Source organism: Pinus tabuliformis, chromosome J (genome assembly GCF_031772625.1).
Source record: "Pinus tabuliformis cultivar Carrire ecotype Pingquan chromosome J, CPIR1, whole genome shotgun sequence".
Classification (NCBI taxonomy): domain Eukaryota; kingdom Viridiplantae; phylum Streptophyta; class Pinopsida; order Pinales; family Pinaceae; genus Pinus; species Pinus tabuliformis.
Window position 1 is genome coordinate 1,115,175,448 of NC_142295.1, and position 144,179 is coordinate 1,115,319,626.

The 144,179-nt window shown below is 37.7% G+C and overlaps 1 protein-coding gene across 1 annotated transcript; it reads right to left on the reverse strand.

The window, feature by feature from the left end:
• Positions 1–25,367: 25,367 nt before the first annotated feature.
• On the reverse strand, positions 25,368–100,981 carry LOC149230976 (E3 ubiquitin-protein ligase PUB22-like). Its single transcript, XM_089381496.1, has 2 exons — positions 100,462–100,981; positions 25,368–25,510 (listed from the first exon to the last, which is right to left on the reverse strand). The coding sequence occupies exons 1-2, from the start codon at positions 100,979–100,981 to the stop codon at positions 25,368–25,370; spliced, it is 663 nt and encodes a 220-aa protein (XP_089237622.1).
• Between the last annotated feature and the right edge of the window lie 43,198 nt (positions 100,982–144,179).

The window sequence follows — 144,179 nt, forward strand, 5'->3', positions numbered from 1 at the left end:
CGCGCAGATCCGATGGTGATCGGGCACGAAAGGTACGAGGAGAATAATGGCCATGGGCAATGGTTCTGCGGGCGGGAGGTATTCCCCACACCGCCTTTGGACCCAGGCGGTTTCCATATAACCCCGCGCGATCCAATAAAACAACAACACATGGCTGACGCGACAGGCGGGAAACCACCGTGATCGGATGTTAATAAGTGGACAGGTTGCGGGAAGAGGGCTCGCAACTACCATCTGATCATGTGACGGACGGTCGGATGGAGGGGAACATGCACGATGTTTAATGTACGGGCGAAAAACGTGGAGACCGTTAGATCAAGGCGATCAACAGTGGAGATTAGAGAATGATGAAGGGCCGAGGAAGGGTGGAGGGTTATGAAAGCACCGAGTCACATGGTTTAGTCATACGACAGGTAAAGTTTAGCGCTCGGAGCTTAGCGGTAACACGGGATTTCACAGAGTTTCAAAGGTAAAACAGAGGTGAAATAGAGTGTTTGAACCAAGAAAAGAGAGGTTTAATGAGTGAAACAAAAATGGCGGGGCTGGGAGAGTATGAGGAAATTGAAGGAGGAGAAGGTAGAAAACACTGCTGCAAGCTTTCTTTTCGGCATAAACCCGCTACCAAACCTGAATTGGACCTTTAAATGTTGAAGTTTATAGCAGAGCTAACAATCACATGCAGGAATTATCCCTTCAAAAATGAAAGAAGTGGGTTCAAGGGAGTTTGAATCTTTCTCTTTCAACAAAAAATAAATACCTTACAAATACCCCACACACATGATAATTTTTATAAAATGGATCAAATAGTATTTGAAGAGGAAAAGAGACTTTTTATACAACAAATAGAAAAGTTAGTGCTCATTGTTATGGGAAGAAGGAATTGCTAGTTGGGATACCTATGCTATTATATTCCTAAAAGAACATCGATGACTCTTTCCAGATTGGAGACCATTATTTGATATAAAGAAGACATAATGTTACATTTTTCATCATTTTTAATGGATCAATTCCACTTTTGAAGTGGACCCGAAGATGTATCCTATGAGAGTGAAGTCCATTAGAAGTTTATTTTGAGTGTTTTATATGTTTATTATTGTTGTATTCTCAAATTTTATTACTTATATTTTCTTATTTAGAGTTATTAAGTTACGTTTTAACAAAATTGTAGGAAAATCGAGAAACTATGTAGAAGAATTCAAATTAGTGTAAGAAAGTAGTTTAATAGTAATTTTTGATCGTGTATTAATATACACAATGAAACTTCACACAACAACATGTGAAATCAATCCAAAATTATATTTGGGATGCACAAGTCAATGTAAAAGAAACATCAACTACGACGCATGCCAAAACAATTGAGGAATTATGACACAAATTCTCACCCCCCTTCATTGTAATGTATGCCACAAAACAATAAATTAAAAGGAAAATACAATACCATCTGACTCTATGGGAAATGCTTTGGTATTATATTATAAAAGTGCATTTGAATCTTCAAACCCATTACTATTTCTTTACTTTCAACTACAACCATTCATCTTCCTTGACACACTCTTTATCACATATGCTCACTAAGCACACTTATTTTTTTCCAAAATAATTTGCATTACCTCAAAATAGAAAATTAAGTCATTCTAACCATCTCACATCATCACAATACAAGACAATACATTTTCTACAGTATTGGTCTTAGGTCTTGGGATTGATCATGGATTTTTCCTTCTTTCCTTTTCTCATGCAAACGCTTATCCATTTCAAGGAGTTGTGATGATCAACTAAAGAGGAGATAATGATTGCATTTCTTTGAGACAATTCCCTTGTTGGAGGTTCTAAATTTTTTGTTGTTTCCTTATCACTATCCAAGTGATATGATTCATGGATACATTTTTTCCCACTCATTGACTATGAAAAAATTATGACTGAGTCTCTTTCATTTTCATTTGAAGGACAAGCCTCCTCAGCTTAGGGATAAGATGGATCTACATGTGGTTGAGCGAAGTTGGCATTAGGCGTCTTATGTTGAAGTTTGATGTCCTCCATATGAGACAAAATATTCTGAGATTCTTTTATATCCTTTGGATATTTCCATCCATGACTCATCTTCTTTGCATCCAGCTGGGGATAAGGCCCTTGAGAAAAAGGGCAAGAATTCTGAAGATGGTTAGCTTGTTGAAAACTCTTGCAGTGGAAAGTAGTGTTTTCATATTCCATCAATTGCGAATAAACCTTTCCCATCCATTTGAGATGGATTTTATCAAGCATCCCTTTGTTGATATCTACTTCAACACATATGCGAACAAATGTGACAATTCCTTTCCCAATCCTTTTAGTTTTTATTTTAATGAAGCAACCTAGTAAGTTTCCCACATAAACTAATAGGTTTGGCTATATTAAATGCATGAGGAAGTTAGGAAGCCTTACCCAAACTAGAGTGACCATAGTCATCATGGAAAGAGGATTAAAATCCAGAAACCACGGTCAAAATAAGAGATCAAAACAACCTCGAAACTAGGGTCCCTAATAAAAAACCTTCTACTATTCCTCTAAATTTTTGAAGAGTAACATAAAGAATCCTTTTGAAAAAAAATAGAAATCTATATTTTGGGACCATTTTTTATGAACCCATTCCCAAGAGTAGTTGTTGACGACCAAAATCCATTAAAATGAAAAATAATCACTGATAGTTCATAATCTACAGAAATGAGGTTGGATATAAGATTATTTACTTTTAAGTGATGTAGTGTCTATTTCCATATCTACAATGAATTCCGATTTTGATAGATCTTTGGGATTTCGAGTTTAAAGTATTATTTTTATGGCATCCTTCAAGTATTTGAATTGGGAGGAGGAAGGCACACCCTAGCATTTGAAACCACCTCTTAATCTTGATACTAGATAAATTGAGGAATCCTCAGTTATACCATACTCAATGAGGTATTTCAAATATTGAAGTTTCCTACCTCCATATAGCATCCAAATACAACCATAGGGGATTCTGAACTGATGCTAAATTTTGGTTGTGAGTGATGAGACAAGTTGTGTGACTTTGACCCAGATAAGGGATTCTAAACTGATCCTAAATTTTGGTTGTGAGTAGAAATTAACCTTACAATGACCGTAAAGTGATTGTCCTCATTGATGAGATCATCTCGATTATCTCCTAATTGATCCTTACTAACCCCTCTAGAGCGTATGCCAATTTATCAATGCCCCTTTGCACCGATGCATGTGAATATTGGTCAAACAATACACCCTTATCCGATGTCATCACTAATACCGTGCACATAAAAGGGAAAAGTCCTATAATCCATGCAGGATATTTGGCTATCAAAATATACTATAAATTCTCTAACCCCAAGGGAATAGCGGTAATATCTTTGTATGTTTTTGTCGCATAGTAAATGGTGGAGGGTTCAATCTACCAGCATCATAATAGTAAGGTCGACCCACTTGAGCCGACCGTATAATTTCCAGCAGAAAACTTCGACTGAGGAATCACGACATGCAAGATAGCTATCTAGGTTTCCAATTCCGATCATATTATGAACTCCAACATCTTCAAAGAATACGAAGCCCCACTCTTAAAAACACAATGTAGGCCATCGAAATTCGTGCAAGATCAGGCTTCCAGTTTAAGGAACCACTGAATATGTGTTGCACGTAGGGACTACGAAGTGATGCCATTTCGCCACATAAAGGCATAGGTGTTACAGTTTTGCATAGCAGGGGTCACAAAAGCCTTCTCGATTAATTGCAATATTTTGGAATGCATATTATTTTAGACATTGTATACATATTGTTTTGGTTGGAAAATTCTAATTATTCACCGCGCCCGCTTATTATCATCCTCTTATTTATATTTTTGTGTAATATAGATGATTTTAACATGAAGTGTACTATTCATTTTGAATTGTTGCACATGTACAATATTTTTTCCTAATATATGCCTACTTAGTTTAAGGATGTACTTTCAATAAACCAAAAAAAATTGGGGGAAGATTAACTCTTTCTCGCATACTCATCAAGTTTAATTTATGTGTTTGTTTCAACTCGTATTATTCTATATCCATTTAGATAACATACTTTCGGTTATTTATTATCAAAATAATGTTTATTATCAAAATAATGTTTTTGTGAATAAGTTAAGAGAAATTAATTATTTATTATTATTGTTTCTAAATACAAAGATAGTAATTTCCTTCCATATTAATGAGAAATTATAAGACTTTGTGGGTTTCATTGTGTATGGAAACACGCTGAATGGATGATGGTGTGTTTATTCATATCTTGACCTTATTGTGTGCTTTTTATTCAGATTCTCATATCATCATGTTGTATTGCTACCCATATATTTTTATTAAGAGCAATATCCTTCTCCTTTTTTTTGCCTTTTATTCATGTTATACTCTTTATTTATTGCCTCCTCATTAGAAAGGTCATGTTTTCTTTATTTATGTAAATCTCCTATGTTAAGATGGAAGAGTACACATTATTGCACACACACAAAAATGTAGAGAACCCTACATTAATCAAATAATGTTACAAATATAAATACATGAAAAGTTGTCTCAACACAGGGAGATTATCTTGGACACACAATCTTTTAGTTGAGAAAATATCTCAACCTCAAACCAAACTAGGAAGCTAATTAGCTGAGAGAATCCCTCAAACAAACTAGGCCTCAACAACCTCTTATGTAATAGGAATAGACTCATTCTCATAGAGATTAGAAATTTAACTAATGATGACCAATAAAATTAATAATAAAATATGATCACACAAGCATAAGACAAGTGAGAGTTACGTACTTCGACACTTCCCCTTAATGATTACTTGTATTAATCTACATCAGTTGAGGTCTGTATCTTCTCTGTAGCACACATTCAACTGCAGACTTGAAAAAGCTCATGATCAACAAAGTCTACCTTTTCTCCATCTTGGCACTTTCACTTCATACCTTGATCATGTAGACATCACCAAAATTTTCAACATTCATATAAAGGAAAAACCATCCACTAAAATCTGTGGGTACCTAGCCACTACAACTGTGACTTTTGTAGGATGTCCTTTGGGTACATGATTCACTTAATGTATTGATGAACTTCCTCTTAATGTAGAACCTCACTTCCCAAATTCTACAACCAACAATATGGTCCACTCATAGAACATTCAACGAACACATGGCCTACTCATCCAGGTGTTAAAGAACTCCCTAACAAAGGCTATTAAACCAAAATAAATAGGAACTATCCAAGTCATCATCAAGGACACATGATAAAGGGGTATGCATTATATACATTGGATCATTACATTTTTTTCATTCATCTCGATGCTTTGCAAGTGAAAAAGGTGGATAAATCACCGCACAGGACCATCTTACCGGTAGGACCCAGTTTGACAAATTGGTGTTTGAAAACATCTAACATAATTTTTAGGAATCAAACAATATTTTTTGGGGGTAAGACTTCTCCACTTCAAATGAACCTTTTCTACCTATTCTATATATATATATATATATATATATATATATATATATATATATATATATATATATATATATATATCTGTGTGTGTGTGTGTGTGTCCAATGGTGCAAGAATCACCTCAATCACAGTCCACATTCAATAATTATGCCACTCAAAAGTTGACCTTCCTATTTTGATCACCATAATTTGAGATGATGTAATGTCATCCCCCATTATTCATGGAAAATAGGATTTCCATGTGATCATGATGAAAAATAATATAGAATATGAAATATTGTAACTCTAGATAAAGGTTGAAGAAGTTAAACTTAACCACTAGTAAGGTATCAGGTTGTGTTATAATTGGGTCGGGAAAAGGGAGTTCCATTATTTTTAAGTTCATTTTATTCTATAAATGAGCAAAGTGCCTAAGAGGGATAGGGAGAGAGCACATGAAAAGGATTTGTGTGATATAGTATCCCACGAACCATAGGACTTACTTATATTTATTTTCATCCATATTTTATTCAGAGAAACACAACAGAGTGGTCTAACCTTCCATTTGGGTCTTCTCCCGAAGGGATTCCTAGGATAAACCTTATGTCAATTACGGTTTGAGAATTTTTATTTCATTGTTCTAGATTTTTTTCATAATTATAATTTTCATGCATATGAAATAAACAATAAATTATAGATATGAAATATACAACATTAAGGTTTATTTCTCTTCATAATTCTTTAGCATTTGGGTAGAAAAATACTTGAGAAAATTAATAGCCTCGTTTTTAGCAGTAGCAACACCACTCCACACCATAAAATAAAGTGGTAAGAGTTTCTAGTGCAGAAGGGGTCGAGAGGGCCTTTCAGGAGATAAATATAAAGATGAATCAAGCATCGGTTATGGCATTACTGAACTTGTAACATCCCATTGAAGTGGATATATATGCAAGTGGGTATGTTATGGGAGTGGTCTTGATGCAGGGAGGAAGGTTTGTAAGATACAATTCTAAAGTATTTCATGGGGGGGTTCTTAAGTACCCTATGTACAAGAAGGAGATATATGACTTGGTGCAATCTATGAAGAAGTGGAAACATTATTTGATGGGAAAGGAGATAGTAATCTGCACATATCACCAATCACTAAAATACATATAGGCTTAGAGTAAGTATAACAAATTAGGCATTACAAATGGATGGGGTTTCTACAATAGTTTCATTCAGTAATAAAGTATAAAAAGGGAAACACAAAGCATTGTTTGAGATTATTTCAAGGCCACCCAAATAAAATATCATAGCTTTGGTTACTTTAATGCACATGGAGCCATTAGCCCATGATGCATATAGAGCAAAATATTTAGAGGATGAGGACATCAAGGAGGTATTTCAATAGTTGTAAATCTAAAGTCATGTGCACGATGGTGACAACACCATTGACTACCATCTCTAGGACGAGTTATTTTGCAGGCTAGATCAGTTATGTATTCCTATGAGTGAGTGATTGCAACTAATTAGAGAGGTTTACACCTCCTCCAAGGTTGCAAGGCACTTTGGTGTAAAGAAGAAAGTGGCCAACTTCCAAAGGTATTTTTATTATCCAAAGATGCAAGAGAAGGTATCTAGGTTCATAACAAGATGCATACTTTGATGTACCAGTAAGCCTAGTAACATGAAACAAAGTTTGTATTATCCCTTAACTATACCACTCATCCTTGGGAAAGAATTTCTATGGACTTTGTGGGAGGTTTACCAACAACCCAGAAGGGACATGACTACCTATTCATGGTAGTTGATAGGTGTTAGGTTCCTATACCTATAGGAGCCATAATTTTGAATGGATGAGAATTAAACTTGTAATATATACATACGTTTGCTAGTGCCAATGTTTTCCATATTCGAAAAAAGAAAAAAAAATAGAAAATGTGAAGATGGTATTGTCCTAAAAAAAATAATCAAAGGACAAAAAGAACAAAAAGGGTCAAAAGAGATGAAAAAATATGAACCCCAAGAAAAAGAAAAAAGACCATGAAAGTGTGCAAGTCCAAATGCCACTACTATTTACTTTTGATGTATAATAAATGATTGTGTGTAACTTGTTCCTTATGCCACGATCCATGATAGTCAAAATGTTTAAACTTGGCTATTTCATGTTTTCAATTTCATGTTGATAGATAGAGAATAAAATCTGACCAAACAGTGTAATCTTGACAGATAATTAGATTAGGTAGAGTAAAATAAAGGAGCTCAATTGTTCAATCTGAGCCCTTGGATGTAATAAGGTTAGAAGTAGATAGATTTCTATTGTAAAAGAAAAGAAAAATATTTGATAAGGGTTTGCTAGCTTAAATGCACCCTAATAAAGAGAAGTAAAAATGGTAGGATGAGTAGATGGGTAAGTAGAAGAAAGTTTGCAGAATTATGATGATTGTTAGATAAAAAGCACATCTATCACCCTCCATCATGAAATTTCCATGGGAAAATGAAAAATCAAGCACGAAGTTGAATATCAAAAGGCAATTAATTAACTTCCCTCACTCATTTCACCTTTTTACGTAGCTAATTTCCCACAATAAGTCTTAAGTACCCAAAATCTTAAGTCAATGGGACTCAGAGCATTTCTCTGACTTCTGGAGGGACCGGACCCTCGGCTCAATGACTTATAGATCTTAAGTACTAAGAATCCCCTCATGAACATTTAACCCCCCTTCACTCCACCTCATTTTCCTAAAATAATTCCCTTTTCCTAAGGAAAAGAAATTACCCCCATGTAAATCCCTTTCTCCAAAACCCCTCAAAATATTTTAAGCCTAAGTTATAACATTTCTATGTGAAAGCAAATCAAGTACAATGAATACATTATACTTAGCGCAATTCTTCTCCCGCAATTTTCATATTAACTTCTAATTTTATTTATATGTAGTAATTCCCGACAATACCCTTTTCCCGTATATATTTATCAAATCCCTTTAAATTGAATATCCCTACCCCAAGTTTAAAATATAAACTATATATTACCAAACCTCGACAAATTCACATAATTAATCAATTCGCAATTAATTAAAATTTAATCCATCCACTAATGATCCCGACGCCCTAACCTCACTTTAATCCGTCGGTTAATCCAAAACCACCATGCTTAATCATCAGCCGGGCCCCCCCATTACCTTCTGTGCAACTCCATCGCCCGACCACCACACGATCTCTCCACCCCCCATCCGACGGCTCGTGTTGATTTCGGAAGGGCCTGAAACCCGAACATTACCCGCCTAAAAAGGGTTGTTTTCTGCTAGGCCCCTGATGCAACGTGGCGCTCAATGTAGGGAATCGGGTGGCCTTCCCCAAAAACCACCCATCACTCTAAAGCGGTGCAAAGAAAACCGCATACCACCACCCACTACATGACAAACCGTCACTATCACCCCACTAAACGACAAAACAACCACTATTCCTATCACCCGCCAAAAGATTGACTCTGTGAATAAAGCCAAAACCCCAAAATATTTTGTTTTATCATGAAATTCAAATCCAAACCTCCATGCATGTGCCAACAAACGATGAACCTGTCAAACTACATCTGTTTGCCAACTTGAAGATGCCATAGAACACTCAGTTCACCTTCCAGTCCACACAGAACTTTTTTGACCATGCACAATCGCCCGTCAACCTATTCAGTGCCAATTTTCCATAATTCCAGGTACTTAACCCAAAATTCACTAGAAACCTTGTCTAAAATTTGAACCGATTACTCAATTTCGGAAATTAAAGTGAAAACTTAATTGAAAGAAGTTCACAGTAACCCAAAACTACTCTGCACTAAAACCATTTTGCATTCCAGAATTGAAAAACTCTTCCCCCATTCTCAAATCCACAAGAACTGAGAATGGCCACTCCAATTTCCATGGATGTTCGATCAGTTTCAACTCCTCATCTAGACTTAGACCATCTCCCTCTGGCAGATAAAGATTTCCAAACTAAGGACACTGTTGTCCTTGAATCCCCATTAAAATTGGCTTGCAGATACAGATACCTATTCCTTAATCATGCTGACCAAATTGGGCTTTGGGAATCCAACTTTCCCAAGTACCAATTCCCAAAAGTACATGTTTTCCCTGAAATTGTCCATTATTTCCATGCCAAATATATCCCCAGCCAAAGAGCAGTGATGTCCCCGAACTAGACTATACCTTTTACCATCATGGCTGAATCCATCAATGAAATGATCCAATTTCAGCCTCGACAAAACCTAACCCCTCTATCAATTGGTAATCTACTGAACCAATTCCCTAAACTTACCATTGGAAAACTAGCCGAAATGTTTCAAACTTTCATCAGGAAAGAAAAAAATATCCAAAGAGATACCCCTCCCTATGTAGCTACCATATTTTCCCCATTTGGCCAAGATATTGTAGCAATGATTTCAAGAGTTCTGGGCTACACTACTAGTGAGCACATAGGTGAAATCATTTTTGGATTTCATGTCAGTTTTCACTCTAGGACAACCCCCTGCCATCATCTATGATTATGCCAATTTTATAGCAGGCAAAATGCATGACCAATTCCTAAGAATGAGAAATGAACAAGTCTTCAAATACTCCTCAGTATTATACAACCTTTTCCTATATTTCCAAGCTGACAAATTTCCATTTACTCTCCAAAAGCTAGATACCAAAGGTCACCCTAGGTCAGTGATTTTCTGGACTCCTTTGATCCATAAGTATGACTCCCCATATCCATATACAGACTTCATAGATCTTTTTGTATATCCTATAGTAACAATGCTGATAGGCAGTCCTCCTCCAAGAATCAGTTCAGATATCAGGAGGATCCTACAACTGTCAAAACAACACAAAGTGGGAGATTGGTACTTGTACCAAAATCAAACTAAAATCAAAATTTATGGTTGTGAGTAGGACCCATGTAAACTACCCAGATACCTCCCAATGAGGTTATTTTCTTTGGAGTACTACAGGCATATAGTCAATTCAGATGAGGTACATTTTGTCAAAGCCAAAAAGAAGGCCCAGCTCAGAATCAAAGATCAACTAGGCCCCTTTGTGTGTAGTAACTGAGAAGCTGGAAAGGAAGTTGAACAAATCCTTCAAAGGCTGAATCTAAAATAGAGTTTCATATGGAGATATGACCCCTTGGACTTTTGCTGCAAAAGAAGATAGAAAAACAAGATGGCTCCTTATATCCACCACAGAATCTCTGAGATAGAAAAATATGCTAAACAATTGGAGTGGGTGGAAAAGACTTTAGAGGATAGGGATAGTACTGAAGTAGCTGTGGAAAACACACTGATTGATCTAGAGAAACAATTTGATGAACGTTATTTCCAGCAGGTACAAGAAGAATCATAGATACAAGGAGAATCCCAAGTACAACAAGAGTCAGAACAACTAGACCTATCAGAGGAGCTAACTCAAACAGGTATACCAGAGCCCATCATGAGTACTCCTCTAGTCTTGAATACTCCTCTAAATGAGGAGAAAAAACTTAAAAGAAATACAGAAGAGGCCACCACATCAGAAAGAGCAACATCGCAGGCCTATGCAGAAACAAGCCACATCAAAAGGCAAAGAATGAATCTTGTGTCTGAACAGGAATTCACAAAAGAAACAGTTGAGGCCACCAACATAGAAAGATAAGAAAGCAGGCATGCCACTCCCTCTGGGGACACACCAAAACCTTCCACATCACATACTCAGATGTTGGAAAGGCAACAGAGTGTTGAAGTGTCCTCATTCAGGATGCCAGCAGATAAAGGCCAAGACATCAGAGAAAGATACAAGGATATAAAAGCAATAAATAAGAGGCTAAAAGCCCAAACTTATGCAGAGTACTTAAAGATGGCCCTTACTATTCAAACAAGGCTTATGTCAGCCTTTGATGTTAAAGAAGGAAAAATGCAATTGACATTTATGAAGCCCACTACTCAGCAACCAAGAACAGTAGCAGATTACAAAAAGATAGACTTCAAGGTACTGGCCAAGGATATTCATCCTCTTGACTAGATTGAGTTGCATAAGGAGACAGGGGAAATGGTGTACTCCACTTTGACAGGGAAAGCTATCACTTCCCACCAGTTGCAGAATTCTGTGAATAACATATCAGCACAGTTTCAATTATAGAAGGCCTCTTCATATGCCAAAGACACCAGAATCAAGTCCTTAGAGGACTTAATCGTTGAGTTGGGACATGATCCCAAAGATTTGAAGGCCACAGAAAAATTGATAAAGAAGAAAAACAATGATATAGTTGCTTTGAAGAAGCAACTCAAGATTCCACAATTACATCACCCACAAACAACAAAAGTCCTGGAGACACAAAAGGGACATGAAGAGCTAATGGACTTAGTCCTAAAGCTAAATGACCAACTGAAGGAAACAAAGAAAGAATTAGACACCTTGATTTAGTCCAAAGAAGAGATTTGGCCACCACTTCTGGGACTATCATTCCCACTGTTTCTATTGCAGTTACTTCAACATTGGTAGCATCGTTGGCACCAATAGCTCCACCAGCCACAACATTGCCAATTACTATAGAGTCAACCATAGTAGCAAGTACATCTATAGAGAAGACAACAGAGTTAATAAAAGCCATGGAGGAATCGTCAATCCAGGCTACAGAGCTCAAGAGGTTAAAAGAGAAAGTGGCAAGTTTAGAAACCGACTGTAAACTTTCCCAAATACAGCAAAGGGAAGAAACACAGAAAGCTCTGAGGATGAGTGAGAAATTCAAAGCCTTGGAGAGATATTTGACACTATGGAAGCCACCTGGATAGACAAAAGAGATGTTATGGGCCAACATCATTGACTCTGTCAATGAGGTTTGGCCCTCAATTCAAGTCATATTTGAGCAAACAGAGCTGGTGAAGATGGCCACCGAAGCTATCCAAAAGGTGAACGAAGAATTGGGTGACATGCCTAAGGATGCTAATCAACTCATCCACTTCCTGAACAACAAAAACAAGTATGAGTTCCAGGAGCTAGATATATAAGACAAATTGAGGTCATCTTGGAGATAAAGAAGGTTCTTACTAAAAGAAACCTTATGGTCAATTTGGAGGAGAAATGTCAGAACATGCAGGTGGCCATCGATACATTCATGGCAAAATTTCAAATTTTGAAGGAGAGAGGCTTTCCTAGTCCAATGGTTATCAATGATAAACTAATGACCTAAATAGACTATGGTGACATGTTAAGAAAACTAGAAAAGGAGCAAGCAAGCACTTCAACTATCAAAGCCTTACCAACAAGAAAAGTGCTCTATGACACTTTTGAAAACATGTTCTTCTTAGAACATGAGATAAATCATCTATTTACCACTAAGACAAATTTTGAAAAATACACCGAAGCAAATGAATTTTACCGAAGGATGTTAAAAGTCAAATTACCTAAGGATGAATGGTGGGAGAAAATGACAGATTCACTGTAAAAAATTACCTCACAAGGTTACTGTATAGTAAATCTAAAGAGAGCCGGATAGACAGGAAAAAGGCAGATGAACAAGGTCAAAGAGTATCAGTTAAAGGTTAAAGCAAAGAACATTCCAGTGTGGAAACACCACTACTACCAGCCTACCTAAAAGGATCACAACTCAATAGAAATAGCCAGCAACACCCCAATAAAAGGGCAACATGATGCAATTTTCCATCTATCTCTATCTTCATGCTTGAAGATATTTTGATTCCCTAGATTAAATCTTAGATTATTATGAGATATTTTGTAATTATTTTTTGTATAAATACTTCACATTTCGAAGTATTTAGGGTGGATTCAAAGACATTTTTTAGACTCCTTCTATCAAACTATAGTTTTATTGTATCAATGACTAGATTGGCTTGCTGGACCAAGGAATAAAGCTCAGATATTTTACAAGATTCCTTTGCAAAGCAAATATCAAATAAGTATCATCTCTTGTTTAATGTTGTGTTTTCTTATGTGTTTCATAAGTCTTTAATGTATCTTTCAATTCTAAAAGTTATAACATGGAATGATAATTTAGAATTTGCTTGAATGCACTCTGTTTTGACAGTTATACTTTCTTAATGTTTTCTTCATTATATCTAAGTTAAGGAATTATTCACTGCTCCTTAGTTTAGGTAGATTCCTGTGATCTATACCAAAGTATTCTTCATTGCCCTTTGTTCATGATTATCCCCTGTTCCTCATTCTGATCCTGGTCTAAGGATTCTTAAGTGCCCTTTTACCCTTGTCAGAACCTTTTCACCCACTTGGCCTAAAGATTTGCATTTTGCTTTGCTAACTCACCCTGTAGACATTTCCTTTAATGAGCTGGTACAGTTTTTCCATTCTTTAGTTGACTCCATAGCCCAATGGCTTGAAGACTCTGTTCTATCCATCTGTTCCCATAATTCCACCACCCAACTTCAATTTCAAAATCAAAACCCCATGAACACGAAGAACTAGCCTAAAATCTCATAAAAACAAAGTTAAATCTTAAAGAGAGAGCCCTCTTTGGACTTAAGTTGGCTAGAGCCTAAGCCTAAAAGATTGGTTTGTGGTTACCTCAGATTATGCCCTTTTCTAATAACTTCAAGGGAAATTTTGAGTGATAACATATTGGTGACGATACTGGGGACTCAAATCCTTAGTCTGAATAAACCTTGAGAAATTTTAAAATGTTATTTTATGCCTCTTAAGGGATTTATTTGAAGTTATTCACAACAATTCATAAAAAGAAAATAATTAAAAAACTTGAAACCCTGGCTTCAAGGAGAACTCACTATACTAGGGCCAATCCAGACCCAAACCCAGCCCCAACAGTGGATAATCCTAACCTGATTTCGAGAAGATCCATAAAACAAGAAAAGTCAGTTAATCCAACACTCAGTCAAAGCAGAGTCATGTCCTGATGAGTGGTTGTTTCTAGAAGAACTCCCCTTTGATGTAACTTTTGATTTGTATTTGTTTAGAACACAGTCTAATAATTCCCTTGATGAGATAGTTTTAGACCATGAATTCATTGCAGATCTTGAAATCCGAAAGGCAAACAAGTCAATTGGCGAGTATATTCTAAATTCCCCTCAGTCATCCCTTGCTATTGCCAAGATCCCTGAACTTTTCGAACCAGTATCCACTACTCTTATTTCACCATTGTTCCCCTCGGCCTCTGAAGTCCATTCCTCACCTCCATTTATACCTTCCCTTCCTCACCAACCTATCATTACCCATCAATCACCCATTACTCCTAGTTCTTCATCTACTACTGTGTTATCCCCTAGTACCTTAACCCCACAGCCTAGCCCTTCTTAGCTTATAGCCATGGCTAATAGGTATGCTCCCCTGGTGTTACAAGCCCCACTTGGTGCTATTCCAAAAGACTACCAAAGCAAGATTGTCCAGTTTGATGGCATGGGACCTTATACAACACAACATCATGTAAACAAAATGACTGAGTATTTTGAGTTGCATGATATTGATTTTGCAGATGTACAGATGAGACTTTTTGCTCAGAACCTTGCTGGTGAAGTTAGGAAATGGTTCTGAGCTTTACCTGCAAATAACATAGATAGTTTATATGTATATATCAATAGTTTTTAAATAGATTGGAGAAGAAAAAGAACCCTCTTCCGATTCTGTCAAAATATGAAAACATTAAAAGAGGACCTAATGAAACAGTCCAGGATTATTGCACAAGATTTAACAATATTTATAATGCAATACCTATTAATCTTAGACCCCCTCCCGACTTAGCCTTGATTAAGTTTCCTAATGGATTCGATACTGACATGGCTTTTCAACTTAGAGAAAGAAATCCCCCAACTTTAGAAGACATGCAGAGTGCAGCTGTTAGTGTAGAGGCCAACCTGTTAGCAAAAAGATCCAGGGTTAGGAACGAAAGAAGAGGGCCTACAAAAGATGAAGCCTCACCCTCAGACCTTAAGATAGATGTTCTAACCAAGAGCATGGAGAAACTTATGGATAGGATGGAAAATATGGAGAGAAAGCCTCAATGGGATAATCAATAGGTACCTCCAATTAGAAATCTGAACTTTAGAAAGAACCCAAATCAAGACAATGGAAAGAATGGACCTAACTAGAATATTAGACCCCCCTTTCAAGAAAACTATGCTGAAACATCTCATCTCGAAGACCCTGAACAAGACTCACAGATTAATCTGATGGGATTGGATGATGAGGATACAGTCTTCTTGACTCAATATGAGCAGGAACTCCATATGCTGTAGCACCTGCAGACCCAAACCGGAGAATCATTTTACTATAAACAAGCGTATGATTCAGTCATTTTTAAAGTACACAAACAATACAACTTAAGGAGTAAAAAGAACATTGATACTCCTGACCAAACCAAGAAGACAATGCCTAGTCAACCAAAGAATATCAAAGCACCTCCAGTCACTAAAACTCTCCAAATTCTTTCTAGAACAAACCAAAACCCTCCTAGCCCCACCATTGAAGATATAACCCCTAATCAACCCTCTAATGATCAACCATCCACTTCAATCCCCTCCAAGGAAACAATGGATAAACCTCCAATCAAAATATTAGAAAATCCACATAAAAAGATCCCAAATGTTGAAAACGAAGATCATCCTACTCAGATTCCTGTTGTGAAAATCTCAAACCCCCAAATAGAAAAAACCCCTCTGCCTTTCAATCTAGGAGCAGAGGTAGCCAAGCTAAAAATTTCAGTTCCTTTGACAGAACTGATTAAGAGTGAAACCTATAAGTCTCAAATACACCAAACTTTAAACATTAGTGAAAATGGAGACTCTGTCAACTTGTTTGATGATCAACCTGAACTTATTTTGATCCTGATGTTAACAGTAAACCCTAGGTAGGAGTAGTACCACCCTTCTACATAAGCCTTAGCATTCATGATAAAATCTTACACAATGCAATGCTTGACTCTGGTGCCTCACACAATTTAATGCCCAAATATGTTATGGAAAAATTAAACTTAGATATTACAAGGCCCTACAAGGACTTGTTTTCATTTGACTCAAGTCAAGTGAAATGTCTAGGGTTAATCAAAGACTTGTGTGTCACCTTAGTACAATACCCTGCTAAAAGCATTCTCATGGACATAGTAGTCGCTGACATCCCACCCAAATATGGCATGCTATTGTCTAGGTCATGGGGAGCCAAACTCCAAGGTTCTTTACAACTTGACATGTCATATGCCACAATTTCTATGTTTGGACAACCCAAAAAGTTATACAGAGAGACCTTAATGAAGTATGTAGTGAGTAGCCAGGATAAACCTGAAAACTTTCCTATTTAGTCTATGCATTCTGACATTGATTCTTTTATTTTTTAAAGTGCTGAACAAACTCAACAACAAACTATTTGAAACAGTATTATGACATAATCAAATGAAATTGCAGTTACAATTGAAAATCAAATTTTCCAAACTCAAGAGCTTTCCAATGAACAAAATGAAAAAATCATTCTTGATAAGGAAAAGTTTGTATCACCATATGGTGAAAACTATGAACACAAGATATTATGGCACCTTAAATTTTATGGATCAGGGAATAAGTTAGGAGTAGTAGTAGGAGTATGGATACACAATCTGGAGAATGATCACTCAGAGGGCCATGCCTACAGATTGAATTTTAAATGCACCAACAACATGGCTGAGTATGAAGCCCTGATATTAGGTCTTAAGCTAGTTAGAAATTTAGAAGCCAAAAGAGTTTCCATTATGGGAGATTCTGAGTTAGTGATTAAAAAAATTAACGTTGTATATATGACCAAAGATCCTAGATTAAGTTTGTACTGAGGAACAATTGTAGAGATAATGAATACTTTCTTAGAAACTAAGCTTGCAGTCATTTTGAGAAGACATAACATACAAGCTCATAGTCTAGCAATGTTTGCCAGCACTTGTAAGTTACCATTTCAACCTAACCATAAGTTCACTACTGAGGTCAGGCACAGACTTGTTGTCCTAGATAACTTGAAAAACTGGCAAGTATTTGCAAATGACACATAGATAAATAATTTTTTAACTTTAGAGGAATAATTTGTACATAACAATATAGATACTAATGTGATGATAGATTCTAATTTTGAAGGTAAAATAGAAGTTAATGAAATAGAAGAAGAAAAGATAGATAGATTTCACCCCACCAAATTTACAAAATCCAATGTAGAAAACCTAAAAGAAATTGAGATTGATGAGACATTTAACGAAGAAACTGAATTCATTAATCTTAAAGATAACTTTTTTCCCAAAGGATTAACCCCTTTAGAAGACCTGTTTGACTCAAACGATGTTCCTAGAAAACCAAAAATGGAACCATTAAAATCTGATATATAGGAGTGTAACATAGGCACTAAGGAAAATCCAAAGTTAATCAAACTTTCCAAATCATTACCTCCAAATCAGAAAGTGAAATATATTAACTTACTAAAAGAATTCCAAGATGTATTTTCTTGGAGTTATGAGGACCTCAAGTCCTATGACACCAACATTATACAACGCACCATCCCCATAAAACACAACCAGAAACCTTTCAAACAGAAGCTTAGAAGGATCAATCCCATCCTATTGCCTTCTACTGAAAAGGAAATCAAAAGAATGTATCAAGCCAAAATAATAGCACCAATTAGGTTTTCTGATTGGGTGTCCAATTTGGTGCCAACAAGGAAAAAGACTGGGGATATCAGACTTTGTGTTGATCTCAGAAATTTTAATAAAGTTTCACTTAAAGATAATTACCCTCTCCCTAAAATGGATCACATCTTACAAAGGGTATTAGGGTCAACCAAAATCTCATTACTAGATGGGTTCTCTGGTTACAATCAGATCTTAGTCCACCCAAATGACCAAGCTAAAACTTCCTTCACCACTCCTTGGCGCACTTTCATGTATGTGAAGATACCCTTTGGACTAATGAATGCAAGAGCTACTTTTCAAAAGGGCTATGGACATAGCTTTCACCAAGGAAATTCATGACTTCGTAGTAATATACTTAGATGACATCACTGTATTTTCGAAATCTGATAATCAACACTTAGATCATCTAAGGGGGGTTTTCATTAAATGCAGGAAGTATGGAATTTCCCTAAACCCCAAGAAACCTATATTTGGGTTAGAAGAGGGAAAGCTACTGGGTCATATAATCTCAAAGGATGGCATCCGAATAGATCCTGCAAGAATTGAAGCTATCTTATAGATACAACATCCTAGGAACATCAGATAATTACAAGCCTTTTTAGGGAAAATAAACTTTCTTAGGAGATTTATTTCTAACCTAGCAAAGTTAATTAGATCATTAGATAACATGTTGAAAAAAGATTCAACTGTAAAATGGACTATTGAAGCCAAGCAATCCTTTGAAGATATCAAGCTAGCTTTAACTCAATTTTGATAAGTCCAAAATTTGACAGAGATTTCATCCTTTTTTCCTTTGCCTCAGAACACACAATTGTTGCAGTCTTACTACAGAAGAATGATCAGGGCCATGAAAAACCAATTGCCTTTTTTAGAAAAGCCCTGAGAGATGCCCCTCTAAAATATAACATAATGGAGAAACAAGCTTTTGCTTTGGTCAAAGCTATCAAGGATTTCAGAGTTTATATTTTATATTCTCATATTATATGTCCCCAACTCAGTAGTCAAGGAAATCCTGACTCAACAAAGTCTAGATGGAAAGAGAGGGAAATGTATTGCTACTATCTTGGAATATGACATAAAAATCAAACCAACAAAATTAATCAAAGGTCAAGGTTTAGCCAAACTCATGGCTGAATCAAACTGTCAGGCATTAGATATCAATTTTATAGCAACAATGGGTAATGATGAGGAGATGGTGACTCCACCAATCATCCAAGCCTTTATTGAATCACCATGGTATGCTAACATCATATATGTTCTATTAAATTTAAAAGCTCCTCCAAAATTATACAGAAATAAAGGCAAATTTTTAAAGATGAAATCCTTAAAGTTTTTTATCATAGATAATACTTTGTTTTGGAAGAATCATGAAGGAATTCTTTTGAACTGTTTATTAAAAGAAGAAGCTGACAAGGCGTGACAATAGTTTCATGCAGGTGACTATGGAGGACATCTTTACTAGAGAACCACTGCTGACAAAATTTTTAGAGCTAGTTTTTATTAGCCTACTTTATTTTCTAATGTAAAGAAACATGTCACTTCATGTCATAAATATCAAATTTTCGAGGGAAAAAGAAAGATTTTACCTTTACCCCTAAAACCAATCACTGTGGAAGAACCTTTTCAACAATGGGGTTTAGACTTCATTGGTGAAATCCACCCCCCATCCTCTGCCCAAAACAAATGGATCCTCACAGCTACAGATTATTTTACCAAATGGATAGAAGCCACACCTTCAAGACAGGCCACTGAATCCGTAATCATAGACTTTCTTGAAGCCAACATTTTGTCCAGATTTGGATGTCCTACCAAGATCATCACTGATAATGCAATAGCTTTCAAATCCAGAAAAATGATAGAGTTCTGTAACAAGTATCACATTACACTAGGACATTCTACAACTTACTACCCTCAAGGAAATGGACTAGCAGAATCCTCCAAGAAAAGCCTGGTTACCATTATTAGAAATTATTGGAATATAACAAGAAAACATGGAATAAGAAGTTAGTTAATGCCTTATGGGAAGATAGGCTAACCACAAAGAAGTCAATTGGTACATCTCCCTTCCAATTAGTTTATGGAATGGAAGTTGTTTTTCCATCCTCTTTGGGAGTACTAGTTATGAAAATTCTCCAAGAACTGCAATCTAAACCAAATGATATCTGAAGAAGGATTAACCAGACTATTTATCTCCAGTAAACCAGGGAAGAAGTGTACAACATATCTCAAGTTGTGCAGGACAAGATCAAGAGGATTTTTGATAAAAGGGCTAAGGCAGATGATTTCTATTTAGGTGACAAAGTACTAAAGTGGGACTCAAGGAGATAAGACAAAGGTAAACATGGGAAATTTGATTTCCTATTGAAAGGACCATATATCATTCATGCTTTCAAAGGTAACATTGTCTTTTTTTAAAGGAAATGGGCGGTACAGAAGCAAAAGGTGGACCTGTCAATGGTCGAATGCTCAAAACACTATATTGAGCCTAGTTACTAATTTTACTTATCAGATATACATACTTTACTTTCAAGAGTCTAGAGTTGATTGGATAGTGATTTTTGAAGTTGAAGCCTGGAGAGAAGGCCCTAAGCTTTGAAAAATTTCACTGTCATAAATATTAATAATTCATAAGAATAAAGGGAAAAGTTGCAGGGTAACATCACAACAATTTAGAAGGCTACTGATCTATAAAGTTTTTGAAATTTCACAAGGAAATGCCATCCCCAAGTGGAGATATTGTTAGGTTCCTATACCTATAGGAGTCATAATTTTGAATGGTTGAGATTTAAACTTGTAATATGTACATACCTTTTCTTGCGCCAATGTTTTCCATATTCAAAAAAAGAAAAAAAATTAGAAAATGTAAAGAGGGTATTGTCCTAAAAAAATAATCAAAGGCCAAAAAGAACCAAAAAGGTCAAAAATGATGAAAAAATATGAACCACAAGAAAAAAGACCATGAAAGTGTGCAAGTCCAAATGCCACTACTATTTACTTTTGATGTATAATAAATGATTGTGTGCAACTTGTTCCTTATGCCACTATCCATGATAGTCAAAATGTTTAAACTTGGCTATTTCATGTTTTCAATTTCATGTTGATAGATAGAGAATAAAATCTAACCAAACAGTGTAATCTTGGCGGATAATTAGATTAGGTAGAGTAAAATAAAGGAGCTCAATTGTTTAATCTAAGCCCTTGGATGTAATAAGGTTAGAAGTAGATAGATTTCTATTGTAAAATAAAAGAAAAATATTTGATAAGGGTTTGCTAGCTTAAATTCACCCTAATAAAGAGAAGTAAAAATGGTAGGATGAGTAGATGGGTAAGTAGAAGAAAGGTTGAAGAATTATGGTGATTGTTAGATAAAAATCACATCTATCACCCTCCATCATGAAAGTTCCATGGGAAAATGAACAATCAAGCATGAAGTTGAATATCAAAGGGAAATTAATTAACTTCCCTCACTCATTTCACCTTTTTAATTAGCTAATTTCCCACAATAAGTCTTAAGTACCCAAAATCTTAAGTCAAAGGGGCTCAGAGCATTTCTTTGACTTCTGGAGGAACTAGACCCTCGGCTCAATGACTTATAGATCTTAAGTACTAAGAATCCCCTCATGAACATTTACCCCCCTTCACTCCACCTCATTTTCGTAAAAGAATTCCCTTTTCCTAAGTTTAAAACACTATTTTCCTAAGGAAAAGCAATTATCCCCATGTAAATCCCTTTCTCCCAAAACCCCTAAAAATATTTTAAGCCTAAGTTATAGTGTTTCTATGTGAAAAGAAAATCAAGTACAATGAATACATTATACTTAGCATAATTCATCTCCCACAATTTTCATATTAACTTCAAATTTTATTTATATGTAGTAATTCCCGACAATACCCTTTTCCCGTATATATTTATCAAATCCCTTTAAATTAAATATCCCTGCCCCGAGTTTAAAATATAAACTATATATTACCCAAACCCCAACAAATTCACATAATTAATCGATCCATGATTAATTAAAAGTTAATCCATCCACTAATGATCCTAACGCCCTAACCTCACTTTAATCTGTCGGTTAATCCAAAACCACCATGCTTAATCATCAGCCGAGGCCCCCCATTACCTTCCATTCAACTCCATCGCCCGACCACCACACAATCTCTCCCCTCCCCATCTGATGGTCCGTGTTGATTTCAGAAGGGCCTAAAACCCAAAAATTACCCGCCTGAAAAGGGTTGTTTTCCACTGGGCCCCTCATGCGCCGTGGCGCTCAATGTATGGAATCAAGCAACCTTCCCCCAAAACCACCTAGCACTCTAAAGTGGTGCGAAGAAAACCGCATACCTCCGCCCACTACACAACAAACCGTCACTATCACCCCGCTAAATGACAAAATGACCATTGTTCCTATCACTCGCCAAAAGGTTGACTTGGTGAATAAAGCCAAAACCCAAAAATCTTTTGTTTTATTGTGAAATTCAACTCCAGACCTCCATGCACACACCAGCAAATGATGAACCTGTCAACCTACGTCCATTTTCCAACTTGAAGACACCATAGAACACTCAGTTCACCTTCCAATCCACACAGAACTTTTACGACCGTGCACAGTCGCCCGTCAACTTGTTCAAAGCCAATTTTCCCAAAATTCTAGGTATTTAACCCAAAATTCACTGGAAACCTTGTCTAAAATTTGAACCAGTTACTCAATTTCTGAAATTAAAGTAAAAATTAATTGAAAGAAGTTCACAGTAACCCAAAACTACTCTGCACTAAAACCCTTTTGCATTCAAGAATTGAAAAACCCTTCCCCCATTCTCAAATCCACAAGAACTGAGAATGGCCACTCCAATTGCCATGGATGTCTGACCAGTTTCAACTCCTCATCTAGACTTAGACCATCTCCCTCTGGCAGATAAAGATTTCCAAATTAAGGACATTGTTGTCCTTGAATCCCCATTAAAATTGTATTGTAGATACAAAGACCTATTCCTTAATCATGCTGACCAAATTGGGCTTTGGGAATCCAATTTGCCCAAGTAAAAATTCCTAGAAGTTCATGTTTTCCCTAAAATTGTCCATTATTTCCATGCCAACTATATCCCCAGCCAAAGAGCAGTGATGTCCCCAAACTAGACTGTACTCTTTACCATCATGGCTGAATCCATCAATGAAATGCTCCAATTTCAGCGTGGACAAAACTTAACCCCTCTGTCAATTCGTAATATACTGAACCAATTCCCTAATATTACCACTGGAAAACTAGCCGAAATGTTCAAACTTTCATCAAGAAAGAAAAACATATCCCAAGAGATCACGTTCCCTATGTAGCTATCATATTTTCCCCATTTGGCCAAGATATTGTAGCAATGATTTCCAGAGTTCTGGGCTACACTACCAGTGAGTACATAGATGAAATCATTTTGGCTTTCATGTCCATTTTAACTCGAGGACAACCCCCTGCCATCATCTATGATTATGCCAATTTCATAGCAGACAAAATGCATGATCAATTCCTGAGAATGAGCAATGAACGAGTCTTAAAATACTCCTCAGTATTTTCTGGACTCCTTTGATCCATAGGTATGGCTCCCTATATCCATATACAGACTTCACAGATATTTTTGTATATCCTATAGTAATAATGTTGATAGGTAGTCCTCCTCCAAGAATCAGTTCAGATATCAGGAGGATCTTGCAGCTATCAAAACAACACAAAGTGGGAGATTGGTACTTGTACCAAAATCACACTGAAATCAGGATTTGTGGCTATGAGTTGGCCCCATATAAACTACCCAGATACCTCCCAATGAGTTTATTTGCTCTAGAGTACTACAGGAAAATAATCAATTCAGATGAGGTGCATTTTGTCAAAGCCAAAAAGAAGGCCCAACTCAGAATGAAAGATAAACTAGGCTCCTTTGTGTGTAATAGCCAAGAAGCTGGAAAGGAAGCTGAAAAAATCCTTCAAAGACTGAATCTAAAATACAGCTTCATATGGAGATATGACCCCTTGGACTTCATCTGCAACAGAAGATAGAAAAACAAGATGGCTCCTTATATCCACCACAGAATCCATGAGATAGAAAAATATGCTAATCAATTAGAGTGGGTGGAAAACACTTTAGAGGATAGGGATAGTACTGACGTAGCTGCGGAAAACACACTGATTGATCTAGAAAAACAATTTGATGAACGTTATTTCCTGTAGGTACAAGAAGAATCACAGGTACAAGGAGAATCCCAAGTACAACAAGAGTTAGAACAACCAGACCTATCGGAGGAGCTAACTCAAACAGGTATACCAGAGCCCATCATGAGTACTCCCCCAGTCTTGAAAACTTCTCTAAATGAGGAGAAAAACCTTAAAAGAAATAGGGAAGAGACCACTACATCAGAAAGAGAAACATCATAGGTCTATGCATAAACAAGCCACATCAAAAGGCAAAGAATGAATCTTGTCTCTAAACAGGAATTCACAGAAGAAACAGTTGAGGCCACCAACACAGAAAGATAAGAAAGCAGGCATGCCACTCCCTCTGGGGACACACCAAAACCTTCCACATCACATACTCAGATGTTGGAAAGGCAACAGAGTGTTGAAGTGTCCTCATTTAGGATGCCAGCAGATAAAGGCCAAGACATCAGAGAAAGATACAAGGATATAAAAGCAATAAATAAAAGGCTAAAAGCCCAAACTTATGCAGAGTACTTAAAGATGGCCCTTACCATTCAAACAAGGCTTATGTCAGCCTTTGATGTTAAAGAAGGCAAAATGAAATTGACATTTATGAAGCCCACGACTCAGCAACCAAGAACAGCAGCAGATTACAAAAAGATAAACTTCGAGGTACTGGCCAAGGATATTCATCCTCTTGACTAGATTGAGTTGCATAAGGAGACAGGGGAAATGGTGTACTCCACTTTGACAGAGAAAGCTATTGCTGCCCACCAATTGCATAATTCCGTAAATAACATATCAGCACAGTTTCAATTAGAGAAGGCCTCTTCATAGGCCAAAGACACCATAATCAAGTCCTTAGAGGACTTAATCATTGAGTTGGGACATGATCCCAAAGATGTGAAGGCCACAAAAAATTGATAAAGAAGAAAAATGATGATATAGTTGCTTTGAAGAAGCAACTCAAGATTCCACAATTACATCACCCACAAACAGTAGAAGTCTTAGAGACACAAAGGGGACATGAAGAGCTAATGGACTTAGTCCTAAAGCTAAATGACCAGCTAAAGGAAAAAGAGAAATAATTAGACACCTTGATTCAGTCCAAAGAAAGTTATTTGGCCAACACTTCTAGGACTATCATTCCCACTGTTTCCACTGTAGTTCCTTCAACATTGGCAGCATCATTAGCACCAACAGCTCCACCAGCCATAGCACTTCCAATTACTACATAGTCAACCACAACAGCAGGTACATCTACAGAGAAGACAACAGAGTTAATAAAAGCCATGGAGGATATGTCAATCCAGGCTACAGAGCTCAAGAGGTTAAAAGAGAAAGTGGAAAGTTTAGAAACAGACTGTAAACTTGCCCAAATACAGAAAAGGGAAGAAACACAGAAAGCTCTAAGGATGAGTGAGAAAGTCAAAGCCTTGGAGAGAGACTTGACACTACAGAAGCTGCTTGGATAGACAAAAGAGATGCTATGGGCCAACATCATTAACTCTTTCAATGAGGTTTGGCCCTCAATTCAAGTCATATTTGAAAAAACAGAGCTAGTGAAGATAGCCACCGAAGATCCAAAAGGTGAAGCAAGAATTGGGTGACATGCCTGAGGATGCCAATCGACTCATCCACTTCCTGAACAACAAAGACAGGTATGAGCTCTAGGAGATAGATATAGAAGAGAGAGCTGAGGTCATCTTGGAGATAAAGAAGGTTCTTACCAAAAGAAACCTTATGGTCAATTTGGAGGAGAAATGTTAGAACACGCAGGTGGCCATCAATAGATTCATGGGAAAATTTCAAATTTTGAGGGAGAAAGGCCTTCCTATTCCAATGGTTATCAATGATAAACTAATGACCCAGATAGACTATGGTGATAGGTTAAGAAAAATGGCAAAGGAGAAAGCAAGAAGTTCAGTTATCAAAGCCTTACCAACAGGAAAAGTGCCCTATGACACTTTTGAAAACCTGTTCTTCTTAGAACATGAGATAAAACATTTGTTTACCACTAAGCCAAATTTTGCAAAATACACCGAAGCAGATGAAATTTATTGAAGGATGTTAAAAGTCAAATTACCTAAGGATGAATGGTGGGAGAAAATGACAAATTTACTGTAAAAAATTACCTCACAAGGTTACTCTATAGTAAATCTAAAGACAGCAGATAAACAGACAAAAGGCAGATGAACAGGGTCAAAGAGTATCAGTTAAAGGTTAAAGCAAAGAGCATTCCAGCATGGAAACACCACTACTACCAGCTTGCCTAAAAGGCTCACAGCTCAACAGAAATAGCCAGCAACACCCTAATAAAAGGGACAACATGATGCAGTTTTCCATCTATCTCTATCTTCATGCTTGAAGATATTTTGATTCCCTAGATTAAATCTCAGATTGTTATGAGATATTTTGTAATTATTTTCTGTATAAATACTTCACATTTCGAAGTATTTAGGGTGGAATCAAAGAAATTATTTAGACTCCTTCTGCCAAACTATAGTTTTATTGTATCAATGACTAGACTGGCTTGCTGGACCAAGGAATAAAGCTCAGATATTTTACAGGATTCCTGTGCAAAGCGAATATCAAATAAGTATCATCTCTTGTTTAATGTTGTGTTTTCTTATGTGTTTCATAAGTCTTTAATGTATCTTTCAATTCTAAAATTTATAACACGGAATGATAATTCATAATTTGCTTGAATGCACTCTATTTTGACAATTATACTTTCTTAATGTTTTCTTCATTATATCTAAGTTAAGGAATTCTTCGTTGCTCCTTAGTTTAGGTATATTCCTGTGATCTATAGCAAAGGATTCTTCATTTCCCTTTTCTCATGATTATCCCCTGTTCCTCATTCTGATCCTGGTCTAAGGATTCTTAAGTGCCCTTTCACCCTAGTTAGAACCTTTTCACCCTTTTGGCCTAAAGATTTGCCTTTTGCTTTGCTAACTTGCCCTGTAGACATTTCCTTTAATGAGCTGGTCCAGTTTTTCCATTCTTTAGTTGACTCCATAGCCCAATGGCTTGAAGACTCTGTTCTATCCATCTGTTCTCAGAATTCCACCACCCAACTTCAATTTCAAAATCAAAACCCCATGAACACTAAGAACTAGCCCAAAATCCCATAAAAACAAAGTTAAATCATAAAGAGAGAGCCCTCTCTGGACTTAGGTTGGCTAGAGCCTAAGCCTAAAATATTGGTTTGTGGTTACCTCGGATTATGCCCTTTTCTGATAACTTCAAGGGAAATTCTGAGTGATAACTACAGGTACAACAATATGTGTGTTCTAATGCCCTGCAAAAAGAACATTAATTAACAAGAAGAAAGAAACTTGTTCTCTGGATAGGTCTAGGTTAAATTTGGGGTACTGAGGAACATCATTTCATATAAGGTCATAAGATTTCTCAGTGAATTTTGGACTACATTGTGGAAGAATATGGACATAAAGTTAAAGACGTCTACAACATTCCATCCGCAGATAGATGGGGAGAAAAAACTAGTCAACATGACTTTGGTATAACTGTTGATGGCTTATAATCATAGGCATCTGAGCACCTTGGTTGAAAAGTTGGTATATATAAAATACTCTTGTAACAACCTTGTGGGTTAATTCCCCTTGTAAAACCCTTCCTTGTAATTATATAATTGTAATTATTTTTAAATGGTTGATAAGAGACACATTCCATTTGCTTGAGGAGGTTATTTCATTTAAATATCAATCACGTGATGACTAAGTGGTTTTAATGGACCTAATTGTGTATTAAATTTAGCTAAAGTGAAGGACATATCCAGGTGTCTTTTGGGAAAAACTACAAGCCAAAAAAGGACAATTTCTAATGAAAAGTGACAATATTGGATGGCCAAAGGACACAAGGGAGTATGGGTTGTGCTATCCATGAAACTGGCCTGCATAGACCACTCGAAAGGGACAAAACCATTGTGGTCGAGAGGCAGGGATACATTGTCAAAGGACATTTTTCTCTCATACGCTATGGAGGAAGGGGGGCTCTCTTTAGTTACAATAAAGAGTGATGGGAGAAGAGTGAGAGTACTCTCTTTATTGAAATTCTCTCACATGCTGAAGGGAGAGAACCTATGTGCATAAAGGAAGAAGGATTCAAAGACCAACTGAATAACCCTTGTGAAGAGGCTTCCTGGAAGAAAACATAGAGTGACCAATTGAAGAAACCTCATGAAGAGGCTTATTAGGGAGAAAAATATAGAAACCAGTCAAAGAACCCTCAGGAAGAGACCTGCTAGGAAGAAAATATACAGAGAAATGGTTGACCGATGGTTGAAATAATTGAACAAAAGTTTGAGGATTGAAGAACCTACTATGTTGGATAAGAAACACTCAAGTGCTTATGAGACTAAAAAGCCACAAGGAGTTTCCTTGGGGTCAAAATTTTGGTGTTTGTCTCATTGATGAATCACCTAGAGAAGTGATTCCTTCTATCCAGTAGTAGCTTATCCACTAAAGAAAATTATCGTATTGTGGATTCTCTTCTCTTGAGAGAGAATTGATAATCCTGTGTTGAATCGTATCATGATATAGATGTTCATAATGTATGAAAAGTATGAGAGGATTAAAGGAGAAGCTTATGTGGCCGATGGATGAAGGAAGAGTGGTCTTGAGACATCTCATTTCACTTTTTGTTTTGGTTGAAGTTCCCTCTAAAATCACTCCACCTCAAGCTTTGGAATCTAGCTCAGGGGTGAAAATTACAAGTAATAGCGATTGTAGCTCATCTATGGTTGGGTGGAGAGTTGTAATCATGATCTTAGTCTACAACTCCAATATCAATCCAAGATAAGTCTCTGTATGTGTAACTTGTTCTATTGAACAAACATTTACATATGTGTATGTTCAATTGTTAGGTTAAAATTGGGTTTGATACTTGAATGATGCATGCTTGTTTTTAAATGAAAATAATTAGGATATGTTGGTTAGTCCTTATGATTGTGATTTCGAGCTAACCCTTGTTATGCAGGTATATATGTGTGTGTGTGTATGTGTGTATTAAAGCTAGAGTCATGAATATAAATGGGTATGAACTTCTATATCATTTGATTATAATCCTATTCTCAATGACTTGTATGTGATGAATGGGTGAATTTGGTAAGTTCGTGACTTTTTAAGAAATAGATGACTCTATACAATGTCAACGCTTTGTTAAGAGAGTGGTGGTGAGGGATGGTTGATTCACGGGGTTAGTTGTACCAACTATTGTTCATGTCCTATGTATTATTTATATCAATTGGTCACAACACCAATTATTTATTGAATTAATCCTGAAGAGTAGTTTTCTTGTAGAGTCTCATGATTCTTTAATTTAGTCTAACTAGTTATGTCCAAAGGAGATCATCAAATATTTGTTAGCCGAATGAGTGCTTGTGCCAAGGATAGCTTGGTCATCAAGTCGGTAAATACCTATAAAGCTCAAGAGGGATAGTTTGCTACAAGCCAATATTTACAAAAATATCTTGAATGGGTAGAGCCTAATAGGAAGCTCAAAATAGAAAAAAAAAATGCCTTATTAACATGTTTACGATAAACCAATCCTTCTAAAATCGTTTTCTTTTCTCATGAGCTTATATGATGTATATATATTGCTTTTTTCCATCATGCCAGCCTTAGCATAAACCCCATAATCATTAATAGAGGTGTAATTTTCATGTATATTGGCCACTAAAAATAATTTTATGTTAAAACCTTACATAAAGCTGAGGTTGAAGTACGCTAAGGAAGTCACCCTTGTTTTGTTTAAGTCTTATTGTGAAACCACATAGTGCACATAAAGGAAGGAGCCTGGAGTGACATGTCATAGAGGCCTCATTGTTATAGACATATTTGGGCACTGCAACCCCAATCACATATGTCGAAAAACTAAGGGCTCTCAAACCCCTAAAAGTGTTGTTTCATACCTAAAGGATCAAGGTCAACTAATTACATCATTTCCCAGAAGTTCTCCCTGAAAAACTTTTAGAACTGGTCAAAACTGGACCATCTCACCTGCTCCATGGCCAGGGTGTGATGCATACTGAAAAGGCCTTCTGTAGGGTGCGATAAGTGAGAAAGGACAAATGGCAGAGACAGTTTTCTAAGTGGATGATCATGGAATCTTCCAAAAACTTCTCATATGACACTTGCCTCTCTGAATTCACCCAGGAATGAGTAAGAGATCAAAGAAATCTCCAAGTGGAACCAAGAACTATCAGTGAAATGACACTAATCAAAATCCTAGGAGCTGACTCGCTCTCCTACAAACACTATATATGGATCCCTCATCCTAGAGATCCAAAGGCTGGAATTTTGTAATTTGTAAGGAAGTGTTGTTGGTTTCTCTTTGAAGACATTGTTGGGTGATCTTGCATTGTATGAGGTGAAAAGGGCTTTCATGCTGGGAGGATGATGTTGGATCAAACAGCTTGGTTGTAATCCTCTCTTCTACTACTTCTATCAATAAAGCTATTTGCGTTTTCCTCCATATGCTTGTATATCTCTCAATCTTGTATTTGTATATTCATTTATATGGTTAATGTACATCTAATCCTACATTGTTTATGGTTATAGATCCCTATGCTTTGATAGTATTTTGTTGCTTTGACTCTACAGGTGTTCTTTGAAGCGGGACAAGTGAGAAAGGAGTGGCGAAAGATCTATCAAGGGAGAGAGGAAACAAGCAAGGAAACTAGCGAAAGACTGAGTTTGGTACTCTCTGCTTCTCTCTCATCTATCTCTCATAAAGGAAAACACAAGTAACTTTATTTTGTTTGTTTCTAAGATAGCTACTCGTCTTAGTGGGACTAGCAGCTCTAAATGGACACTAGTTTTCCCGATAACAAAATGGTGACTCCACTATGGAAATAGTTTGTTTGTTTTGTTACTGTTGTTTGCTTTATAAACCACAGACGGAGCCCGAAGTTAAGCCAGCTAGCCTTCGAACTGCTTTTTCTATGCAACTACAAAGTAGATCAACGTTGCTTCAGTCAATCTCCAACTTGGTTTATGAACTGAACATCTGACTTGCAAACATCCTAAGTGCCCTGGTGGTAGCTCAAATAATGCCATTAGATCAACCCCTATACTTTGTGTTTACTGACAATCATTAGCTCAGCCTAAATCCCTTAACTTAGCTACAAATAGTGAGTAAAAACAAAGCTCAGTCTCGTCCCTGGACCATTGCACTGTCTCTCATTGGCAATCTGGATGCATCGCACCTCTCGTGTGTTGCAGGTGAGATGCATCCCTGTTTCCCTATGTTACAGGTGTGATGATTGACTAAGATTGTTTCTGCCTTCAGATTTTTGAATTTCCTTCAATGTCTTCAGCTTTATTCAATAGTTTTGCTGTCTATGATCAGTATATCACTATCGAAACCATCTTCCTTTGCATTATTCAGCCTCCAATAATAAGGAATTGTGAATGTTTTCTATGTATTTTTCATCATTTACAGTCCTCCTTTGCAAATAGTAGCTTAATCGAACTGTCGTCTTTTGATTTGAAAGTGTCGCAAGTGTCGTCTTCAATCAAGAAAAAGAGTTTCATAAAGAATTCCTCTTTTAGATAGTCGATTACACTTTTGCCATTGTATTTGATTTGAATTAATAGTATTTCAAGTGTTAAAAGCAATTTTAAATTTGAATTCGCAAAGTGTCGTCTTAGTCTTCCTTTCGTTTTTTGAATTCGAAATCGCAAAGAGTCGTCTTAGTCTTCCTTTCATTTTTTGAATTCAAAATCGCAAAGTGTCATCTTAGCCTTCCTTTCATTTTTTGAAGAGAAAATTGTTAGTATTGTCGCTTTGAAAGAAGATAGTTCAGATCTATACTTAGTTTTCTTTTTGTCATTCTCACATTAAGGAAACTAAAAAACAATACATGCATGTGCACTTGCATTTAGACTGCATGCTAAAATTGATTTAGGAAAAGTGCATCTACTGTGTGCTCTCTGCTCTATGTTGAAAGAATTTCATTTCTCTTTCCTTAGTAGCTAGGATTTTCATTACAAAAAGAAAGTAAATGATTGTTTATCATCTTAGATTGCACATTTAGGAATTGTATATCGACATCACATGGTGAACCTTAAAGGAAAACTTCTTAAGAAAGATCAACTGTAAAATAAACCTCAATGAACATAAAAACGCTTTGGAACCTAATGCACAACATCTAGAAGTCTAGGTTAGAGACGTATTCCGTCGTCGTAAAGCCTGGTAACTATCGCTTTCATCATAGGTTGGGTGATTCCTCCTCTTTGAGACGATAAGTGCCAGTATGGACTTGTGCTCCCATGTACAATCAAGTATATATTGGGAGACCACAATATGCTACATCCTTTATCCTTAGGAAGCCATGTCTGCCGCCCTATCGATTGCAATGCACTGAACATAGCATTCGGGAAGATTGACTGCCATACAGTAAAATTTATTCTATAGTTTTGCGATTAGTTTGGTAATCCCTCTGTCTAGATTTCCAAAGAAGTCACTTTCGTTCCTTTTCATAATCCCTAAGAGAAAAGGTCCATCTGAGCACTTGTCACTTCAGGCTCATTAAAAATCGAAGGCGACTAAAGTCACCTTTAGCTTTTTATCGACTCTTAAAAATTGAAAAAGCAAGTTGTGTCAAAGCATCATAAAATTCATTTAATTTGGAATAGCATTTCCCCATTTTTATTTTGAGTTGATCAAGTAATCCTCAATCATGGAAGAAAGTCAATCAAAACCCCGTCGTTTGCGGAGACTAATGAGTCAATCGTCTTTGACTCCGAAAATGAAACCATTCCAGGCCAAGCGATCTCGTTTAACTGGGTCAAAGTCTCCTGGTTTATTTGAAACTTGTGTTTCAACATCCTCAGAGACTCTAGTTACTCCAACTATTTCTGGTATCCCTGCCTCTACAGAAGAAGTTCCACAGTTATAAGAGGACATTAGAGCTGATCCCAAGGTAATGGTAAACACATCTATTCCTGAACCAGCTCCATCTAGGACTGATTCGGAAGGTGTCACCCCTCCAACATCTGTCGCTGCAGAGTGTGTACCTTCTTCGGAACCAGAAATATTTTACGGACCTGACAGTTTGCCTCTTCCACCTGCACTGATTGCTATAGAAGAGATTGTGGAGGATCTTCCGTCCAGTAAACCATGGCATATTGGAACTAGGATCACCTATATCCTTCTGATACAGAAGTTAGTCACACTTCATCTCAAGTTCCTGCAGAATCGCTAGGAAGTCTTTTGGATAGACTCAATATGTCTGAACAACCATTGACATCTAGGACTATGCCATCCGATATAGCAGCAGCAAAACCTCCTACCGATTCTCTGACAATGTTCATTGGTATACCATCTGTCCCAAATAGCTCTCAACCGCTAGATGAAGTCCACCCAGGGACTGTTTCAACAGTATGGTCTGTTCCCATTTATTCATCCAGAATAATATCTGGAATTTATTATGTTGAGTCTCATCAAATTGATCCTTCACAACAATATCAATTTGGGCAATCCAGTCTACAAAGACCAATTTTCGCTTTGAACACTGGATTGCCGCCATATGGGGGGTAGTATGCCTTTTCATTAGTCCCTCTAGGAGAACAACCATATGAGAGTTCACAACAGAATTCAAGTCAAGTTGGAATTTCATCCAGTAGTTGGGTGCCAATACTGCCTCAATAGCCAAGAGTTGTATATTCAATACAACCAAATCAGCCTGTGTCGAATATTCCCACTACACCAGCTATTGTGATGGTGTCACAAGTACAAGCGCTGCCTGTTGTATTTCAACCTCAAGTCTCTAAGGTCGTAATACAATAGCCTCTTGTCTCCATGACACAACCACAATCACCGATTAGTGGCTCCTTAACTGAAGTGACTCAGGCTCAAACGGGTACTAACACCCCTCATCTTGGTCAAACATCCAGTATTGGACAACAGAAAATGGCCTCACAATCATGGCTGGTGCAATATCAACAATTGCAATTCTAGCAAGCTTACCGAGGACCTGAGCAACAAAATTTTGTAGGTAATGGGAAACCGTACATTCAAAATGGTTACCATCAATCATATCATAAAGGTTATGCCCATCAACCTTATCAAAGTTATCAACATCAAATACATTATGCAAGTATGAAAAGACCCACTGCTCAGGTGATCCCATCTGATCATAGGTATGCTTTTCCAAACCTGAATCAACAGTTGCCTTTCGTTGCAACTTTAGAATTACCATATCTGAATTAGCTAACAAGAGATCCAATTGCTTACGCCGCTTGGTGGCCAGTGATTCCTCATAAACTTCTGTCAGATATTCCTAAATTCAATGGAAATCCGGGTGAAGATCCATCAAATCATGTGATGACCTTTCATCTATGGTGTTCGTCCAACACTCTCAATGATGATTCGATTAGGCTTCACTTTTTTAGTGAACGTTAATTGGTTCGACAGTGAAATGGTACATCGAATTGCCTAGAGCTTCATTTGATAACTTCAACGTCCTTTCCACCACCTTTTTAACCCATTTTTAGTTACCCATAAGGTACGAAACAGGAACGGAACTCCTTACCAGTTTTAAATAGACAACAGCCACTCACATATCTGATTATATTCATGAGTGGCAACATCTTTGTCGAATGGTAAAGACATATGTTCCTGATAAGCTCCTAGTTGAATGGTTTATTAAGTCATTGTTACCTTCTATTACAGAAGATGTGGCCAAGGGAGGAGTCGTCACTGAAGAACAAGTCATTTCTCATGCACAATATCTAGACTTGATCTATACTCAGTCTGGCACGCTCTATGAAAAAATTCCTGATGCTCCTAGACCAGAAGTTTCTGTTCCTCCTCCTTAATCGAACAGGGACTCTCATGCTAGCGATGTTGTGATTGGCACTTCAAGTACGCAAACTGCAAAGGCCCCATCTGATAAAGCCCTTGCAGTTTCCAGTAAAAAGGAAAATGACAAACTTCTTGCCTCGGAGGTTAATGTTGTGTCGACCAACAAAGGCAAAGAACTGAAGCAACCAGGGGGAAAGAATAAAGGGAAAAACAAAAAGAAACAATAGGAATATTTGACTCCTGAGAAATCTTCTGGAAACCCTACTGGGCAAAAGAAACCTCATTATCCATGTTACATATGCGACGATGAGCATTTCATGAAAGATTGTCCACATAAAGCTAAGGTTATGAAATTTTTAAAAACTTCAAATACCTGAGCGGTGTTGACTAATCCGTTTCCAAGCCCAGAAACAAACCTGGTTGCTATTGATCTTTCTTCCCCATCCCAAGTGCTTATGCTATCCATCTTGAGACAGCAAAATTATGCTTTGATATCGACAAGGAATAAAGATTATGGGAATCCACAATCGTCGAACAGCAAGGCTACAGATCAACCTGGTAGTTCGACAACAACTTCACCAGAAGTTGTTCCACCAATCATTCCTGAATTAACAATAAAACTGCCTAAGGGAGTAGTACATAAATCAACATTTAATCCTTGTGCTCGAGCAGCACAGAATTATAATATAGTGGAGGATTTGGCCCAATCGCCGTCCGCTATGTCGACACTTGAAGTACTGCAGAATTGCCCCTCCCAAAAGCAGGCTTTGTTATCAGCAATAGGTGGGATTGATCCAACAGATTCTAATCTAGTGGCCTTTAATCATAAAGGATATGAACCTCAGTTATCGGCCCAACTTGCTTTCCTCATCCAAGTGAAAGCCCTCAACAAAACTGTTCATCGAACAATTATTGATGAGGGGGCATCTAACTATATTATGTCAATGAGTTGCTGGAAAACTTTAGGCTCTCCATCCTTGTCAAGATCATCAACAACATTAAAAGCATTCGATGGAAGAACATACATGCCATATAGGATATTAAGTAACTTGCAAGTCGAACTGGGGGGCAAGATAGCATAAATTGAAGTCGAGGTCATTGATGGAAACCTTGACTACAATATCGTACTGGGTAGGCCCTGGATCTATGCTATGGCAGCTGTTGTGTCAACATATTTTAGAAAGATTGCATTCCCCTTTCAAGGTGGAATGACAATCATTGACCAACTGACCTTCCTCCCCAACAGTTCGCAAGTTACCAGAAGCATTCCATTGATCCATGGAAGTTCTCAATCGCTTCAAAATATCATAGTAGGTCTCCTAAAAGACCCTTCCTTAATGGGTACTTTTTCCCTCCCACCTCCAAGTAATCTGGCGAAAGTGGCCATAGTGGAAACCTGTCATATGATATCTTCTACATCATCAAAGATTAAGAAGAACTCTGACCATTTTGATAGTGTGGATCATCGCGAGGTATTGCCCCCAAGCCCTACCATACCTACATCATCTGACGATCAATTCAGTGATGTTGTACATTATGTACTAAGGGCATTGGAACTAGATCTTTCCTTCATGACCCCTTATGAGTTGTGATCAAAGGTCACCAGAGGATAGTTTGTTGACTGGTGTCAACCTCGTTAAAAAATGAAACCAAGGATCTGAGCATAATTCCTTGTCTTGTGTCAAGCTCGTTAAAAAATGAAACAAGGCTGAGAAAAGTTCCAAGTCAAGTCTTTCAATTGATCTCGTAAAGGAACCTTCATTCCATCCACCTAATTACCGCAAGTAGTCTGGTGAATGTAACGAAGCTTAGGGGGCATGCACCCTTGTCTATTTTGCGGACAAACCCAGCTGTAGAGATAAGTTTCCCTGTAAGTTATGTGATCGGTCCGGGTGACCTTTCGCCTTTGTTTATTTGGCAGACAAAGTGCAGGAAGTGTTTTGTTTAAGTATTGACAGAAAATCATCCCGCTTAACCACAGTAAGTTTCCATATGGTTACTGAGGACTTTTTATGTTGGGGGCATGCAAACCTTTTTATGCAAGCAAAAACGACCAATTTCATTTTTAGCTTTTTAGCTTTATAGTTTGGTCGTTCCTAGCTTACATAAAAAGGACACGAGTAGGTTTACGTGAAGTTCAAGCTCGTTAAGAAAAAAACCTAGCAATGAGCATATGTTCCCCCAGAGTTCAAGCTCATTAAAAAATGAACCCACCTTCGCTAAATAACCTTTGTGATCGCATTGCTATCAGCTTTTGAGCCTTGGTCGTGTTATTACCATCACCTCCACTTTTTAGCCAGTCATACACCTCCACTTGATTGTTTACCCTTTTGAGGAATAGTTGTGATGAGTGATTCTGTTAACCACTTTCTTTACACTGCCATGATGGAAAAGTTCCAAACTTACTTGGAACCAGCTGCTACCCGAAAACATCACTCGTTCCTCAAAAAATGAGTCTCTTTTAATCTCTTTTTAGACTCGTAAAATATAAAAAGATTTTCGAGCAATTGGCCTCTCCAACTCGTTAAAGTGATTGGAAGTGTCGTCCCTCCTCTATATTTTAATCTTTTTGGACCTGAGGGATCATTACACAAAAAGATCAAGTGCTTGTATTTTTCAGCTCGCTAAAGTGATCGGAAAAGTCATCCCTTTCATATTATTTTATACTTTTTTGAACTTAATGGATTACACTACGAAAAAGGACTACTGGAGTTTCCTTTCCGTCTCTTTTCAAACTCTCTAAAACTGAAAAGGACCGAGTTATCCTTGTCGTTAAACTAGTTAAAACAATAGCGACAAACTTGTCTATAGGGACAAGAGCGAGTTTCACTGTCGCTAGGCTCGCTAGAATATAGCGATAGGTTTGCCCGAAGGGAAAATTATAGAACAAGCATATGTTATCCTCCTCAAGCTTGACAAAAATAAAGAGGTATTGGTCAGCAATGACTGGGGAAAAAGGGAAGAAAACTTGAAGAACTTCATTGGTAGCAGGTCGCTCTTGAACATGACACTTTCACTCCGTCACCATGATTGAGTCAGGTTGGGTTATTCCCTTCACTGGTCATATCACCATTGGTCCTTTGTACCATCCATTTTTGGGGTTAATGCTACCAATCCATTTCAGTGTCACTGATATGTTCAAGAGAAGTCGCCTAGAGAATTCACCAACCCAGCTAACGCCTCATCCGATGCAATACCTTCACACTCCATTCTTTCATGACCGCCACCCTGAACCTTGTATCATCAGATCATTTTCACCTCCAAAAAATCATTTGCTCCATTCCGTGTCGTAGATGTAGGATTCATTAAGGCCCTCCTACGATGGGTCACTTCTTGTCGACATCAGCTCATTATCCAAGAAGTTGACTTAGGAACAACCCTTTCAGTACTTTGAAGCTTGCATGCCTCAATGGCAAGTTTCTCACTTCCCGTGACAAGTTTACATCAATGGTCTTCGACCGAAATATTTTGCGTGGTGTTCGACATCAACTCATGTATTCACACCACGTGAATTGTACTGCAGTACCTTGAGGGTCATTATCATTATCGGTGATTCCTCTCGCACCTGTTAACAGCTTACATCATTGGTTGGTAATCAGGTGATGTCTTTCCATGTTCAACATCAGAACATCTTTTCACATGGATCGACTTGTACTTCGGGCGAAGATTGAACGAGTTTGAAGACCCCGAATCTAGTTTCATCCATCCGAGCTACGATATATTCAGGAAAATAAAGACATCAAATGTACACCATAGATGCATAGATAATCATCCAAGCTAAGGGATGATGGCTCCACCAGAATCATCAGTCTGCCACACAGGCGATTGTCTGTCCTATGTACATGAAAATGAATTTATAAAGCCGAGCATGGGAATACCCGCCTCAGCTAGATCATGAAAATATTATGAAGATAATTTATTGTATTGTATCTTGTTACAGGTCACCTTCTAATTCAAAAAACCTCGAATCCTCATGATAAATCATTTCACCCGACATCAGAAGATTTACGACCTCATGCTTTAGGGGGCAACTGCTATAGACATATTTGGGCACTACAACCCCAATCATATATGGCGATAAGCTAAGGTCTCTCAAACCCCTAAAAGTGTTGTTTCATGCCCTAAAGGATCAAGGTCAACTGATTACATCATTTCCCAGAAGTTCTCCCTAAAAAACTGCTCAGAACTGGTCAAAACTGGACCATCTCACCTGCTCCATGGCCAGAGTGCAATGCATCTCAACTTGCACACGCAGGGGTGCGATGCATACTAAAAATGCCTTTTGTAAGGTGCGACGAGCGAGAAAGGACAAATGGCAGAGACAGTTTTCTAAGTGGATGATCATGGAATCTTCTAGAAACTTATCATATGACACTAGCCTCTCTAAATTTGCCCAAGAATGAGTAAGAGATCAAAGAAATCTCCAAGTGGAACCAAGAACTATCAGTGAAATGACACATCAAAATCCCAGGAGCTGACTCACTCTCCTGCAAACATTATATATGGATCCCTCATCCTAGAGATCCAAAGGCTAGAATTTTGTAATTTGTAAGGAAGTGTGTTGGTTTCTCTTTGAAGACATTGTTGGGTGATCTTGCTTTGTATGAGGTGAAGAGGTCTTTCTGCTGGGAGGATGATGCTGGTTCAGATAGCTTGGTTGTAATCCTCTCTTCTACAACTTCTATCAATAAAGCTATTTGAGTTTTCCTCCATATGCTTGTATATCTTTGAATCTTGTCTTTGTATATGCATTTATATGGTTAATGTACATCTGATCCTACATTGTTTATGGTTATAGATCCCTATGCTTTGATGGTATTTTGTTGCTTTGACTCTACAGGTGTTCTTTGAAGTGGGACAAGTGAGAAAGGAGTGGTGAAAGCTATATCAAGGGAGAGAGGAAACAAGCAAGGATACTAGCGAAAGACTGAAGTTGGTACTCTCTGCTTCTCTCTCATCTATCTCTCATGAAGGAAAACACAAGTAACTTTAGTTTGTTTATTTCTAAGATAGCTACTCGTCTTAGTGGGACTAGCAACTATGAATGGACACTAGTTTTCCTGATAACACTCATCCTCAAAATCTCAAAGTAAGTTGTATAATGGGTATGCTTGGGATGACAAGGACTGGGATGACTTGGTGGAGCCAAAATGGTGGAAAAGGAAAGGGTGAGTTGGAGCCGTCACATTAGACAGTGGGAGATCAAATTACCCATGTGAAAGGAATATCATATCATTAAAAGGATTTAGGTAGGGCTCACATAGAAGGGAGTTAGTTCAACATGCGATGGGATAAATTCTCATCCCAGACTCTATCACCGGAGGTAAGCCTTGGCACATTGAAGAGGAAGGCCCTGGTAACAGGAAGGTTGGCAGCGCTTGATGACCCATCAAGTGGCCTGGATATATATATATCTATATATATATATATATATATATATATATATATATATATATATATATATATATATATATATATAGATATATATATATATAGATAAGCATTTCATTTCAATGCAAGGTGCGAGTTGTAGAACATAATCCCATCAATGAGTCGAAAACCAATAAATAAATGCCAAGTGGCACTGGGAGATTAGCTATGGTGTATAGCCACATGGTTGCCATGTGGCTAAGAAAATGATGTAGTGCTATATAATTTTCCTAATATATAATGGGAAAGTATCTTGATCCAAAGGTTGGATTGAGATAAAATTTTATATCACCATAATCATCTTAATGAAACGAATGCAATGGTGATGTCAAACAAAGGCTTTAGGCAAGTTGAAAAGATCAAAATTGTTACACCCCATTTCCATAACGATAGCTTGGATCTTGGATCAGCATAGTAATTTTCCTCCTCCTAACCTATGTTTTGTAGGCCGGGATTAGGAGGGGAGGTTCTTACAGAGTGGTATCATAACATCCAGGTTCAACACATGGACTGGATGGGCTCTACCATGGGGAATTGACAGCAGATTTCCCACCAGAGGTTTCATAGTGATTTTAGAAAATTAGATAAATTAATGGTTAGGTGTCAAAAGCTGGTCTATAATTGATGTATTGTTTACATGGTAATAGTGTATGAATCCTTAGTTTTGGGATGATGCTTAACTTTCAATGTAGTATATGGATTTGAGTATGATGGCATCCTACTCACAATATTGATTTGATTGCAATGATGTTTGGCATATTATTATGATAAATTCCTTGGCAATGCATGCACTTGCTATTTAGCATCTTCAAGGATGGATGGTCTGTGGTTTTGGCCTTGGAAGTTGTATTTTCTTTAATTTTTGCAAAACTACATATAGGGTAGTGAGTTACTAGTAGCTTACCATCACCATTGGTTGGGAGATGTGATATTGTATTCTTGGAACTATTATGTTCATGTGGTTTGAGGTATTTGGGGAAGAATCCCTATGTGATGTGTATTTTGTATGACACTACTTGGTTAATTGATTAGGATGTAAGAATCCCATGGTCTACATGTGGTGAGGCCTAGAGCCTTGTTGGATTGAAGGCATGATGTTTTGTGGCTCTATTAAAGAGTGATAGGCTTTGATCTACACTTATTTGGTGTTGATGGAAGCATTATGATTCTTGATCATATTTTGATTACTTTCTTATGCTAGTGGATATTGGGTGTAGCAATGTGATTGAATAATTAGGTGTTGATTGAAGATTGCATGCCTAAGTTTGATACATTTATCAATGCGGTATATATATAATTATTCTGACATGGAATATGCCATGAGTTGTTGGCCATGAAAAAGAGGTTGACTGTCTTGAATGTTGATGTTTTGGGTTAAATAATTATTTCTAAACCTGCGTAGGCATGATTATAAGGGAACTAATATGCTCAAGTGTATGAAACTTTTGGTTTTGGAAATTATGATAAGATGCAAGCATGACTAATTATAGATTGGATCTTGAATACATGTGATTAATGAACAACTAAGATATATGTGCAGTTGCAAGACAACATGCTCGGCTTAGCCTAGAAAAATAACAACTAATATAATTATTGTATTTCATTAAAACATTGACAACTGAGTGTATGTGGTAACACAACTAGACTTAGTGGTAGAAAAAGGAGGTTTTACCATAGCATGGTGCAATATACAAGAATGGTTGGAAATTGTCTGAGATTTTATTCATGAACCATTAGGACACTAGAATTCACGGGGACAAAGTTGTTATGTTGTTGACTATTTTATGTTTTGTGTTCCTCAATTGATTTATGCTTCAATTTTCCATTTTACTATTGGATTGTGCATGACTATGCTATCTTGTTCTGTGATGTTATGATTATTTTCATGACTCTCTTTATTTTTACTTCCCCCCTTTTATTTGGATTTTTCCATCCATCCTTCATGCTTTAGTGGCCTTGGGAACATTGGTTGGGCATGGAAGGAAAGCCACGAGGATCTAGTAAGGGAGCCAAGGAGGCCCTACACAAAAATAAGGAACATGAATAGATGAGAAAAGTTGGGTAGATGGGCCAGAAGAGGCCATCATTGAAATACCTTGGAGCATTGCTCCTGAATATGACAACAAGAAAAAAAAAATTATGTTCAACCTTAAAACTACTGTGTGAGTAACAAAAATAATATAGGGAATTCTCTAACCTTGATTTTAATTAACATATGATTATACATGACTAAATGATTGGCATTACGACAACCAAGTGGGTTGGTTTGGCCCATGGGCATAATGGAAAAGAATATGGCAACTATGAAAATGGTTGAAAAGGTGGTTCTCTTGACCTTGACTCTAATCAAATATGCAAATGTATGTTCATGATCATGTTGATATGTATGTATAAATTCCATTGTACCTGGCATGGCTTTCTCAAGAATCATTCTCGTGGAGCAGTGATTGTATAAACTTTACTTAATGTAGAAATAAATGGTTATATGGGATGACATGATATGTTGTTTAATGAGGTTTTTGGTCCAAATATGAATCGATGGGGTAGGGAAGCCTTGGATAACCAATGACTAAAAAGAAGAGGAATATGATTTTATATGCTCACATTGTTTCATACAATGGCAAGGAAATGATGATGGTTATGGAAGTGTGTTTATTTACTAATAAGTGAATCCTTGATTGCAAGATTGGATATGTACTCCACTAAGTGTCAAGTTGATGCGCTTAGCTAAGAAAACCCAAGAGGATTGTTGAATGATAATCACTAAGCAATGGATGTGCCTTACAAGTTGATAAAACCACTAGAGATGGTGTTGGTGATCACTTCTGAGTGCTAGAGTCACATAGGGCTAGTGGGTTGATAACACATAATGGTAATTCCATAAAATTGGGTTGAGAAAGTAGGTTGAAGTTCCACTATGATATTGGAGAGTGTACTCTCATTCCTTCAAGAGTAATGCAGCTAATAAAACCTCCTTACTATTAACTATATATTTCTCCAAGGCTGAACTGAGACTCTTTAGGCTCTGCATGAACCTCTATGCTAAATTATAGCCACTGTGGTATAATAGAGAGGAGTTGTTGAAAACACCTAACAAATTGGCTTGTTAATGAATGATTTATAGCCACAGTGGTGTAACAACAAGGAGTTGTTGATAACACTCGATAAATGGGATTTTTAATGACTGATATGTAGCCACAATAGTGTAACAATAAGGAACTATCGATAACACTTGATAAGTAGGATTTTTTAAAGATTTGTGGGTGGATGGACGAACAAACATTCAAAGGACAAGGCAATATGTATGATTTAATTTTTTGTAAATTTTCTATGTTGAATCTCATGACAAATTGTACACCATGTTACAGGAAGGTATGGGAATTTCCCAAAGGAGGTGAAAGTTCATTGAAGTAGACTGAAAAGAGAACTACAACAACTTGGAGATATTAGAGTGTGCAAAAAAATCATCACTAAAGGATGGAAAATATAATGGGTTTGTGTGTGTGTGTGTGTGTGTGTGTATATATATATATATATATATATATAGAGAGAGAGAGAGAGAGAGAGAGAGAGAGAGAGATCCATTAAGTTGTTGGACAAGAAACTATGTATATAAGTTGTGATTGTAATCGAGTTGAATATATAAAAATACATGAAAAAATATGTCTGTTTTCCAAGTGTGTTTCATTACATATGGATGTCAAACACTGAGGACAATGTTCCCCTCAAGGGGGAGGGGATTGTAATAGCCTTGCAGGTTAATTCCCTTTGTAAAACCCTTATTGTAATTATTTTTAAATGGTTAAGAAGGGACACAAATTCCATTTGCTTGAGGAGGGAGATTTCTTAAGGAGGTTTTCTTATTTAAATATTAGGCATGGGCTGACTGGGTGGTTTTAATGGACCTGACTGTGTATTGGGAAAAACTATAAGCAAATAAAGGAAAATATTTAATGAGAAGTGATAACAATGGAAGAGGGAAGGATGACAAAATCATGCAAGCTAGTATGGATTATGTTTTCCATAGATTTGGTCCATCTAAACCACTCAAAAGGATAAAACCATCATGGCCTAGAGGCATGGGGACATTCTTGAAGGAAATATTTCTCTCATGCACCGAGGAGAGGGGGGAATCCCTTTAGTTAAAACAAAGAATGATGGGAGGAGAGGGAGTGTATTCTCTGTATTCACATTATCTCACACATTGAATGGAGAGGCCCTATGTGCACAAAGGAAGAAGAATTCAGATACTAGTGAAAGAACCCTCGTGAAGAGGCTTACTGGTAAGAAAAATATAGAGACCAACTAAAAAACCCTCAGGAAGAGGATTGCTGGGAAGAAATTAGAGGGATAAATAGTTGGTTGAAGGTTGAAGGAATCCACTAGAAGCTTAAGGATTGAAGAACCTACTATGTTGGAGATGAAACACTCACGTGCTTGTGAGACTAAGGAACGACCAGGAGTTTCCTTGGGGCTGAAACTCTGGTGTTTGTCTCACTAATGAATCACCTAGATAAATTCCGTGTCGTAGATGTAGGATTCATTAAGGCCCTCCTACGATGGGTCACTTCTTGTCGACATCAGCTCATTATCCAAGAAGTTGACTTAGGAACAACCCTTTCAGTACTTTGAAGCTTGCATGCCTCAATGGCAAGTTTCTCACTTCCCGTGACAAGTTTACATCAACGGTCTTCGACCGAAATATTTTGCGTGGTGTTCGACATCAACTCATGTATTCACACCACGTGAATTGTACTGCAGTACCTTGAGGGTCATTATCATTATCGGTGATTCCTCTCGCACCTGTTAACAGCTTACATCATTGGTTGGTAATCTGGTGATGTCTTTCCATGTTCAACATCAGAACATCTTTTCACATGGATCGACTTGTACTTCGGGCGAAGATTGAACGAGTTTGAAGACCCCGAATCTAGTTTCATCCATCCGAGCTACGATATATTCAGGAAAATAAAGACATCAAATGTACACCATAGATGCATAGATAATCATCCAAGCTAAGGGATGATGGCTCCACCAGAATCATCAGTCTGCCACACAGGCGATTGTCTGTCCTATGTACATGAAAATGAATTTATAAAGCCGAGCATGGGAATACCCGCCTCAGCTAGATCATGAAAATATTATGAAGATAATTTATTATATTGTATCTTGTTAGGTCACCTTCTAATTCAAAAAACCTCGAATCCTCATGATAAAGCATTTCACCCGACATTAGAAGATTTACGACCTCATACTTTAGCGGGCAACTGCTATAGACATATTTGGGCACTACAACCCCAATCATATATGGCGATAAGCTAAGGTCTCTCAAACCCCTAAAAGTGTTGTTTCATGCCCTAAAGGATCAAGGTCAACTGATTACATCATTTCCCAGAAGTTCTCCCTAAAAAACTGCTCAGAACTGGTCAAAACTGGACCATCTCACCTGCTCCATGGCCAGAGTGCGATGCATCTCAACTTGCACACGCAGGGGTGCGATGCATACTAAAAATGCCTTTTGTAAGGTGCGACGAGCGAGAAAGGACAAATGGCAGAGACAGTTTTCTAAGTGGATGATCATGGAATCTTCCAGAAACTTATCATATGACACTAGCCTCTCTAAATTTGCCCAAGAATGAGTAAGAGATCAAAGAAATCTCCAAGTGGAACCAAGAACTATCAGTGAAATGACACATCAAAATCCCAGGAGCTGACTCACTCTCCTGCAAACATTATATATGGATCCCTCATCCTAGAGATCCAAAGGCTAGAATTTTGTAATTTGTAAGGAAGTGTGTTGGTTTCTCTTTGAAGACATTGTTGGGTGATCTTGCTTTGTATGAGGTGAAGAGGTCTTTCTGCTGGGAGGATGATGCTGGTTCAGATAGCTTGGTTGTAATCCTCTCTTCTACAACTTCTATCAATAAAGCTATTTGAGTTTTCCTCCATATGCTTGTATATCTTTGAATCTTGTCTTTGTATATGCATTTATATGGTTAATGTACATCTGATCCTACATTGTTTATGGTTATAGATCCCTATGCTTTGATGGTATTTTGTTGCTTTGACTCTACAGGTGTTCTTTGAAGTGGGACAAGTGAGAAAGGAGTGGTGAAAGCTATATCAAGGGAGAGAGGAAACAAGCAAGGATACTAGCGAAAGACTGAAGTTGGTACTCTCTGCTTCTCTCTCATCTATCTCTCATGAAGGAAAACACAAGTAACTTTAGTTTGTTTATTTCTAAGATAGCTACTCGTCTTAGTGGGACTAGCAACTATGAATGGACACTAGTTTTCCTGATAACACTCATCCTCAAAATCTCAAAGTAAGTTGTATAATGGGTATGCTTGGGATGACAAGGACTGGGATGACTTGGTGGAGCCAAAATGGTGGAAAAGGAAAGGGTGAGTTGGAGCTGTCACATTAGACAGTGGGAGATCAAATTACCCATGTGAAAGGAATATCATATCGTTAAAAGGATTTAGGTAGGGCTCACATAGAAGGGAGTTAGTTCAACATGCGATGGGATAAATTCTCATCCCAGACTCTATCACCGGAGGTAAGCCTTGGCACATTGAAGAGGAAGGCCCTGGTAACAGGAAGGTTGGCAGCGCTTGATGACCCATCAAGTGGCCTGGATATATATCTATATATATATATATATATATATATATATATATATATATATATATATATATATATATATATATATATATATATATATATAGATATATAGATAAGCATTTCATTTCAATGCAAGGTGCGAGTTGTAGAACATAATCCCATCAATGAGTCGAAAACCAATAAATAAATGCCAAGTGGCACTGGGAGATTAGCTAGGGTGTATAGCCACATGGTTGCCATGTGGCTAAGAAAATGATGTAGTGCTATATAATTTTCCTAATATATAATGGGAAAGTATCTTGATCCAAAGGTTGGATTGAGATAAATTTTTATATCACCATAATCATCTTAATGAAACGAATGCAATGGTGATGTCAAACAAAGGCTTTAGGCAAGTTGAAAAGATTAAAATTGTTAGACCCCATTTCCATAACGATAGCTTGGATCTTGGATCAGCATAGTAATTTTCCTCCTCCTAACCTATGTTTTGTAGGCCGGGATTAGGAGGGGAGGTTCTTACAGAGTGGTATCATAGCATCCAGGTTCAACACATGGACTGGATGGGCTCTACCATGGGGAATTGACAACAGATTTCCCACCAGAGGTTTCATAGTGATTTTAGAAAATTAGATAAATTAATGGTTAGGTGTCAAAAGCTGGTCTATAATTGATGTATTGTTTACATGGTAATAGTGTATGAATCCCTAGTTTTGGGATGATGCTTAACTTTCAATGTAGTATATGGATTTGAGTATGATGGCATCCTACTCACAATATTGATTTGATTGCAATGATGTTTGGCATATTATTATGATAAATTCCTTGGCAATGCATGCACTTGCTATTTAGCATCTTCAAGGATGGATGGTCTGTGGTTTTGGCCTTGGAAGTTGTATTTTCTTTAATTTTTGCAAAACTACATATAGGGTAGTGAGTTACTAGTAGCTTACCATCACCATTGGTTGGGAGATGTGATATTGTATTCTTGGAACTATTATGTTCATATGGTTTGAGGTATTTGGGGAAGAATCCCTATGTGATGTGTATTTTGTATGACACTACTTGGTTAATTGATTAGGATGTAAGAATCCCATGGTCTACATGTGGTGAGGCCTAGAGCCTTGTTGGATTGAAGGCATGATGTTTTGTGGCTCTATTAAAGAGTGATAGGCTTTGATCTACACTTATTTGGTGTTGATGGAAGCATTATGATTCTTGATCATATTTTGATTACTTTCTTATGCTAGTGGATATTGGGTGTAGCAATGTGATTGAATAATTAGGTGTTGATTGAAGATTGCATGCCTAAGTTTGATACATTTATCAATGCAGTATATATATAATTATTCTGACATGGAATATGCCATGAGTTGTTGGCCATGAAAAAGAGGTTGACTGTCTTGAATGTTGATGTTTTGGGTTAAATAATTATTTCTAAACCTGCGTAGGCATGATTATAAGGGAACTAATATGCTCAAGTGTATGAAACTTTTGGTTTTGGAAATTATGATAAGATGCAAGCATGACTAATTATAGATTGGATCTTGAATACATGTGATTAATGAACAACTAAGATATATGTGCAGTTGCAAGACAACATGCTCGGCTTAGCCTAGAAAAATAACAACTGATATAATTATTGTATTTCATTAAAACATTGACAATTGAGTGTATGTGGTAACACAACTAGACTTAGTGGTAGAAAAAGGAGGTTTTACCATAGCATGGTGCAATAGACAGGAATGGTTGGAAATTGTCTGAGATTTTATTCATGAACCATTAGGACACTAGAATTCACGGGGACAAAGTTGTTATGTTGTTGACTATTTTATGTTTTGTGTTCCTCAATTGATTTATGCTTCAATTTTCCATTTTACTATTGGATTGTGCATGACTATGCTATTTTGTTCTGTGATGTTATGATTATTTTCATGACTCTCTTTATTTTTACTTCCCCCCTTTTATTTGGATTTTTCCATCCATCCTTCATGCTTTAGTGGCCTTGGGAACATTGGTTGGGCATGGAAGGAAAGCCACGAGGATCTAGTAAGGGAGCCAAGGAGGCCCTACACAAAAATAAGGAACATGAATAGATGAGAAAAGTTGGGTAGATGGGCCAGAAGAGGCCATCATTGAAATACCTTGGAGCATTGCTCCTGAATATGACAACAAGAAAAAAAAAATTATGTTCAACCTTAAAACTACTGTGTGAGTAACAAAAATAATATAGGGAATTCTCTAACCTTGATTTTAATTAACATATGATTATACATGACTAAATGATTGGCATTACGACAACCAAGTGGGTTGGTTTGGCCCATGGGCATAATGGAAAAGAATATGGCAACTATGAAAATGGTTGAAAAGGTGGTTCTCTTGACCTTGACTCTAATCAAATATGCAAATGTATGTTCATGATCATGTTGATATGTATGTATAAATTCCATTGTACCTGGCATGGCTTTCTCAAGAATCATTCTCGTGGAGCAGTGATTGTATAAACTTTACTTAATGTAGAAATAAATGGTTATATGGGATGACATGATATGTTGTTTAATGAGGTTTTTGGTCCAAATATGAATCGATGGGGTAGGGAAGCCTTGGATAACCAATGACTAAAAAGAAGAGGAATATGATTTTATATGCTCACATTGTTTCATACAATGGCAAGGAAATGATGATGGTTATGGAAGTGTGTTTATTTACTAATAAGTGAATCCTTGATTGCAAGATTGGATATGTACTCCACTAAGTGTCAAGTTGATGCCAAAAGAGAGTTAGGTGGAGTAGAGAAGCTTAGATGATAGCTTAGCTAAGAAAACCCAAGAGGATTGTTGAATGATAATCACTAAGCAATGGATGTGCCTTACAAGTTGATAAAACCACTAGAGATGGTGTTGGTGATCACTTCTGAGTGCTAGAGTCACATAGGGCTAGTGGGTTGATAACACATAATGGTAATTCCATAAAATTGGGTTGAGAAAGTAGGTTGAAGTTCCACTATGATATTGGAGAGTGTACTCTCATTCCTTCAAGAGTAATGCAGCTAATAAAACCTCCTTACTATTAACTATATATTTCTCCAAGGCTGAACTGAGACTCTTTAGGCTCTGCATGAACCTCTATGCTAAATTATAGCCACTGTGGTATAATAGAGAGGAGTTGTTGAAAACACCTAACAAATTGGCTTGTTAATGAATGATTTATAGCCACAGTGGTGTAACAACAAGGAGTTGTTGATAACACTCGATAAATGGGATTTTTAATGACTGATATGTAGCCACAATAGTGTAACAATAAGGAACTATCGATAACACTTGATAAGTAGGATTTTTTAAAGATTTGTGGGTGGATGGACGAACAAACATTCAAAGGACAAGGCAATATGTATGATTTAATTTTTTGTAAATTTTCTATGTTGAATCTCATGACAAATTGTACACCATGTTACAGGAAGGTATGGGAATTTCCCAAAGGAGGTGAAAGTTCATTGAAGTAGACTGAAAAGAGAACTACAACAACTTGGAGATATTAGAGTGTGCAAAAAAATCATCACTAAAGGATGGAAAATATAATGGGTTTGTGTGTGTGTGTGTGTGTGTGTGTATATATATATATATATATATATATATATATAGAGAGAGAGAGAGAGAGAGAGAGAGAGATCCATTAAGTTGTTGGACAAGAAACTATGTATATAAGTTGTGATTGTAATCGAGTTGAATATATAAAAATACATGAAAAAATATGTCTGTTTTCCAAGTGTGTTTCATTACATATGGATGTCAAACACTGAGGACAATGTTCCCCTCAAGGGGGAGGGGATTGTAACAGCCTTGCAGGTTAATTCCCTTTGTAAAACCCTTATTGTAATTATTTTTAAATGGTTAAGAAGGGACACAAATTCCATTTTCTTGAGGAGGGAGATTTCTTAAGGAGGTTTTCTTATTTAAATATTAGGCATGGGCTGACTGGGTGGTTTTAATGGACCTGACTGTGTATTGGGAAAAACTATAAGCAAATAAAGGAAAATATTTAATGAGAAGTGATAACAATGGAAGAGGGAAGGATGACAAAATCATGCAAGCTAGTATGGATTATGTTTTCCATAGATTTGGTCCATCTAAACCACTCAAAAGGATAAAACCATCATGGCCTAGAGGCATGGGGACATTCTTGAAGGAAATATTTCTCTCATGCACCGAGGAGAGGGGGGGAATCCCTTTAGTTAAAACAAAGAATGATGGGAGGAGAGGGAGAGTATTCTCTGTATTCACATTATCTCACACATTGAATGGAGAGGCCCTATGTGCACAAAGGAAGAAGAATTCAGATACTAGTGAAAGAACCCTCGTGAAGAGGCTTACTGGTAAGAAAAATATAGAGACCAACTAAAAAACCCTCAGGAAGAGGATTGCTGGGAAGAAATTAGAGGGATAAATAGTTGGTTGAAGGTTGAAGGAATCCACTAGAAGCTTAAGGATTGAAGAACCTACTATGTTGGAGATGAAACACTCACGTGCTTGTGAGACTAAGGAACGACCAGGAGTTTCCTTGGGGCTGAAACTCTGGTGTTTGTCTCACTAATGAATCACCTAGATAAATGATTCTTTATTTCCAACAGTATCTTATCCACTAAAGAAACTTCAAGTAACATGGATTCTCTTCTCTTGAGAGTGAACTGATAATCCTCTGTTGTATGGTATCCTAAAATAGATGTTCGTAGTTCATGAAAAGTTTGAGAGGAATGAGGGAGAAGCTTATATAGCTAGTGGATAAAGGATGAGTAGTCTTGAGACACCTAGTTTCAATTGTTTCTTTGGTTGAATTTCCCTCTAAAAGCACTCCACCTCAAGCTTTAGAATTTGGCTCTAGGGTGACAGCTACAAGTAATAGTGGTTGTAGCTCGTATATGGTTGGGTGGAGAGTTGTAGTCCCAGTCTTAGTCGGTATCTATAGTATCAATCCAAGATAAGTCTCTTTATATGTAACATGTGCTATTAAACAAATATTTACATATGTTTATGTTCAATTGTTAAGTTAACCTTGGGTTGGTCACTTGAATGATGCATGTTTCTTTGTGAATGAAAGGAATAAGGCTCTTTTGGTTCATCCTTGTGACTGTGATTTTGAGATAACTTTCGATATATATATAGATATATATATATAGATATAGATATCATAGTTGAAGGCATGAATGTAAAAGGGTATGAACTTCTATGTCATTTGATTATAATCCTAGTCTAAATGACTCGTATGTGACGAATGGTTCAACCTAGTAATTTCACAATTGTTAAAGAGATGGATGAATCTCTACAAAATTATCACTATGTCAAGAGAGTGGTGGTGACAGATGGTTGATTTGTGGGGATAGATGTACCAACTCTTGTTTGTGTGTTATGTATTATTTATATTAAATTGTCACAACATTGATAATTTCTTGGGTTAATCCTTAGGAGTAGGTTACTCATGGAGTATCATGAGTATTCAATTTAGTCTAATCGGCTATGTTCAGAGGAGATCGTTAAATCTTTGTTAAATGAATGAGTGGTTGAGACAAGGATAGTTGGGTCATCAAGCCGGTAAATACCCAGAAATCTCAAGAGGGATAACCTGCTACAAACCTGTATTTACATAAATATATGAGATGGGCAGAGACTAGTAGGAAGCTCATAATAACAAACAAATGAAAGCCTTATTGAGTTGTTTACGCTCAACCAATTGTTCTGAACTATTTTCCTTTTCTCATGAGCTTATATGATGTATATATATTGCATTGTTGTGCTATGTTTACCTTAGCATAAACCCCATAATCCTTGACAAAGATACCATGTTAATGTATATTGGCCCTCAGCAAGAATTCCACGTTGAAACAATACACAAAGTCGGGGCGAGAGTATGCTAGGGAAGCCACCCTTATTTTACTTAAGTCTTATCACGGGGCCACACAAAGCACATAAAGGAAGGAGCTCAGGATGATGTATCCTAAAGGCCTCATCCTCGGAAGTTCAAAGGTTGCACAATGGGAATTCCAAGGATGATAAGGACCGGGATGACTTTACAAAGTCAGAACAGTGTAGAACAAAAGGGTGAGCTAGAGCCCTCACATTGGAAGGTGGGAGATAAAACTACCCATTTGAAAGGCATATCACATCATTAAAAGGATTTAGGTGAGGCTGACATAGACGTGAGTTTTTCAGCAGGTGACAGGAAGAATTCTTATCCTAGCTGACTCTGTCACTGTAGTTAAGCTTTGGCACATTGAAGAGGAAGGGTTGGGTAATGAGTCCCACGTAATGGGATGGTTAGCAGAAATTGACGACCACTCAAGTGGCATATATATATATATATATATATATATATATATATATATATATATATATATATATATATATATATATATATATATATATATATATATATATATATATATATATATATATAAGAATTGCATTTCAATGCAAGGCGTGGGGTTGTGAAATCTAAAACCATGAATGGTTTAGAAGCCGAAAAATAAATTCAAAGTGGTATTGGGAGATTAGCGAGGGAATATAGCCACATGAATGAGACAATGATGTGGAACTACCTAATTCACTATCACTGTAATGGGAACATCTCTATAAAGCTTTATATCATCAAAATCTCCTTAACAAGACGAGAAAAATGGTAATGTCAAACTAAGGCTTTAAGTGTTTTGAAAGGATCAAAATGTTTAGACCCCATTTCCATAATGACACCTTGGATCTTAAATCAAAATAGTAACTGTCCTCCTCATAACTTGTGTTTTGTATGGGATTAGGAGGGGGGGTTGTCACAACTCTTATGCAGTCAACATTTTTATTGTTAAGTCTCCATTTGAAACATGTTTTGGATATTTTCCATCTTCACCTTTGGATATTTCATATGGGAAACAAGGAGAAGTGAGGGGGGACCTTACAAGGGATGCCTTAATAAGGGCAGGAAGATTTCTAGAAAAGATCCAGAAAATCCATATACAAGTACAAGAGACATTGTATAAGTCACACAAAAAGTATAAGGCCAAGCATGATCACCACATAATAGAGAAGTCATTCAATGTGGGAGACATAATATGGTTAGAGTTGAAGGAGAGGCTACAGGGTCCTAGTAAGAAAATCAAGACTCTGTGATATTGTCCCTTTGAGATACTAGAAAATGTAGGGGATAACACCTATAGAGTTATTCTAATCCCATACATGAAGATTTACTCAGTTGTGAATGTAGAGAATCTGAAAATCTATGAGCTTCAAGTTATATCAAGAAGAGGAATAGGTTTTGCATTCTATAGAGGATTTGGCACCTGATGCTTAAACATAGTTGACAAAAGATAAAAATTTACGGAAGAGGTACCTAACTACAAGACAAAGGAAACATGACCTTTGGAAAATTTGGTTGAATGGAAAAATTTAGGCAAGGCTACATTGTACACCCGATAGAAGGATTTAGGTCTTTCAATGATATGACCATTTCATTTTATGTAAATGAGTACATACACACTTTGGATCATAGAGATATCAGGTACAAACTTTTCAAGGACCACTGCATCACATTCACACATGACATATAGACTTTATATAGCTACAAAGTGTGTATCACTTTACAACATGGTCATGAGTTTATTTTATTCAACAAACTGTTCAAAATTTTTCCTATGTTCTTCCATCGTCGCTCAATCTTCTACCGTTATAACTAATATTTGCTACTGCCATAGTTCTTTGAAAAGAACTATCTTTGTTGTCTTTGCCACATAACTTCAAATATATCTATGTTGTTGATCTAGATTGGATCATTATATTGTTTGCCATCCATATCAATACATTTGGAGTGGAAAAAGTGGAGGAATCAGCTCACAGGACCATTTTTATCAGTGGGACCCAGTTTGGTGAAACAAGGTCTAAAACCTTCTGGCAGAGTTTTGAGGCATCAAATGACATTTTTTGAGGATAAAACTTTGCCACTATAGTTCACCAACTTTTCATGCTATTCTACACACAAAGATATTTCCAACAACACAAGAAGCGCATCAATCAGAGTCCGTATGCAAAAGTATGCACTCAGAAGTTGACTTTCCCGTTTTCACACCTATAGTTTAGGAGGATGGCGCACCAACCCCCATTATTCATGGAAAAGGGCCTAGCCACATGTTTTTTATGTAAAATACTCTAGAAGAGTCTATATTTTAAATCTAGTTAAGAGTTGATGTAGTAAAATTTAGCCACTAGTAGGCTATCGAGTTTTGTTATAACCGAGCCACTAGGAGGAAGAGGAATTCCATTATTTCGAGCACATTTTGTTCCATAGTTGATAAAAGATAAATAGGAGAGATATGAGGTAGAGTACACATAGAGGATCTATGCACTATAGCATCCTATAGAAATTTTGAATAACATGACACATATTCATAGAGATTATCCTGATTATACACTTATAAGCGAAACATGCATAATACATAACCTCCTCTACGTTGATCATCAATTTACAGAAGCAGAAACATTCACAGGCGTACATAGAAACATCAATCACACATATCAACACAGTATTTTCCCGGGAAAGCAACTCGCTAAAAACCCCAACTATCTGTATATTATAGTGATTGAATCATGTAACAATACATAACAATACTCCTCACAAGTACTCAGTACTATCTCCACATGCCACACACAATACAGCTCAGATCTGATCTCCAAATCTCCCCCGCTGCTTCCATGCCTCCACAGCTCAATACCTGCTCAAGAATGAACGAGAATGGTTTACCAAACTCGTATTTAACCTCCAAAGAATCACTCACACTGGGAAAGACGTTAGCAGAGGCTATAATACTTGGTATTGGCCAATTCATTGGCCTACTCAATCCCTTTGATTGTGAAAATCATTATGCACAACTATAGTCACAACTGATAGCAATCTAATCCTCTAACACCTGTCCCTGCTGAAATGAACATGCACTAACATGCAACTAAGTTAATTGATGTATTCTATAGTTGCATTATGAGTTAATAATTATTTTAACAACTCATCATTAGTCTATTTGTAGTTAGACTAATTACAACTAGTTTAACCAAGTCAAACTGAACACAACTCCATCAACTCTACAATCAACTCCACCAAACTAAACTGATTGAGTTCTAACTGAAGTCATGCATGCAACAACTCAACTGACCCACAAAGAAAGCGTACTTCCTTCTGACAGCTGCATGTGCCACATCTGTAGCTCAAACTAAAGTGCTCCAAGAGAATAAGATCAAGTTTATAGTCCAAATATTATTATGAGACAATAATATTTGACTTTTCTATTTTTGACAGCCAGTCTAAAAATAGACTTTGATCACTCCTGCTGTGATCACTCCTGCTGTGATCACTCCTGCTGTGGTCACTCCTGCTGTGATCATCCCTGCTGTGGTCACTCCTGCTGTGATCATCCCTGTTGGGATCCAAAAATAGAACTTGCGCCATAATTTGCCTGCGGGCCCACTTAGTGAAGGCGACTCCTTTCCACTAAGCTCCATCATCTTGTTGCATTCTCTGATCCGGATTTAAACAGGAACGCAACAAATTACAGAGATAACCATATACACAAAGATGCAGCGGAAATAATACTTCATTTCATTAATGGAAAATACTGAAATATGCTTACAACCAGAAATGGAAATAAACTAGCTAGGGCGATGGTAGCTTATCTCTAAGAAGAGATGTGATGGCTACATGCCTCCGAACTGTTTTACAATGAGGCTCGAAGGCCTATTTATTGGTGAGAAACAATGGAAAAACCCTTAACATTCAAAAACCTAACCCTAGGAGATGAAACGCCAAACTGTGGGCCCCGTGTGGGGTAAATTGGTACATCAATTTCTCAGGGTCGTAACTTTAGCATATGATCTCCGTTTGACGCATACAATAGCTCGTTAGAAAGATCTATCCGAGCACTACCATTGTTGGAACGGGCAACATCGGTCCATGGAATGGACCCATGTTGCCCTTGGATTCCCCAAAAAACGTCGTTTAGGGCCTCAAAACGGCTCCGGAAGTTCAGGACCCGAAAAACTGCTAAAAATAGTAAGTTGTGCTACAATTAAGGAAACTGAAAATGCTGAGAAAAACAATGGTGGGGGTCCAGGTGGACTTGGCAGGTGGCCACCAATATCCACCTGGATCATTCCTCCCCCTTAGGAAGCAATGGTCCCCATTGCGTTGAGCTCCTCCATGAGATGAGGAAACTTTTGCTGAACTTGTTCCCTGGTGAGCCACTTGCCCTGCTGAAGGAGTTGGCCTGCTTTGACAACTCGATACAGTTGGATATTCTGTTGGCGAGTGTTCTTGATCTGTGTGTCCATGATCCGGTCAGTTGCAGCTTGTTCCATGCAATCTGGATTTAATTCTGTGGGCTTGAGCTGTTCTGCAATGTCGGATGTGTCTAGCAATGGTGGAAAGTATGGTCGAAGGCGGTCCACATTGAACACTGGGTGCAGGCCAAGGAATGGGGGGATGCTGAGCTCAAATGCATTGTCTCCCATAGCCTTAGTAATGGTGTAAGGACCATATCGGAGTGGTCTCAATTTCCGATAGGCTCCAGTAAGGCGTTCCTTTTGCAAATGCAACCAGACTTTGTCGCCCACCTGAAACTTTTGTGGCACCCGATGTTGATCATGTCGCTGCTTGTACTTGGCATTTGATTTCTCAAGAATGTCATGGACCTGCTGGCGAATATGTTGGATGCGCTCAATGAAGCTGGTGGCCTTATCTGTTTTGGACTGGACATGAGCTGAATTTATATGATTAGCTGCAAGTGGCATGGCCACATCAATGGGGCATAGTGGCTGGAATCCCAAACCCACCTGAAAAGGGCTATGGCCAGTGGAGCTGTGAAGAGCTCGGTTGTAGCTGTGCTGAACATAGGGGAGGCTCTCGTCCCATGTGCGTGGATGCTTTGAGTTATACATGCGCAGAATGTGCACAATCATCCTATTGACAACCTCTGTCTGGCCATCAGTTTGAGGATGGAAGGCTGTGGACTTCGTGAGTTTGGTGTCCAGCATTGACCAGAGACTGGACCAAAATGTGCTGAGAAACCGACTGTCCCGATCTGAGATGATAGACTGTGGGATCCCAAAGTGCACCCACACTCGTTCAAAGAAGAGTTTAGCAGTGGCTTCTGCTGTGATATTCTTCTTGCAGGCCACCATAATGGCCATCTTCGAGAACCTGTCGACGACCACAAAAACACAGTCATTTCCATGCTTAGTGGAAGGAAGGCCTGACATGTAATCCATGGAGATGGATTCCCACGGTCGACTAGGGGTAGGCAACGGGGTATAGAGGCCGTGCTTCTTAATGGTCGGTTTGGCAATGGCACAGGCAGTACATGATCTGATGTACTTCCCAACATCCTGTCGAAGATTCGGCCAATAGAAATAATTTTGCAGTACTGCCACTGTTTTCTCGACCCCGAAATGCCCAGCAGCCCGACTGTAGTGTGCTTCCCAAATCATCTTGGCACGCTCGCTTGAAGGAACACAAAGGTGACCGAGGTGGCATAATAGGGCATCCTGGAGGTGAAAATCTGGAACATGCCGACCCTCCAAGAGTGTCTGGTATGTGTGGCCGAATTCTGGGTCGCTTTTGTAGAGAAGTGGCCAATCAGAAGTCTCGTGCCCACAAGAGTTGAGCACGGTGGTTAACGCCATGATCGGTGGTCGACTGAGGCAATCTGCAACATTATTGGTGCTGCCCTTCTTATACTTGATATTCAAGTGGAACTGTTGCAGGTATGTAGACCACTTCTGATGGCGATCATTCTGCAATTTCCCTTGGGTCTGTATGAACTGCAGGGGTCGGTGGTCTGTGTGGATGACCGTTTCCTTCCCCAAAATGTAATGCTTCCATTGTCGGCAGGCATGTACAATGGAATACATCTCTTTATCATAGGTGGGGTACTTCCTGACTGTGTCTGAAAGTGTTTCACTGTGATATGCCACTGGATGTCCATGTTGAGTAAGGACTGCCCCAATAGCATAGTCAGAGGCATCTGTCTCGACCTCAAATGGTTGTTGTAAATCTGGTAACGCGAGCACTGGTGCCGTGCGAGGCGATCCTTCAACTCCATGAATGCCTTCTGTTGAGATTCAGACCAAAAAAAAATTTGCTTTCGCCCCTCCCTTGGTGACTCGACTCAAGGGCCAAGAAATATGAGAAAACCCCAACACAAACCTGCGGTAGAAGTTGGCAAGACCTAGAAAGCTGCGGAGCTCTGTTAGAGTGGTTGGAGAGGGCCAATCCCGAATGACTTGGATCTTGGCTGGATCGACATGCACCCCCTGTTCATCAATGATGTATCCCAGATACTGAACCTGGGTCATGCCAAAAGTGCATTTCTCCAAATTGGCACATAGCTTGTGTTGCCGCAGTGTTTGGAGAACCTGTCGGATGTGGTGGAGGTGCTCTTCCCAACTCTGGCTGAAGATCAGAATGTCATCCAAGTATACTACTACAAAGGAGTTGGTGAATGGCCGCAAGATGTCATCCATTAGCCTCATGAAGGTTGCAGGAGCATTCGTCAATCCGAAAGGCATAACCAACCATTCGAAGAGGCCCTCCTTGGATTTGAAGGCAGTCTTCCACACATCAGAGGGTTCGATTGGTACCTGGTGATATCCTGACTTCAGATCGATCTTGCTGAAATATTTCGCCCCCTTTAGTTGGTCTAGGAGGTCATCAATCCGCGGGATCGGGTACCTATTACGGACAGTGATCTTGTTCAGCGCCCGATAGTCAATACAGAGTCTCCATGTCCCATCCTTCTTCTGTACCAACACGATCGGGCTCCCACAAGGCGATGAACTCGGACGGATGTGACCTTTCTGCAGGAGCTCCTGAATCTGCCTCTTGATTTCATTGTTCTCCAGAACGGAGCGCCGATAAATTGGTCCATTGGGTAGCGGCGCCCCTGGGGTCAGATCGATGGAGTGCTTGACTTGACAGTGCAGAGGAACCCCTGCCGGGGAGGTGAATATGTCCTCGTACTCCTCCACAACCTTGTCCATCTGTAGTTGTCGTGTAGAGGGACCCCGTTTGGAGGCCGCGGCCACTGTCTTCTTCTTTCCTTGAGGGCGTATCATCAGGAAAACAAATTTCCTGGTTTTGGAAATGATCTTACTGCATTGTTTTGCAGTAATCAAAGAGATGGCGGTAGGTGGTGCCACCTCTGGTATCCTGTACAACTTATTTCCCAATGTAATAATAACAGCACGGGGCCTTGATTCATACACAGCATGTCGCTTCCACAAGTATGGTTGTCCTAGTAATACATCACAAACTTCAAGGGGAGCAATGTCACACAATACCTCATCCGTGAAGGGCTTGATGTTGTATGGAAGGCGACACTGCTGGCTCACGCGAAGATCTCGTCCTTGGTGAAGCCACCCAATGGTGTATGGTTGTGGATGTGCTGTGGTCGGTAAGCCCAACCGCTTCACGACCTCTGCCGAAATGAGGTTCTTTTGACTCCCTCTATCAACAATGAACTGTATCGGGGAGCCCTTTACCCACATCTGGGAGTGGAAGAGACGCTCCTCCTCCTCTGGATCTTCGGGTTCATTTTTCTGGATCTTTGCGGTAGCAACAGTGGCGTTGGGATCCGCATCAATGATCTGCTTCCCTTTTTCATTCCCCTTATCGGGTTCTGACTCAGAGTCGAAACATGCATCTGATTCTGAAGCCTTTAGCTCAGCCACCAGTGACTGCTTGGCCTGACACTCACTTGTGTTGTGAGTGGAGCTCTTATGGAACTCGCACCATTTTCCAGTGTCCTTTCTCGGCTTCGCAGTGTTGTTCTTTGCTTGCAGCTTCGGCTGGTTGTCTTGGGCTGTCCCGCCTGGGCTTTGTCCTTTGTTCTGTGGTTTAGGGGCACCTTTCCCCTGCTTTGGATTCGCAGATCCAAAGTCTCGCTTCTTTTGTTTAAACTTCTGCTCGACCTTGACGGCATATCGGTATGCTGCGCCGAGCGAGGAGATGTTTAGGAATTGTATTTCTTCCTGGATGTACTTGTGCAGGCAGCCACGGTATTTGAGTATCAAATGTTGCTCCGAATCCTTGATACCCAACTTTGTGCGAAGGGTATGGAAAAGATTGGTGAACTCCGGCACGTCTTGGTCCCTTCCCTGCCGCAGCGTGGTCCACTTTATGTATTCATCCTCATAGCTTCCAACAGGGTAGTACTGCTCCTTGATGGCATCCCGGAACGAATCCCAGGTGGGTGCGGCTGAAAATAGTGAGCCAGTACATTCATCCTTCTGCTCGCAGTAGGTTTCCCACCAGTCCTTGACGTGGGGGGCTGCTTTGAGAAGAGCAAAAACAATCTTTTCCCGACTCGAAAATTCATGAACAGAAAAATAACCCTCTAGCAGATTTAACCATTTATCTACGGCATCTACGTCTATCTGACCCTCGAATATGGGGATCTCAAAATTAACTTGTACCTTAAAGGGTGTGGCGTTTCCAGAGTAGCTGCTAGAAGCCGATGCGTCGTTTCTGGGTAGCCGCTGAAGGATCTGGGCAAAGCTGTCCATCATCGCGTTCCGTTGCCGCTCGAGGGCTTCTTTGAGCAAGATTTTGATGGGATCTCCTGCCCCCTCGTCTTTCTTCTCATCCGCCATGGGAGGCCGTCGGGATTTGCGAGGCTGGTCTTGCAAAGGTTCAACCAGTTCAAGCCCTAACTCCTTATATCCCGACCTTGTTGGGGACATGCAAAGAAAAACAGAGAAAAAGCAGACCGCTCTGATACCACTGATCCGGATTTAAACAAGAACGCAACAAATTACAGAGATAACCATATACACAAAGATGCAGCGGAAATAATACTTCATTTCATTAATGGAAAATACTGAAATATGCTTACAACCAGAAATGGAAATAAACTAGCTAGGGCGATGGTAGCTTATCTCTGAGAAGAGATGTGATGGCTACATGCCTCCGAACTGTTTTACAATGAGGCTCGAAGGCCTATTTATTGTTGAGAAACAATGGAAAAACCCTTAACATTCCAAAACCTAACCCTAGGAGATGAAACGCCAAACTGTGGGCCCCGTGTGGGGTAAATTGGTACATCAATTTCCCGGGGTCGTAACTTTAGCATATGATCTCCGTTTGACGCATACAATAGCTCATTAGAAAGATCTATTTGAGCACTATCATTGTTGGAACGGGCAACATCGGTCCATTTCATGGATCCATATTGCCCTCGGATTCCCCAAAAAATGTCGTTTAGGGCCTCAAAACGGCTCCGGAAGTTCAGGACCCGAAAAACTGCTACAAATAGTAAGTTGTGCTACAATTAAGGAAACTGAAAATGTTGAGAAAAACAATGGTGGGGGTCCAGGTGGACTTGGCAGGTGGCCACCAATATCCACCTGGATCATTCTCAACAAGCATTTCTTGTTGCACACTTTTCAACACTCTCTCTCAACAAGAAGGGCTTCCTCTCAAACTCGATCCTGTAACTCTGGAATGTTCTCCATGCAACACATCTGGCCGGTCCACTTGCTCTGTCATCAAAGTCTCTGACTGTTAATTCCTCTGTCGACTGAAAACTCTGCATCTCTGTGCTCTTCAGTATCTGACTGCTCTAGCCTCTGTCACTTTGATCTCTGACTGCATCTGTGCTACTACTAGTTCTATCTCCCAGCATTGCATCCGCACTGCACCTCCCAACTGACCTCCCTGTTGGGCTAGAAACACCCTCTGATGCTGAAGCTCTACATGCTGCTGACAAGTGCTCCCTCTCTGACATCTACGCTACTGCAACATCTCCATGCATCTCGCACCATTGCACAGCTCTCTGTGCCGCCTAGCACTGTGCAAAACACTTGTGCCTCTCGCATTGCTGCAGCCTGCTAGCTATGCGTTGTCCTGGGATTCCCTGCACTGTCGCTCTCTCTGCCGCTCCATATGCATCTTTCTTTACCCAATCAATCAGTTCTTGCTACTCCACATCGGGGCTCCGGTAGCAAGGTCTCATCCAAGAGGTTGGGTACCTCAAGGATCCTACCCCTCCTCCTTGGGACTATCAATCCACATCACCCCACCTCCTACCTGGAGGTATGGCTGCATGCGATCCCTCAGCCCACCTGACTCAAAGTTTCCCCCTACTGGAGATCTCTGCATGAGTAGATGTCTCTACTCGATCTCCACTCAGCTTCCCCTGTTGTGGCTGCTCCATAACCTCTTGAAGCTGCTGCACCAATCGTGGCTCCTCCACAATCCTTTGAGACTTCTTCTGGCTCTGCATGTTGAGAGGTAATATACGCTCCCTCTCAACCACCAAGTCTCCATCAGTTGCCTTGCTGCTCAAGGCTTTGCATGCATCTTGAACCTCAAGAGCATATCGGTTCTTGACCCTTGAACCAATCTGCTTCACCTGTCTAGTGATGATGTGTCTAAGGAAAACCTTTCCCTTACTGAAGACTACATCATAGCCTTTGTCTTCCAGCATCGCAATCAACACCAAGTTTCTCTTCAGTCCTGGTACATACTTGACATCGGTCAAGGTAAGGCGAGCTCCATGCTCCCTCTGAAAAATAACCGTGCCTACACCTAAGACACTATACTTCTCATCATTACCCATCCCTATGAGTATCTGGAGATCTTTCTCCTCCAAAGTACTGAACAAACTTTTGTCACCGGTGATGTGGAAAGAAGCTCCATTGTCACGAAACCAACCACTTCCCACCATGGATGAAACCATGCATGCGAAGAGTGTGAAGTCCAACTCAAACTGTGAAGCAAGTGAGGCTGCCTCACCTTCAGATCCTTCCCTGGATCCCTTCTTGGACTTCTTCTTTGGGCAATTAGTGGCATAATGGCCCAACTCATGACAACGAAAGCATCTCATCTTCGACTTGTCAACCTTCTTCCCATCATTGGAAGAACTGGATTCGGAAAGAGAACCCTTCTCCTTCCCCTTCTTCACCTTACTCGCTAAGGCACAGTTCTCCTCATCCTGCATGGATGAAGAACTGCCTCTGGTGCTCCGTCTAATCTCCTGCTACATCAAATCCGACCATAGTCGTTCACAATTTAGTAGTTTCTCCCTTCAATTCATCGAGTCCTGGTAGCTATGCCAACTCTTAGGAAGGTCAAGGAGTCTTAGACTCACCATCCCCATCCGATAGTCACCCCCACACTTCCAAGTTCATCCCGGCATTGGGTGAACTTCGTGAGATACTCGGGCATACTGTCTCCATTCTCACACTGAATGTTTCTGAGTTTATCCTTGAGTGCCAACTTCCTTTGGTCGCTCTTGCTTTGGAATAAACGAATTCCACCAGCTCAAAACTCAACCGCTTCCGATCTAAAATTCGTGAGAACAAAGTATTTCTTGTACAAAGATCGCCTGTATGGGCATTCACTGGATATCTCACCTTCCAAAAGAAGGATGAATCCAAAAGCTACCTGGCTCAATTACAGACTCTGCCTGAAGAAATAAAATGTAAACACTTCCTGAATAATAGATCTGATGATCAGTCCCGCTTTGATATCCTGTAGAACTTTTTCTACAAATCAACCAGCTCTGATACCATGTAGAAATTTTGAATAATATGACACATATTCACAGATATTATCCTGATTATACACTTATAAGCGGAACATGCATAATACATAACCTCCTCTATGTTGATCATCAATTTACAGACGCAGAAACATTCACAGGCGTACATAGAAGCATCAATCACACATATCAACACAGTATTTCCCCGAGGAAAGCATCTCGCTAAAAACCCCAACTATTTGTATATTATAGTGATTAAATCATGTAACAATACATAGTACAATACTCCTCACTAGTACTCAGTACTATCTCCACATGCTACACACAATACATCTCAGATCTAATCTCCAAATCTCCCCCGCTGCTTGCCTGCCTCCACAGCTCAATACCTGCTCAAGAATGAATGAGAATGGTTTACCAAACTCGTATTTAACCTCCAAAGAATCACTCACACTGGGAAAGACGTGAGCAGAAGCTATAATACTTGGTATTGGCCAATTCATTGGCATACTCAATCCCTTTGATTGTGCAAATCATCATGCACAACTATAGTCACAACTGATAGCAATTTGATCCTCTAACACCTGTCCCTGCTAAAATGAACATGCACTAACATGCAGCTGAGTTAACTGTTGTATTTTATAGTTGCATTATGAGTTATAATTAGTTTAACAACTCATCATTAGTCTATTTGTAGTTAGACAAATTACAACTAGTTTAACCAAGTCAAACGGAACACAACTCCATCAACTCTACAATCAACTTCACCAAACTCAATTGATTGAGTTCTAACTGAATTCATGCATGCAACAACTCAATTGACCCACAAAGAAAGCATACTTCCTTCTAACAGCTGCATGTGCCACATCTGTAGCTCAAACTGAAGTGCTCCAAGAGAATAAGATCAAGTTTATAGTCCAAATATTATTATGAGACAATAATATTTGACTTTTCTATTTTTGACAGCTAGTCTAAAAATAGACTTTGATCACTCCTGCTGTGATCACTCCTGCTGTGATCACTCCTATTGTTATCACTCCTGCTGTGATCACTCCTGTTGGGATCATCCCTGTTGTTGTCACTCCTACTGTGATCATCCCTACTGGGATCCAAAAATAGAACTTGCACCATAATTTGCCTGCGATCCCACTTAGTGAAGGCGACTCCTTTCCACTAAGCTCCATCATCTTGTTGCATTCTCAACAAGCATTTCTTGTTGCACACTTTTCAACAAGAAAAGATAAATAGGAGAGATATGAGGTAGAGTACGCATAGAGGATCTATGCACTATAGCATCCCACGATCCATAGCCATTACTTATTTGTACCTACAACCTTATTTTCCAAACAGAGAAAGAGAGCGAAGTAGCCACACCTTCTAGCTGGGTTTTCTCCCGAAAGGGTTTCCAAGAGCATACCTTGTGTCTTATGTGTGTGTGTGTGTGTGTGTGTGTGAACTTATTTTTTTGTTCTCTGCTTTTCTACATAATTTCGATTCACATGCATGTGCTAATTACACTTAAATTTATAGATCTAGAAGTTTAATAAAATTATAATAGTGTAAAAATTCAAAATTTTAATATATTATTATGAGATTTGTTGTGATGAACTGTCGAGTGGAATATCCATGGAAGTTTACAGATCATTTGGTATCATAGTCAGTTTCTTTGGGTATTTTATGGATATTAGAGGGATCTAGATTAGTGGGGACAAAAATCATAAAACCCTAATCATGGTCAATGAATCTATAAACGAACCTTGTGATCCTACAGAGGTGAGGTTTACGTGGTTGGAACAAAAAGTCACAGATATCAACCACAATGTAAGCCTCCTCGTGATGGCCTTGAATAGAAAGTTGGGGATATATGGAGAATATGGGGGTTCGAATGAAGAGGATAAATCTGAATGGAGATCAGAAGATCATGAAGAAACAGAGAACCAGTCGAAGAAAAAATCCAGAAAAGATCAAATCGGTTCATGTCATGAATCCATCCTTGTTTAAAATGGAGGAAAAAGTTTATATAAAGCCATACCACGGCGAGATCGATTCTTTGAAGCTGAACCATTGCTTACAACAACTGGAATTTTATTTCAACGTCTGTCAGCTTAAGGGAAGACAAAAAATCTCATTTGCACAACTAAAATAGGAGGGCCATGCACTTACTTGGTGGGAAAGCTACATGGAAAACCTGAGGTTGGAGGGAGAACATCTAGTGACTAAGTAGGAATATTTCAAAACCCTCATTAAGTCACAGTTTTATCCCATTGGGTATATGGAGGACCAGTGGATCTGATGGAATTACTTTAGAAACAAATTGGGCCAAAGTGTGCAGGAGTGCACCAAGAAATTCAAGAACATGGCTATAATGTTGGGTATCTCTCCAAAGAACCCATATGTACTCCTAAAGTATTTCGAGGGTCTGCGCGACCATCTGTGTGATCAAGTGATGTTTTTCAATCCTAAATCGATGGATGAGGCTTGTGTACAGGCACAATACCTAGAGAACATAGGCCTAAAGAGAGTGCAATCAAGTGGATCGAAAGCAAAATGAGCATCAACAAGCTTCTAAGGAGGGGAAGAAGAAGCAAAAAGGGGGAAAAGATAAAAATATGACATCCACAACATATCAGTGAAAATATCCTATCAACCACTGCAATATTGATGTCCGTATAGAGAAGAAGTGATGGAAGTTTCATCCATAGCTAAACCCAAAGAAAAAGAAGAAAGAAAACAAGAAGAAGAATCTTATGGCTGCAGATTTGAGCAACCAATTTGAAATCATCTTGGTTGGGGATGAGAAAATCATTTTTTACGTGGGTGAAGAAGGAGGTGAATATGAGTAGTCATCAACAACAGGAAAAGAAAGAAATGACCAAACTCTTCCATATAAAGATACAGGTCAAGAAGATGAATATTAATGATTTGTTTGACTAAGAATCACATGCGAATCTCATTGCAACAAAGTTGGTCAAGAATTTTGAGCTGGAAGTTCATGATCATCCAAACCATATCCACTGGGATGGGTAAATTAGGATATAGAGCTGAAGGTAACAAAATAGTGTCAAATTAGATTTACTATGAGCGCTAATTCTATTGATGAAGTAGATCTAAATGTGGTTCCCCATAATGTACATGGAGTCGTGTTTGGGAGTCTATACATGTATATGTGAGATGAAATATTAATGAGTAGATCTAATAATTACCAACTCGTCAAGGATGGAAAATCGTTTATCATCAACTGTTATCAGGAAAACTAGTGTCTATGCATAGCTGCTAGTCCCACTAAGGCTAGTAGCTACCTTAGAAACAAAAAAACTAAAAACTACTTTCATTTTCCTTTATGAGAAATAGATAAGAGGGGAATAAGGAGACCAACCTCTGTCTTGCGCTTGGTTCCTTGCTCGATTCCTCTCCCTTCTGATCGATCTTTGCTACTCGCTTCCTTGTCTACCCAGCTTCATAGAGCACCTGGAGAATCAAAGCAGCATAATACTATCCAAGAACATAGATCTATTATCATAAACAATATAGGACCAGATATATATTGACCACACAAATGCATAAATCATCAATCATACAAGAATGTGGAGGAAAACTTGAATAACTTTATTGATAATCAAGAAAGAGCAAAGAGGATTACAACCAATTGTTCCGACCCAGCATCATCCTCTTAGCAAGAAAGCCCTTCTTCACCTCATGAAAATCTTAGATCACCCAACACAATGATATTGCACCAAGAAACCAACAACACTTCCTTACAAGATACAAAATTCTAGCCCCTGGATCTATGGGATGGGGGATCCATATATAGATGTTTGCAAGGGGAATGAGTCAGCTTTTGAGATTTGATTAGTCTCCTCTCTCTGATAGTTCTTGATTCCACTTGGAGATTGATGATCTCTTACTCATCCCTGGTCGAATGCAGAGAGGCAAGTGTCACAGGAGAAGTTTCTGGAAGATTCCAAGCTCCTCCACCTTGCGGATTGACCCTGCCATTTGTCCACTCTCACCCATCGCACCCCATAGAAGGGATTTTCAACATGCATCACACCTACTATGTGTATTCAGGTGGGATGCAACGCACTTTGACCATGGGGCAGGTGAAATGGTCCAGTTTTGACCAGTTCTGAGTAGTTTTTCATGGAGAACTTCTGGGAGATGCTGTAATCAGTTCACCTTGTTCTTTTAAGGGTTGGAACAACACCTTTAGGGAATTAGGAGCCCTTAGTTTATGGACATTTATGATTTGGGTTGCAGTGCCCAAAAATGTCTATAACAGTTTCCCCCTAAAGCATGAGGTCGTTAATCTTTTAATGTCGGGTGAAATGCTTTATCATGAGGATCCGAAGTTTTTTCAAGCTGGAAGGCGACCTGTAATAAGATACAACACAATACATTATCTTCATAATATTTTCATGATCTAGCTGAGGCGTGCATTCCCATGCTCAGCTTTATAAATTCATTTTCATGTACATAGGACAGACAATCGTTTGAGTGTATACTGATGATTCTGGTAGAGCCATCATCCCTTAGATTGGATGATTATCTGTGCAGCAATGATGTACATTTGATGTCTTTATTTTCCTAAATATATATTGTAGCCCGGATGGATGAAACTAGATCCGGGGTCTTCAATCTCGTTCAATCTTCACTCAAAGTACAAGTCGATCCATGTGAGAGACGTTCTCGAGTCGAACATGGAAAGACATCGCCTGATTACCAGCCAATGATGTAAGTCGTTAACAGGCGCGAGAGGAATCACCGATAATGATGATGACCCTCAAGGTACTACAGTACAAGTCACGTGGTGTGAATAAGGGACTTGGCGTCGAACACCACGCAAAATCTCTCGGTCGAAGGCCATTGGTGTAAACCTATCGCTGGAAGTGAGAAGCTTGCCATTGAGGCATGCAAGCTTCAAAGTACTGAAAGGATTGTTCCTAGACCAAATTCTTGGATAATGAGCTGACGTTGACAAGAAGCGATCCGTCATAGGAGGGCCTTAGTGAATCCCATATCAATGACATGGAATGGAGCAAATGATTTTAATGGAGGTGAAAACAATCTGGTGATATAAGGTTCAGGGTGGCGGTCATGAAAGAATGGAGAGTAAATGTATTGTAGTGGGTGAGACACAGGTGAATTCTCTGAGCGACTTCTCTTGAACATATCAGCGACACTGACATGATGGATTGGTAGCATTAACCCCAAATGTGGATGGTGTGATGGAACCATGGTGATGTGACCAGTGAATGGAACAACCCAACCTGACTCAGATGCGGAGTGAAAGTGTCATGTTCAAGAGAGACTTGCTACCAACAAAGCTTCTTCAAGTTTTCTTCCCAATTTTTCCCCAGTCATTGCTGACCAGTACCTCTTTATTTTTGTCAAGCTTGAGGAGGATAACATATGCTCGTTCTATAATTTTCCCTTCGGGCAAACCCATCGCTATGTTTTAATGAGCCTAGCGATAGTGAAACTCGTTCTATTCGGTTTTAATGAGTTTAATGACAAAGATAACTCGGTCCTTTTCAATTTTATAGAGTCTGAAAAGGGACATAAAGGAAACTCCAAAAATCCTTTTTCATCATCTAATCCCTTAAGTCCGAAAAAGTATAAAATAATACAAAAGGGATGAATTTTCGGTAATTTTAACGAGCCGAACAAAACAAGCGCTCGATCTTTTTGTGTAATAATCCCTCAGGTCAAAAAAGTTTAAAATCTAAATGAGGGATAGCACTTCCGGTCACTTTAACGACCTGGAGAGGCCAATGGCTCGGCAATCTTTTCATATTTTACGAGTCAGTTGAAAAGAGCTTAAAGGAGACTCGTCTTTGAGGAACGAGTGATAGATTCGAGTAGTAGCTGATTCCAGGTAAGGGTTGGAATTTTCCAATCACGGCAGTGTCACAAGGATGGCTAACAGGATCACTCTTCGCAGCTGTTCCTCAAAAGGGGTAAACAATCAAGTGGAGGTGAATGATCAGCCAATACAGAGTGGAGGTGATGATGAGAACACGACGAAGGCTTCAAAAGGCTGATGATAATACATTCACGATGGTTATTTACTGGAAAATGGTTCATTTTTTAATGAGCTTAAACGCTGGGGGAACACTTGCTCATTGCTTATGTTTATTTTTTAACGAGCTTGAATTCTGCGTTAAAACTGCTCGAGGCGGGTTTATTTTTTAACGAGCTTGAACCCTGCAGTAACACTGCTTATGATAAGTTTTCATGCCCCCAGCATAATAACGCAAATCGAGGTGCATGCCCCCCAAGCTTCATTGCATTCAACTCGGTGGTTGGAATGAAGGTTTACTTTTGAGATTTGGGAAGGGATTTTTTCATTTTTTAATGAGGTTGACACTGTAAAAGAACTATCCTCATGACTCCTTGTTTCATTTTTTAACGAGGTCGACACGAGATAAGAACCATCCTCGAAATCCACCATATTTACAGTATTTGATAGAAAATCAAAAACTGAAGGATGATTAAGGTTGCTGGAATAATCTTTGTGGCAATCCGAAAGATGGGAGTGATGGTGGTAATTTTCCCATGGTGCCTCTCCTATCATCATTTATTGAATGATTCCTTCATCTGTAGAATGCACATGCGACCAAGGATCTGAAGAGGTGCCATATTCCCTAGAGCTATCTATCCAAACACTCGATGAGAGTTGATTTGGGTTTGCCCCCCAGGCCAAGAAAATTGATTGTTACAATATTTCTAAAATGGCGATGATCCATGCTGACAAAATGTTTAGGAATCTTCCGAATCCATTAGATATAGAAGATTTCATATTGTAGGTTTCCACTGTGGCCACTTCTACCAGATTACTCGGAGGAGGTAGGGAAAAAGTACCCATTAAGGTAGGGTCTTTTAGGAGGCCTACTCCAATATTTTGAAGCGAATGATTGCTTCCATGGATCATTGGAATGCTTCCCGTAACTTGTGAACTGTTGGGGAGAAATGTTTGTTGGTCGACAATTGTAATTCCTTCTTGGAAGGGAAATGCAATCTTCCTGAAGTAGGTCGACACAACTGCAGCCATGGCATATATCCAGGGCCTTCCCAGTAGGATGTTCTACTCGAGGTTTCCATCAATTACTTCAACATCAATTTCTACTGTTTTGCCCCCTAGTTCAATTTTCAAGTTACTTAAAATTCCGTATGGAGTGTATGATCATCCATCAAATTCTTTTAATGTCGTTGACGATCACGACAAGGGTGGTGAGCCTAAATTTTTCTAGCAACTCATCGACATAATACATGTAGATGCCCCCTCATCAATAATTGTTCGATGAACAGTTTTGTTGAGGGATTTCACTTGAATAAGGAAAGCTAGTTGAGCTGGTAACTGAGGGTCATATCCTTTGTGATTAAAGGATACAAGATTGGAATCCGTTGGGTCAATCCCACCTATTACTGATAATAGATCCTGCTTTTGGGAGAGGCAATTTTTTGGTACCTCAAGTGTCGACATAGCGGACGATGATTGGGCCAGGTCCTCTACTATATAATAATTCTGTGCTACTTTTGCACGAGGATTAAATGTCAATTTGTGTACTACTCCCTTTGGCGACTTTATCATTGGTTCAGGAATGATGGGTGGCACAACTTTGGTCAAAGTTGTTGTCGAACTACTAGGTTGTTCATTAGCCTTGTTATTCGACAGCTGTGGATTCCTGTAATATTTTTTCCTTGTGAAAGCATCATTTTGCTGCTTTGAGATAGACAACATAAGCACTTGGGATTAGGAATCATTTTGATTAGCAACCAGTTTGGTTCCCGGGTTTGGAAACGGATTAGTCAATACTGCTGAGGTTTTTGAACCCTTAAAGAGTTTCTTAACTTCAGCTTTATGTGGACAATCTCTCGTCCGATGATCCTCATCACATATCTGACACCCCGCAAGGGGTTTCCTTTGCCCAAAAGGGTTTGCAGAATAATTTTCAGGTGATGATTCCTCCTGTTTATTTTTTCTCCCTTTCTTTTTCTTTTTGCCCCCTGGTTTCTTCAGTTGTTTGCCCTTGTCGGTCGACACGACATTTACCTCCGAGGCGAGAAGTTCTTCATTTGCATTTTGATCAGAAATCTTACGGGCTTTCTTAGATGTAGCCTTTGTCGATTTCGTGCTTGTCGTACCTATCACACCATCACCGACATGAGAGTCTTTGCTTGATTTAGGAGGGGGAGGAACGGAAAATTCTGGTCTAGGAGCATCAAGTATTTTATCGTAGAGCGTGTCAGACTAAGTATAGATCAAGTCTAGATATTGTGCACAAGAAATAACTTGCTCTTCAGTGACGACTCCTCCCTTTTCCACATCTTCTGTGATAGAAGGTAATAATGACTTAATAAACCATTCAGCTAGCAGCTGATCAGGAACATATGTTTTTACCATTCTGCGACGACATCGCCACTCATGAATATGATCAGATATGTGAGTGGCCGCTGTCTGTTTGAAATTGGTAAGAAGTTATGTTCCTGTTTCGTACCTTATTGGTAACTAAAAATGGGTTAAAAAGGTTGTGGCTTGGGTGTTGAAGTTATCGAATGAAGCTCTAGGCAATTCGATATACAATTTTGCTACTGGACCAGTTCACGTTCGTTGAAAAAGGCGAAGCCTAATCAAATCATCGTTTAGAGTGTTAGATGAACACCACAGATGAAAGGTCATCACATGATTCGACGGGTCTTCACCCGGATTTCCATTAAATTTAGGAATATTTGACAAAAGTTTATGCGGAATTTCCGGCCACCAAGGGGCATAAGCAATTTGATCATTCGTCAGCCGGTTTAGATCTGGTAATTCTAGAGTTGCTACAAAGGGCAACTGTTGATTCAGGTTAGGCGAAGCATACCCAGGATAAGATGGAATCACCTGAGTAGTGGGTCTTTGCATACTAGCATAATGTATTTGATGCTGGTAACTTTGATAAGGTTGATGGGCATAACCATTATAATATGGTTGTTGATAACCGCTTTGGAAATGCGGTTGCCCATTACTTACAAAGACTTGTTACTCAGGTCCTTGATATGATTGTTGGAATGGCGGTTGTTGAGATTGAATCAGCCATGGTTGTTGGACCATTTGTTGTTGCCCAATACTAGATGATTGACCAAGATGAGGAGTCATAGTACTTGTTTGAGCCTAAGTCGCTCCAGATAATGAGGCACTAACCTAAGGTTGTGATTGAGTCGTTGAGACAAGAGGTTGTTGTATTGCAACCTGAGAAACTTGGGGTTGACATACAACAGGTAGCGCTTGTACTTGCGATGCAGTCACCATAGCAGGTATAGTGGGAATATTCGACACAGGGTGGACTGGTTGCATTGAATATACAACCCTTAGTTGCTGAGGCAGTATTGGTACCCAACCGCTGGATGTAATTCCAGTTTGACCTGAACTTTGTTGTAAACCCCCATATGGTTGTTCTCCGGGAGGGAATAATGAAAAGGCATACTGCCCTCCATATGGTGTCAATCCAGTACTTAAAGGGTAGATTGGCCTTTGAAGACACATTGGATCAATTTTTTGAGTTTCAACATACGAAATACCAGATGATAATCCAGATGAAGAAATAGGAACTGACCATGTCGCCGAAACAGTCCCTGATTGGACTCCGGCTTGTTGTTGATAACTTGCCGAGACAGATGGTATACCGGCGAACATCATTGGAGTAGCAGCAAGAGGCTCTGCTGCTGCTGCGTCAGATGACACAGTCCTGGATGTCGACAGTTGTTCAAACATATCTAGTCTATCCAAAAGATTTCCTAGCGATTCTACAAGAACTTGCGATGAAGGGAGACTAACTTCTAAGACCAATGAGGGAACAGTGATGTTATTCCGATTAAAATAAATTTTAGACGCTTTGACACAACTTGTTTTTTTCAATTTTTAAGAGTCGAGAAAAAACAAAATATGACTCTAGTCGCCTTCGATTTTTAATGAGCCTGAAGTGACAAGTGCTCAAATGGACCTTTTTCTTTAAGGAGTCTGAAAAGGAACGAAAGGGATCTGGAAATCTAGACAGAGGGATTACCAAACCAATCGCAAAACTATAGAATACTTTTTGCGGTACAACAATCAATCTTCCCGAATGCTGTGTTCAGTGCATTGCGATCGATAGGGCGGAAAACATGGCTTCCTATTGATAAAGGATAAAGCCTATTGTGCTCTCCCAAAATATACTCGACGGTACGTGGGAGCACAAGTCCGTACTGGCACTTGTCGTCTCAAAGTGGAGGAATCACCCAACCAACAGTGAAAACAACAGTTACCAGGCTTTACGATGCCGGAATACATCTCTAGCCTAGACTTCTAAACGTTGTGGGTTAGGTTCCAAAGTGTTTTTAGATTCATTAAATTTATTTTATAGTTGATCTTGCTTAAGAAATTTTCCTTTCAGGTTCACCGCATGATGTAGATGTACAATTCCTAAAATGCAATCTAAGATGATAAACATTCGTTTAATCTTCTTTTTGCAATGAAAATCCTAGCTACTAAGGAAAGAGAGATGGCGTTCTTTCAACAAAGAGCAGAGAGCACACACTATATGCACTGTCCTAAATCAAACCAACAAACAGTCTAAATGAAAATGCACATGCATGTATTTTTTTCAGCCTTCTTAATGTGTGAATGATAAAAAGAAAGCTAAGCGCAAATCTGAATTATTTTTCAAAGTGACAATTACTAACAAGCTTCTTTTCAAAACAAAATGAGGAAAATGACTACACTTTGCTATTCGGAATTGAAAACTTGCTTTCAACACTTGAAAAACTACTAATATAAATCAAATACAAGAGTAACAGTGTAATCGACTATCAAGAACAATCAGATTCTCTTCTATGACTGAAAACGACACTTGCGACACTTTCAAATCAAGAAACGACAATACGATTACGCTACTTCTTTGTAAAATAGAACTGAAAATGACTCAAAAATACATAAAAACATTCACTGTTCTTTGCACAATGGAGGCGAAATAACGGCAAGGAAGGGGGTTTCAACAGAGGTGTACTGACTACAGGCAGCAAAACTCCTGAATAGAGATGAAAAGAGTGAACACAGAAGCTAAAATCTAAGAACAGAAGAGGTCTGATCAGCACACCTGTAGCACAGGGAAACTGAAATGCAACGCACCTACTACACTCGGGAAGTGCGATGCATTCAGGTTTCAAAGAAGACACAGTGCGATGGACTAGGGACGAGACTTTAGCTGGGTTCCGGGTCATAGTTTGTAGCTCAGTTCAAGGATTTATACCGAGCAAGTGGTAATCAGTAAATCAATCACAGGGGTAGATCTAAGGAGGTTACTAGAGCCACCACAAGGGAAATTAGAGAGCTTGTAAATCAACTATTTAATTCATAAACAAAACCCAGAGATAGACTGAAGCAGCATTGATCTACTTTGCACTTACCTAGCAAATGCAATTCGAAGGCTAGCTGGCTTGACTTCAGGCTCCGTCTATAAGTTTATAAAGTAAACAAATGTAGATAAACAAACAATATATTCGCTCCCTAGTGGAGCCGCCATTTTGTTATCAGGAAAACTAGTGTCTATGCAGAGCTGCTAGTCCCACTAAGGCTGGTAGCTACCTTAGAAACAAACAAACTAAAAACTACTTTCGTTTTCCTTTATGAGAAATAGATAAGAGGGGAATAAGGAGACCAACCTTTGTCTTGCGCTTGGTTCCTTGCTCGATTCCTCTCCCTTCTGATAGATCTTTGCTACTCGCTTCCTTGTCTACCCAGCTTCACAGAGCACCTGTAGAATCAAAGCAGCATAATACTATCCAAGAACATAGATCTATTATCATAAACAATATAGGACTAGATATATATTGACCACACAAATGCATAAATCATCAATCATACAAGAATGTGGAGGAAAACTTGAATATCTTTATTGATAATCAAGAAAGAGAAAAGAGGATTACAACCAATTGTTCTGACCCAACATCATCCTCTCAGCAAGAAAGCCCTTCTTCACCTCATGAAAAGCTTAGATCACCCAACACTATGATATTGCACCAAGAAACCAACAGAACTTCCTTACAAGATACAAAATTCCAGCCCCTGGATCTCTGGGATGAGGGATCCATATATAGATGTTTGCAAGGGGAATGAGTCAGCTTTTGAGATTTGATTAGTGTCCTCTCTCTGATAGTTCTTGATTCCACTTGGAGATTCATGATCTCTTACTCATCCCTAGTCGAATGCAGAGAGGCAAGTGTCATAGGAGAAGTTTCTGGAAGATTCCATGCTCCTCCACCTTGCGGATTGACCCTGCCATTTGTCCACTCTCACCCGTCGCACCCCATAGAAGGGCTTTTCAACATACATCGCACCTACTGTGTGTATTCAGGTGGGATGCAACGCACTTTGACCATGGGGCAGGTGAAATGGTCCAGTTTTGACCAGTTCTGAGTAGTTTTTCATGGAGAACTTCCGTGAGATGTTGTAATCAGTTCACCTTGTTCTTTTAGGGGTTGGAACAACACCTTTAGGGATTTAGGAGCCCTTAGTTTATGGACATTTATGATTGGGGTTGCAGTGCCAAAAAATGTCTATAACATTAACGTGCACAAATGCAAGTAAAAAACTTCACTAGTAAGTGTCAACCAAGCCAAGAAATTGATCAGTTCCAGCAAGAAGTATGTTTTATTATTTTTAAGAGAAAGTAAGTTTGAAGAGTAGTCAATATGAGGCAAGGAATCCTTGGAGGGGTGTACTAAGAAATAGAAATAATAATTAGAGGATTTGTTACAATAATACATGGATGTGTTTTGAGATCCTAACGGGTTACCACCTAAGATAGAAGTGGAGCACGAGATCCAACTATTTCCAAACTCCCCATTGCCAAATATTGAGTTGTATATGCAGTTTGTTATAGAAGCAAATGAAGTGAAGAAAAAATTGCGACAGATGCTAGAATACGGTGTCATTTGACTAAGTACATCACCATGTGGGTCACCCATCATCATTGTGCCAAAGAAGGATGGGAATTGGTGGATGTATATAGATTATAGGGTGTTAAATAAAATCACACTCAAGAATAGACACCCCTTCCTAGGATAGATGATATGCTAGATCAGTTGTAGCAAGAACATTACTTCACCAATCTAGGCCTGAAGTCTGGATATCACCAGGTTCGAGTCAAAGAAGAATATACATGGAAGACTGCCTTCAAAACTAGGCAGGGTTCGTATGAGTGGTTATTTATGCCATTTGGCCTATGTAATGCACCAAATACATTTATGAGATTAATTAATGATCTACTACGCCCTTTTATAGATTCATTTGTTACTATTTATTTGGATGATATAATGGTATATATTGTTACTTGGGAGGAGAATATTTCACATTTGACGCAGTTGTTGGAAACATTGAAGAAGCACCAGCTGCTAGAAAAACTCAAGAAGTGAGAGTTTGCGCAGGAGTCCTTGGTGTATTTGGGGTATGTGATCAGTGGAGGATAATTGAAGATAGATCCTTCCAATATGGAGCCATCATGAAATGGCTGGTGCCTACTAATGTTTCTGGGGTGAGGAGTTTCATTGGGGAAGCAGAGTACCTGAGGAAGTTCATAACCTCATTTTCATTGGTAGAATCACCACTCCACACCATAACAGCAAGTGGAAAGAGTTTCCAGTGGGGAAAAGGTCAGTAGAAACCTTTTGAGGAGGTAAAGAAGAAGATTAGTCAAGAATCAGTTTTTGCATTACCAAACTTACAACAGACCTTTGAAGTGGAGACATATGTGTGTGGGTATGCAAAGTGAGTTGTCTTGATGCAGGGAGGAAGGCCCATTTTCTACCATTCTAAAGTATTTCATGGGGTAGTTCTTAACTACCCCACCTACAATAAGGAGCTCTATGCCATAGTGAAAGCTATGAAGAAGTGGAAGCACTATTTGATGTGAAAGGAGATATTAATCCATAGAGATCACAAGTCGTTACAGTACTTGCAATCCCAAAGTAAGCTACAATAAACCAGGCATTACAAGTGGATAGGGTTTTTACAATAGTTTCATTTGGTGATCAAGTATAATAAGGGCATCAAAAACAAGTTGGCCCACATGCTGTCAAGGAACCCATATCAAAGATCACAACTTTTGGGACTCGTGTGCACATGAAGCCATTCACCCATGATGCATATAGAGAGGCATATTCAAATGATGGTGACTTTAAGGAGGTGTATCAGTAATTGTAGGGTCAGATTCATGTGCACGATGGTGACAACACCATTGACTACCATCTCTAGGATGGGTTACTCTACATGTTGGCTAAGTTATGTGTTCTGAAAGGTGAGTGACTGCAAATGATTAGATATGGTCACACCTCCAAGGTTGTAGGGAAATTTGGTGTAGGGAAGACCATGGCTAACTTGTAGAGGTATGTGTATTAGCCCAAGATACAAGAGCATGTATCTAGGTTCATAAAAGGATGCATCCTTTACTGTACCAACAAGCCTAGCAATAGGAAACAAGGTCTAAATCATCCCTTACCTATACCTACTCATCCTTGGGAAAGGATTTCCATGGAATTTTTGGGAGGTTTACCAAAAACTAGGAAGGGACATGAATACCTATTCGTGGTAGTCGACGGGTTCATCAAGTTGTATGTTTTGATGCCCTTTAAAAACACCATCAATGGACAAGAAGAAACAAACTTTTTCTTTGGACGGGCCTAGGTGCACTTTGGGATACCAAGGATCATCATTTTAGATAGGGATACAAGATTTCTTGATGAATTTAGGACTATATTGTGGGAGAAGATGGACAGAAAGTTGAAGGATCTACAACATTCCATCCACGGATAGATGGGCAGACAAAAGTAGTCAACATGACTTTGGTGCAACTTCTGAGGGGATACAAATAGAAGCATACAAATACCTGGGATGAAAATATAGTATATATACAACACTATTACAACAAATAAGTCCACACTTCTATAGGAAAGTCCCCATTTAAGATTTGTTTTGTATTTTTGACATTTTCACCTTTGGACATTGCATATGGGAAACAAGGAGTGAGGAAGGATCTTGTATGAGATGCTTTGAGGGCTAAAATTTTTATAAAGAAGATTACACAGATCCATCTGCAGGTACAAGACACACTATAGAGTTTGTAGGAGAAGTATAAGGCCAGGCATGATCAACACAAAACAAGGAAATCATTCAAGGTGGGAGATAGAGTATGGCTACAGTTGAAAAAGGAGAGGCTATAGGGGCCGGGTAAGAAAATCAAGGCTCTAAGGTATGGTCCCTTTGAGATACCGGAAACCGTTGGTGATAATGTCTATCAACTCAATTTACCACCATATATGCACATTTATTTAGTTGTGAATGTAGTGAATTTGAAACTCTATGAGCCTTCCACGTTAGATCAGGAAGAGGAAGAGGTCTTACCTTCTATGGAGGATTTGCCACCAGACACTCAGGCAGAGTTAACAAAAGATACAGTTTTGTAGAAGAGCTCCATAACTACAAGACAAGGGTAGCATGAATTTTGGCAAATTGGGTTGAAGTGACAACTTCCAGGCAAAGATAAAATGGTACACCAGAAAGAAGGTGGGGTTTTGGGGGGGGGGGGTTTCCTCACCTCATTTAGTAAAATATTTTGGGGACAAAAAGCCTCCAAAAATGGGGAGGTGTGATAAAAATTAGATAATTATATTTTTCATCATCCATCTCTATGCATTTAAAGAGGAAAGGGTGGAGAAATCAGCTCACAAGACCATTTTTACTAGCAGGACCCAGTTCAGCGAAACAAGGTCTGAAACCTTCCGAGAGCATTTTGAGGCATGAAACAATGTTTTTTGGGGGTAAAACGTTATTTATTTATTGTGGATCCTTTTCATTGTATTCTACACACATATATCTTTCCAATGGTGCAAGAAGCGCGCCAATCAGAATCTATATGCAAAAGTTATGTCACTCAGATGTTTACCTTCCTGTGTTCACACCCATAGTTCGGGAGGATGCCACACCAGACTCCATTATTCATGGAAAATGGGCTAGCCACATGTTTTTGATGTCATATACTCTAGAAGAGTCTATATTGTAGCTCTAGTTAAGAGTTGATGTAATCAAACTTGACCACTAGTAGGTTATTGGGTTGTGTTATAACTAAGCCACTAGGAGGAAGAGGAATTCCATTCTTTCAAGAGAATTTTGTTCCATAGTTGAGCAAAGATAGCCAAGAGATATAGGAGGTAGAGCACAAAGAGAGGATATGTGCATCATAGCAACCCGCTTGCCACACACATTACTTCTTTGTACCTGCAACCCTATTTTTGAGATAAAGAAAGAGAGAAGTGACCTCACCTTCCAACTATGTTTTTTCCTGAAAGGGTTTCCCAGAGCATATCTTGCGTATTGTGTGTGTGTGTGACCTTATTTTTTCATTCTCTACTTTTCTGCGTAATTTCCATTCACATGCATGCACTAATTACAGTTAAATTTACAGATCTAGAAGTTTAATAAAATTGTAATAGTGTAAAAATTTAGAATTTTAATATATTATTATTAGATCTATTGTGATGAACTGTCTAGTGGAATATCCACGGCAGTTTACAGATCAATTGTATTCAAGAAATTTTTATCCTACCTACTGCAAACTTTTCATTCCACTCCAAAAAAAATTTCCTCCAAACAATCTTGGTTTCTCAAGTGAGAACAATACAACTTGCTTCCACCTCAAAAATTGTCCATGCTCCTCGCTTCACCTAAAGAAATTCCATCATGTACCAAAAAGAAACAATTATACCATTGATGCCTCAGATCCATTGTGAACCTTTTGCACTCCAGGGATTAACATCAATCTGACCATGAAGATTAAGTAACTAGCCATCTTCTGGATCTACTTCCATCTACAGAGATACATAGGTTCCATCAATTGTACTCATCAGTTATATAAGTACTCTAGATATTAGATGCATCCATTTCAATCTTACATTTTTTATGTGCCATAAAGAACTTATAGTGCACCACTCGAAAAATAGCTCATGGAGAAAAAAGTCTAGCTAGAACTCCTTTCCAACTATAACACTTATTTACTCTGTAGAATTAGAAATGACTTTTATATTGGAAAAGTACTGCAATAATACAAAACACCAACAAGAGATACGTAACACAGTCGCCAGAATATAGTCTTCCATTGCAGTCACTTATATTTTATATATATTTGTCTTGGTTACCCATAACTATTTTCTATTTTTTAGAGTAGCTAATATAACAAAATAACTACACCTAAATATTGAGTTACCTAGGATAAATATATAAATTCAATACAATATTACCAATAAAGACAATCACCTTTTCACTAGAATACACTACAACAAACACTACCCAAGAAGAAATTAGCCTAGCCACTTCAATTTCTTGGTGTTCAACATCTTCATGAAATCTTGCAGACTTTCTCAATGCTCCACACAATCTTGATGGTACCTCCTTCTGAAAACTTGCAATTTGGCCACTAACATCTCTTGCATTGACTGGCATTTGTTGGGCTTTACATTCTTTAACTGAAAAATAGTATAGGATGTCGCTTGTAACTTGCTTCATAGCACTCAAATATTCTCCAAACGCATAGTTGAGGTTGCCACATGCCTCAAGCCATATATTTCTAACGAAGTTTTCAATTGAGATTGCCTCTTTTTCAAACCAAAATGATTCCTACTTGATAGAAGTCCAAAAATTGACTCAAGAGACCTTGCTATCATTTCATTTTTTCTCAAGGGCTAGCTCAAACAATCCATCACATTCCTTCACATCTCTCTCCACCACATTGCAAGAAGCACCATGTTTTATCACCTTAAAGCACTCAAACTTCGCAATAGAGTCAATTATCCTTTACACCAAATCATTCCTTGTTGGAGACAAATCAATAACAGAAAGATCGCACTCCATTATTCTTGTCTTCACAAGGGAGTCAACCAAAGCTAGACTTGAAAAACTAAGTGGTTTCTCAAGAAACATTGAGAAAGGGTTGTTATTATCGAAAGTGGGACAGGATTTGTTTCTTCCCTGGCTCATTGTCAGAGGTAGCGTCAAACTGCACATAGTATTTCCTTGTTGGTGAACATCCACACTTGGAATTCTTTCTACATTTGGAGCATTGTTCCCTGCTATCCCTTTTTTACTTTTATTGCCTCTAGCTTAGGAGATGGGGAATGTATTTTTACTTCATTTAGGATTTGTCACTTTCATGCAGTATTAGTCATGGTGGTATATGCTAGTGCAGGGGCCTATTTTTTGCGAGAAGTGAGTTCCTTTAGCTTAAATGTAGCACACTCCAATCATTTTTCATGCTATGACTATCTTTCCTTCAATCTAAACTAGTTATTATTCTCTCTTTCTGAATATACCTTCGAAAAAGAAAAAAGTATTATGTGAGTTCCATTAGCTTAAATGTAGCCCGCTCAAATCATTTTTCACACTACAATTGTCTTTCCTTCAATCTAAACTAGTTATTATTCCCTCTTTCAAAATATACCTTAGAAAAAGAAAAAAAGTATTATGTGTGTGTTTCAGTGGACCACACACCCTTGTTAAAGCTTTTCTGCCTCTCAGCACATGACCATGGTGTAAGGAAATCGATGTTTAGCACAAACCGATTTCACAAGAAGATATTCTTACTATAGGGTGTTGACTCCTTTGCATTGGGCATGGCTCACATAGCCCAATTCATAGCCACAATAATGGTATCTCCCCTTTCCATCCCTCTAGCATTCATTGTCATATATAATAACTCCTCTAGGAACACTTACATGACAACAACTCTCAAATATGTGCATCTAAGGGGCGGCTCCACCTACATGACAACGAATTTCAAATATTTTCATCTAAGGGATGGCTCCATTGATGCTTTGATGGTAGCCAAAATAACACCACCCTTCTCCATTGTCATGACATTTGGATCTCTAACTCTTCCTAGTCAAACCCCAACTACATTGACAATGAAAATCACAAATTTGACTAGAACAATGGAAAACCAATATACTATAACAGCTCAAATTATTATTTGACTCTCGCATGTTCATGGGTCCTCTAGAAAGAGAGTGAGGTCCATCCTTGCTTTGATAATGTGATAAGATGGGAGAATAAATGTTACTACACACATGTCACAGACAAAACTGTTAAGAATTTTACAACAATCAAATCATTTTACAGATATAAATACATGAAATTCATATTATATTGATGGACAACACTCACATTGAGATGTACAAACATTATCCATAAGCAATAGCCATATCAAAATATTGTTCGAGACATGAGAGAATCAAATAGTAGCCATATATGAAATTACGAGAAAACCATTAAGAAAAATAGCATATACAACACACCACTCTATTTTCCTATGTCCCCTGCCCTTCCATGAGGGAGTTAAACTCATGCACCCTCTAATGTCAAGTTAAATTTTGTATAAGAACATTTCATATATATATATATGAGAACTCTCAACTAATTAAATCTAAACAATTTCTTAACAAGCAAGAGCAACTTGGTGGCAATGTCACTGGCATTTGTTTTTGGACATTGCTACCATGTGGGTTAGCCATCATGCATTTGAAAAATTTACTAGATCATGATTCCCCATCACTAAAGAGGGTAAAATGAAGTCCATTTTTTTATCTAAAACTTTATACTCTGATAATAAAGAAAAATATTGACATATTTTCCCTTTTTCTTTTATATCATAAGCGAAATTATAAATATTAACTATCTTGTCTAGATACATAAATTTGTTTACTTGCTAAATAAACAACAAATATAAATTTCTCCCCCAAAAAACACACAATACTACTTTTATAACAAAAAACACGAAAAATACTATTGAGACAGTTATGAGTGAACTCTGGTGAAAACAAACCTAAGTTGTGCATCCTATATGTTACCATAAGTGTATTAGCCCAAAAACTTACCTGGAAAGCCAATTTTCAATTTTAAACAAGGACATAGTTATTTATTTTGTTCTTTTATATCAGCAAAAAATTTAAAAGTTAATATTGACAAGTGAACTAATTTTCTATTTTATTTTAGAAAACAAAAAATTCCTGTTAAATATTTCATTTTTTTAAATAATTCACTTATATGTATAGTATAAAAAATTATATTTTAAAAACTATCAAAATTCTATTGAAATTATATAACATTATTAAAAAATTTTAGAAAAATATAATTAAATTTTTTATTATATATATTAAATACTAATAATATTCCTTAAGATTTTAAAATTTTAATATAAAATTCTATCGTCTAAATTTCCCTTGCTTTACCGCTACCTATTTTGTTAATGTTTATATCAAATATAAATTAAGGTAAAGACTAGATTCTTACCCATTTTCTTGGCATATAATATAATGATTGATTGTTAAATCATCATGAACTCATTGATTATTATTTAATTCTTTATAGTTTTAATAATTGGTATACACTTTTTGAACTAATCAAGAAAACCCTTGCAAGCGATATCTACCATCACCTCTGCTCTTCACGTAGGGGATTGAGAATCTTGTGCACCCTCCGCAATTGCGTGTGGGACGCAATTTTGATTTTCAAATAGAAGACGTTAAGAACAGCCGTGGTCCATGTGGCTATTTTCTTGCGTAGATTTCGATACGAATAAATGAATGAATGTTATTTTAATGACTACACTAAAAATAGTTTAGGGGATTATTAGTTTTCTTGTTTTTTGTAATTGAAATTTTTTTATTTAAATTGATGATGAGTTGAGTCAATTTTTTAACAGTTTTTTCATTGAAAAGAAAACATCAAGGAATTGATGCCAACAAAATGTGATAATTGTTTTTGATGTTTTTGAAAACATCACATTCTAAAATGAAATGCTTTTCAGATACCACTGCCCAAAGGTGCAAAAATTACACACCCGTTCTTCTCAAGCTTTTTTAGGTCTCTTCCACTGCCCGGTTTCACACCGAAGTTGATGTGAGTTAGTTCTTAATTGAGCAATAAGAATCTTTGCTCTCCACAGAATGCTAGTTCCAATGTGCTATTTTCGCTGGAGATCACAAGTCAGTTTGAATTCCTAAACATAGTACTTCTTCTTTCTACCCAACTCTTTCCCCCATATAAGCATACAAAACTTCTCCATAACAAAATTTTTTAACCTCCTTCTATTTGCGAGACATGTATCGAGGTAAATATTCTATTTTTTCATCCATTTGTTGTCTTCTCTAATCCATGATTTCTTTCTTTCACTCGTCCCTTCATTGAAGATAACTTTCGTCCATTTGTTGTTTTCTCTAATCCATGATTTCTTTCTTTCACTCGTGCCTTCACTGAAGATAACTTTCGTCTATCTAGCGACTCCCATTTGCTCAATTCTTTTTAGATACCTTATAAGACGCACCATAGCAATTGCTTCAATGGAGCTGCCCCTTTTTCACTGAACATTATCTCAAAAGGAACCAAACTTTATCTCAAAAGGAACCAAACATTTTTTGCTTTGATGGGAGCTGCCCCTTTTTAAGTGAACATTATCTCAAAGGGAACCAAACTTTTTATTTTGAACTTGCTCATGATGAAGCGTTTTTGGATTTCTCAGTTTGTTTCCATTTTGAAAAAGGGATACCACAGTGCAAACCCATATAATATCATTGAACAAACTAAGAGTCCAAAAAAAAATTAATTGTTTTCCAATCCCATAACTCTACCTCTCTACATGTAGATTTTAAAGTGCATATAATGCTTTCCACCCACCTCAAATTTTCTTCTTATCTCATTAAACTCTTGTACCTCATATACATATTGGAATGAAACGCATTTACATCTATGTATTAATTATTAAGCAAGTCCAAGAAATCCAGTGCGAGGGATCCAATGCCTATGCAGTGTCTGCTTAACCCAGAGATTGACATCTTCCGCATTATTTCTTACAAAGTCAACTACAACGCTGATCTCATTTCTATTTTAGATCTGTCCATTTCACGAGAGAGATTAAAAGCTCCATGTTGAATCCCTTGATCCATGGAACTTTATTTGATGGACGTTTGTGCCTCAGGGGGACATTTAACAGTGCTTCAGTCAACGATGGGCTAGCGGACTTGTATTCGGGCATCCTTAAGTCGATTGCAGATTCCCCGAATATTCGGGAATCGGACGGACATGGGCGCAGTGAATTTTTTGACCGCGCCCATGTTCGTCCGATTCCCAAATATTTGGGGAATCTGTAATCGACTTAAGCTCAGGGCTTGTATCCAGGGAATGGAAAATTATCCGAAATCTTGTCTGACAAAACTGAAAGTATCCAAGATCCGCTAGGCAATTAGACCCATCTGCTCCAATTGACATCTATGAGTCACGAATATATGACATCCTCGGTGTGCTTACGATTTGTCTACTAAAACTTGCAAGACAAGTAGAGACTTGTGATGGGCCCATGGCAGAGGAAATTGAGATACAACTTTCTTATGGTATATTTTACTTTGTCTATTTAAATTTTGATTCAGTGTAGACTTTGGAATCAAATTATAGTCTAAAAGCTAAAAGCTATAATCAAATTAAATTTAAATTCAAGTGTTTTGATATCCACCTATCATTATATTCCCAAAAATATTCTAAAATTTAAAAGTCAAATCAATTTCATATTCAAGTGGTTTGGTATCCACCTTGTCATTGTGTTCCAATGAATCGGAGAACATGCTTGGCAGTGTTTCAATAAATCTACTGAGGTCCAACCATGTTACAGTTGTCCGGAAGATTGAAGGCGTGGTTAATGTTAGTTTAGTTAAGTGCGTTCTAAGAATCGAAGGGTGACAAAAATTTTATTGAAGACCCAAATCAAGTGAAAAATGTCCATGGCCTTGCAAACCTTATTTTTATAATTTTTCCTGGGCAAGGTTTCGATGTGCCAGAGAGGCCTATGCTAGTGCCTCTGCTACGACCACAATGCAGAATAATTGAATTCCACTTTTCGAATTGGGTATTTGACTTTCTAAAGGCTATCTACACAAATTTGATTTATTGCGTCATCTCATCGGGTAAGATTTCAACAATTTCACTCTTATTGTTACATTTATTATTATACTCGGGTTTATTATTATACGGGGGCAGGGCAGAGATATTGCGTTGAGTTTTTCTTGTTATTAGATTCAGTTTAATATTATAAAATAAATTTTTTATTTTTAAAATTTATATTGGGTTTATTATTATACTGGAACAGGCCAGAGACATTGCGTTGAGTTTTTCATTAATTTGTTGTTACCTTCAGTTTAATATTAGGTAATAAAATTTATTATTTTTAAAACTTATATTGTTTTCCACAAGCAACTCATCTTAACTATTATTGATTCAAATACTTAATTTCTTATTAACAAAACTTGACTTCAATATACTAAATTATTAATCACTAATTTACAATCCATTAATCAGCCTCCAGTTTACATCTGCTGCAGAGATGGTACCTCTCTACTATTCATAAAATTTTGTACTTCATATGTCATATGTACCTGCCGAAACACACCATATTATATTGATTAAGCATATGATCGTCTTTTAGAGTTTCGATCCATAAAAGTTACCTGTGCCCTCAATAATGATGGAAAGGTTCAGCCTCATAGAGTGCTTTGAATGGGCATAGGCATAGGACAGGTGTAACCAAAAGAATTGTTTAAAAATTCCACTAAGCCCAAGATTATGCCATTATGATAGTTTGGATTTTATTATATTTCATTTTATTATAATGGAATATTAATATATAGAAAATGTTTTTAAATTTAAATTTATTTAAATATTGTAATTTAATTAAAATAATATTTTATAATTGAAATATAAAATTAATTATAATAATTTTATTTTTTAATTTGAAAAATAAATATTTTATAATATAAATATAGTTGAAATATAATATTAGTTATTATAATTGTAATTAAAAAAATTAAATATTTTAAAATATAAATAGGGTTGAAATATAATATTAATTATTGTATTGGTAGTTAAATAATTTTTAAAAATATAATATTTATAAGTTTGGAATAATTTTTTATTTTATTTTATTAAATAAATGTTGTTTTATATATATATTGTAGTTGATTACTTTCATTATTGTGTGATTTTTTTTTTATCTATTATTTAACTTATATATATTAGTATGTGAAAGTCAAATACTTAGTTTAACACCAATTTATTAAGTAAGTAAATTTTATTTTTTGGCTAAACATTTCATCATTTAAAACAAGTAGAAAAAATCCTTTTTTTTCAATGAGTAATTTTTAATAACAAACTTTATAGTAACCAAATTTGATTTACAATAAGATATTTAAAATTGTGATATATAAAGATATCCATTAACATAAATAATTAATATATAAAAGTATGAGTAGAAATGATATGGTATGATTATAAAGATTAGACGAGAATATCATTTCATTAAAAATCATGTCTTTTGAGATATCATTTCATTTTTATTAATTATACTTATTAACAATTATTATTTGTTTATATTTGTTACATTGCATTTCTCTTCAAAAAAATGTTTTGGACTCAAACCATATTTATGAAAGGGCTTCCTTGGCTTGTAATTTCTTTGCATGATTTTCTATTCTTGACTTTGTAATAGTTGGTAACACAAGGTGATATGAACATTTAAGTATTCAGCAAAATTGTCAAATAGAAAGAGAACCATCCTAATTCAATAATTTGGAGAATGTTGCATTTTCACAATGAGTTGTTATCAGAGAATTCATCAATATTTTTTGGAAGATAAGTTAGTTGGTTTGTCCTTGGTGATATTGATACAATAACTAATTAAGATATCTTCTCTTATAATTTGTTCTTATAACTTGGAAAAATTTATTATGCTTGTAGCATTTAGTTAATTTACTTTTGGAATATGATTTTCTTCTTGCCGTACAATTGCTTGGTTAGTAGTGGGGCATTAGAGTGAATGCATGTTCATTATTTTATTTTTGCTCTGATTAATATTTGTTTATAATAATCTTTTTAACATTTTAAAGTAATATATTATAAAATTTGGGAGTATTTGTTAATATATTCATTTCCATATTGACCATAAAGGATGTAAAATAGATCTATATTTTTATTTTACTTGAGAGTATATATTTATATGAGTGAATTCATGTTACCTAACCATCGAAGATTTGTCTTTCCCATGAATCATATGATGTTTTTCTTAATTTGGTATCTTGGTTTCATAAAAATAGATATCATGTGTAACATGAAATGACTTAAAAATTTAATTTCAATGGAAGAGCATCACTTTTAAATATAACATTTATATTGCAATGCTATTTTCTAATTAACAAGTCTTTAAATTTTTATATAGTTAAAAGATTATTAAAATAATTTATTTATAATTTTGATTAATTTAATATATATTATATAATTTTTTTAATTTAAAATAATAAATTAAAGTATTAAGTGTATTATAATTTTCAATTAATATTACTATTGTTTTGATTTTTTTAAATAAAAATAGTTAGAATTATGTAAAAAACTCATCAAAAAAAAAATGTACTTTAAATTTCTATTTATCATTATTTTTTTAAAATTTATATTATTATAATTATTTTAAATAATTTTAATAACTATGGTGCTTAGATATCATTTTGGGATCCAACTGCATTAAGTAAGTCATTCATCTATGACCATTCCATGAAAGGTAGTCGTAACGAACTAATTTCTCATGATTTTTTAATAGTTCACTTAGCACTCATTGCATCGGGTGATGCTCACAGGGGTGAAGAAGTGGGATTGAAAATAGTGAAATGAATCACATAACGTCAATCATCACTTTTGGGGCTTGCGCTCGGTAACTAGGGACTTCCCGGGAGGTCACCATTCCAGATCGCCTCTGTCTCAAGCGCATACTTAAATTCAAAAAGAGTGAAGGGAACTCTACTTGAATGGTTCATGAGGCACAATACTTGCTAAGGTTTTGCAAATGGGGTAGCAAGCTAAGCGGGCTTGATTGTGGGGAAAACTCCACAATTAAGCACACTTGACCGCGATCTGGGATGGGTGACCTCTCAGAAAGCCCTGGTTACTGGGTGCAAGCTCCAGAAGTGATGATTGACACTATGTGATTCATTTCACTAGTTTCAATCCCACTTCTTCACCCTTGTGAGCATCACCCGATACAATGAGTGCTAAGTGAACTATTCAAAAATCATGAGAAATTAGTCAGTTACAACTACCTCTCATGGAAATGGTCATAGATGAATGACTTACGTAACGCAGTTGAATCCCAAAATGATATCTAATATAATGCACTGCGGAAGCCTCTTAATACTTATATTCAAAAAGAGTGAAAGGAACTCTACTTGAATGGTTCATGAGGCACAATACCTGCTAAGGTTTTGCAAATGGGATAGCAAGCTAAGTTTATTGTGGGGGGAACTCTACAGTTAAACGCGCTTGAGCCAAAGGCGATCTGAGATGGGTGACCTCCCAGGAAGTCCTAGTTACCGGGTGCAAGCTCCATAAGTGATGATTGACGCTATGTGATTCATTTCACTAGTTTCAATTCCACTTCTTCACCCCTATGAGCATCACCCAATGCGATGAGTGCTAAGTGAACTATTCAAAAATCATGAGAAATTAGTTAGTTACAACTACCTCTCATGGAAATAGTCATAAATAAATAACTTACTTAACACAATTGAATCGCAAAATGATATCTAATATAATATATTGCAGAAACCCCTTAATATATAAACTATGTAGCTTGTTTTTGATGTTATGTTTCCTTATCTAAAACAATATGTTGATTATAGTTTTTTTCATTTCCAATCAATTGGAGCATACACTTGCTAATGTCCACAGGATTATGCTAGATGTGGGCAGTGATTATGCTAGAAAGAAACATACAGACAATCTACAGGTTGTTTCTAATGCTTCGATTATCTCTGAGTAGTGGAGATTGTGTGTATGTCTATTTCCACAAGATGATTTGTGTGACCCATTACTGTCTTCAAAAAATTGATGTTCATGGTTGATTTTCACAATGGAATTAAATGAATACAACTAGATTATGTCTTTACTTAAATTTTGTTGTGGGTATATATAGCGTAGCACAGTTTTGGACTCATAGATTGATAACTAGAAATTTTCCCAAAAGGTACAAAGAGAGGCCGATAGGATTATTAAATTGGAATTGTTGAATTTTTCTAGAAGAGTTAATTGGTTTGCGGAAAACCTCGTTTTCTTGGATTGGATCATTGTGCAATTACTTTTCTTTAGATGTTTTGTTTATATCTATATTACAAGGAACACATTGAATGTCTTATTTCTTTTTAGAGTAAGTTAATTACCCAAAATCAAGAGGTTAAGTTAATTACCCATAATCAAGAAACCTCTATAGATGGCCAAGCATATACGAAGAATACATCTCATTCATATGCAATACCAAATCCATCTTTTCTTTTCTCTGAGTAAAATTTCAAAAGCATGAACACATGCCATTTCATATGCACAATAAACCCAAGTTCTGAAATTTCAATGCTTGGATGCATCCCATTCATATGCTATAGTAAACCCATATTTTCCTTAAATTTCAATCCATATACACATCCATTCATGAGCCATAACAGAACCACAAAAACCAAAACCCCCTGACCCGTTAATACATTATCTACTTAGAGAGAGGTAAGATGAAAGGACAACTGTTATGCTCTTAACCTGCAAAAAGATACCCAAATACAAAATATGCGAAGAAATATACCCAGAACATAGAATAGTGAGAGACAACAACAAATATTTTATTATTCAGAAAGCAATGTTCACTGGCCTCTTCGAGGGGGAAACCTCCAATAGAGCAGAGCTCGATACAAAAATAAGACACGATGCTCCTCGCAGGGAGTCTCTATCCTTTATATATGACTCATACATGCAATACCAAGGATCAATACCATGGGTTTTATTAATACCATCTATCTAATACTACGACCCATTTGCAACTAACTGTGGTCCCGTCATTAATTGCGGGTTAACCACTTACAATTATTAATATGGGCTTTATTGACTCTTGACTATGACTCGATCCCATTATATAAATAAGGGGGTTAGGGTGGGACCCTAACATGCCCTCCCCCTTAAGACTAGCCTTGTCCTCAAGGCTGAAGCTGCAAAAGCTGCTGAAGAATAGTGGCTAGTTCCCAAGTTGCATCTTCCGGAGAGGTGTCTTTCCACTTGACAAGGACTTCCCTAATCACGCGGCCCCGCAGGTGCCTGTCTCGTGTGTCTAGGACCTGTTCAGGTTGGAGCCAAATTGACCCTTCTTCGTCCAATTTAGGTAGACTGGTTTGAATTCTGCAATTGTTCCCAATCACTTTCTTGAGGCATGAGACATGGAAAACTGGATGGATTTTTGCAGTAGGTGGCAAAGCCAACTTGTAAGCCACTTCTCCAATGCGCTGAAGTACTTGATATGGTCCGTAGAATTTTGGAGATAGTTTCTGACAACCCTTGTCTTTGAGTGATGTTTTCTTATATGGTTGCAGCCTCAAAACTACCTGATCCCCTTCTTGAAATTGGCGCTCTGAGTGATGCTGGTCTACCTGTTGCTTCATGCGGTTTTGAGCTTGATGAAGATTCTCTCTAAGATGGGCGAGCATGGTTGCACGGTGTTGTAGGAGTTGATCCGCTGCTTGTACCTTTGAGTACCCCTTGATATAAGAAGTAGGGGAAGGAGGGAGTTGACCATATAATGCTTCATAGGGAGTCATTTTGGTGGTGGCATGATCGTTGGTGTTATACCACCATTTAGCCAGAGGTAACCACTGTACCCAAAGATGTTGCTTTTCTGAAGTGAAACACCTAAGGTAGGTTTCCAGACATTTGTTGACGGCTTCAGTTTGACCATCCGTTTCCGGATGATAGGAAGTACTAAGTTTTGGTTGAGTGCCTTGTAGCCTGAAGAGTTCCTGCCAAAAATTACTGGTGAAGATTGGGTCGCGATCGGACACAATATAAGTGGGAATGCCATGCAATTTGAATATCTTATCCATGAAATATTGAGCGACCAAGGTCAGTGTAAACGGGTGGGGTAGGGCGCAGAAATGAGCATACTCCGAAAGTCTGTCCACAACCACCATGATGACTGACTTGTTTCCTGACTTTGGAAGACCTGTAATGAAATCCATCGAAACCTCCGTCCATATTGATGCCGGGATGGGCAATGGTTGTAATGTGCTTGGTGTGTTGACGGTCTCCCCTTTGTGGCGTTGACAGACATCGCATTCTGCTACGAAAGTAAGGATGTCCTTTTTCATGCCTGTCCAAAAAAATGATCTTCTAGTGCGAGCATACGTCTTCTGAAAGCTTGAATGTTCTGTAATGGGGGATGAGTGAAATTCTGCCAAAATGAAACTTTTGAGGGTGGATGTTGGTGATATTACGACTCTGTCCCTGTAGCGAAGAATCTCATCCTGTCACGAGTAGCCCTTGGTGGAATTTGGATCTACCTGCAATTGAGAAATGAGATGGGAGAGCCTGGGATGTGAAAACCATTCCCTGCGAGCCTCTTCAATCCATTCTAGAAAGGGGAGGGAAATTGCTAGAAGAGTACTTTCCTCCTCAAATTGGCGAGATAATGCATCTGCTACACTATTGTCTTTCCCTTTCTTGTAAATGATCTCATAATCATATCCCAGCATTTTGGCGAGCCATTTATTCTTTTGTGGGGAGGATAGGCATTGCTCCAAAAAATATTTAATACTGTGATGGTCTGTGTGGATTTGGAAACGTCGCCCCAATAAGTAAGGTTGCCAGGTCTCTACTGCATGTAAGATGGCCATCATTTCCTTCTCGTAGGTAGATTGGCCCAGATTCTTCCCACTTAGTTGTTGGCTTGTGAAGGCCAAAGGTCGCCCTTCCTGCATTAAAACCACCCCAATACCCGTACCCGAAGCATCACATTCAATGACAAAAGATTTGGTGAAGTCAGGTAGTGCTAAGACTGGAGTGGAACACATGGCATTTTTTAGAGCTGTAAATGCCTGTTGTGTGTCCTCATTCCAGAAGAATGAATTTTTCTTCAGGAGTTGAGTGAGGGGCTTCGCTATGCGACCATAGTTGTGGACAAATTTACGATAATAGCCTGTGAGACCCAAAAATCCTCTCAAGCTCTTCAAGGTCTTAGGTTGAGGCCAATCTTACATTGCCTGGATCTTTTTAGGGTCCACCTTGACACCTTCATGCCCCACAATGTGGCCCAAATACTCAACTTCTTCCATGCCAAACGAACACTTGGACATCTTGACAAATAATTTATGCTTGTGGAGCAGTTGCAAGAGTAGATCTACATGCTGAAGATGTGCGGCCCAAGTGCAACTATAGATGAGGATGTCATTGAAGAAGACAAGGACAAATTTCCTGAGATATGGTTTGAGAAGGTGGTTCATAAGGCTCTGAAAAGTAGAGGGGGCATTACAAAGACCGAATGGCATGACCAGGAACTCATAATGGCCTTCATGAGTTCTGAAAGCAGTCTTTGGAATGTCGACTTCCTTCATGCGAATTTGGTGGTAGCCCAAGCGAAGATCCAGCTTAGTGAAGAATTGAACCCCATTGAGTTCATCCAGCAAATCGTCAACCACCGGGATGGGAAATTTATCTTTGACTGTCAACTTATTGAGGGCCCTAAAGTCTGGACACATCTGCCACTCCCCATCTTTCTTGAGCACCATGACCACCAGTGATGAATAAGGACTAATACTGGGACGAATGACACCTGCTTCCAAAAGTTCCTTGATTATTTTTTCTATTTCATTCTTTTGGGTGAACGGATATCTATAAGGGCACACATTTGGGGGTTGGGCCCCTGGAACCAAGGTGATGCTATGATCATGTTGCCCTCTCGAGGGTGGAAGCTCATGAGGCTTGTCAAAGACTGGCAGATGGTTATTTAAAATCTGTTGCATCTCAGGATGAATCGGCAGAGACTTGGTTTCGACTGCCTGCATGGCATTAAATTGAGCTATAACTCCATGATGGCCCCTTTTTAGCAATTTTTCCATCCTATGCGAGCTGATGATAGAGGGAGCTCCCGCCTGGAGTCCACGGAGGGTATGTGTGGAGGTGTTCTGCTTAAAACTCATATATAACTCCTGGAAATCCATTGTGATTGGCCCAAGAGTGCGAAGCCATTCAGCACCGAGGACAATGTCACACCATCCCATGTGTATGGCAAACATGTGGGTCTTCAACTGATAATCCCCCATTTGATGTTTGAAATTTTCACAGTGGCCTTCACATTTCATTGTGCCCCCATCTGCAATTTGGACTTGGAAGTTAGAAACTACTCGTACAAAACAATACACTGCTTCTGCGACTTTTTGATGGATGAAATTATGTGTACTTCCACTATAAATCAAGACTACTACTGGGTGATGTTTAATAAAACCTCTGATTTTGAGAGTTTGAGGTGAAGAAATCCCTGCCAAAGCATGTAGCGAAATAACTGGTTCGTCAGGGGCATTGTCCTTTTGGTTGTCCTCTTCTACTGCCTCATGTTCCTCCAGTGGTGGATCTTCCTCCGATGAGCTGTAATTAGTGGCATCAATTTGAAAAAAATTGGGCTCCTTGCATTTATGACCTGGGGAGTATTTTTCATCACAGTAGTAACATAATCCTTGCTTTCTTCTTTTGGCCATTTCTGCAGGTGACACCTTTTGAACCTTAAGTGTTTGAGTCGTGCTGTGAGCCTGTGGGTGGCGACCCTTAGCGGTGAAATTTGGGCGACTGTACTGGGCTGCTAACGCACATTCCACGTTACAAGCTACCTTACAAGCTTCCGTCCATGTGGGAGGGTGGTGCAGTAAGACATGGGCTTTTATGGCTTCTTTAAGACCGCTGATAAAACATTCCATGTAGAGCACATCTGAGAGACCCCTAGTGCGGAAGGCTAAGGCTTCAAAGGCTGTAATATATTCATCCACTGTGCCAGTCTGTCGGAGCTTAGTAAGACGACCCAAAAAAGAAGATTCCTGGTCAAAGCGTTCTGTAAGAGATTTTTTGAAGGAGTTCCAAGTCCTAAAAGGTCCATTGAAACGTTGATGCCATTCCCACCATTGCCACCTTTCATTGTCCAAGTACATGCTCCCCACCATAATCTCAGTCTCATTATCTAAGATGTTATTCAGATTGAAATACTGCTCCATTTGTGCTATCCATGCTGCCGGGTGAGAACCATCAAATTTATGCATATCCAACTTGGGAGGTCACAGACGGGATTGTTGGTGGGGGCCCCCGAGGTGAAGAGTGTGGCTAGACTCACCCTCACTGTGTCCGTTGCCAATATACGCCTCCTCATGGGCTTCCTCCTTGCCCGTCGGGATTATGCTTGGGATCATGCTATTTAGTTGGTCAAGCTGAATTTGGATGGATTGCAACATTTCTTCAAGTTTGTCCATCCTTTCATTGGCCATAGCTTGAGCTCTAGTTTCTACCATGCACCGACTTGATGTTCTTGAAAATTGGGACCGCCTAATTTTATTTTATTTTTTCACTAAGAATTGAATTGTACCACCGTGCTCAGCTCGTCGTCCTGATTCTGATGGGCTAGATCACCAATAAGCACCCCGGGAGATCTCAGACTTATGAATACTGCAGTCGCCAAATCCTCAAAATGTCAATGCTGCCAAAAGTCCTACGAAAATTATACCCTGGTATAGGAACCCCACACAACTACTTAGATCTGGTGGATCTACGAGATCTGAATGGCGAATCAGATAGCTCTGGGCAGCGAAACAGACTGCTGCTGCAGATCTGATGGATCTAATAGATCGGAATGGCTGGTATGCTAACTCGGAACTGCGGGACTGATGTCTACTGCTGCTGCACCTCTTTGCGTGCTGATCTGGTAGAGATGATGTGTGATCCCCAGATAGAAAAGGGAACTATGGTCTCGAGGAGTGTCAGGTGCTACAGATTGCAATATACATAAGGGTCTGACAGTAGTACTCGGCCCAATGTTTCAGGGCTCTAACTAAGGAGGATCAACCATACCCTTAGCCGTACAACCCGACTACCTTATCGTACGGGCGAGTAATCTCTCCGAGTGCTGTTCTCGGTGTACTGTAGCAGCAAGACGACCGATAGTTTATCTATGGCGAGGTTGCAGAGGAGCTAAGGGGCTTCCGATATACCCAGAAGGTACTTGGAAGACAGTCCGTACGCGGTTCTGTCTAATGCGCTACTACTCGAAGGGGTACCCACAGGGGTTACAAGGGAGTCCAACAAGCGTGACCACCTCTTGTATTTCCTGTGTGCATGCCTCCCCAAATCCGTAGTTTTATGCGCTCAATGACAGATCCCGTGGTTTAAAGACGCTGGAACACGTCTCTAGCCAAAATTTTTTTTGCTAAGAAATGGAGATCCCACTGGCCCTAGAAAGTGCTCTGATACCACTTGTTATGCTCTTAACCTGTAAAAAGATACCCAAATAAATAATATGTGAAGAAAGATACCCAGAACATAGAATAGTGAGAGATAACAACAAATATTTTATTATTTAGAAAGCAATGTTCACTGCGCTTTTCGAGGGGGCAACCTCCAATAGAGCAGAGCTCGATACAAAAATAAGACACGATGCTCCTCGTAGGGAGTCTCTATCCTTTATATAGGACTCATACATGCAATACCAAGGATCAATACCATGGGTTTCATTAATACCATATATCTAATACTACGGCACATTTGCAACTAACTGTGGTCCCGTCATTAATTGTGGGTTAACCACTTACAATTATTAATATGGGCTTTATTGAATCTTGACTATGATTCGATCCCATTACATAAATAAGGGGGTTAGGGTGGGACCCTAACAACAACACTGTCTATGGATCCTCCATGTCTCCAAAGGAGATGAGGAGCATCATGTGACCCATTAATGCATTAGTCTTCTCAGGAGTGTGAGGTAAGACTAAAGAAAATTAGGAGTGCGATGATTTGCATATTAAAAGGAGGATGGAACAATAATGATATTAGTTACAAAAGAAGTAACCAATTTATGAATTTTAACAAGAAAAACATATACCAATATGAACTCAATAATGTTTTTTGAGTGAATATGCTAGCACTACTGTGAGAATGATGGAATATGTGATTCTTAAATGACTTGATTACCTTAGGTTCATTAAATATTTAGTATATTCTTTTCAAATTGACATTAACATTGAACAATTAAATTGTGATTAATCTTACTAATAAATTCCCAATGTTATTACAATTTACATATATAAATAGAAAATATAAATAATAATTTTCATCTATAAAGGAGCCTAAGAGTGGAGGCAAACCAAAATGCATTATGGTGATGGTAGGATTCAAAAACGTTATTTAAACTAAATGCATTACCCTTTCTTAAACTAACGAGAATCAACAATGTTCATAACCCATGAATGAATTCAAGTGGCCATTCATAGAAATAATATGTCTAAACTTGAACAATATTCATAACACAAATTCCAGTTTGGGATTCAAAAAGATAATGTGTCAAATTTCCTTTGAAAAACTTTCATTAAGTGACAGAAAAAATCGTCTATATAAGTAATTAATAATATGTATGAGCTGGGTGATGTTTTTTCTATTCGAGTAATAGGATATTTATATATGTATGAGCTAGGTGATGATTTTTCTATTCTAGTATTAGGATATTTATATATGTATGAGATAGGTGATGATTTTTCTATTCTGGAAAGTTACACCCTATTTTATCATGGAATAAATAAAACCAAAATAAAATAAAAATGATTTTAACTAGATACTAAGAGAAACTATTATGTGATAAATAATTAACCAAGAAACTAAACATTCAAACATCGAAGTAAGTAAGAACATTAATAGTTATGAAAAATCTAACCTTTCTTTTAACATTTTATAATACGCATCCCAAAAAAAATTGTTATGGGTTATTTTTAGAATCTAAACCCCTTGAAACAGCTGAGAAGATTTCGACCCATGTTTTATTTTGAAATGAATTGTATTACTTCTAATTGGTCCCTTGCCTTTGCTTTTCCAAAGTCTTTAAGCGAAAGAACATCAACAATGGATAGCTGTTGCATGTGCAAAGGGTCATGCTTTTTCCCAATAGCAACTTAGTGTATTCTAGTTTCCTAGTTTTTTAACTCAAATAATTAAGACTCTACATATAAGTTTTTCCTTAGGTTTATGATATTTGATCAACAAAGGGGATCACTGTGCATGTGCACGGATAGTCCATTTTGTGCAAAATGAAATCATTTGGAAAGCTCTCATGAAATCTACTCAAAACTATAGCCTGTAGGAAATTGACACTATACGAATGCAGCGATTGTTATGACAAAACATAAAGTAAATTGGTTTCAGATTAGAAAGGATTGGAGATTTGTGCGTAAGATTTATTGGAGAAACAGTGAGACTTGTAAATGCGATAATACACCAAAAACGAAACTTGGACATCTTAACTTCTTTCATCATATCTGTTATGCAAATGTTAAGACAAATTGCTAGAATATTTAGCGAAAATTACTATCAACACAATAAAGATAAACATATATCTCAAATATGTCTGGATCTACTAAGCATTTATACAATTCTTCCATTCTCACTAAAAATTAAGAAAATCTGATAATTTTTCAAGTTTTCTCTACGTATAATTTTAAATATAATTTGGATAATCACTTCTCGTCAGACGGGGAAGACAAGTGGAGGCTCTGAAAGTATTTGCATGCAAATTCAATACCTCCTTCGCTTTCTGCCTTGTTTTGTTTGTGCAATCGAGTTGTTGAAGTGTACACAGTTTAGATATAACCCTGCACTGAAGCATCTCCCGAAGAATGAATGCATTTGAAGAATATGTGCAAAGTGACCAAAGGATTCGCACTGCTTTCTTAGTGGCAGTTTCTGAAACCCTAATAATCTTCTTCAAGACTACAACAATACCCATAGCATGATCAGCCATGGCAGCCCTTTCCTCTGCGTAGTCCACTAGCATGTCCAACAGATCTAAAATCCTTTCAAACTCAGGCTTCTCGGCATCTGCAAGTAATTCGATCAGAGAAAATACAACGCCTGCCTCAATTGCCAGCAATCTGTTCTTTCGGGATTTCTTACATATTGCTATGAGGACAACCAAGGCAGCCACGGTTGCCTGATGGCAAGCTTCACCTGTTATGAGTTCTAAGAGCCCTTGGAAAATATCAATCCTTTCCCTGGCAACAAATTCCCAATCAGATATCCAAACAGAAACCTTCTGCATTAAAACTGCCACGTGAAGACGAGCTTCAGTGGTTCCCTTCTGCAAGATCAAGGCCATTGACCTAATGAACGCTGTCTATGTCAGTGATTTTGCAGTTTTGTGGGTTATAGGAATCAGATGCAATATACCCAACGCTTCTTCACAAGCCCTGAAATTTTCATTCTCGTTCTCTTCACAACAATAAGAATTGATCAGAGAGGCCAGAGCATGACTCGAACCAAATGCAGTGATGCACTGACGGTTTGCTAAACCCATAGATATTGAAAACCAAAAGCATACCTGCTTCTATCCATAAAAAATTTCGAGAATTTCATTCCAATGGATCAAGAATTTCATCTCTATCGATTCTTCTGCTCAACATAACAACAACAAAATAGAATTGCCAGGATAAACCATGCAAACACTCTTTTAAAAAAAACATAAATTAAATTCAAAACAAAGAAGAACACAACGAAAATAAAACAATGTAAAATCCAAAATGCATGGCCATGCAACAAAGAAAATAAACTTGAACAAGAAACAAGGCAAGCCAATGCAATGCAGAGTATTGAAGAAAACGATGAGATTGTTATCACTCAGATTGTTCCCAAAAGTTGTAAGAAAGGGAATACGACCGAGGTAACCACAGACCAATCTTTTAGATACGTAATCTAGCCAATCTGTATCCAGAGAGGGCTCTTTCTTTATGATTTAGCTTTGTTTTTGAAAGGTATTAGGCTAGTTATGAAGTTCAAGGTTTTTGTTTTGGGTTTGGGTTTGAGTGGTGGGATTCAATAGAACAGTGAGGTAAAACAGAATAGTTCAGTCCATTGGGCATGATGGAGTCAAAGAAGATGGCTTCCTGGATTTGGTTTCTTAACAAAGGATGGGATCACAGAGCAAGGTAGTCAAACATGGAACAAATAAAGGCTGGAATAAGATGGAATGGGCTTAAAAGGATGAAGGGTAGTTAAGAATCCTTCAACACATTTGAAAGAGGAAAAATGAATGATTACCGATAAGGAGTAGTGAAGAATTCCTTAGCAAATAAACACATGCAAGAATCAGGAAAAATGAGCAATTAAGAATTCACTGCTTATGTTAATTCTGAAGAAAACAAAGAGAATAATAAAGACTGAAGACAAAGTGTAGTTAAGCAAATTCTGACTTAATCTTTTTCTTTACTATTCAGATTATGAAACACAGATGATATAATAAACAAAGAAACTGTAAAACACAAAGTAGAGAGTACTTATTGATCCATGGGTTGATTCAAGAATTTTGTGACAAGTCCTCTGCATCAATTCTTCATCCAGCAGGCCAAACAATAATTGGTTCCAACAGCTCTTTATTCCAAAGTATCTGAGTTACAACAAAGTCTAGAAAAGCTTCACATACCCAACCCCTTCAAAACTCTAATGAAGATGGTATTTATACAACAAAAATATATACAACAAATATCTCATCATAGGTGTGAGATAATATCTAGTTTAACCTAAAATAGTTTACAAGCAAAGTAGAAATAGCTAACTGATGTTGTGCTGGAGGCAGGCCTTTAGGGTTCGGCTTGCAGCTGTCCTGTAGTAGCTCTGCGCATCTGCCTGTCTTTACTGCGCTCTTAAATTCTGATCTACTTCTCTTTGTCGGCTCTGATACACTTTAATTCTGACTTGACTTGCCTTTAATTCTGCACTGATACTCTTTAATGCTTGTCTGATACTTTTTGATTTTTTGTGTACCCTGTTTTCTTTGTTCATATCTGTCCGGTGTTTAGCCCAAAATATCCCTGTATATCTCTGTTTCTTTCTTCTGCGAGCTTGGAAATCCCTCTGTTTGCTTTCAACTGGAAGAAAATTGTAAAATAGCTGGTTGGTTGAGGTCGCGAGCTCGTTGCTGGAGCTTTACTAGTTAGGAGGCGGTCGAGAACCTGGAACATTTGATTTTGGTCGCTTGTATACCTGGGGCGCATGTGGCACTATATGAAGAGAAACATAACTAAATGACCCTCTTTTCCCTTTTATTCGACAAGAAGAATTTTGGCGGGCATTTATGATTCAATGGACGGATGACATAAGCATGACGTCAGCGGGAGGTACGAGACAGATGACATGGCAGTGACATCAGTGAAGGGGTGGTGGTAAGCCGTTTCTGCCCGCACTACTTTTGGGGCTAGGCGGTATCGGGCGAGGAGGGAGCGAGCACCCTAGGAGCATGCCGCGTGGCAAAGGTACGGCGCCAAAACCACCGTTTCCCCAGGAGCTAAAGTTCGGCAGTGGAGGGGGTCGTGAAACGATTATGGACCGTTGGATGGATGAGGTTTGATCGGACGGTGGGCGCTCAACGGTGATAGCGAGGAGTTAATGTGCAGGCCCGATCAAATAAACAATGTTTTTTAATGGTGTTGGGGCTAATTTCATTGGTTCGAGGGATGGTTAGTTATGAATTAACCAGATGTTAATTAATCCTTTTGAACGCGCGGTGGGGAGGGTTATTAATAAATTCCAGATGAATCTATTAATCCCCAACAAAATGGTGAATATGGTTATAATTAACCGAGGGGCAGGAATACTAATATTTGGGGTTTTTTAATGTATTAACATAATACGGGAAGGGGAGCAATTATAAGGGATTTACATAATAAAAATTAGTGTTAATATGACTTTGAAGTGGAAGCGCTAAGTTATATGGCTAAACACTTAGGCTAAAGGGAAAAAAGGAGTTTATATGAGAAACATAGCCATTTTCCCAAGTACAACAGAGTTTTACTCAGGCAACATATTATGAAATGGAATGAGTGGTTCAAAGATATTAAGCAGGTCTTAATATTTCAGGGGGAATTATTAAATGATTTGGGGAAAAACATGAAGGGAAATTAACTATGAAATCTGCCTCGCTTGAGCTGCTCCAAGAGTAATGTCTGCCATAGTACTTTGTGATAGAAGTGTAAGAGTTAACACATTGAGAGGCATGATCCATCACCAGTAACCTTCTGCAACACCAATCTATCTACCCAGCCTACTTTGCCTAGAATTTTTTCTTCTTCTTGGGTGCACTTGGACTGGCAAACCCTATTTACATTTTCTTTTTTTTCATGGTAAGCCTACCTAAGTCTGCACTTATTACTTCCAAGGGCTCAGATTAAACTGTTGAGCTCCTTTGCTTCTCTACCTATCTACTTATCTGCCAAGATTAAACAGTTTGAACAGATTTTATTCTCTATTTCTAAAATAGGAAATTCAAATATGAACTGGCCAAGATTAAGCTGTTTGGCCATCCATCAATTGTGGCATAAATTTCAACAAGCTGCACATAATGCTTTATTTACTGAAAATGAAATTGTAGTGGCATTTTGGACTTGCACACTTTCCTGGTATTTCTTTGTTTAGGGTTCATTTCTTTCACTTTTTTCTTTTGACCATTTTATTCTTTTTTTCCCTTTGATTTTTCTTTTAGGGCATACCCTCTTTACATTTTTTTGATTTTGATTTTTTATTTTTTCATAATATGGAAACTTTTGCAACTAGAAAATGATGAACATATTACAGAGCTTAACTAGTCAATCATGAAATATGGCACCTATTACTATAGGAGTATAACAGAGATGAAAGTGAAAACGCGCTCTCTGAGATGCTTAATACTAATCAGTGCTTGCCAAAAGCTAGGGAAGAAGAACAGTGCTTGTCCAAAGCGAGGGAAGAAGAACAGCAACAACAACTATCATGGAAAAAGTAGTAAAAATATCTTCAAGAGTGACATAAAAGAATGGAAAAAAGCAGTAAAAATATCTTCAAGAGTGATATAAAAAAATGGAAAAAAGCAGTAAGGCAACTCCACTGATATTTAAAAAAAGCAATCACAATTCAAATCAACGGTTGAAAGTGTCTCACCTGATCGAATGGATCAGAATAAAAGTGTTGACAATTGTTGATATATAAGAAAGACCTATCAACCTAAAAATATTGGGCACTTTTATGCGACCTTTAGGTACTCGACCATAAGGGAGAGGGAGAGGACCCTCACCATATGAATAGTGAGTGACTCCGTCCCTTTAGGGGGCTCGACTGATAAGGACCTTTAGGTACTCGACCATAAGGGAGAGGAGAGGAGAGGTACTCGACCCCAAGGGAGAGGATGCGCAAGCAGGCTCGACTGTTAAGGCCGCCATCACCTTTAGGGTGCGTAAGCACGCTCGACTAATAAGGACCGGAGGCGCTCGACCATAGGACCTTTAGGTACTCGACCATAAGGGAGAGGGAGAGGACCCTCACCATATGAATAGTGAGTGACTCCGTCCCTTTAGGGGGCTCGACTGATAAGGACCTTTAGGTACTCGACCATAAGGGAGAGGAGAGGAGAGAGCCCTAATTAATTCACTAATTTATTTCGTGAATAATAGACTTTAACATCATCCTCTGAACGTCATTGGAAACCTTGCACGCATATCAAACGAAGCGCACTTGTAAACGAATGAAAGCAAAGAAAGCAAGAGACTCCACTTCACAAGAAAAACAAAGCACGACATAGAAAATCATAATAATAATGGCATTAAAAAACATTACGTAAATAGTAATGACGTAGAGTGACATGACACCAAAATGTCAAATACACATTTAGAAGATTGGAATTCAATAATTCCGTATTGTTCTCGTCACAAACACAACAGGACAGGAGGCCTCTCTTAGCACGTCGAGAACTTCCTCACAAAATTTTAATAATAATGTTTGGCAGGGCACGAATCTTTTTTCACTTGATTTTGGGTCTCACACGTTTCTTGAACCACCCTGCCATGGTTGAAGCCTAGTATATTCATTGGAAAGATAATGATGTGCTCTGATTCATTGGAAAGCGAATAAACTATAGTCAACAAATTCTTTATCCACCGGAAACAAGGGCGGGAAACCAAACGAATAATAGGAAAGCAGCAGCTAAAATAGGATAGGATACACAACGACTACATGGCTGACGTAACACGAAATTTAAATTATTTTAGATTAATTTAAATATTTATAAAGTTAAAAATCTTTATAACTACATATAAAGTTGCTATATAGTAATTAAAATTATAAATTTTAATTTAAGATAGTATCATATTTATATATATATTTTTAAATTAAATTATTATTATTTAAAAAATTTATTAAAAGTTATAAATATATAAATTTTAAAATGTAATATTAATATTTTTATATAAAAAATAAATAAATAATTAAAATAAATATAATTATAAAATTAATTAAAATAAATATAATTAAAATACGAAATAATTAATACAAACATAATCAACATAACCATAACTCTAATGAAATAATAATTTTATAATCCCTAAATATCACAAAAATACAATTAAATTTACAAAACATAAGAGAATAATTAAATTAATCCTATCACAATTTTAAAACAAATAGAACAATTTAAAAATAATTTAATAAATCCTAATATCTGTGGGCTCAGCATCTCATACATCTCTATATATATTTGGAAAAATGAGACTAGTCTTTCAATATTCTTTCACATCCTGAAGATGGACCACCATTGCTGGTTCGAAACGTCAATAAAAAAGAAACCTAATGCTACCTAATGTGATGTAACTAGAAGATCTACATAATAAATAAATTAAAAACGGTCTAAATAAATCAATTATATAAAAATTATATTAAAAAAATCTAAACTGTTCATGTAAATAAATAAATTTAAATAAATATTGTAATTAAAAAATATGTTGTTATTTATTTTATAATAAATTTATTATCTAATTATTAATTAAAAAATTAAAAACTGTAAATTTAAAATAATATAATATAATATAATATATGAATGATTATATTTATTATCTTGTATGTTTTTATTATTAAAATTATATAGTAAAAATAAATATTAAAATAGATTTGATAGGTGTACTTATTTTTACAAGATTTTTTGGTTTTTTAATAATTTTTTCATGACAATTCAATTTTAAACACCTAGATGAACTATGAAATTGATAATTTCATATAAATGAAGAAATTCAAATTTAAAATTTTTTAAAATTTATCTTCAATTTTCAAAATATTTAGTTTAATATTTAATAAACTTTATAAAATCTATTTAGAAATTTCAAAAATAATTAAAATTCAATTTTTTTCTACTTAAAAATAAAAACAATTATAATAAAAATAAAAATTAACTTAAAAATAAAAACAATATATAACTTAAACAACAAGTATAATAAATGAACGTGAAAAGACAATTACCTATTTGAAATATTGTGCCCATCACAAAGTCGATAAGGGAGTCTAGTTGTCGGGCAAGTTAGAGGAGAAGAAGAGTGGGGATGGTATATATATTCGTGGCTTGTAGATGTCAATTTGAGCAATTGATGTAAGTGAATAGGATCTTGATTAGAGGACTTTAACCCGGGTCTGGAATGTGGAGGGAGTGCGGCAGCTGAGTGGCGTTGTGCAGGTGAAGGCATCCAACCAGAAAGCGCGATAGAGGTGTGGCCAATAAGCTAACTCAGGTGCGTATTAGTAGTTCATTGCATGCCGGCCACGTTATTTTTTGTTTTGCCTACTCCTTGAGCCATTTGGTCTCCTTAATATGATTCAAGCCGTCACCATGAGCTTATGCCACGTTTCTGTCATGCCTGCACTCTCATGACTCCTGTCTCCCGCCCTTCATACGCCATGACTCTTGTCGAATCCTAGTTTTTGCATGCTATTCGCTTAACTCACTTCATTTTCCTCCGGCTGGCTCTCTGGCTGGGTTTCTTTTCCATGGTCTCTTCTTTTCGTTTCAAAATTTGCCTCATGCAATTCTGCTTCTTAGATCTACTACATTTGTGTTGTTCCTCCGCTATTTCTTTCTTCACTTGCACTATGCTCACGGCTCGCCTGCGTCTCTAGGTTAGTAGTTCCTCGGTTTGAATCATTATGCTGCTTTTTGTTTCCTGTTATAAAAAGGCTTCTTAAAGGAAAGTTACCAGCTAGCTTTGAAGTAATTATACTCTGTTTAAATAGTGCAATATGAACACTGGCATGAATACTGTATTTGTGTAGAAATATAGAGAAAGGATAGACTGGTCTTGGAGTTAGAATAATTTAGCAAAAACAGTTTCATACTCCTTTAAAGCAGATATTAGAATTGTTGTGGATCTCTCATGCCTGGAAAATCTTTTTTTAACGGGACATGGTTATCGATGCTCAAGGTTCAGAAGTATTTTGTTATTACCAAGCCTTGTTCGGATTTTCGATTTAAGTTAGGTCCCTGGTGGTGCGTCTGTGTGGTCTTCTATTGTTGTATAGTTTGTCCAGAAGATACTTCATGAAGTTTTGTTATGAAGAATCTTTCTGAATCGTTATGAAGCTCATTGCTCTCTATAGTCTCACATCGAATCCTTCTGGTTTTTCCGGGCCGGATTTTTCTCACCCAGGAGCCGGTTTATGACCAATAGTACGAGCCTTTATTTCATCCATCTGTCCAGGACTTTCTCGGGCAGAGTCAAGCTAAGTAAGTCTTGGATATTAATTTTCCATGGGATTGGGATCAGAGCTTCCGATTTAAACATAGCCGCCATTTTTCAAAATTTTTGTGTTTGTCAGAGTCCAGCTCAGGATATAGTCATCCCTTTCAAATCTGATGGACAGATGGCCTAAAATTTAACACCTTATCTCCTGGAAAAAAGGACCATTTTTTTTCTCGAGGCTTCATCTATCAGTACTGCAGTCAGAATTTAGAATTCTTATCCTTCCTACTCCAGGCATCTTGTTCAGAAATATTTTGCTGCCATTGACCGTAGTGTCCGTCATAGATTATTTTTGGATCTTGTGGTACTCATGAGCTAAGAATTAGTTGGCATCATAAATAATGGACCTACAATCTGACACATCTACCATGGAGGCTATGATTCAAGCAGCCATCCAAGCGGAATCTGTCCACGGAAGCACCAAATTGTCAAGTGAATGGCAATCCACCTTGGAGGAAATGCTGATTCACCCCGCGGACCCACAAGATGTTCTGGAAGGGTTTGTCCGACCAAAGGAAAATCCTTCTCGCCCTACCGACCAAATCGATAAAGAACATATAGAAAAGGCCCGGGAGGATGGATATTCTCAGAAAACTCAGAAACCTGTAACGATTGCTCCCCCTCTCGATGCCATTAAAATAGATAGTTCCCACCTAGCGAATCGCATAGAAAGTCTCCAGGGTAACGCGCTGGTTGGTAGGTGGCATTTTCCGGAATTGGATGATTCAAAGATGAGAGTTTGGCTTGAACAACAGTGGAAACCGTTAATAGGATATATTCCTATTGTTGCCAGATTGCTAAAGGAATGGTATTGTTTCCACTTCCTAAATTCCAGTGACTTGGAGATCATTCTGAAGCGTCAGTGGGTGTACAGAAGAAGTTTTCTGGCATTGCACAGATGGTATCTGGGCTACAACCCTTTAAAGAACACTCCATCTAACAACTTGATCTGGGTCAAGCTTCCCAGTCTACCATTAGAATTATGGTCAAAAGAAACTTTAGCAGATATTGGTAATGCCATTGGGAGATGCGTTTATGTTGACCCATGGTGTTTAGGAGAGAAAGATAAACGAGTTGCGTGGATTTTGATAGATAAAGCTTATAGAGGGGGATTTCCGGACCATATCGACATATACTGGAGGGAACAAAAAATTAGGCAAAGGTTGGATTTCTGGGGGGTGCCCTTTAGATGCTCAGCTTGCCATCGTATTGGGCATCTAATAAAAAACTGCTCTCGGCGTCTTCACATTTTTCGAAAGCCTCACGACTCCCACTAGTATGCGGAAAAGACCTTCAAAGTAAAATCATCATTCTCGGAGCAGGTGAAGTCGCCATCCTTAGAGAGTCAGTCTCCTTTAGAGTCAGAGGATCCGACAAAGTTTTATTCTGATACTCAACAAAATCCTTTTCTGCAGCACAAATCCCCTGTTCCCGTGCAGCCTATATCACCATCTATGCCACCCTTGGAGCTGGCCTCTGACTACGAGGCTCCTAAGCCAGCAATATCTCCTTCTATGCCCCCTTTGGAGCCAGCCTCTGATCATGAGGTTCCAAATCCTCCACCGATCCCGCATCCCTATAAAAATTTCAATAAGGAAGTCCACACCATTCATTCCTCCTCGTCAACCCCTATAAAGAACTATTCTTCCCTCGGTAAAGAAAAAGAAATCATGATATCAGCCACCCCTGCAAATTCTCCAACGTCTTCGCCTACAAATTCTATAGGCAGTGATTTGGATTATTTATTGAGCAAGAAATCTTTGGAGCTCAAGGCTCTCACTATTCACAAACCTGGAATCCAAAAATCACCGCAAATAAGTCCAAACTCCGCAAGTAATATTACGGTGAGGAGAAAAAACAACAGGGGAAGTAGGCATTTCAGGGGGAGAGGTGAAGGCGCAGGTAGAGGAACCCGTAATTTGTCCCTTATAGATGTTCCTATCATTGACATGACAGAAGGAAGGCCTCTTAGAGCAAGCATGGCCGAAAAGTCTCCAAAATGAATTTCATCATCTCCATCAACATAAGGGGTCTGGGGGCAGACCAAAAATTTTTGGCATTAAAGGATTTCTTTCTCTCTACAAGCCCCAAAATTATTCTTATCCAGGAAACTATGCACGCCTCTTCTGTAGCAATCTCATACTTCAGGAAGATGTTTCCTTCCTGGCATATTTTTGCTTTGGAAGCCAATGGCCTTTCGGGGGGGTTGGCGGTCTTGTGGGATCCGAACTGGATCAAGGCAAAAACATATAGCTGTTTGGCGGGAATTTTGATCTCGGCGCATATGAGGGGACTCAATTTCCCAATAAACATCTTGAATGTATATGCTCCCTACAAGAATAGACTGCAATTCTGGGAGAAGCTTTTTGACTCTGAAATTTTTGATGTTGAATATTTATTGATTGCAGGGGACCTAAATGTCACTCTTAACATGGAGGAAATATGGGGCAACAACAAGAAGAAGGACCCCCTTGCTGAAAAAATAAAAAATGATCTGCTGTTGAGGAGGAATTATATTGACATTTTCCCTTCCCAAATGCGCCCGACATGGGAGAATGGAAGAATTGAAAATGCTTACATAGCTAAGAGGCTTGATAGATTTATTCTTCACGCCAGTTTGATTGACAAGATGGACATGCCTTTCTCATCGATTGAGAATGTTTTCATTTCGGATCATAGACCAATTTTATTAGGTTGGAAGGAAAAGGGCTACAGGAAAGGATACTGTTTCAAATTCAACAGAACAGTTATGGAAGATCCAGCTTTCAACGACCTTATAAAGAACGCATGGAATGAGATGGTGTCCTCAAATCCCTTTCTGGTTTTGATGACTTTCAGAGATAAAATGGATCACATGCGAAAGGTGGTGAAAGACTGGCAATTTAAGAAAAGGAAATCCAACAGAAATGATCTTCGGAAAATTCAAAAAGAATTGGACAATGCTGCGGAAGCCATGAATGCTCATCGCCTATCCTTCAAAGAGAGAAGTCACATAAAGGAGCTTCAAAAGAGAAAAATTAAAATTTTAGAACAAGAGGAATCTTTTTGGAGGTTGAAAAGCAGGGCGATATGGCTTAAAGAAGGGGATAAGAATACAAAATTTTTCCATAAATTCGCTAACTCCAGGTGAGAGAAGAATTCCATATGGAAAATTAGTGATGGGAGAGGTGGTTTTCTATATTCTCAACAGGAAATAACAAATGGGGCAGTGAATTTTTTTGCAAATCAGTATAAAAGATCTGAAGAATGTAGCTTTCAGGATATTATGTGGGGCATTGAAGTGTTCCCTCAAATGTTTAATGAGGATATAAATGACCAAATCTTTCAGCCAGCAAATGAGGAGGAGTTGCTAAAGTCAATGAAGTCCTTTAAGAGAGATAAGTGTCTAGGGCAGGATGGCTGGACTATAGAGTTCCTCATTCACTTTTTCGACATTATTAAAGTTGATCTGTTAAAAATGGTAGAAGCTTCCAGGATATCAGGCAGTATCAACCAGAAGACATCCTCCACAAACATAGCGCTCATTCCAAAGGAAGAAAATGTAGAGTCCTTTGGGGACTTTCGACCGATCTCACTGTGCAAGATTTCTTACAAAATTATATCAAAGATCATTGCAGAAAGAATTAAAGAAACTCTGTCAAAATGCTTATCAAAAGACCAACACGCCTTTTTACAAGGAAGAAACATCCTGGACGCGGTTGCAAATACACAGGAAGGTCTTTTTGCCATTCACTCCAAAAAAAGGGATGCAATCATTCTCAAGATTGACCTTCGCAAGGCATATGATTGCCTTGATTGGGGATTCATAAGATGTTTACTTGCAAAGGTTGGCTTAAGAGCTAGGATGATAAATTGGATCATGGCCTGCGTGGAGAAGGTGAATTATGCGGTCATCATTAATGGAATCCCATCTCCTTTTTTTTCAGCTTACAGAGGACTACATCAAGGATGTCCTCTTTCACCGCTCCTATTCATTCTGGCTATGAATTCTCTCAGCCTACATATCAATAAGGCTGTCAGGGAAAATAGGTGTAAGTCGCTAAAAATTTGCAGGAACATCTCCATCTCACATAAATTATTTGTTGATGATATTATAATGTTTGGAATTCTATGCAGATTTACTTGGTTATGTTTTTACGAAATCCTTTTCAATTTCCAGAAGGCAACAAGATTACAGATAAACAGTGCAAAGTCGGTCATCTACCACAATGATATCTGCCAGGAGGAGGTTGAATGGTTATCGGCTCTTTTTGGTATGGAGGCGCAACCAATCAGTCATGGAATTAAATACTTGGGCTTTCGTTTAAAGGCAAACGGATATTCAAAGCTGGACCGGCAATGGATTCCGGAAAGATTTTATAAGAGGATAGTTGTATGGGAGTATAGATGCCTTTCGCTAGCAGGAAGGGTGACCCTGGTGCAATCCGTGCTAAACTAGCTAGCAGTTTACTGGTCTCATTTATTTTTTCTTCCAGCAAGCATTATACAGTCAATGAACAAGCTTACTGCTAATTTTATTTGGGGCGGTCAATTAGGCAAAAGGAAATATCACCTTTCGAAATTGGCCAATATCTCTTTGCCGAAGAGCATGGGAGGATGGGGCCTCTTAGATTTGAGGACTTTCGGAAAGGCTCTGATATGTAGGTCCCTGTGGAGAGGGATATATGAAGAAGGGCCATGGAGCAACATAATACAAAAGAAATATTTGGGTAAAAAAGATATATCTTTCTGGTTCAGAAAGCGAAGGATTGGCTCTCCTTATGGCTCTTCAATATGGTTAAGCCTTCGCAAGATTGAAAGTTATTTCCTGGAGAACTTAGTCTGGAGTTTTCAATCTGGCAAAAAGATTCTTATTGGGAAAGACCAATTTTTGAGCGGAGCTGAGGTGATCAAGTTTCCCGAGCCTTTATTGTCTTTCCTTCATAGAAAAGGATTTTTCTATTGGGACAATTTAATTGTTGGTTGGCAGGGTCTGGTTCCTATTTGGAAGGAAGGCGGATGCATGGGCATGCAGGGTGATATCGATCTGCAATTGGATCTCATCATAATGCGTCTCAGAAATTGTGGAATTTTTCGCTCGGCGAATCATGACAGTCTCATATGGAGAAACTCAAAAGGGATGAACTCTATTCGAGTTAAAGACATTTACCAGCATTTGAGCGATCTAAAGCAAGTTCCTCTCAGCCCTTCCTTTCCACTCATTTTTTGGAAATCTAGATGCCCCTCCAAAATGATTTTATTTTCATGGTTGTCTTTTCATAATAGAAATCTCTCTTGGGAGAATTTAAGGAAAAGAGGATGGCAGGGTCCTGGCATTTGTCCCATTTGTAAGTCAGCAGAGGAAAACAATTTCCATCTATTTCTTAACTACAATAAATCTCAGCAACTTTGAAAATCTCTGGAGGATTGCTATGGAATCCAACATATGTTTCATGTGTCGATTAGTGATGTGTTTCTATGGTGCAGTAAGAAAAAGGAGTCATGGAGAACAATTTTCATTATCACCATTTGGCTCATATGGAAGTGGCGCAACAATTTTATCTTCAATGGTAAAACAGTCTCATTTCTGGATATCTTCTCAAATATTACTTTTGTCTATGAATCTATCTTGCAAAAGCCTCCCAAGCAAATGAATCAGGTATGCACAGATCCCCCCCGGGAGCTTTCTCTTTTTCCTAGAGCTTTCTTCGATGGTGCCGAACAGAATGGAATATGTGGATGTGGGGTGCATATTCTTGCAAACGATAACTGTCACTTCCTCATACACTGGAATGGGGGAAAGGGTTCCAACAGCAAAGCTGAGGCTATGGCCCTAGCTGGTCTTCTAAGTTTTTGTCTCTTTCTTAATTTACAGAATGTCTCTATCTTTGGTGACTCAAAAGCTATGGTGGATCATGTCCTTGGGAAAAATAACATTCTCAAGCCCTAGTTGGTAGGATGGTTAGACAGGAGAAGGTTCTTTTGGAGCAGATCAGAGGGAGGCTCTATTTATCATATCAACAGGGCACTCAATCAGCACGCAGATTTTCTATCTAAAAAGGGTCTACAGGTGGCTCCAGGCTTTTGGTTTTTGCAGGTGGCAGTCGAGGGGAAATTCCTTTCCATTTAGGAATTCGCTCCTCCAGATTTCTAGTTCGCTTTATGGTTCCTTTGATCTAATGGTTTTTAAATCTGGACTCCTATCTGTGGGTTTTATTTTCATATGATGCTGGTTTTTGTTTTTATGGCTGCAGGATTTTCCTTCTGTGCCTCATCAATGCCTTTTGAAGATTTCGTTGATGGCTGTCAGCGTGGTTATTTTGCTGATTTCATGGCATTATATTGCCTCTTTTTTTATTATCTCCTCCATGACATTTTATGTTTCAGATCTATGGTGTCTATATGCTTTTTGAGCAAAAGGAATAGCACTATATGGGCTATATGGGTTAGATAAACTTCATATGAATGTACATACATGCTTGTTTATATTTCTTATATAAATATATCATGCTTTTTTGTCCTGAATAGGATCCTAATTAGTCTGCGTATGGACATCAGCGAGAACACCCACTTTATAGTTGACTCTGCAGCTAAGCCCTCTTATAATTTGAATTTACAATCGGGTTAAGCTCGGTTTTTGAATAATCCCCTCGCTCTCTTTTTCAATTCGTGAAAACAAAATGATGTAGTCACTAATTCGATCATGTTGTGATTTTGGATTTAGCATTCCATTGATTTCAATTCGATTAGATTTTGTGGCAACAAAATTTTGTTATGAAACGCGATATGATTGTCTCATGCACAGTGGATAAGGGCAGCTTTGTGATGTTTATATGACAGATGTACTGATTTACAGTGAGCAGCTTTGTGATGTTTTTTCACCATTCTCCCTTCACTCTGTGATGCAAGGTTTCCAGATTATCATCTTAGATCGTTCTTAATTCCAGCTTTATTAATCATGCTGAGATTTATGTTTCCATTTGAGATTTCTGACTGGCCGATAGGTGTCCCTATATTGTAACTGTCCTTTAATAATTTCTTTTATTGGATGGACAAGATATATATTTCTATTATTTAAATAACAAAATTATAGGTAGGTGGACACGATTTAAAATTTAGTCAATATTCTTTCTCATCAACACAATCGTATTGACGAAGTTTGTAGTTTGAAAACTAAACAATAGAATTTTATGTTTGGTGTTACCTAAATATTATAAGTTTTGGAATTTAGTTGTTTTTTATTTTATTTTAAATTTTGTTGTTTAAAATTGATTTTTTGATTAAATTTATAAATTTAAGAAATCTCTACCAGATTCTTAACCAATTAGACTAAAAAATACAAAAAAAACGATCCAAAACCTACCAGAAATTGACAACGACTTTTAAGTTTTTCTCCGTGTCATATGTTCAAATGGAAAGAGGAGTTGTTTCAATTCAACGCAATCAATCCGTTTCAAATTAAGAATCATTTCAATTAAAAAGCCAATTTCAGCCTGTTAAGAATTGTTTAAATTATAATATTATTTAAAATAATTAGCCCGATAGGCATATTTATTTCATAACATGTTTGCATATTTTTAATTTTTTTTAAATCAATGAACCAAATTTCATTTGGGCCGAATATTCTTGGTCATATAGGGTTCCGAAGGGATGAGATTTCACATAAATCAGTAGGTTGGGTGTTACAATTTGATTTTTTTTTTTTTTCCAATTAATAATGTGGTTGCTCCACTTTATTTTTTCTATGTGGATGTTTTGGGTGATGTATGATCGTGAAGGGTAATCAATTTATTGGAAATAATGCTTTCATGTGTCATGTGTGGTAAATGTTGTCATTTATGGTTTCAAGGAGTTATTCTAAAATTTATTATTTCCTATGTGTATGAGTCGTAGTTGTGTCATGTCCAAGTCATAGATCCACTTTACTAGGATCTAGATTTGTCGAAGTAAGTAATATATATCCTATATATGTAACAATTATGATTAATAAAGTAATGAAGTGTGATTTGTGTGTAACAGTATTCTCTCTCAATTTCTAACTTGGTATCAGAGCAAGTTCAACCTTGACTCTCTCCAGAGAGAGAGGTTCTGATCGTGCAATTTTAGTAATTTTAATCCTCTATATATAGATTAGTTAAGTGTGTGATATTTCTATTTTCTTGTGTGTAGATCTATAGATTTGTCATTGAATGGTATTATAGGAAGAAAATTATGGCTATCGTGGATTCATTCGACTTAGAATTATCAGAGGAGTAGCCATTCCTCCATCACTTCCACTACCTCGATTGCTAAATGAGACCAATCACAATGGGCCTACTTTTCTAGACAAATCCTTCGAGGGGATGATCATGGTGTTTAGATATTGATTTTCTTTGATTCTCATATTTTATTCCCATAGACGTCAGCGAGAAAACCCACTTTATAGTTGACCCTGCAATTAAGCCCTCTTATAATTTAAATTGACAATCGGGTTAAGCTCCACTTTTGAATAATCCCCTCCCTCTCTTTTTCAATTCGTGAAAACAAATCATTGTAGTTACTAAGTCGATCATGTTGTGATTTTGGATTTAGCATTCCATTAATTTCAATTCCATTAGATTTTGTAGCAACAAAATTTTGTTATGAAATGCGATATGATTGTCTCATGCACAGTGGATAAGGGCAGCTTTGTGATGCTTTTTCACGATTATATCCCTTCACTCTGTGATGCAAGGTTTCCAGATTATCATCTTAGATAGTTCTTAATTCCAGCTTCATTAATCATGCTGAGATTTATGTTTTCATTTGAGATTTCGGATTGGCCGATAGGTGTCCCTATATTGTAACTGCCCTTTCATAATTTATGTTATTGGATGGACAAGATATAAATATATGTTATTTAAATAACAAAATTATAGGTCAGTGGACACGATTTAAAATTTATCCAATATTCTTTGTCATCAACACAAAGGTACTGATGAAGTTAGCAGTTTGAAAACTAACGTTATAATCGAAACATTTTAAGTTTTGGAATTTAGCTGTTTTTTTTTTTAATTCTAAATTTTGATCTCTTTTGTTTAAAATTGGTTTTTGATTACATCTATGGATTCAACATCTTGAAAAATTTCTGGGGCACTAGGATTGTAAAGAGTTCCTGTTATCACCCCAAGAAACTCTCCTAGGTTGTATCTCAGAGATGCTCAGAAACATTACAAACTCTACAAAAGTGTTGGAAATGGATGAATGGAACGAATGATGCTTGTTCAAGCCAGATAACCACTTCTACTATGCTGAACTCCAGACATGGGTGAACACCCCTAGACTACAAGGCTTTAGACCACCAATTACTCACAGTTTGAGGATTAAATGAACATGGAGAATACTGACCACACCAGCAGATGCACAAGACCATGTGATGGTCGACTGCAACCAGTAAAAAGGTCTGCAAATCTATTTCCTAATGCACAGACAGGATTACAACTCTTTGGCACTAAGTAAACAGAAACCTGCATAGCACATTCAATGATACATACTAGATTCTAACACAAAGGTGGGATGACAGCCCCTCTAATGATAAACATCAAGAGCACATGAAAAATACATAATAGGCATAGCCTAGAACAAAGTAGAAATGGAAATTGAGCAATTAACAACAAAAGAAGCTTCGATTAGCTGAAAATGAAGACCAGACGCTGCAAGTATCACAGTAGTTACAGTCTCCAGAAGTTGAACCTTACATCAAAACTACAACCATCAACCCTCATTACCTCTTGTTTTTGGGTATATATAGAGGTTGATTACAAAAATGCCCTACTATTCTATGCGTGGAGGGGTCATAATGGTCCACCAACCACTTTAACTACCTAATATGGGTCTCTGCTGCAAACTACGTGCTTTAATGAGAAAAATTTGTTGGAAATAATACTGAGAGGGGGGGGGGGGGTGAATCAGTATTATCAAATCAATAAAACTTTTTCATTTCCATATTCAGAATCATATACGCTACTTCATTTAAGTAAAACCGCATGTATACGCAACTGTGATTAATGAAACCCGCGTATATCCAGTAACCTTATGTTTCAGTTAATTGATCCTTAATGAGTGCATCAGAGCATTATTAACCATATGAACAGTAAACAAAAGCAGTAAACAGAACAAATCATCACACACAAGAAGCACAGATGAACACCAGATATAAGGAGGAAACCCAATGTGGGTGAAAACCCCCTGCTGCAAGTCGTCTCTATCTTCTTTCAATAAGATACATCATTTTACAATATTTTGTACTGGTGCAGTCCTTTACCAGTATGCAGACTTCTACCTGCAGAGGGCTACAACCCTCTCTCGTTCTCCAGCCTCTCTTGGAAGGGAGCTACAACCCCCTGAGGTTTTGTACTAGCCGATCCATTTACTAGTACGCAGGCTGCTACTTGCTGATATGCTCCAACCTTTACTCGTTTTCCAGCTACTACTGGAAGGGAGCTTCTACCCCCTTTTCTCTTGTACTAACTGATGTACTAGTACGTAGGCACCGGCCTACAATCTCCTTGCACCCTCCAGGGACCACATTTCATATATTTTCAGACTGGATACTCCTGAAGCACAACACTATAATCTGAAGGCCACGTTTCATCAAATTTTCATACTGAACCCATAAATATCATTGAAGCACAAAACAATCAAATACTAGCATCATCAATCTCTGAATCACTGAAACACTGAAACCCTGTCAACAACACAGTCACCAGAACACAGAGCAGACACAGAACTCTGCAATAACAATCAGACCCATCTGCAACTTCAAATATCATACTTTACAATGTATACGCTACTACGATGAATCAAACCCGCGTACATACGCGCCTTTTCCAAGGCCAACCCGCATACAGATCTAAAAATATTTTCTTATAACTTTGCAGCTGTACCAGACATCAGTCATACTCATAACATTTATAGAACATTACATGCGTCAATATGCAGATCTATAATAAGCATAATCAACCATATAAAGATAGTTCATTTCAAACCATTTGATCCCGATCTATCCTTAGATCTTGTTCTCCATCAACCGGTGAGATCCCTCCTTAGCTCAGATCAAGCAATGCATCATCAACCCATAACCTGCATACTGGATCTCATCCTTCCTCAGATATTCAAGACTTTTCGGATGCTCTTGCCTAATGATCTTCTTCTCCTTTTATAGTCTTAGGCCTTGCTCAATACCATGGTCCAAAACCATAATAAACAATACCAAGGACCCAATACTTGGGTTCAACACATCTGACGAGATACTATGGTCCAAAACCATAGGTTCAAATAACAAGGACTAACTACCACGGACCAAAATTAAGTTCTCCAACATATACGCACTTTTCTTTGCATGAAAGTGCGTGTATACACATACGCGCCTTTGAAACGTCTAACCCGCATGTATACGCGGCTTGGTCACGATGAAACTGCGTATATATATTTTTCTTCATCCTTGTAGTCTGATCATCAAATCCTTGCTGTTGACTTGCTGTACTATTATCTGTCATCTGTGTGATTTGCCATCAAGGACAACACTTGTCTCATAATGCCAACAATCTCCCCCTTTGGACTTGATGGCAAAGCTAACTTGTCACACTTAGAACTATCATCTGATTCCTTTGAGCTGTCCTCCATCAGTCACATCTGATATCTCTTCTGAAGATTCATCCAGTTATAAATAAGTGAGATGTTCTTCTATGAGTTGGTTGCCATCAAGTACAACACATGCATCATAATGCCAACAATCTCCCCCTTTGGACTTGATGGCAACACCACCAACTCGCTCTCCCCCTTTGACGTCAAGGGTAAAGGGCGGACCAAGATATTCTCTTCCTTTGCTGTCCATACTCCCCCTGAGTGCCTGCTGAAATTTCTGAATGAGCTCCCCCTTTGTATATGCCAAGGTGTACCAATCTGTCCATGCTCCCCTTGAGTACATGCTGAAGTCTCTACTCTGTTGAAGTGAGCTGTTCATGCTCCCCTTGACTATAAGCAAGTTCTGCAAAGATATGTTTTACAAGAAGAACATGACTCTATCATAAATGACCTTCCTATCACCAAGGACTCATACATACATCCATTTCCCAACCAAGTGGGGATATACAAGAATTGACTCATCCACCCAACCAAGTGGGGATACATCAGAAATTTACATATGACAACCAAGTTCATTACATGTCCATCCCAGGCATAGTGGGAAAACCAAAACAGGTCGTTACATGACCTTGACACCATAAAAGAGATACCACAAAAGAGATACATGACATAGAGATGAAATATCTATAACCAGACTTATGAAAGTCACCAATAACTGATAGTAGCAGCATCTGACAATCACCATTCAGATCAGCAACCAAGAATTCCTTCTATTATCCCTCTGCCTTTGTTCCATCTGAACCCAACAATAGTTGAGAACTAGAACCAAAAGCTTCTAAGATAATGCCAACAATACATCATTAGAAGATTATCTGCTCCCCCTGAAGCTGTGCCGGATGGTCTCTACCAGACCCATATTAGAAAATCTTCAACCAGAGCCTGTCCCTACTGATATCCATCAAACCTCCATATACGCGATTGTATCCACAGAAACTTGCGTATATACGCGGATACTCCTTATGAAACTCGCGTACAGCCAATTCCAGATCAACAACCTATAAATGTCCTATGACGGGGTATGTCTGCAGATAGATAACAACTCATCATCATAAAATCGCTCACATTATATCATATGTGTAAAACACCATAGCCATCAAGATCATCCATGTATCATCACTTGGGAATATCTGCATCAATCAACATATGTAAGTATCAACCTATCATCATATAGGTAGAACTCATCATCATCATGTCTCCAACAATGCAACTTTGAGAAATCATGCATGTATCCAACACTACGTATCTTGAGCTCAAGATCATTTGTCAATGCTTCTTTATATCATCAACATCAACAATCCTCATCCACATGAGCACCAAGAACTATAGGAATCCTACATCATAACTGTATTATATGATCTTTATGCATATGACGACAGCAGCATATGAGTGACTCATAATGAAGATGTGTATTCAAGCTTTGTACTTCTCCTTATCCTTATGAAGATCACCATGTAAGCATCATATATGCACCATCTAAGAATCAATCCACAAATATGATCTGATCATCAACTATGTAACCCCAAGAATTATATGAGATTTTATCATGGACAACTCATAACCACATCATAGCAAGATATATCATTTAGCCATATAAGCATCATCACCAAGGACTATTAACCATAATGACAACAATGCATTATTAAAGGCATATGCTCCCCCTCAACCTGTGCCATCTGTTTACTGTTAGATCTGATCATGCATATATTAGTAATAAGCATCAAGACATCATCATCAAGTTAGGATCAAACCCTTCTAAACATCTTACAAGTAACAAGACATTTCCACACATCTTCAGTAGACTGTAAACATTATTAAACAGAGAAAATAATGGTCTGAAACATAACAAATCCTTTTCCTGAACCTGTCCCTACTGCATTTCTTCATATAATCATATACGCGACTGTGCAGTATCCAACTCGCGTATATACGCGACTTCCCTTTATGGAAATTGCGTATGAGATTCAGGACACTAAAGTTTTATACTTTCAGCTCCCTCTGATTCTGTTATGTCTGTGTTGTGCTGTGTCTGAGTACATTGTGCTGTGCCACATCTTTCTGACTGTACTTCCTTCTTCTTCCATATTTCAAGTGTGATGTTGTTTTCTCCTTTTGGTGTGATGTCCGTGCGTTGTTCCTGCATTCCTTTTCTATATGTCCAAGCTTGTTACATGCATAACATCTTACATGTTTCATATTCCTCCTGTAGCAATCAGCAGCTTTGTGACCAAACATATTGCAAGCAAAGCAATATCCATTAAAGTACCTGGAATGAGACGATCTTTCTGCATGATGGTCTTGAACCCTTCTTCTTCCACATCTAGCTGCAACATGTCCAAGATTATGACATACATAACATTCAACATTATTCATAGGAGGAGTAAAGAGTTTTCTTTGAGGAGTCTCTTTCCTTGATTGTTGATGGGGTTGACCTCTCATCTCCTTGTTGATCATTTTAGATTTCTCTTTAGAGTTCCTTGCCTCACCTTGTGAACTAGATTCACCTTCAATAGATTCATGAAAACCAAGACCAGTCTTGATAGCAGGAGACCTTTGACTACTAAGAATATCATTCAAGGCTTTAGTACTATCTTGAAATCGTAACAGTTTATCCTTTTCTTCTAATTTACCTTTCAAGATATTTACCTCAACTTGAAGTTGTTCTTCCTTTTCTAGACATTTCTTCTTCATGTCTTCTTCAGCTTTCCTTCCTTCTTCCAATTGATGCCTTAGTTTGAGAATCTCCTTTTCTTGTTCTTCATTCAAATCCTGCTGCATTTGACGAATTCTGAAGGCACATTCCAACCGAGATTTTAGGCAGATAACTTCGTTTACCTGTTTTTCAATAGCTTGGAGTAGATCTTTATTCTGCTTCTTTGATTCTTCAAGATCTTCCTTTAGAGAGCGGATCGTGGCTTCAAGACTTTCATAGTAACTGGATCTATCTCTGAGTTTCTTGATGGTTGTGCTTCTTTCATTGACTTCATCTCTTAGTGATGTTACTTCATCCTGCAACTTTTGATATTTGTCCTTGAATAACTTCCTTACCTTGTTTCCTTCCTCTAGTTGGGCCTTTAGTTTGGTAGCTTCTTCTTTGAAGTCACATTCCCTTTTGTTCAATAGATCTTGTTGATCTATGATTTTATCTGAAAGCCTTTAAAATTCTTCCTCTATTTGATACCTTTCTTGTTCACCCATCAGAGCAAATTCAGTTGTTTCGCTATCACTTTCATCTTTTCCAAATGGATAGATAGCTAGAACATCAGAGGATAGCAAATTCATACTTGATAGTTCATCTTCATTCTGAAATGATTCTGAATCTGAAGAGCTTCTTACACCTAATCCCCAATCGATTCTCCCACTGTCATAGTTCTTCTGAGATGTCTTCTTCTTCTTAGGTGCTTTCTTCTTAAGCTTCTTTCCCATAGTTCCATAGATCTCCTTCAAGCGATCAAGCTTCTACCAAAGGACCTGCTCTGATACCAATTGTTGGAAATAATACTGAGGGGGGGGGGGGGTGAATCAGTATTATCAAATCAATAAAACTTTTTCATTTCCATATTCAGAATCATATACACTACTTCATTTAAGTAAAACCACGTGTATACGCAACTATGATTAATGAAACCCGCATATATCCAGTAACCTTATGTTTCAGTTAATTGATCCTTAATGAGTGCATCAGAGCATTATTAACCATATGAACAGTAAACAGAAGCAGTAAACAGAACAGATCATCACACACAAGAAGCACACATGAACACCAGATATAAGGAGGAAACCCAATGTGGGTGAAAACCCCCTGCTGCAAGTCGTCTCTATCTTCTTTCAATAAGATACATCATTTTACAATATTTTGTACTGGTGTAGTCCTTTACCAGTATGCAGGCTTCTACCTGCAGAGGGCTACAACCCTCTCTCGTTCTCCAGCCTCTCCTGGAAGGGAGCTACAACCCCCTGAGGTTTTGTACTAGCTGATCCATTTACTAGTACGCAGGCTGCTACCTGCTGATATGCTCCAACCTTTACTCGTTTTCCAGCTACTACTGGAAGGGAGCTTCTACCCCCTTTTCTCTTGTACTAGCTGATGTACTAGTACGTAGGCGCCAACCTACAATCTCCTTTCACCCTCCAGGGACCACATTTCATATATTTTCAGACTGGATACTCTTGAAGCACAACACTATAATCTGAAGGCCACGTTTCATCAAATTTTCATACTGGATCCATAAATATCATTGAAGCACAAAACAATCAAATACTAGCATCATCAATCTCTGAATCACTGAAACACTGAAACCCTGTCAACAACACAGTCACCAGAACACAGAGCAGACACAGAACTTTGCAATAACAATCAGACCCATCTGCAACTTCAAATATCATACTTTACAATGTATACGCTACTACAATGAATCAAACCCGCGTACATACGCGCCTTTTCCAAGGCCAACCCGCATACAGATCTAAAAATATTTTCTTATAACTTTGCAGCTGTACCAGACATCAGTCATACTCATAACATTTATAGAACATTACATGCGTCAGTATGTAGATCTATAATAAGCATAATCAACCATATAAAGATAGTTCATTTCAAACCATTTGATCTCGATCTATCCTTAGATCTTGTTCTCCATCAACCGATGAGATCCCTCCTTAGCTCAGATCAAGCAATGCATCATCAACCCATAACCTGCATACTGGATCTCATCCTTCCTCAGATATTCAAGACTTTTCGGATGCTCTTTCCTAATGATCTTCTTCTCCTTTTATAGTCTTAGGCCTTGCTCAATACCATGGTCCAAAACCATAATAAACAATACCAAGGACCCAATACTTGGGGTCAACACATCTGGCGAGATACTATGGTCCAAAACCATAGGTTCAAATACCAAGGACTAACTACCATGGACCAAAAGTAAGTTCTCCAACATATACGCGCTTTTCTTTGCATGAAAGTGCGTGTATACGCATACGCGCATTTGAAACATCTAACCCACGTGTATACGTGGCTTGGTAACGATGAAACTGCGTATATACATTTTCTCTTCATTCTTGTAGTCTGATCATCAAATCCTTGTTATTGACTTGTTGTACTATTATCTGTCATCTGTGTGATTTGCCATCAAGGACAACACTTGTCTCATAATGCCAACAATCTCCCCCTTTGGACTTGATGGCAAAGCTAACTTGTCACACTTAGAACTATCATCTGATTCCTTTGAGCTATCCTCCATCAGTCACATCTGATATCTCTTCTGAAGATTCATCCAGTTATAAATAAGTGAGATGTTCTTCTATGAGTTGGTTGCCATCAAGTACAACACATGCATCATAATGTCAACAAAATTGGCCTTTTGAGATACTCTGCTATCCTTCTCGAGTAGGTAGAGTGCCGTATGGAAGAAGTTCCATAACTGGTAAATGTTGTAATCTGCTCGAGGCTGTCCTTTTTCTTCTCGGCCATTCTTCCTGTTAAATGCATTCGTTGAGGAGTAACTGCTCGGGTACTGGATACTGGTTATGCTCGTCCTTTGGAAGCATGGTACAGGCTGAGGATGCAAAGACAACATGGTGGATGAATGGGCAAGATGGGAACAAACATCAACCGTTGGATCACATGGATGGACGGCGGAGATCTATTGGTGGGAGACATTAGGACGAAGCAGGAACGAATAGTCCTGAGTTGTTGGATCTTGGGCGGATAGATCCAACGATTATCGGGGGCTGAAGGTGCATGGGGTTTAATCGGCGGGGACGGGCGGACGGGCGGTAAGCGGTATATATCGCACCACCATTGGGAGGAAAGTGGTAAATGTACGCGGGGAAGCAATGCAATAAGCGCACGACGCGTGGCAGATGTGATGGCAGGGAAACCGCTTTCCCTGCGAGTTAATGTGCGGGAAATTCGCGGGATTAGGAGTACCATATGCCGTCAGATCATGTAGAAGGAACGATCAGATGGTGAAAGGGATAAACGCGTTAACGAGCAAGGAAAGCAACGGAGACCGTTAGATCGGGATGTGGCAAATCAATGGTTGTGATGGGGAATGAAAGCGCCAAGGTTACATGGTAGGGTGTTATGGAAGTTTTGCGCTTCGCGATTAAGGACTAGGGGCTAAACAGGGGCTTTTTTAGGTTTCAGAGGGTTTAAAATGGGAATGGAGAGGTTTCAGGAGGAAACACAGAGATGGCGGGGCTAGGGAGTATAGGGAAAATGAAGGGGAAGGGAGGAAAAGACTGCTGCGATCTGCCTTTTCTACATAAACACATGGCCAAGCTGATATTTGGTCCTCCAAATGCTGAAGTATGTAGTAGAGCTAACACTGGCTCCTTCTGGGGATGAGATCCTCCCTGTGAGGTCTCAAGAACTACAGACCAATGCCTTCATACAAAACAAGCTTAAAAACATTTCCTAGTATTCCATTGGGCATGGAGTCTAATTAAGTCTACGCTAAAACCTGTAAAAGAAAATGCTTACAATCATTAAGGCATGAGAACCTTAAACAACATAAATATTCAAAAACTGGCCATCCACGGGACCATCAAAACTGTTTCCCTTCCTCTCGGCCAGTTTATCAAAGAGCTGCAAAACTGGATTTATTTTATCATCTACCTCAAAAAGTTTAGGGCATTTGGCATTTGGATGTTTTGGGTGATGTATGATTGTGAAGGGTAATCAATTTATTGGAAATAATGCTTTCATGTGTCATGTGTGGTAAATGTTGTCATTTAGGGTTTCAAGGAGTTATTCTAAAATTTATTATTTCCTATGTGTATGAGTCGTAGTTGTGTCATGTCCAAGTCATAGATCCACTTTACTAAGATCTAGATTTGTCGAAGTAAGTAATATATATCCTATATATGTAACAACTATGATTAATAAAGTAATGAAGTGTGATTTGTGTGTAACAATATTCTCTCTCAATTTCTAACTTGGTATCAGAGCAAGTTCAACCTTGACTCTCTCCAGAGAGAGAGGCTCTGATCATGCAATTTTAGTAATTTTAATCCTCTATATATAGATTATTTAAGTGTGTGATATTTCTATTTTCTTGTGTGTAGATCTAAAGATTTGTCATTGAATGGTATTATGGGAAGAAAATTATTGCTATCGTGGATTCATTTGACTTAGAATTATCAGAGGAGTAGCCATTCCTCCATCACTTCCACTACCTCGATTGCTAAATGAGACCAATCACAATGGGCCTACTTTTCTAGACAAATCCTTCAAGGGGATGATCATGGTGTTTAGATATTGATTTTCTTCGATTCTCATATTTTATTCCCATAGACGTCAGCGAGAAAGCCCACTTTATAGTTGACCCTGCAATTAAGCCCTCCTATAATTTAAATTTACAATCAGGTTAAGCTTCGCTTTTGAATAATCCCCTCCCTCTCTTTTTCAATTCGTGAAAACAAATCATTGTAGTTACTAAGTCGATCATGTTGTGATTTTGGATTTAGCATTCCATCGATTTCAATTCCATTAGATTTTGTAGCAACAAAATTTTGTTATGAAACGCGATATGATTGTCTCATGCACAGTGGATAAGGGCAGCTTTGTGATGCTTTTTCACGATTATATCCCTTCACTCTATGATGCAAGGTTTCCAGATTATCATCTTAGATCGTTCTTAATTCCAGCTTTATTAATCATGCTGAGATTTATGTTTCCATTTGAGATTTCTGATTGGCCGATAGGTGTCCCTATATTGTAACTGCCCTTTCATAATTTCTTTTATTGGATGGACAAGATATAAATATATGTTATTTAAATAATAAAATTATAGGTCAGTGGACACGATTTAAAATTTATCCAATATTCTTTGTCATCAACATAAAGGTACTGATGAAGTTAGCAGTTTGAAAACTAAACGTTATAATCTAAACATTTTAAGTTTTGGAATTTAGCTGTTTTTTTTTTTTAATTCTAAATTTTGATCTCTTTTGTTTAAAATTGGTTTTTGATTACATCTATGGATTCAACATCTTGAAAAATTTCTGGGGCACTGGGATTGTAAAGAGTTCATGTTATCACCCCAAGAAACTCTCCTAGGTTGTATCTCAGAGATGCTAGGGAACATTACAAACTCTACAAAAGTGTTGGAAATGGATGAATGGAAGGAATGATGCTTGTTCAAGCCAGATAACCACTTCTACTATGCTTAACTCCAGACATGGGTGAACACCCCTAGACTACAAGGCTTTAGACCACCAATTACTCACAGTTTGAGGATTAAATGAACATGGAGAATACTGACCACACCAGCAGATGCACAAGACCATGTGATGGCCGATTGCAACCAGTAAAGAGGTCTGTGAATCTATTTCCTAATGCACAGACAAGATGACAACTCTTTGGCACTAAGTAAACAGAAACCTGCATAGCACATTCAATGATACATACTAGATTCTAACACAGAGGTGGGATGATAGCCCCTCTAATGATAAACATAAAGAGCACATGAAAAATAAATAACAGGCATAGCCTAGAACAGAGTAGAAATGGAAAGTGAGCAATTAACAACAAAAGAAGCTTCTATTAGCTGAAAATGAAGACTAGACGCTGCAAGTATCACAGTAGTTACAGTCTCCAGAAGTTGAACCTTACATCAAAACTACAACCATCAACCCTCATTACCTCTTGTTTCTGGGTATATATAGAGGTTGATTACAAAAATGCCCTACTATTCTATGCGTGGAGGGGTCATAATGGTCCACCAGCCACTTTAACTACCTAATATGGGTCTTTGCGGCGAACTACGTGCTTTAATGAGAAAAATTGGCCTTTTGAGACACTCTGCTGTCCTTCTCGAGCAGGTAGAGTGCCGTATGGAAGAAGTTCCATCACTGATAAATGATGTAATCTGCTCGAGGCTGTCCTTTTTCTTCTCAGCCATTCTTCCTGTTAAATGCATTCGTTGAGGAGTAACTACTTGGGTACTGGATACTGGTTATGCTCGTCCTTTGGAAGCATTGTACAGGCCGAGGATGCGAAGACAGCATGGTGGATGAATGGGCAAGATGGGAACAAACATCAACCGTTGAATCACATGGATGGACGGCGGAGATCTATTGGTGGGAGACATTAGGACGAAGCAGGAACGAATAGTCCTGAGCTGTTGGATCTTGGGCGGATAGATCCAACGATTATCGGGGGCTGAAGGTGCACGGGGTTTAATCGGCGGGGACGGACGGATAGGCGGTAAGCCGTATATATCGCACCGCCGTTGGGAGGAAAGTGGTAAATGTACGCGGGGAAGCAATGCAATAAGCGCACGACACGTGGCAGATGTGATGGCAGGGAAACCGCTTTCCGTGCGAGTTAATGCGCGGGAAATTCGCGGGATCTGGAGTAGCATATGCCGTCAGATCATGCGGAAGGAACGATTAGATGGTGAAAGGGATAAACACGTTAACGAGCATGGAAAGCAATGGAGACCGTTAGATCGGGATGTGGCAAATAAATGGTTGTGATGGGGAATGAAAGCGCCAAGGTTACATGGTAGGGTGTTATGGAAGTTTTGTGCTTTGCGATTAAGGACTGGGGGCTAAATAGGGGCTTTTTTAGGTTTTGGAGGGTTTAAACAGGGAATGGAGAGGTTTTAGGAGGAAACACAGAGATGGTGGGGCTAGGGAGTATAGGGAAAATGAAGGGGAAGGGAGGAAAAGACTGCTGCGATCTTCCTTTTTTGCATAAACACATGGTCAAGATGATATTTGGTCCTCCAAATGCTGAAGTATGTAGTAGAGCTAACACTGGCTCCTTCTGGGGATGAGATTCTCCCTGTGAGGTCTCAAGAACTACAGACCAATGCCTTCATACAAAACAAGCTTAAGAACATTTCCTAGTATTCCATTGGGCATGGAGTCTAATTAAGTCTATGCTAAAACCTGTAAAAGAAAATGCTTACAATCATTAAGGCCTGAGAACCTTAAACAACATAAATATTCAAAAATTGGCCATCCGCGGGACCATCAAAACTGTTTCCCTTCCTCTCGGCCGGTTTATCAAAGAGCTGCAAAACTGGATTTATTTGATCATCTACCTCAAAAAGTTTAGGGCATTTGGCCTTATCAGGTATAGATGATTCAAATTTCATCCCCTCTCTGTGTGCTCTCATCCTCGGATGTTCTTCATGGGAGCCTTTGTACACCTAATGAATAACAATGGTAGCTATGTACTTGTCTGTGTCATCTGTGGCCTGCACAATTAGTATGAATGGTGAACCAATGTATTCTTGTGCGGGGACACAGAGACCTCATCTGCTCCTGCATCTTGCTTAGAATAGTCCTCATCCAAGGAGGAGTCCCAAAACGGTGCATCCTCTTCGTCTGTCATCTGACAAGCTGCCCTTTCAAGCTGTGTGGAGGCCACCTGGGCAGGCATCAGAATATCAAGACTGAGATGATCAGTATCAGCCTTGGGCATTGAGTTATGGCCTGCCTCGGTGCCTAGTGGGCAACTATGAGGGATTGTGACTGGAACTGTCAGAGAAGCATAAGATGATGGGGAGATTTCTTCTCCCTTATTGATCACTGGGCACGGGACAAAAGCAGGTTGGCTAATTTGTAGATCTGCATAGTCATTAGAAGTTGGGCTAGCTTCGGGCTCAGATTCTTTGAGGATGGTAGGACCAGCTGCTAGTTTCTCTTGCTGATAAGCTTGTTGTTCTACAGCTACAAAAAACTCACGAGAAGTGCCTTCAGATAATGACTTTTCATAGGCAGCTCTGGTTAAGAAAGGGGCACTGCCCTTATCTTCCAAACCATGGACTTCCTCCTCTTCTTCAGACTGCTCTTCCTCCATGACTATACTCTGAAAAATGGTTTTCACCCTTTGATCTTCATTTGCATTTTTGCTTCTCTGTAAAATCTACAACTGCTCCTTTGCTCCTCTATATAGATCTGGACTTGGAAGAGAAAAGGAACAAGGAGCTTCTGCTACCTCAGAACATATCAGAAATAGAACTTTGGTGTTTTTTTCCTTGTAATATGTTCAAATGGAAAAAAGAGTTGTTTCAATTCACATGAATCAATCCATTTCAATTAATAAGCCAATTTCAGGCTGTTAAAATTTGTTTAAATTATAACATTAATTTAAATAATTAGGCGGATAGGAATATTTATTTCATAACATGCTTGCATATTTTCTATTCTTTTTTAAATGAATGAACTAGATTTCATTTGGGCCAAATATTCTTGGTCATTTAGGGCTCCGAAGGGATGAGATTTCACCGCAGGTTGGGTGTTACAATTTGATTTATTATTTTTTCAATTAATAATGTGGTTGCTCCACTCTATTTCTTTTATGTGGATGTTTTGGGCGATGGATAGTCATAGAGTGTAATCAATTTGTTGGAAGTAATGCTTTCATGTGTGTCATATGTAGTACAACTTGTCATTTAGGGTTTCAAGGAGTTATTCTAGAGAATGTTGTATCGTATGTGTATGAGTTGTAGTTATCATGTTTGCGTCAGAAATCCACTTTACTAGGATCTAGATTTGTTGAAGTAAGTGATATATATATATATATATATATATATATATATATATATAGATATATATATAACCTTTATAATCGATAAAGTAATAAAGTGTGATTTGCGTGTAACAATGCATTTTCTCTCAATTTCTAACTTGGTATAGAGAAAGTTCACCCTTGACTCTCTCAAGAAAAAAGCTTTGATCATGCAATTTGCAATTTTAGTAATTTTAATCCTCTATATATAGATTAGTTGAATGTGTGATATTTCTATTTTCTTGTGTATGTAGATGTGTAGATTTGTCGTTGTATGGGCTTATGGGAAGAAAATTATGGATACCATGGATTCATTCGACTGAGAATTATTCGAGTAGTCATTCCTCCATCACTTCCACTACCTCGATTTTTACATGAGAGCAATCACAATGGGCCTACTTTTATCGATAGATACGTGGAGGAGATGATCATGGTGTTTAGATATTGATTTGCTTCGATTCTAATATTTTATTCAACTCTAATATATTTGTGTCGGTTTGATATTTAGAGGAGTGCAAAGTTATTATGTTCTTATTTACAAAACTATGACGCAGAACCACAAAGAATAGACCCTTTATTGAACAAACTAATGTGATTCATCATGCTTTGGGAGCAGTAATTACAGGTTGTTCTTAATAAGTTCAAGTAGTGTGACTCATCGTGCTTCCAGAGTATTACCACATGTTTTTTTTTGAAATGTTAATTGACTGCTAAAGACATTTAGTGTCTAGATTGCCATCATAGATAAGTGGGTAATATAGTGGAAGGCCATATATTCAACATATGACTGTAGTTCCATAGAATGACTCAGTATTGATATTATCCTTCGGGAGGTTAACAAGCATCAATTCTGCAAGTTCGTCAATGATCATTAGAAGAAGTTATATTTCAAATGGGGATCAAGTGATAACTCAAAGATGTGGTGCTGAAGAAAGAACGTTGTCTATGAGATTCCAAAGTGGGTGTAAATGCTAATAAAGACTAGCTAGAAAGAAATCCATATTGTTGTTGTAAGGTGTGTTTTCAATATTTGTTACATGTAACCATTAAGGGAGGGGGTTGGAAGTAATGCTTCCATGTGTGTCATGTGTATTAAAGGTAGTCGTGGAGGGTTTAGAGGTGTTACTCTACAAGTTGTTGTTTCCTATATGTATGAGTTGTAGTTTTGTTATGTCCAAGTCATACATCCACTTTCTTAGGATCTAGATTTATCAAAATCAGTGACCTATATCCTATATATGAAACTATTATGACAAATAAAATAATGAAATGTGATTTATGTGTAAATTCGCTCTCTCTAGATTTGTAGCTCAATCGAATCATTTCAATCGAACCCTATTTACAAAAATTGAAATCCAACGCCTTCAACACCAAGTCTAGAAGCTTTCAACATTAAATCTAGAAGCTCTTGTTGCTTATGGAGCATCCAGTTTATCATGCAAGGATCTTTATAGTTGTATGCTTATCTTAGCTTTGCTTCATGCTTCAAGCTCCAATAACCAGTGCCATATTTGATTCCTGCACTAAGCCCCTTAATGGATGAGAAGGATCACCGCTGCAACACATATCGTCGATCGCTTGAAAGATTATTTGAAATAAAATTCCTATATACTATTTGTAATTATACTTTGCATTAATGGTTTGTTCCATAGCTTCATTGAATTCTACAATGAGATTGAGATTGTATGTACTTATGGTTGACCATTTTGTTGTTGTTCATATGTTACGTCACAACTGCATTATAAATCGGCACTTTATGGAGAATAGGCTAGTAATTTGCAATGTTTGTTCCTATGACCTCTACAATTTATAGACCCGTTAGATCACAAGTGCTTAGTTCGTGGAAAATTGCCACTTTTTGGAACACAAGCTTTTGATTTTCTATGCTCGATGATACAACATGCAAACTTTAACGGATTCATTGGCTAGATATTTTGAAGCTTATCAGAATTTCAAATTTTTGAAATGGATTTTGACAAACAGAGGGAACATTGAAGGTGCCCTGTAAGTCTCTCGACATTCTTTTTACATTTTTTTTTCTCACATAAATTCCTTAGATGCCATAGCAATTGATTTGAAATATAAATAAATTGAAATAACAATATGTAATTATGTTAATGCTTATATTCCTCGCATTAGAATCTATTAGTTTGATTATACACTAGTTATGTGGCAATAGGGATTCACTTTGAGTCCTATGTTAATACCATCATTCCATTAACGGATCGATTCAATAATCAAGTTCACAAGATTGTTTAGTTTATGTTGTATTAAGGCCAGTGTTTTTAGAACTGATGGAAGTTCTTGAATATATATATATATATATATATATATATCCTTGGTCAACTGCACTCACCCATTTCCATACGTCAAACCAGATATCATTTCTGTTTAACCTTACCACCAACAAAATATACACAAAGTCTTATGGATATTTTGAAATTTTAAACAATACTGAATCTAATACATTAGCTAGGTAGTATACATTAGCTAAGCAGTATACATGAGATATCATTGCCTCATACCACATAAGGAAAATATAACAATAAAAAGTTTTAATAGTATAAGAAATATATATATTTCTTTCAAAACATTGAGAAGGAATTTGAGGTATTTTCTGTGATGAAACCAGTTCACAAAAAGATAGAAAAGAGAGATGAATGCCTTAGAATCTAGCCTTTTCGAGGGGGCAACCTCTTATACATTACACAAATGAACAATTATTTGATGATACAAATGACAAGACCTCCTTTCTATATATAGGAGTCTAAGGGGTCATAATATAATTAGAGCCAACATAACAATAATAATGTAAGGGCATAATAATAACAATAGTGGGCTTCTATGGGGCACAATAATAACAATATGGGGACTACATGGGTACAACAATATAATAAGAGGGTTGTACTAATAACAATAAGGGGTTACACTAGTAGTATAGGGGCCCAACATGCCCCTCTCCTTCAAAAAGTGTTGTCCTCAATGCTTGAGTAGTTCTTGATGCTTATGTATAAAATTCTTGTCCTCCCATGTGGAATCTTCAGCGAGTAAGTTCTTCCACTTGATGAGATACTCTAAAATTGATCGATTTTGTAGCTATCGGGTTCTTGTTTCTATGATTGCTCCAAGTTCTAATATGATTTTTCCTTCCTCTTTTAGTTCTAGCAATATTATTTGAATTGGGATATTCTGCAACTTTTGAATGAGTGGCCACACTTCTTTGTCCTTCTTCCATTCATCCCTTGCGTCATTTATCCAATCTGGTTGGATAATAGAAATAACACAAAACAATGCTTCCACATTCTCATTCTTTCTTGAGAGTGCATTTGCAACAAAAAATTTCTTCCCTTTTATGTAGATGATGTCAAAGTCATAACTCAACATATTTGTGACCCATTTTTTCTGTTCTTCTAAAGATAATATTTGTTCTAAAAAGTATTTAAGAATATCATGATCCATTATTACCTTGAAGTGCCTTCCCATTGGGTAAGGTCACCATTTCTTAAGTGCATGTAGTATTGCCAACACTTCCTTCTCATAAATAGCTTGCTTGAGATGTAGCCGTAAAAATACCCAATCACCTACATCAAAACGTTTTTCACTGCGATGTTGATCTACTTGTTGTTTCATTTGATTATGCACCAAAGTGGTGTTATCCTTAAAAAGTTGGAGAACTTGTTGTTGATGCTCGATGTGATCTTTCACTGCTTGAACCTTTTTGTTCTTGATATGTCCTTCTATCTTGAGAGTTTGAGGAGTGGTAATTCCTTCCAATGCTTTTCAAGATATGGTCGGATTCATTTCTTGATGCTCGATGTGATCTTTCACTTCTTGAACATTTTTCTTCTTGATATGTCCTTCTATCTTGATAGTTTGAGGAGTGGTAATTTCGGCCAATGCATTACAAGATATGGTTGGATTCATTTCTTCTTTCTTGATGTGATCTTTCACTTCTTGAACCTTTTTCTTCTTGATATGTCCTTCTATCTTGAGAGTTTTAGGAGTCGTAATTCTTGCCAATGCTTTACAAGATATGGTCGGCTTCATTTCTTCTTTCTTTGGGGTTGGGTCCTGGCGTATATCCTCTTCTTTTGATGTTTCTTGATCCTTTTCTTCCTCCTCCTCATACTCTATGTAAAATAATTTCTTCTCGGCACACTTATGACCTTTAGTGCATTTGTTATCACAATTGTAACAACACCCTTTTTCTCTTTTTCCTTCCAATTGTTGTGGTGTAAACCTTGTAGGTTGTGGAAGGCTAGGAGAAGAAACACTTCCATAATTGTAGTCGTGAGTGGTGGTATTCCTTGTTTCCATAATTTTTCTTTCAATTTTTCTTGCCCACCTAAATGCCTTCTCCAATGAATTAGGTTCCCAAAGACGAACCTCATGTTGAGTGTTATCCTTTAAAGTACCTATGAAGGCATTAATCCTTTGCTTCTCTGGAATATCATTTACCCTTATATTCAATTTTTGAAATTCCTCAATGTGCTCTGCCATTGAACACTTTTGTTTGAGATTTATCAATTGGCTAAAGAAGGTGTTTCTCTTTGTATCCTCATAATGTGCTATCATTTTCTTCATGAAAATTGACCATGTAACAAGTGGTTTACGAGAATAAATCCCTTTATACCATAAAAATTGATCTGGTTTTAAATATGAAGATGCAATATGTACCTTTTGTAACAGTTGCACCTCATGTAGATTAAAATATTTCTCCATCTGTAGTATCCAATTTACCGGATCCTTCCTATCAAACTTCCTCACATCGCCTTTTCTTGATTTTAGGAGCTTGATCTTGAAACGACTATAACTCTGTAATTTCAGCTCTTCCAGTTCTGAAATTACGACCTGCAATAGCCCTCTGTGTCCTCTTTCCAATGCCACTAGTTTGATCAATATTGGACTCTCCAAGAAAGAGTTATGCACAATCTCCCAATATTACTTGATTATATAACTTTTCAGAAGAGCGAACTTGTATGAAGTACAAAGTGTCACTATTTTGACCTTTGGATATGAAAAATATATACAAGAAACTACAGTCCATCCTCTTTCTGTAACTTCTTACGAAATTTCAATCTAATGCTCAGAGAGACCGTTATGACGATTTTCCCAAGGTGACCTGTTTGGAATGTAATTCGAGGATCTGCAAAAACCATAACTTCCTCAGACTATATCTCCAAAACTATAGCGAGACAGGATCTAAAATTCGGAGTCGAGGTTTAGACCAATTTCATCTCAAATGTGTTTTTGTTTTAGCTTCCGAAACTTCCTAGCAGAAGAGTTATAGCAAAAATCCCACGATGACCTGTTTTAGTTGAAATTTTGGAGCTTGCAAAAAACCTAAATTCCTCAGATCATATCTCTGAAAATATAGTGAGACAAGCTCTGAAATTCGTACAAGAGGTTTAGCACGAGTTCTTCTCAAATGGGTTTTTGTTTTCACTTCTAAAACATCGTAGAAAAAAAACGTTATAGAAAAAATGCCACGATGACCTATTTGGAGTAGCGAAACCCTAAAATCCAAACCTCTGATACCAAACGTTATGAAGCCAACTCACAAAAAGATAGAAAAGAGAGATGAATGCCTTAGAATTTAGCCTCTTCGAGGGGGAAGCCTCCTATACATTACCCAAATGAACAATTCTTGGATGATACAAATGACAAGACCTCCTTTCTATATATAGGAGTCTAAGGGGTCATAATATAATCAAAGCTGACATAACAATAATAATGTAAGGGCACAATAATAACAATAGTGGGCTTCTATGGGGCACAATAATAACAATATGGGGACTAGATGGGTACAAAAATATAATAAGGGGGTTGTACTAATGACAATAAGGGGTTACACTAGTAGTATAGGGGCCTAACATGCCCCTCTCCTTCAAAAAGTGTTGTCCTCAACACTTGAGTAGTTCTTGATGCTTATGTATAAAATTCTTGTCCTCCCATGTGGAATCTTTGACGGGTAAGTTTTTCCACTTAATGAGATACTCTGAAATTGATCGATTTCATAGCTATCGGGTTCTTGTTTCTATGACTGCTCCAGGTATGAACTTGTATTATTATATATTATTGGTCAACTGCACTCACCCATTTCCATACGTCAAACCAGATATCATTTCTGTTTAACCTTACCACAAACTAAATATACACAAAGTCTTATGGATATTTTGAAATTTTAAACAATACTAAATTTAATACATCAACTAGGTAGTATACATTAGCTAAGTAGTATACAGGAGATAGAATTTCCTCATACCACATAAGGAAAATATAACAATAAAAAGTTTTAATAGTACAAGAAATATATATATTTCTTTGAAAACATTGAGAAGTAATTTGAGGTATTTTCATCACTTTCGGTGACCTCACATGTGAATACAAAGTACATAATAATAGCATTATCATCTACTCAATTTAATCCCACACAATTAAGATTCATTGTTGTAGGGATTGTTAACCCATTGGGCATTGAGAGGAGATATTTCTTAATATGGCAACGACCGGTTGTTTGTAATATAAAACATTAATTTTCTATTTATGCTCTTAACTATTGTGTAGGTCATTACAGGTTCATTAGATTACCAATTCAGAAATTGACTAATTTCTTCAACGATAATAATTAATTTATAAAATTATACTTTATATATAAGGGCTTATTAGTATGGGAGATGAGAACATTTACCATGTTGTAGTGCAAAAACAGAGCAATATGTATACTTGACTGAAGAATAGATTGACAAGTACATACATATAGTAAAGAAAATACATTATATCATGGTTTGCATGATACTCACAGGTTTAGACAATAGAAATACCATATCAAATGTATTTACCTTATTAGTTAGAACAACTTGATGTGGTAATAATTTAAATTATTATTTTGAATAATAACTAGATTTTTTTTAATATTTACGTAGATAATAAAAATTATAAAATATTCAATGATATATTAGTTCCATTCACAACATTTTATATTAAGATATTAATCTTAAACTTTATAATATTATATTTAGGATTTAATATATTAATTTCAGAGTTTATAATCCAAGGATTTATTAAATTCTAGGGTATATAATATATTTCGCTGACAGGCATATATATTTCAACCTCAGGTGGAAGTCAATCGATGGAATTTTCATTTTTAGATTTATCAAGGGCCATGATCGATTGTTGCCTGAATATTCTTCATCTAAGAGCACAATGGATGACTGCGATGAGAGGTAGAACTAAGAGTCATGGAAATGTGGCACTAAAGGATTGAAGCATCGTCTGAAACTGAAGGGTGGGAAAGGTAGCAATCATGACGTGTCAAGAGAAAATTCCATGTTATGAAATGAAACATTTCAACACCGAAGATAAGAATGACATTTTAAATATCAAAGAGAGCAATGGTTTATGGTGTTGTTGATCCGAATCTTGGGGGGAGGCCCCCAAGATCTAAAAGATTGAAATGGATCCTGTGGGGGAGACCCCCAAGATTTGAAGAATTGCAATGGTAAAAAGAAAATGACAGAACACATAGTAAACAAAACCACAAAGAAACTTTTTATTAAAACTGATAATAACTATAAAGGCTACATTATGGCTAACAATCTGTCCTTTTAAAAGATGTGACTTTTTACTTATCGTCTTTTTCAGTTTCAATACCACGGGTCAATTCCATAGGTGAATGAATAACATGGGTGGATGTCACAATACCATGGGTCAATTCCATGGGTGAATGAATACCATGGGTGGATGTCACTTAGAATACCATAGGTAAATTCCATGGGTGAATGAATACCATGGGTTGATGCCATTTTATATTCGGATCATTCCTCCCTCCTTAAGAAGCAATGGTCCCCATTGCGTGAAGTTCCCTTCTGTGAAACCTTTGTTGAATACAAAGAGCCACTGAAGACAAGGGTTTTATGTGGTTAACCCATAACCATGATGAACGAAGATCTGAGGATAGAGATACCCTGTAATGCTTGTGACCAACTATGATACTGACAGTTTGCGGCCTAGAAAATGGACTTCAATGAAGTGTGGGTTTGTGGATGACCCATAACCATGATGAATGAAGATACGAGGATAAAGATACCATGTAATGCTTGTAACCAACTATGATACTGACAGTGTGCAACCTAACAAATGGATTTCGATGAAGTGTGGGTTTGTGGATGACCCATAACCATGACAAACGAAGATCCAAGGATAGAGATACCCTGTAATGCTTGTGACCAATTGTGATGCTAACAGTGTGTGACCTACCAAATGGACTTCAATGACAAGGATTTTGTGCAGTTGACCCATAACTGTGATGTTAGTTGTTGATGAAATAATAGGTGCCTACATAGGCTAGGGTGGGAGTGCACATCTCCAAATAGCCCAAGCTGAATGTTGCTATGCTGAAACTGATGAATGTGAAGTAGGTGCCTATTAAAGCGGGGTGGAAGGACATGTCTCCAAAGGGAACCTGCTCTGAATGCTACTCCAGAATTAAAATGGACATAACTCAGTTAATATAGCTTAGAATATTTATTATAACCTATTTTTGGAAACATAAGAACCATTTTTCATCTTCCCATGTGTTGGAAATCCTTATCTAGACACTCTAGAATCTCATATTCATGTTGCAACTTTTCCGTCATCACAAAAGTTCTGAAAAAATAGTTGATTTTAAATCAGCGATATCTCCCACATCCAAACTCCGATTTGACCCATTGTTTTTTTGAAATTGAGAAATTTTTCGAGAGGAGCTCAAATCTACAATCACTTTTCTGAAATTTTTCACCAAAATTGCAAAAAAAAAGATAGGAGAGCCGTGGTCCACGAATTGCCGTCAGAAACATTTCTGCAACATAGCTGATTTTAAATCAGCAATATCTCCCTCATCCAGACTCCGATTCGGCTGATATTTTTTTTGAATTTGGGTATTTTTTTGCAAGGAATACAGATTTGTTATTTTTTTTGTAATTGTTTCACAAAAAAATTTAGATCTGATCTACAAACTCACCGCCCAAAAACATTCTTGCAGTAAAATGAAAAAAGAAAAATTCTTCCTGCTTGGCCCAAGAAAATGTTTTGTGGAGGACGTAGCACATGCCTCAAGTTTGTTGAATATTGCTACAAAAGTTGAAGCTGAAATATGCATCAAACCCTCATTCTCATGGAATCATAACCTGCTCTGATACCACTGATCTAAATCTTGGGGGGAGACCCCCAAGATCTAAAAGATTGAAATGGATCTTGTGGGGGAGGCCCCCAAGATCTGAAGGATTGCAATGGTAGAAAGAAAATGATAGAACACACAGTAAATAAAACCACAAAGAAACTTTCTAATAAAACTGATAATAACTATAAAGGCTACATTGTGATTGAGAATCTGTCCTTTTACAAAGTGTGACTTGTTACTTATAGTCTTTTTCAGTTACAATACCATGGGTCAATTCCATGGGTGAATGAATACCATGGTTGGATGCCACAATACCATGAGTCAATTCCTTAGGTGAATGAATACCATGGGTGGATGTCACAATACCATGGGCAAATACCATGGGTGAATGAATACCATGGGTGGATGTCACTTACAATACCATGAGTAAATTTCATGGGTGGATGAATACCATGGGTTGATGCCATTTTCTGTTCAGATCAATTACTTAGCTCTGTTTCGTTGTGTGTTGTTGGTCTGGTTCAATATTGTTCAACTACAATTGTTTGGATTTGCAATTGAAGTGGAGGGACATATTTTTTCCAGAATGGTTTGTGTGTTTGGATTAGATATCATGGTGAGATGTATGCAGAAAGAGGAGGCAACTGCGTGAAGATATACAAAGAAGTGAGTGTTAAGATATTTTTTGTTGTTTGATATCTGTATGCAGTTTATGATTCTAGTTTTATTTTCAAAAGAATTACTTTCCGGTTGTCTCAACTTATTATATTGATAGCATAAAATTGGTCTCAAAATTGGTAAAGGTGTGAATTCTATTGCTAATCATTCCAGTGTTATTGTTGTAGTGACTGGATGTAAAAACACATTGACGATCTTGTGAAATTTGTAGTGAATCTTCTCATCAAAATTTGGGGTCATCTATCAGGTACCGAGTAAGAGAACACATTGTCTATATGTTTTGATATAAAATTTGTTATGAATTTTTTAGAAGATTTAGCTTTGTTTCACATGTAATGTCCTGTAAAAAGAAATAAAAAGAATTTAGGTTTGTTAAACAAATATGGAGTTCGGTAAGGCTATTTTTTAGGAGATTGCATGTTAAGCAGAAACTGAGCTATAGCATGAAATGAAAGTTATTTCTTTGTAATTGGATGGAACATTGAGAGAAACTATGTAAAGAGGGCACAGAGGAGAGATTATGAAACATAAATGGGAAAGGAGGAAAGCAAGAAAATTTTGTTGAAAGGATGCAGACGAGCAACAATATATGCGCATAGAGGTGAGGTCAGTTGAAGGGAGTTTTGGGAGGGACATAATTGAAATATACGTGATTGTAAGAAACAATTTATTATATGAAGAAATAGAAGGAAAGTAGAAGAAAATGATTTTTGAGACACAAATAACACAGAAAAAATATTTTAATTGTAGTCGGAGCTAAAGTTAGTAAGGTAGTTGGAAGGTGGGATGGAAAAGCATATGAGTTTGTTGCACTTGTGACCCCAAACTTGACATAGAAGGTCCTGCACAGAGGGCGAATGTCAGAAGTGGGAAGGTCGAGAAAAGGGAAAGTAATAGAAAGTGATTTGTGGCACAAAAATTCATAAAAGGCAGTATTGTATTGGTGGTTGAAGGTTAAGTCAGTCGGGAAGTCAGAAGGCCGGAAGCTATTTCATAAAATTTAGTTGGAGGGGGCCACCAACCCCGGCGTACAACGTAGTCAGCGTACTCACACACACACACACACATATATATTTTATTTTTTTATCAATAATGTTATTTTCCAAGTGTTGTTAGTTGAAAAGATGTTTTAAAAGAAAAATGAGTTTTTTTTTTTTCAAAAATGCAAATTCTCTTGAAAATGTTTTAATATAATGTTTTTCTTTAATTGTATTTTTTTAACAAGTTTTTGCAAAGGATATATTTTTAGCATGTTTAATATGATAATTTGCATGTTGAATAAGATGAAAGCAAGAGAAAGTGACTACTGGCATGGAATTGGATAAAAACATTATTTTATTAGTGGTCGAAGCTTAAGACAGTCGGGTAGTTAGAAGCAGGGATGGTGTTGCGTTGAAGTGTATTGGAGGGGAGGCCGAACCCAATGGACAACATACTCAATGTACTCACAAAATCTTATTTTTTTATTTTTTTTACTTTTTTCAATAATGTCACTTTCCAAGGATTGCTAGTTGAAATGGTGTTTTAAAAGAAAAATGATAGTTTTTTCAAGAATGCAAATGTTTTTGACATTCTCTTCAAATAATGTTATTTTCAAATATTTATTTTTGTTTAATATATGTTTTCAAATTTATTTTATAATTTATAAAGTCGCAAAAAAATAAGCAACTATAAATTTGTTTACATAATCTCTTATTTTCCCCTTTTTTTATACAGAGGTTTCAAAATAAAGCAAACTAAATGAATAAACAATACTTTTGTTTTGCATTTAGAAAAATATGTTTTTTTTTGGCATTTTAAATATGATAATTTGCATGTTGAATAGGATGAGTCTTTTTTAAGGATTTTATCCTTTGCAATGTAACGCGCAATATTTGGTTTGGTTTCAGGAAAGTTTTTCATTTTCTGATGGATCCAAGAATTTGGAAGTTTTTTTCAATTGAGAATATTGATCTTATATTTCATTGACTTCCTTTATCGGTGTTGATAATATTTTGGTTGATTTGTAAAGAATTGAGTATTCTATTGGAAAACCTGAATTTTCTTACTTCTTGCAATCAATGTGCTGACAAATAATTTGGATTTATTTCTTTGTCAGATGGTATTGAGGAAAGCTGCTTTGTTGGATCTTACCTTACTGACAAAGGACAAATATCTTGGTTTATTTTTCCTTTTATGGACTCTAGATATAGAATTCAATGTATAGTTGGATCGATGGTTTTTTCAATGCGCCTGGAATCTCTTTGCATTAAAAGAATTATTTCATGGTAAACCATTTTACCAAGACATTTAGAAATATTAGGAGTGTTATTCTTGGAGACTCGGGATTCTTCTCTTTGTTGGAGAAATTTAGTCTACAGAAATATGATTGGGTTATGCTAAAACATGTGTGCAAAAACATGGAATTACATTTTTTAATTTGGACAAGTGTAGACATGGTTTGGAGAAGGATGAAAGCTCCTTTTGGTGGTGTAACTCCCCAAAAGGAGGTTATCTTTCACAAAGTAAAAAATTTATAGTTATGTTTAGAAAACGATTATGACGATTACCTTTTCTGTGGCTACACTATATATTGGTTGGATGTTATGAGAAACTAATGGGGTTTTTCATTTGTTCATATCCCTGACATAGGATGTATGACATTAGGATTGTATGAGGAGTAGTTGGTTTGTCTTGTAAACAATAGTTCAATGTTTGTTTGGTTGCTTAAAGAGATCCATAGTTTTGAGTTTGGCTAAGTTTCAATTTGACGAAACTTAGAATA

What these genes read in the sequence shown, in the direction of transcription:
- LOC149230976 (XM_089381496.1), bottom strand. Translation starts at nt 100,981, where the DNA reads ATGGCCTTGATCTTGCAGAAGGGAACCACTGAAGCTCGTCTTCACGTG. An exon ending in CAGGGTTATATCTAAACTGT is followed by an intron (nt 25,511 to 100,461) that starts GTACACTTCAAC and finishes TCTTCTCTGTAG; the next exon opens with ATGTACCTGCTGTTGTGGTT.